The following is a 113,238-nucleotide window of genomic DNA, read 5'->3' as shown; positions in this document are numbered from 1 at the left end:
ATACGGTCTGTCATTTTGTATTTTTTCATGGGCTATTTCCAGTTATCCTCCTTTGGCTTATGTAACATCTTAAGGTCTGTTTCTTGCTTGTCATTCGGCTTTTTCTGCAACATGCTTGCGACATTCTTACGATGTTGAAAACGGGGCTATATGAGACAATGCCTTCACATACCCGTCTGTCCATCAGTTTTCCATCAGCTCTTGTCCAGGCCAGTGTAGGTCTGAGCCTTCCCTTCGCATCGTCTACGCAATTCCAGATTATTACAGATGACCAATCAGTTGAGTATTCTGCACCTTCAGTTTACGTTGAAAGGTTATGCATCAAGCCCGTAGCTTCTCGCACATCCCGAAATGTCAGTTTCCTTACGTATTCCCAACCTGCTTGGCAACTTCTGCGATTCCAACTCTGGTATGTTGTTTACAAGAGCAATAAAGGGGCAACATAGGATAATATGCAATTATATTTTAATCAGAGGAAAGGTGAACAGGTAATACTGAGTCTGTACCCACTACCGGGGAGGTACCCTTTAGTATTGACCTTGCTTCGAAGTTCAGCATGCAGTTAGTCACGAGCAAACTTGTAAAAAAATACCTACAAAAAAACCACCAAAAAACTACAAATTTCATTCATCCAGTCATCCATGGTAATCCTGCCACTCCCGTACTTACACTGAGCACCAAAATCAGCCTATTACTCAGTTAACCGTCCAAACCGATTTTTTCAACCTTACTTAAAGTTATTCTGCAGAATAATTCACAGAAAGTCACATTTTAAAGACTGGAGTTCCATGGAAAATTCCACGGATTCACACACGAGATACTCCAGAGGGACTAGGTCTCCCAGACTGTTCGTCCTCCCAGTATGTTTTAAGGCTGAATTCATAAATGAAGGAAAACAATCGTTCACATAGTATGTTTCGGCAAAGCCGGCTCACGCCATTGCACCTCAGTGACATACAGCTGATCGTAAGGCATAACGTAGTCCTGTGTCCATTGTGCTTTCTTTCCATCGCAGATCACTGGCCATTTCGTTCCGACCTGTTGCCACCTACTCCAGCATGAGCTTCAACTCAAAGTCATGGATATCATTTGATATGTTTTCAGTTTCAAATAATTATGATGTAAGTCAGCTGTTACACTTGGATTTCATGTCTCTCTAAATTGTTCGAATGATGGACCTGGAGGGAATCTACGCTGGTTGAGCCCAGAAGCTTTACCCCAACACTATCCGCAGAGAACTCAAATTTTGAAGAAAACAGAAAAAAAAATAGGTAAGTATATTATTTTTTAAAAGACTGGTCAATTCAGCAAACTGGGCTTCCTCACCATCTGGCCGTCCTAACCTGGACGGAAGGGAAATCAGAAGACAAGGACTTTCCATCCAGGGTAGACGAAGGAGCAGCCGAAGAACAGGCAGTCCACCCCCTGGTCCAGCAGCCAATCAAACACCACCTCCCTGTTCCCAGAACCAATTGTCACCCTCAGCTTGCAGTTCCCTCCGTCATTCATATTGTTGTTGGTCATTGGAAACAGGCCAACCACTTCCATGTCAAAGGTCACTGCCGAGCCAGGGGAGATGGCTGGCAGTTGATTGGTCATCTCTTTCCCATTCACAAAAACGGCACCTTCAGGAAAGAACATAACATTTTCTCACCATTTATAAAAAAATGCCCATTGACCACTTTAAGTTAATTTTGCTCTGATTATGACCTTGAAATTCATAAATTCTGAGAAAATAACTGATACCAATGAAAAGCATGTTTACTCAATGGCTAAAATACAAAAAACAGAATCAAAACAAGAATCAAAGGTGATGTCTGAAGCCCTTGTGCAATTTGAAGGCTTCTGTGTCCATAAAAATGAAAGTTTAAGTTTTAAGAAAATAAATGGATGAAAGGTTCGACAAAATATGGGTAAACCTTAACACTTTAGGTCAAGCAAGCAAGCAAGCAAGGTCTATCATACACTCATTCTTGCTAGTGAAATGGGGGGGGGGGCATGTCAGCTTACCATTGGTGGAGATGCAGACGGCTCTGTCCTTCTGCAAGGACTCGGCGCCGCTCGTGTCCTCCACGCACACCCCTAGGCTGTCCTGCTTGTGCACCTGACCAGCTGCCATGATCCTGTATCACACGCCACATTTAAGGATGTATATTCATGGATTTTTACAGGAAGTGAGATCAGCCCTGGGAGTCACTGAGGGGAGGGGTGGGCTTACTGGAATGTGAGCGTCTGTCCACAAAAATAAGTGGGAGAGCTGGAGTAGAGGACCCTGGCAGAGGATGGGGAGTCACTGCGCATGGCGATGTTCCTGCGGCTGCTGAGAATGTAGCCATCGCTGTTGGGGCGCCATTCTGTAAGATACCAAGTCACAGAACGATTCCTCACAAACCGCAACATAAATACAAGCCTACTGCACTCACACGACAGGATAGGTGTGTAGTATAGCCAAACGCAACACAGTCCACGAACCCCCTTAAATGCGCCTAGCTTAGCAATGCTAGCTAAATTAGCAATGCTAGCTAAATTATCGTCCGTGTCCCTTGTTACTGTAGCTCCCGCACACATGAGGGTGGGTTACCGTGTGGTGCCAGCGTGGTGTAGCCCGTCTGCGGCACACTCCAGGGGCTCCACTCTGCCCGGCCATCACCCCGGGCGCAGACACGGAACAGGTGATCCGTGTGCGGGTCCAGGTGCAGCACCAGGAACTCGCTGTCCTTGCCAATGTAGGCGTCCTCATACTGGCTGGCGTTTCCGCGACGGTACTGTAGCCGGTAGTCCTGTACCGTGAAGTCGTCGTCCACCTGAGTGGCCACACCCAAGTTCAGTCATGTAGTCGTATGAAGAAGGAGATCGCTCTCACCACACAAATCAGACCAGCTCAAAGTAAAGTTCTTGTCAGATGCTCCCAGTGTTTCCTGCAATGGGCCTGAGGCTCACCACGGCCCCAGATTTCAGGATACTGCAGAGTGATAAACAGTGATGGCCAAATGAAACTTCTGTCTGTCTTTACTGTCTTTTCTGACTCCACTATATTGTGCCCAAAGCATGCCCCAGAGCAAACTAAGAGCGCCATCTAGTGGGGTCAAAAAATACAGCAAATGGTTCATGAAGCTTCATTTGGCCATCACTGGTGATAAAGACTCTTAACCCTCTGGAGTCGACGGCATCGTCGGCAATGCTGAGTATCTTTCTCGTGTATTTCAGACTCGCTGAAATCTTATTATAGAAACATGAAAAAAACACTAACTAAATCCGTAATCTGTCTTCTTTTCAAAACGTCCATTGTCGGAAGTATTAAAGTTTTTAAAATGAGGTTAAATCGGCAAAAAAGTAAATCATGTCACCTTACTTTGTTTTACCTGCATCGGGGGCGTGTAGTACCGCTCTCACCCGAAGATCGCTATTCACATTCTAAATAGCCGCATTAGCGCGTATTCAAATCGCATTCGCATGGTAATTTGATGAACAGCGCAGCGGTGAAACGCGATCCAGATACGTCCCCTTCAGAGCCATAAAGGGGGGGAGGGATGTGGCCAGGTGACAATGGCTCATTCATACACATGAAAGTTGCTACATATTCAATGAAAGGAGCCACAAATAGTGACATGAGTTCGGTTTTTCTTATTTATTTATGAAACTGAATGTTGCAACTACACCATTTAGTCATCTTCATGTAGCCAAGACTTTGGTGATCAGATATCTGGGATCAAAACAAACTGCCACCATTGCTTACTATGTACTTTTATTATGTTTCTGCAAGTGTTCCAAACTGCATTTTGCAATGTCTATACTTTGATGTCAAGTTACAAACTTAACATAAATCTGACATATTTACAAAGTACACTAAGATTAAGATGAGTTTAATGCCAAAACAAATATATAAGGAATAATTTATTTGCCATGAATTAAGTTTATGATACTGAATGAAATGTGTGACCATGCCCCAGTCCGTGAAAGTGTGTTCCCTACCCCTTGACTCCTGAGGGTTAATATCCTAAATGCTCTAACTGCCGCAGCCAATGCAGAACACAGTCGTTCTTGGATAGTCTGACTGCCCATGTTGCCAGAAGCACTGATACAAAGGGAAGAGTGTGAACACGCATGTTTCACACTCTCCTCTTCTATACCACAGGAAGTCCTTTATTCTCTCTTCCCAGTAGGTGAATCAGAGTCTGCTGGGTTTCTCTCTACTGGTTTTTCCCTCATGCTTTGTTTCCCTGCTTGTACAGACAACTAACCTTCCTAATTCATCCAAAGAGGTTAAGAGCCTCACCCATAGAATCCCCTTCAGGGACTCAGCTTTAGCATCACCCTTCTTCTTCATTGAGGTTTACAAAGGTGAATATGGGGGCGGGGCTACAGGGTCACTGGGCCCAGCTGTAATCCGATTGGCCTCCCGAGTAACCCCTTTCGCGTCACTCACCGATTCAAAACATGTCATTGGCTAATGATAAGGTTGGTCCTCCTGTATAAATTATGGCCCCTCTTATGAGCCCCAGCATATCCCAACGTGATCAGACTTTTTATATTTACTCTCTGTGCTCTAACTCAAATGGCTGGGACTCTCGGTTTGTCAGTGTACGGCTCAGGACTCGGGCAGAGGGGCACGAGGGCCAGCGATTCGGTGGCTCACCTTGCACCAGCGCACCAGCACGCCCCCTGGCCTCTCCACCAGCTCTTCGATCTGCACAGGGGGGTGTGCGGCCACGCTGCCGTGGCGGGCGATGCGTTCTGTCACTGCTGACAGCAGTGAGTCGTCCAGCTGGGCAGACAGGCAGGGCACGTCCACCAGCGCTGGCACCTCAGGGAGGCTGGGTGATCGGGAACGAGGGAACACACACACACACACACACACACACACACACACACACACGTCACTAACAGACTCAACAGTAGTTTCTGCCATAAAGCAGAAAGCATATTTACTGAGGGGTCCCTCTCTCCAAGTCATTAGGGAGTGGCTCATATGGGGGGGGGGGGGGGGGTTGCAATCGCTATTGTGTTGAATCCCAAAATCACGAGCAGGAAGCGTCTGTATACACACACAGGCAGATCACACCACCCCCCCCATTCTAGCAGAGACACACGCGCGACAATGGGCAGGACCTCGTTTGACCTTTGCCACTGGCTGGATGTTTTTCCACCCGGGTCCTCCGCACCCAGTGCCACCCCCCCGCTGTTCCACCCCAGGCTACCTACCTGTCCAGCTGGATCTGCAGTGCCTTCTTTGTGAAGCTTCCCAGCTTGTCATCCTTCTCCCCGATGCCGCAGCGGATCGCTGCCTCGCCTGCGTGGGACCATAAGGGCATTAAATGTTGTAACTGAGGGGTGCGGTGCAGAAGACAGGGGCTGCTCCACCATCTTCCTACTTAACTGGGTAATGCAAGTAAAAGATGGAAGTTAGCTTTGATTCATCCTTTTTAACATTTTAACAGAACTAGTTAATCATAGTTAGGGTTCTGTTTACATATTTCATTTTTTATTCCTTCATTTCATAGTAATGTGGGAATAGAGGGCAATGCCTCCAACAGTAGGGGGCGCCCTGTACAGCAGGCATTGCCAATCAGGTGTTCTGGCTCACCCTCCCTCAGGAGCTCGTCAGCCGCGCTGACGCCATGCTCAATCAGCTTCTGGCAGTCGTCCAGCGGCCGCACGCTGTCCTGCTCGATGGCATCCACCTCCTCCAGCAGGAGCCCGAGCCGCTCGTTCAGGAGGCGCGAGACGCCGGCCTGCAGCTCCTGGAAGTGCCGCCGTAGGACCTCCTGCGTCTGGCTGGCGCTGCCTCGTACCTGCAACGCACGCCGGGGTGATAATCTGTCTCTGAAATGCACAACAGGCTTCATCGCATGACTTTGTCCCAACCAGGCCCATTATGTAATCAAAGGTTTCCAGGTTAATATCCAGTTGTTCAGAGCTGATGTACTGAAGAAAATGCATTTAACTACTTTTAAAATAAAATTTTTAAAAAATTGTGGCTTTCTGGAAGAAACAACCAGGCTGTTATAACTCGTCAAGAAATTTTTCTTTTCCCCCATAACCTGAAATTCCAGAGAACGTCGTCGCAGCAGTTCTCACGGCGATGGGAAACCCCCAAGAGTCTGCAGCAAAAACGAGCTGATTGGTCAATAAAAGAAATGGCTCACACTCAGCTGAGGGGAAACCGTCACAGGGGCAAGGAGTTCCCCGTGGGGACTGAAGATAAATCACGCCAATTCGAAATGTGCCACTGGAGCAGACGTTTGCCTCCAAAACTGACAATAGTGTTTTTTTTTTTTGTTTTGTGGTGAGTCACACAGGCGCGCAGAGAGCTGCCAAGCTCCGGCGGGGGCTTGTGAATGCCCCTCCCCCACCAGGTCTCCGTCCTCCCCCTGGCTGGACACGGTGCTTCAGAGGGACCATCTCTGAAGCAAGCCGCCTCAGCATTCTTCCCTCCCCCCACTGCTCTTAATGAGACCCAGACCATCTCTGCAATGGGGGGGGGGGGGGGTTGTCTTCCCCAAGCCAAGGGAAACGGAAAGTAGGACTCGGTGCTGCACCGATAAAAGCAGAGCAGAGGATGGGTTGATAAGCAGAGGAACAACATGAGGAAGTGAGTAGCTGATGACATCAGAGGCTGCCATTCAGGAAACACATCGCCGTCACACGCTGCCGGACGTACGTGGTTGTCCCTTGGGAGAGAGTGAGCGAGTGTGCGTGCGAGCGCACACCAGTGTTTGGCTCCCGGGGCCAGGCTCAGGGGTGGGGGGGGGTGTCAAGTCATGGCCTACGTGCTGCACACACTACAGTGCGAATGTGCTGCTTCCTTCCCACATCAGACACACCACTGCCTGCTCGGGTATCGGCTCCCTGTCTCCCTGTGACCCTGCACCTTTAGTGGGGGGGGGGGGATGTGGGGGTATTAACCACATTCCAGAAGTGTGACGTTCCACGGACATGATGTGGCCCCGGGGAGTCCCACAAGCTTCCAAAGGGTGCTCCACCCCTCAGCTGGGCTTGTCTTTTTGGACCGCGCCTTTGCGATCAAACATCACAATCAGACCCAAAACATCACCACTGTCCAGCAGAGACAGTAACCCACAGGTGGGGGAAGGGCCTGGCTTTGGGATGCACTTCACGTCGCAGTCGCCGTCGCTCAGAAGGATCCCTCATCCACAGAATTCGGCGACTTAATGGCGCTGCGATACCCAGATTGGCCAGGAGATGTCATTTCATTTAATGGCGTTACAGCTGTTAACGAGTAAGAGGGTACCGCTGCCCAAAGTCGTCCAGCCAGCGAATACGAGGATCGGAGGCCATGGGATGATGGGGGGGGGGGGGGGGGGTTAGGGTTAACAGAGAGACAGAGAGGCAAGGCGGAGAAGAAGGGAGACGGGTCTGGCTTCCCTTTGTATCTCACGAAGAAACAGGAAGTAACAGCAGTGTTTACAAGCAGAGGGCGAGCATGAGGCAGAGAGGAAGTTCTGGGGGATGGGTGACACAGCATGCAGAGCAGACTCTATAAAAAGGCCGCTGGCCCCTGGCTGCAGTTTGCCCCACTCCGTACCTGCTTTCGCGCCTGGTTCAGCCCGTGCAGACGCTGCTGCAGCTCGGCCCTGTAGTTCTGCGCTGCCTCGATGTTCTCCTTCGCCTCCTGCAGCAGCACCTCCACTTCTATAGACATGCTGCGGCTCCCCTGCAACGGCAAGAACAGGTGGGGGGGGAGGGAGTCAACCAGGGCATCTCAGCCTAAACGTTCTCATGTCACATCCATCCTCATCTCTCTTTACCGGCTCCCTACTGGTGCTCGCATCACGTTCAAGTCCTTGGCGCTGGCTTACAGATCCATCAAAAGGCTCCTCAACACCCTTGTCCCATCTCACCCACCTCTGTCAGCTAACCAACGCCGCTTGGATGTCCCTCCACCATGAGAAAAGTGTCGCTCCGGAGTGTAGGGGTGGGCAACACGGCAAAAATATTGCATCACAATTTTTTTTCAGACAGTCCACGATTTTATCACGATTGTTTTTCATGCAGGTTTTTATGACTATTTTGCACAACACTGAAGAGTAAAACCCAAACAAATTCCCCTGTTTTAAAAAATATAACCCTATATAGTAACAAAAAGCATATTCAAGTTTTGGGTGGTTTCTTTAATTGTTTACAATGTAATTGTCAAGTTCTCTTGTGTGATTTGCCGATGGTGGAATAAGCTACTGAACCACATCTGCTCATCAGATTCCTTCTCCACCTTCAAGGAATGCCTCAAGACCCATCTGTCCATCCATCCATCTTCCACTGCTTGTCTGGGTCTGGCTCAGCAGCTACAGCGGGATCTTAATTTAATTAGTGACTGGGCAGACACCTGGCAGATGAAATTTAACATAGACAAATGTAAGGTACTCCATGTAGGGAGCAGAAATATAAAGTCCAGGTATTTTATGGGACCTACTGAAATAAAGGTAGCTGATTATGAGAAAGACCTTGGTGTGTATGTTGATGCTTCCATGTCTCATTCTCGCCAGTGCGGGGAAGCAATAAAAAAGGCCAATAGGATGTTGGGGTATATCTCCAGGTGTGTGGAGTTTAAGTCAAGGGAGGTAATGCTAAGATTATACAATTCCTTGGTGAGACCTCACCTAGAATATTGTGTACAGGTTTGGTCACCATATCTTAAAAAGGACATAGCGGCCTTAGAAAAGGTGCAGCGTAGGGCCACAAGAATGATTCCTGGTCTTAGAGGAATGTCATACGAGGAAAGGTTATTTGAGCTAAATCTGTTCAGCCTCAAGCAAAGGAGACTGAGGGGGGACATGATCCAGGTCTATAAGATTCTAACAGGTTTGGATGCTGTTCAACCGAATAGTTACTTCAGCATTAGTTCAAATACAAGAACTCGTGGCCATAGGTGGAAATTAGCGGGGGAACATTTCAAACTGGATTTAAGGAAGCACTTCTTTACACAGCGTGTAGTCAGAGTATGGAATAGTCTTCCTGATAACGTAGTGCAAGCTGAATCCTTGGGTTCCTTTAAATCAGAGCTAGATAAGATTTTAACAACTCTGAGCTATTAGTTAAGTTCTCCCCAAGCGAGCTCGATGGGCCGAATGGCCTCCTCTCGTTTGTATAGTTCTTATGTTCTTATGTTCTTATGAGTCACAGGGGCAGCAATCATAAGGCGTTTTCCGGTACTTCAAGGTGTTGGTTTTCCACACCTTTCTTTTTTCTCACTGAATTCAAAAACTGACTGTAGTATATTATAGGGCTGGATAATGTGCAATATTAATACCAACACTGCATGTTATGCACATACAATTCTTACATCACCAGTCAACTATCTTAAAATAAGGCTTTGTCTTATTTTCAATTCTGTATGGATGTTATGGCGCAGGGGTTAAAGTTTTGCTAAAATATTTTTTTCAAAAAAACTTACCAAGCTTTGCAATTTTAATAATTATTCCTTTTATAGATTATTATACGTTTAAAAATGGGTTTAGAGTTTTACTCTGCTTTCGCATGAGTGCTGCATTCATTCTCCGAGATAATCATAATCATTCTCATCCTTGCCATTTAAATCACTCGAAGATGGGTTTCTGAGAAATTTATGAACTCCTTTTTTGGTTTATAAATACCCCAATATTTATTACAACAAAATCACATCACTATATTTATAACAAAATCACATCGCTAGGACAGCATGCTACATGCGTGCTGTATTAGTATATTCAACAAAATACTTTTTCATTTCTTGTCATGCCATCTGGAACGAGTTGACAAAGAAAGCGTTTTAAGTCCCACCCCAAAGTAACAAAGAAGTACCCCAGCTGGTTTAGCACTTTAGGTACTGAAACTTTTGGTACTGGTACTCGACCGGAAGTCAATGGAAAAGCGAAAGTACCGAAAGTACTGTACTTAGTACGGTGGAAAAGCGCCCATAGCAGAGATGCCCAGACCTCCCTCTCCCCAGCCACCTCCTCCAGCCCCTCTGGGAGGATGGTTCATTTCTATAAGCCTCCCTTCCCTCAACTTTCCATTCCTGCTGTTTGGGGGTGCGTTCCCCAAAAGCGTAGTTGCTAACTACGTTAGCAACTTGCGTGGTTCGAACTATGGAAATGCAACCCAGGTGTTTCCCGAAACCATAGTTCGAACTACGGATGTAACGACACTGAACTTACATAGTACGATACATCATTAAACAACACAGGTGTTTCCCAAAACGACAGTTCAAATGAACGTTCGCAAACATTAAGTTCATTAAATATACTATGCAGTTCACTCTTAATCATGGATGCTGGAAAATGCAGTCGACGGAGGAGAGTCACCATGCAAGTAAGATGAAAATATTGAATAATCTTGCTGTACAAACATGTATAATATGAAGTGCTTTGAAAATGTAGTTGTAAGAGTACTTTTTGTACCTCTCTATTCATGAGTATGATATGATTGGAGAGGATGTTGTTAACCCACCTTGTTTGTTCTATATGGTAGAATGCATTACATAGATGAATATAAATTTCCAAAAAGGAGATGAAATTACCCAAAATAAACTGCTGCCTACTACCTACTACTGCCAAATAGACCTTATCTAACAATAGCTAACAAAGAGTGTGTCTAGTAAGTTGGCGGTGTTGTGGTGAGTTTGTGTCAACAGACACAAAGCAGTGACGACAAATGCAATATGACTATTACGCACATGCACATCGCAATGACGATGCTGAAACGATTTACCATTCAGTGCTTATGTACACATAGTACTAAACAGGAAAAAACATGGGCAAATTAATGGCTAAAAATAATAAATTGCTTTTTAATCACTAAGCGCTTTCGCTGAAATATGAAAAATACACACCGCTGCTTGGATACATACCCATGGCCTACTGGGCGAGGAATCTGATACATCATAGTAGGTGTTATTCATAGCCATGACTCTCACTGAGCCACTAGTAGGCTGCAAGCACAGGACTGGATCATAGCATGACTAAAATAAAAATAAACGTAATTATAGATGGAGCTGATTTCACTAAATGCATTGTAGCCTAAAAGCCAATAGTTCTATTTTTTTCCTCTACAAGAAGCGTGCTACAAGTATCACATTATTATTATGACATATTGATATTTTTGACTTTTTAATATTATTATTGCTGTTATATGACTGACACAATACATTAATGATGTAATATCGAAACAAAAAAGTTTATGAAAAAGATTTCAAATGATTAAAAGATTTATTAAAAGAAGTGTATGAATATTATTGTGAAGTTTATTTATTACAAAGTGAGTTTTTGCTCTTCGTGAGAGTCAGACCAATCACTGCTGGAGCCACTGTAGTTCAAACTACTGTGGTACTAACAAAGTACAGTGGTTTTGGGAAACATTCGTACTTCGGATGTTAGTTGGTTCGAACAAACTTCTGCCTAAATGCTTGTCTGTACCTCAGTGCATTAAAACTGCCCCCATAACGGCAATAAAAACCTCAAATCAATGACGAACAGTGACGACACACCCCTAATTCGGCTGTCGTCTGTTTTTTCCGCACAGAGAGTATCTGTAAAATGCGTACACGGTTTCTGTTGGGAACCACCTGCTTTGTTGCAGCATTTTAACGACAGCAGAACACGATTCCATTTCACCATTTTCTAGCTGCTCTCTCTTCATGCGTTAGGTTCGCTGCACACGACACATACACTTCTCAGTCAGTACACGGCCTTCAGTATGATTCACACTGGGGGGGGGGTCAGCGGAACCCCCAGCTCATGCCCCAATGGCTCACAGGCCCAATGCGAACCCCTTGTATGCTAAAATGATCCCCACCCGTACGGCTCAGCTAGCAGTTAAATTAAGGGTGCCTTTAAATTGAAACATGGAAAATCATGCAACAAACACATAAAAGGATTTTTAAAAAGAGAAAAGAGTGTGAGAAACGTGGTCTGAACGCTGTGGCAGACTTTCACAATTACCTTACAAGGCAGCAAGTGGCAGGAAGAGCTGACAGTCTGAGCCGAAAAACACCGAAACCACTTCCGGAAGCTTCTGGACGCTTCCGGACAGCATTGCGCCTGTGGCAGACTAAGCTGGTTCGCCAGCCTCAGACCCTCCCATTACTCTGTGAGTGAGTCCATGGGGCCTGATGGATTAGCCGCCACTCCAGGCTCTCAGAAATGAATGTAAGCATCATTCTGCTCAAAACATGGCAACAATGAGTCTGGCACGTAGCCACCTACTGAACCAGCAAGCATAACTTGAATTTTTACACATAAACCACAAGCATTTATGCCTTTCTGCACTAGCCCTGCAAAATCCCATGGGGCACATGATGAAGGGTGGTAAGATCTGCCCCAGAGGCACCTGCCCCAATCTATGTGTTCCCAGCCAAACCAGTCAGGTTAGACCCCAAATAATAGCATCAGAACAGCAATATCTCTGTAGAGCTTAATCATATATTTTGGTGCCAAAAATAAAAAGAAAAGAAAAAAGTTTGATAGAGTATAGATGCCAGTCACCTGACCTGGGCCAACAATCACCCGTCAACCATAAAATTACTCCCTTGTTTTTAAAAGGATAAGCAAGGCTTGCACTCTGGTTTAGCAGTTGCCAGTTCTATACCAGGCGTAGCCATCCTGCAGAACCCTTGTTACTGTGGAGGAATGAGGTCACGTGAAATGGTGAAATAAGCTAGATTTAGTGCAGCGCCTGACACACAGAAAGCTAGGGTGAATCCTTGCCCCCCCTCCCCCCAACACGGGTGATAACTAACTACGGTCAGAGAACAGTTCCACTGCTTTTTGTCCCAAGGAATCCCCCCCCCACCCAGTGTTATCATCAACATCTTCAAAGCAGCGACGTCAGTCCTCCCTGCTCCCGAACCGCGTGCCGCTGGGGGGTGGGTGGCACATGCCAGCCGGCGCAGGGCACCAGAGCAGTCCCGTCTCATGGCTGCCACAGCGCATATCGTGGCTCGCCGGCAAACGAGACCTTGGACACAGGAGGTGACTTTATGTACAAAGGCACTACATGCCCAAAGCTATCTTTGGCTGTGCCAGGCACAGATTTTCTTACCCGAATGCTTTACAGTACAAAGCAGTCTTTATAATTGTACAAATATTACATTTAGGGGGTGCGCAAAGAGCACAAAGCAAGTTACATACCGAGAGACAAAGTAATGAACTCTGCTTTTTAGACATGCATTACTGGGATATACTGCTGCTAACTTAGAGCACGAACTCTTAGCCTAATGGGATTAATTTTGTGTGACTATAATCACATTTCGACAAGGCTAAAAAAAAAACTAATTTTTGATTTATTAAATAAGGCAAATGAACTGCGGTACTCTAACACTAAAAGAGGATTTGAGAGTAAGAGTTAGGAGGAGCAAACATCTAAGAGAAAACCGTCACAAGGCACAATAATTAAATCAAACACCAGTTATGTGTTAAGATGTTAAGTGTAATAATGTATTGAATAAAGTGGTCTACCGTTTACCCACTCATCCAAAATGGTTCCCATTCTGCATATACATCACAATCATTTCAAACGGCAGGATTACAGAAGACAGTAATTACATGCTGAGCAGAAAAATCCAGTAAAAACACTTGCAGCATCTAGAGAACATGCTACCAGACCACAACAGTATCTTAAATGGCTATAAAACAACACGGTATTCTACCCTCACTGCACAGCAACTGCGTTAATTTAATGAGTCTTCGTTGGCTTCGTCGTTTTATTATCCCAACATGAATAATAATAACTACATTTAAATGACCTTGCTCTCATCAGGACTCATCATGCCGTCTAGTAATACCTAGTTTTGAAGAGACTAAAAGCAAAGTTAGACAGTTGTTAAATGACAGAAATCTTGCGAAGCGCAAGAAATGACCATCGATGACAGCGCGTGTGTGCAAGACGGAAGCTATCGTCGAGATTATCTAATCATGGCAAGAACGGGTTGTTTTTCCAACGACGAAACTTTGTGATAGTGAAAGAGAGGTTTTTACAGATATTAAGATAATGCTGGGCATAGGTGAAATCGTACAGATGTTGTAGCATGCAGTGGATACATATGCATTCATAAACTGGACCTTTGTAATTTTTCAAAGAATTTGTTTGTAACCTTACATACTGTACATTAACCACTTGTGCCTACGCATCTGAAAAACGCCACATCGAAAAATCCAGAGATTTAAAACTTGCCTAAATTAATCAGAATACAGCATACATATGTACAAATTCATCTTAAGTCCGACAGCATGTAGTACCTGTTTCTCCGTAAACCTAGGGGTGTTCGCCATTCTGTCCTTCTAGGGGTTTTTGGCTAGCTAAATGCAGGCTCTATCTAGATGTTTTGCTCAACTTCGAACATGCCCATACCCGTGAAAAAATGAACCTAAAGGAACGTCCCTACGTCGCACGTGATGTACCTCAGCTTGCCGAGAAAACAAACAACTGTACACTTACTTTTTACAATTAGGAATCCGTTTGACTGCTTAGATAGCGAGCTTCATCTAACCACTGGTAGGTACCATCCGATTACAACTAGGTATCATCACCATTGCAAAAGTTTCCTTTTAGATGATCCGAGGATTTTCACAAAACGTATACATAATATGCTATTTCATTTCAAAGATCTACTTATGAAATTATATTATTTTAAGCGTACAATTACCTGGGGCGAACTCAGTCCCAATACATGCTGCGAGTTTTAAAGCGTTAGAAGTCGTGGTCCCCTCCTAGTCCAAATGTTGTACTTCATCGCTAAACCACAACTGTCGCTCAACTTCAGCGACACCCAATCGTATGAACGCCCACGGGTCTTCGCGTGGCGTCCCTGCCGACCCAGCCAATCAGAATTAGGCACATAAATCAGGGGCGTGGACCTTTACGACAACTGTCCTTGCAGGCTGGAGAAGTGTTGAAGAACTTCACACATTACAAAAAAGATAAAATATAACACAACTCAAAGCAGTATGTTATGAAATATGTTTTGGACTTTTATTAAATGCGATTGATAAATAAATGATTACAAAATTATGATTACAAAATTACGGGAAGAATCCAGTTTACCATAACAACAATCAAAACTTATTCTTAACCATCAGTAAATTAACTAAATATATGCGGCAGGCAGCATCATCTAAAAAGTCACGATATTGAATAATATAAATTTTCCAATTTTGATGGACAGGTAAGACGTTATGATGCAGCTGGGCTGATTACATACTGCGTATTTTGGAGCCTGTCAGGGACATGCATATGCTTTTAGCGACACCTTTTGATTAAGCATAAACAAACCTGAAAATATACGATATTTAAATCATTAACCAATTTATTGATATCCCATCCAGGGTGCACGCCGTGCTACCCGCGACCGCAACCAGGGTAAGCAGTTAGAAGAATCATGGATAGATGAATAACCATATATATATACCATAAATATTACTGATGATATTCCACCAAAACAAGCAATGGGCGGACTGCAGTTCCGGTTTTGAATGCTACATGGGTGAAAACAAGGCCCTGGGAATGTTTATACCCAAAGGTACGATCTGATCGCTCACAATTTCTTTAATTAATGACTCAAGACATAGATTTACAAAAAAAAAAAAAAGACTCTTTAACTTGGGAATACAGATCGACAAAACCGCTAACGACACGGAACAATTTAGAGAAACTGGACGTGTTTTTAAAGTAACCTTACAGCATGCCTATGACCTCACGGTAGTGCGGATCGCTGATTGGCGGAGCCCGCTGAGCCAAAGGTCACCGGTATTTGGCGCCATTTGTGCGAGTAGATACTAGAGAGCGGTAGTATTAGGCGCTCTTTTTGAATTGCGTTTGAAATATCGTTTTTCTAAAATCTCTTATCTTTCTGTAAATGGGTATATTTCACGTGAGGACATGTTTTAGTGCGCATTGTCTGTCGAGTTGATTACACCTACACGTCTTGTTTAGCCGGTTCTTTTCTGTCAGCTATAGCTAACGCGCCAGTCTGGACTACTGTCCGTGAGCAGTTGCTTATTTATGTTTTTATAATGAATTTTGGATTTAGCCGGCGACATTGTGCAGTATGAGCCAAGCAATTTCTTGCCTGCCAGCTTGCTAAATATTTGGTTAGTCCGCATGTTACCTGAAGGTTAGTCGTATAACAATAGGCGGCTAAAAGGTTGTGACTTGGTTCTTTGCTGTCTTTAGGAAATGAAAATGTATAGCTGATACAGTTCGGTTTCTTACCGTGTAGCTGTCATAGCACTTACATTCCCTCTGCAAAATTGGTAAGTCTAATGTTTTCCTTCCATAACCTCACACTTACTTTTCCCTTTCAGACGCACGTCTACTAATACAGTTAATGCTGGTCTGCTTTGTAAACTTGATGCTGGCATGATTGCATCCGTAGTAGTAAACAAACAATCGGAATATGCGCTTGTTAACGTATTGAATATTTATGTACAAGCAGTGAAGTTATTTTTTTGGGGTCTAAGGTGTTTTTTTTTCTTTCCAGCAGAATTCATTAACATTTATCATTTATTCTGGGGTGTGTTTCAGAAGCGGTATGGCTGGGGCCGTCGCTATGGCGTCTGTAATTGAAGATTTTGACACGCAGGTACTCCTTCGGCATTTTTGACACTGCGATATGGTTTCTACTTTTTGCGTTTTGTTTTCAAATTCTTTAAAAAATTTATTGTTTTATAAAGCATTGGGATATTCTTCCAAACACGTTAGCTTTTTAAAAGAATGTTTTCTTACAACAAATGAAAAACATTTCTCAGAATCTCCTTGCTTTGATTTTAACAGCCCTGCAAGAAACAAAGAAAAGATGGGGATATTACTTCCGTTAAACCAATTACTAACTACTTTCAGCCCATGCCAAAGACTACAGAGAAGGTGTTCTCACCCCCCAAGTCCAACTGCATAACAGATTATTTCAAAAAGACCCCACCTGCTTTGGAGAAGAGCAGCATGTCCGAGCAGAGCAAAGAGAATGGGCAGAACCAGCGGGAGGCTACCAGCCACACAGAAACCCCAACAAGGCCAGCCAAGGCCCAGAGGCTCAGGAAGAGTAGGAAGCCAGGCAAGGCGCTTGCTTTCAGCAGACAGGCTCAGGGCGACTTCGTGGAGGTCATCGCACTTTCGGAATCCAGCTGTTCCAACATCGGGACGGCGCCGCTGGATGAAGCAGGGACGGCTCCGGTCCTCCTGGGCAGCGAGACTGCGGCCCTCCTGGGCAGCGAGACTGCGGCCCTCCTGGCTCAGGTCAGCACGGAGGCCTTTGGTGGAGAAAAGAGCCCCCCCATGGAGAGCTCAGCAGCGACTGATGCGCATCCCAAAAAATGCCTCCAAGAGACTACTAGAAGAAGGCCCTCGGTGAAGAAGAAACTGAGGGGCAGTTCAGGCTGCTCTTTGGAGTCCCAGGAGGAATGTGGTAAGATGAGCAATGGGGGGACCGGAGGTGATGGAGAAGCTGGGGATCAGTCTCCAAGGTCATGTGACGTCAACACGGAGGTGGATAACACTGCTGGTCTGAATGGTGGAACCATTACAATCTCGTTTGAGGACTTCCTTCAGAGTCAAATTGAAGAGGATGTTGCCAGTCCTAAGGACACTGAAAAAGATGCACAGGTGCAGTCTGTGGCTGCTTCTGCTCAGGGCGATCCGCAACAAGTGTCCCCACGTACCCTTACAATTCAGGCAGAAGTCCACCCTGTCTCCAATGCACCCGAGCTGGTGATGAACACCAAGAAGAGGTTGGCATCCATATTCAATAGGAGGCAGACACTAGAGCATGATAAGAGGAAGGTGGAAGGTTCAAGCTCCCCACAGGAAAAGTGTGAATCCCTTCCAGCTCCCAGGCGGAAGTCCAATGTGGTCCTACGTGAGGAGGATCTGGAGCTGGCTGTCATTGAGTCTGGTGCCACCTCCAAATGCAGTCAGGCTGAAAGAAAGCAGTTCATGAATGCCTTTAGGCAGCCTGGCCAAGAAACCGGCAAAACCAGCAAACCCAAAAAGGGTCCTGGCAGACAGGAGACAGCAGTGGAAAGAGTTGCTGAGGTCCAGGAAGAACCACCAACCAGTGTGGAGGCTACAAATGAGGAAGAAGGCCAAACATCTATGTCCAAGCCTCTGGGAGATGAGAAGCCAAGTAGGTCGGGGAGGAAGGGAGCCAGCAGGCTCAGGAGAGCAGGCAAGAAGAACGCAGAAGAACCTTCACCTGTCCCAGCTCTAGAGGAGAAGCCATCGGTGGGAACTGAGCAAAAGGACGATCGGCTCGACCCAGCTGGCGATGGCAGTAACACACCTGCTGGGACCACACCGATGCGAAGGTCCACCAGGGGCCGTCCCCAGCAAATGACCCCAGAGCAGAAGGTAACCATACATGCTCCCATAACCAGGAGCCGAGAGAGACTACAAGAGCAGCGGCTGCCTGAGAAAGCCTCTCAGGGGGACTCTTCACCAGCGGTCACGCCTAAGACACAACGGCTCATTCGCAATGTGTACAGGGCCGAGATGCTCTCCCCTCCAGATGACCAGGGAAGCCCCATCAGGTGAGCCTGACTCTGCTTTTTCATTATTATGTCATGGACATTTCTGAGCTGAGTAAGAGCTGGCATGATGATTGCCAAGGACAGGGTTGTAACTTGAAGCTTTGCCGTTTTCTTAAAGTGTCTTTAGTACAATATCCAGCTCTATATATTGAGGATCCCTGCATAGAAAGTAAATAAGATATTCACACACTTGTTCTGCTTTTTCATAAGCATATTGTCATTTGTAATTGCTGCTTTCAGGATGAGAATCCAGCGTGTGTTCATGGAGTCTGAACCTAAATCTGCTGATGGAAGTGACTGTGAAATATTAAGTCCTGCAGCTACTAAGGTAGTAATTTTATTTTTTTTTAATGCAGATAAATTGTTTATAAAACCATGAAATGCTCCACTTATTGACTGCCTTGTTAATTTGAAAGGCTGGTGCATCCAAGAGCAGAAAACAGGCCAGAAAGCTACTCCAGAAAGCTCGAGCTCTCCAGCAGAATAAAAAGAAGGTGGACAGCAAAGGCTCCGTACGGCGCTCCCTGAGAAATCGGGACCTGAAGACCACCTACTGTGAGGATGAGGTATGTAAACTATGACACTTACAAACCACACCTCCTCACAACCACTGGAAGGGTGACGAGCAGTATTACCAAGACGGCAGCACTCTGGGCCTGTGAATACTTTTCCTTTAGCAGGTCCTGATGATTTGATGAAAACCGGTTTATTAAATGCAGCACTAATAAATATTTTAAAAATAGCTACCTTAGGAATATGTGAAGCCGGAGTGATGCCGCTCTTTGTGTTGCCAGGACTCCGTGGTGTGTCTGGAAGGCGATGAGGAGGAGCCCGTCCCGGCTGCCAACGCGAAGGCCGAAGGTGAAAAACGGCTGCGTGCTGTGAATGAAGTGCTGGGAAAGGCTGCCCCCGGTGGCAAGGAGGCTCGGGGCAGTGCAGGTACTGGATTCCTGCTGCATTTAATATCTCTTCCAATGTTCAGTAAATGTATTGTACCATTTATGTATAAGTAACCAAGTTGCTTTTCCTTTGGAAGCTTCCAAGGTGGCGCCCGTATTTCTCATGAAAAAAGGACAGAAGCCCTCGGCGGTCATCTCAATTTTTGACGATAGCAGGTAAATGATGAACGTTCTCGCTTGCTTCCTAAGAATGCAAAACGCTTCTTCAGTAAGATGTTTTAACCTTAATCTGCGCAGTCTGTAAACATATTTGTGCTTATCTACTCTTTTTAGCTATGATTGGCTTTGTCTGATGATTGGCTTTGTGCCCCCCACCCGATTTGTCTCGCAACCCCCTACCGTTCCCTACCTGATCCCCGCAGTCGAGAAGGCTCGGAGAACTCGCAGGACGACGAGCAGTTCAAAGCCCGCAGGGAGTTCCTGAAGAGTGGCCTCCCTGACTCCTTCAAGAAGCAGATCGCTAGGAGTGCAGCCAGTCGGGACACCTACTCTGCAGCCTGCGCCTCATTCCAGGCCGTGGTCCACGTGCGGCAGAAGCCTCAGGGTGAGCCGGAACACTGGGGAACGTCACCAGTCAGACTCAGTGCTGTGCCTGCAGAACACCTATAAATGTCTTCTGCTTCCCATTGACCCTGCCTTAGATTGTGCGATTTGGAGTCTGCCGTGGCCTGGGTCAGCATTGTTAAAACACCTAGAAACATGTTGTCTGGAGCCCCCCAAACCCGTTCTGTCGCTTGGACAGCTTGGTTCCACCAAGACCCTGCCTGCGCTGAGAGCCCACAAAGACCAGGTGAGGCTCATCTCTGTTCTATAGGGGGACCCTTCTGTTGTGTGTGTATATATGTGGTTTAGTTTTTGTATGGGCAAACCTAGATTATGACATCTTAAAACACTGGATTTCACTGGTGTGCTCAGTGGAGGGTTGCTGTCGGTGGCATCTGGTTTTAATGATTGGCCCCGTATTCCAGGGCCCCGGCTGGAGGGAGGATTTGTCAGAGCAGGTCCGCAGATGTCTGCTCGAGGAAGTCAGGGCGTCCAACCCTCTATTCCCAGTGCGGAGGTTCTTTACCTGGTTCCTGAAAAAGCGTGCCGACCATCTGCTACAGTGCATGGCCTCAGGTGAATTTATGGTGCCCCCAGTGGCTGGGAGGTGTAATGGACAATTAATCATGTGGGCCCTTGTTTTCTTCTTTTTCTTTTGTGCAATATTACTAAATCTTGTCTGCACTCAAACGATCTTTTATTTTTCAGCAGACCCATAGATAAAATCAGGTAAACTCTGACTGTGCTCTTTAGACTCGGACGAAAGCCCGACCGCTCCCAGTGTTCCCGCTCCCTCCAAGGCCGCCGGCAAGAAGAGGAAGCACAGGGTGGAGGAAGAAGGTGGAGAGGGGCTGTCCAAGCGGCGGCGGTCCAGCCGGGGGCAGCCCATCGTGATTGAGGACAGCCCCCCCGCTGGGGCGTCCTCAGAGCTGCCGGGGAGAAGCCGGCCGAGTCGAGCTCAGCGGCAGAGGAAGGATGATGGAAACACACCTGCTGAAAATGGCCCTTTAATTGTGCTTGATACACCAGAACCACAAGGGAATTCTGGGAAAGGAGGTATTGCTCTTGCTCTTGTACTTATTGATTTAGGAGACTGAAACCTTTTGTCTGCTACCCATCTTCACTGTTTTTTTTCTTCTTCTAACTCACCTGATTAATCAGTCATGTGGTTCTCTCCGGCATGTAGGCTGTGTGAAGGAGGATGTGCTGTGGACGGAGAAATACCAGCCGCAGCACTCCAGCGAGGTCATCGGGAACTCCGCCGCAGTAAAAAAACTGCACAGGTGGGGGCCATGAAACCGAGGCGGCCTTTAGAATCCTGTTTGTCTTCATCACATATAGCCGATTGGCAAAGTCTGTCTGGAACGTTTACAAGCTGAATTGCATGGTTAACTGCTGTGGTTTAGGAAGCAAACCTGTAATGAGTAATGTATTACTCTTAAATCTCCTGGCATTCCGATGGACTAGGGCAGGGTTTCCCAACCCAGTCCCTACCGGGAGGTGGGAAGCAAGAAAACTGTCTGGGAGGGAGCAAAAACGTGGACTGTGTTGGGAAACACTGGGTTAAGGAATAAGCATGCATGTGACTCTTTCCTGCCTCTGTCACTGATCAGCTGGTTAAAGGACTGGAAGCTGAGGGCGGACCGGGAGGAGAGGAGGAATCAGAAGGAGAGGAAACAGGAGGATAATAGCAGCGGTGAGCTCCTGTCTTTTTGGGGAATGGGTCGAATGCGGAGTGTGTCTGCGTAAATGTGCAAAACGTAGGAAATCCAGTGACTGTCTCTTTAAAACATCAGACTCCTGGGACTCCGGCGACTTCCGTGGGGAGGAGGAACCAGGCGAGGAGCAGTTGTGTAACACGCTACTGATCACGGGCCCCTCGGGAGTGGGCAAGACGGCGGCGGTGTACGCCTGCGCTCAGGAGCTGGGCTTCAAGGTGTCGACCACAGGCCTCTCCGCCCTTCAGACTCATCCAGCTGTGCAGGATATCCGCTAATAAGCGGCTTTGGCATCGGCACAGACGGACCGTTAATCTCACTGCGTGTGATGGTGCTTACAGGTGTTTGAAGTGAACGCCTCCTCCCAGCGCAGTGGCCGTCAGATCCTGTCCCAGCTAAAGGAGGCCACCCAGTCCCACCAGGTGGACATCCAGGGGACTGGGATCTTCAAGCCGTCTTTCTTCAACAGCTCCAGTGCCGGGTCCGTCAGATGCGGCCCGTCCCCGAGTGAGTCGTCGTCTGCTTGCGACTCCCATGTCTTCAAGTCTTTCTCTTAATCTGGGCTTATTTGGTTTCCCTTGCTGATTTTACTTTTATCTTTGCTGGAAGAGATTTTAATGGTCATAAATGCAGCTCTTCTGCTCTTGTCCACTTGCAGGGAAGATGAACTCTCCCAGAAAGGTGGTCTCCTCTCCCAGAAAACCTCCCCAGTCCCCCAGGGGTGCAGCATCCAAAAGGGGCGGTCTGACTCCCACCACACTGGCCGATTTCTTCAAGATGGCCAGACCCAAGGGCAAGAACCCTGACAGCCAGGCAGTGTGTCCACGGAGTGAGTGACCTGACTTGTAGAGCGCGTGTGGTGGGTGTCTCCTGTCCCCTCGTTGTATTGAGACACCTTCTCTATCCTGCAGATGCTCGTGCTCGGGTTGCCGGGAAAGCAAAAGAGGGGATTTCGTCCAGCAAGCCAGCGGCGTCCAAGACGGAGCCTACAGCAGAGGAGCAGAGCAAGAAAACAGCCACCTCTCTCATTCTGTTTGAGGAGGTAACCAGCAGAGGGCGCTGTGCTGCTGCCCTATGTCACTAGCAGAAAGAAAACAGGCAGGCTAAAGGTGACTTGGTGTATTCAGTGTACATTAACCACATAGTAAAGCTTTACTCTGCCGTTCGCCTAGGTTGATGTCATATTTGAAGATGATTCAGGATTCCTTGCTGCTATCAAAACATTTATGACTACAACCAAGAGGCCGGTGATCCTGACCACCAGCGGTAAGCAGGTGTTAGACTTGATCACTGTTTTTTTCCCCCCCAATGTGCTAGTTGGAACATTGAAACATAGTAACATTTTCTTTTTTGTAGATCCTACGTTTAACATCATGTTTGATGGACAGTTTGAGGAAATCCATTTCGAAACTCCATCAGCGGTCAGTTGTCTGATGTGCTCGCGCAGTGCGGTATGGGAATTGAATCACGGGGGAAAAACCTCGAGGCAAAACTTGCCGACCATTTATGTTGGTTTCAGGTGAACGTTGGAACCTACCTGCAGCTGGTGTGCCTGGCGGAGAACGTGCGGACCGACGCCAGCGACCTGTCCTCCCTGCTGCACTGGACGGGCTGCGACGTGCGGCAGAGCCTGCTGCAGCTGCAGTTCTGGGTGCGCAGTGGTGGGGGGCATCCGGCCCCACGGCCATTCCTGGCTCCGCCCCCCGAAAGCGCAGGTACTGGTCCCTTGCGCTGCGCCAGGGCCTTTGCTGAGGGATAAAGCTTAGTGATGGGAGACATGAGCCCCAAAGCCCCGCCCACGCTCAGTCGTCGCTTGGTTTAGTCTCACTTCTGTTTTATTGGTTCCTGTAGATGATTGACAGCACATGGTGATCCTGCCTAGTGCTGGGTTCAAAGCTGCATTTCTCCCTCTCCTGCCATATTTCCTGTTTAATTTCCCCCTCCCAGTTGAATACCTTTTTCCCCCTTTGTGTTCAAGTTCCAAGTGATTCTGGTTCGGCTGTGGATAAAGAGGGACCGGCCAAGAATGTAGAGCCACCAGCTGACCTGCCTCCCTGTCACACCAGCTGCACCGAAAGTCTGCTGGGCCTTTTAAACATCGAACCTGCACTGGACCTCCAGCACCTGTGCAAGGTGGGCAATCCGTCTCATTCCTGGGAAATAGAGCGTGACACTGGTGTAGAGTTAAAGATGTGAGTTCCTCGTGGCTGGTCAGAAACTTATTTTACTCGTGCTGACTCAATCCTCAAGGACTGAACATGGTCTGAACTTGTATTGATCTTTCCAAGCAGATGAGTAACTTGCATGCTTGAATTTTTATTTACACAGTGCAAGTCATCTACTGAACCAGAGAGCCAAAGATTCTGGGAGGTGCTGTCAGATAGCTGGGGAAGGGGAGTTGATCTCCTTTACTCCAACATGGAGCACCTTCTGCCCCTGCCAACCGGGTCCTTGGGAAGCCGTGGCCCCAGTCCTCTAGAGGTACCCGATCCAGCGCCACAAGAGGAGGCAGGGCCGAGCCGACGGCACCCGTGGGTCGACGAGCTGCTGAGTGACGATAGCCCTGTGAAGGTCTCCAGGAGCAGCAGGAGGAGGAAGGTCCACTCGGGCCAAGCTGCCGTTGTGTCGGACGTGGACTCTGATGACGGTTTCCTCTCGCTTTGTGAGCCCTTTCAAAAGGCAGCTTCAAATTCGGAGGAAACGTCCCAGTCAGAGGCTAGCAGAGAAGAGGCTCCGAAGTCTTCAAGGTCTGGGGCAAGGGCGGAGCGCTCGCCTTCAGAACAGAAGGCTGATGAACTAGTGTCCAGCTGTCTAGACTCCCTGGCTGGATTCCTGGATCACATGTCCTTCCTGGACTCTGCACTGGCTCCCACAGAACTGGAGAGCACCATCCGGGGGGGAGCTCTCAGCTGGACGGAGGCTGGTGTGAAGAATGGCCTGACGGATGAACCAAGAACAGAGCCTGTGGTTGGTGTTGAGGGAAGGAGCATGGCGGAGGTCAGGGCCACGTTGGAGGCTGTGAGCTTCCAGCAATGCCGGGCAGGAGTCGAGCGGGTGTGGACGGACGCCCAGGAGCTAGAGCAGGAGGCGAGGGAGGAGGTCTTTGGGAGGCTCAGCTTGCCTGTGGCCCCACACAGACGGGGCTTTAGCCTTGGTCACACCGGATCCTGTGAGCCAAGGTGAGTAAACTGATGGTTGAGAAAAATCACACCTCGTGTGTAGAGCAACATCAGACAGTTGTTGGTAGTGAAGGAGGTAGTTGTGATCTAAAGAGGGTTATGGCTCCAGACTGCTGAAAAAGGAACTGCTTTTTACTGAAAGTAAAGAACTATGTTGAGGGGGGCTTAAATCTCTCTTCCCTTTTACTGTAGCGTGGCCAAGAAGCGCTCTGAGGTCCTGAGGGCAGTCTCCAGCCGAATGTTTGGCATTCTGGGTAATAAGCCTGCCGCAGCCATGGATTACCTGCCCATGCTCCGCACCATCTGCAGGTCGGAGAGGCTAAAGGAGCAGGGGAAAGTCAAGCGCAGGTGAGGATCGCCGCTATGGTGCCACACGAGCACGGACCAAGTGCACGAGTCAAACCAGTGTCGCTGTGGTGACAGTATATTCATTGTTTACTTTATAATTTCTACTGACCAGAATGACAGCAACATTCAAAACCATTTGCCAGGTGTGGGTTAATATCTTCTGATGATTCTATTGCAACTTGGCCGACATGTTGTACACCTCGGCACTGCATTTCAGACGCCTGGAGACGCCAGTTCAGTGACTTAGTGTAAAATAACAATGGGTTCCATGGTCAGTGCTGTGAGCATCTGCCCTTCTGCTTTTTGGCACTTCAGTACATGAACCTTCTGTTTTCATGCCCCCCCCCCCCACTCCCCATCCGTGCGGTCGCCACTCCAAACTCCCATGCCCACTTCCTCATGTTTTACCTTTTTTGGTATATGTGAAATTATGAAAAGCTAATCTCGGGCACACTAATTAGTTTGGACTGTTGAGATTCTCTTAAACATTTCCTCTGTCAGGGATCTGATTCTTAGGTTGAAATCAGAACATCTTATCATTATTAGGTGTTTTCTTTAAAAAAGGTAGTTGACATTTCGGGGTGGCTCTGTGGATTAGGACTCTGGCTATGTCCAGAAGGTCATTGTTTTGAATCCCATGGTCGTCGGCAGAGTAATTGCATTAATCTTGGGCCCTTGAAGGTTCTTAACTCCAATAGCTGCTCTACGGGCCTAGATAAATGGCTCTAGATGGTCACACACTCGTGTATATGTATGACTGCTTCTCGGAGAGTGAGATGGAATATGTGACAACCAGCAAATCCCTCTAATACTTTCACAATAATGGTTTCCATCCACTTGATGCATACATTCTTAGTGACAACAAAATGTGCGTCAAAAACTTCAGTGAAATTTGTGATCACTGCGTTTCCATAAAGCAAGTTATCAATAAAAAGGGCATTAATCGATGACGACGTTAATATCCGGGGAAAATAAGTTTCTCCTGTAGAGTAGTGGAAGAAACATTCAGTGTCAGCAAGAGGACAGAGGACGTACCCCTGCTGAATTTACGCAGTTTGCATGTTTGTGTTTGCTGTACGAAAGACATGATAAAAGTCCAGTCACCTGTCAGAACTTTTGCGTAAATGCAGCTCTTACTCATATAAAGTTTCTACCATAGTTTCACTAAATATAGTGTCGACAAAGACTTTATCTGCTAAAAATAAATGGAAAAGGTTTGTTGACATTTGGAAAATTTTAGCGGTAATGTTTCCATGGCCCACTTTTTAGCATTAAAATGCTTTTGCACATCTCTTGGATGGAAACCTGCCTAATGACAATTTTCTCGCCGATGTTCATCATCAGGGTGTATGGAATGGGAGGTGTGAAGTTCAGCTGTTTTATTAATTCTCTGTCTAGGTTCTTGCACTACCTAGATGGCATTCATCTTAACCTCCCCAGGAGCACAGTTCAGCACCTGGCAGAGGATTTCCCCTGAGAGGAATACATCTTCCAGGTCTCTGGTGCTCCGTCACAAACTGTGTAGTAGCTTAAGGAGAATATTTTATACATCTTGTTTCATTGCTGTGAGTTTGTACATTTTAAAGCAGCTAACCATTTGTCAACATGTATTTTTGTACTATGTTTTAGATTTTGAAAAGGTTTTAAAGAAATAAATTTACATTTATGTTATGAATGTTTCTGTACAATCATGTTTGGTACATTTTCAGACACTAGATTCAGTCTGTAGTACATATACTATTGAATCATTATTTGCTGTTTTAATGTATAACTTGGCCTTGGAGAGCTCATAAGGTGGAATGACCCCCCCCCCCAACACAAATAAATTCCATATTATGATGCTTATTGTTTTGTAAACTGTTTTTAAATCTTCCCAGTATAGAACACTGTAAGAATGAGGTATGGCCTTTATTGGCAAGTCCAGACTTGATATTGGGTAAAACACGGTAAAGCACAAAACTTCAGCAACAGAAGTCTGCAGAGAATCTAGGAAGTCCATGCAAAGAATTGTCATTATTTGCACTACACACTACCAGTAGAATTTCCTAAGGGATGTTAATAGCAAGCTGACTGCTAAAACAGCATTTGTAATAAACTCCAAAGTAAACGAGAGCAGTTAGACGTAGACTGAAGTGCTCTGATGGGACTGAAAAGTAATTCAAAGATGTCATATTAAATTAGTCCCCTCCATAGGGTCAGAGCAAGTGCTTGCTGATATGCTGAGTCTTCCACTGCAGTGACTTGTCTATTACTGGATCAAAGTGTGGGATTCTCTGCCAATGTAAGTCAGGATGTGTGCAAAGTCATGAGCACTGGAACAGCAGGAAGAGAGTCCGAGTGGCACTTGAGATGAGTTCTTGTTCCCACCCTACTCACTGAGTAGCTCATAGAAGGCCACAGCCTGCAGCAGGGCGTCACACAGTTCCTCACCGCGGTTGCGCGTTCCCACCTGGAAGGCGTTCCTGTACCGCACCAGCAGCTCGTGGGGGAATGTGACGCGGGGGGCCTTCCGAGTGGCCGAGTCTGTCATCATGTCACGGACAGTCCGCGCCCCACTTGTTCGTGCCTCGCCCACCATCAGCCCAAAGTGCCGCCCCACTGCCACACGCATCATGTTGACGACCTTGGGCGTAGCACCAGGTTCTCCTGGTGCCCCCAGCAGGGCAAACAGCATGGCCTCTACCGTGCGCAGGTGGGCCATCACGGAATACAGGGAGGTGTTCTGCAGTGAGATTCCCGGCTTCTCCACCACAAACAAATCTGCCGCTGGCATTCGCGAGACCACTGTGGTCACCTGAAGAGCAACACACAAAGATGCCATCAATCTAACATTAATGCGGATTCATCTCTAAGTAACTAGATGACAGTGGATAAGCAAAAGGATTGGAGGCAAGACTGTATGTTCCAGGGCCATGGGCTCAAACAAGGTATGGCACAAATTGTTACTATAGAAAGAAATGAAGTTGTAAAAAAATAAAAAATAAAAATCACAGTAAATGTAACAGTGTCCCTCAACCCATATCAGAGTTAACCTTCTACAAACTTTTACATTGAGTTTTAATTGTACTTTCTGAACTAGCCCCCAGTTCTCCCAGTTCCCATGGGATTTCCTATAGGTACTCCAGTTCCCTCAGTTCAAATACATATGATTAGGTGAAATGGGGTCTCTAAATTGCCCATAGTGTGCACAAGTGTGAGAAAGCACCTTCCCATCCAGGGTGTCCCCTACATAGTGCTCTCTGCTGTCTGGGACAGGCTCACTGCAACCCTCAACTGGACAGGCGGTTATGAAAAATGAATGGATGACAATGTATGAGACATGTGTCTTACTTACGTCTTCCAAGTATGCTGAGGCCATGTATGCTCCTCGCATAAAATTAGGACAGTCCTCCTGCTGCCAGTTCAGCACAGTTAGAGCACGGTCCACATGTGCCCAGGCAATCTTATTGGTGCCACATATGATGGACACAATAGAGTTGGCCTCCTGTAAGATGCACGTCAAACTATTAAGCATAAGTTTGATGTGTTGTGTTCTAAGTCAACATAGTTACAGTAAACGATTCACCTTTAAAGCACTTCGGTCAACTTCAGGCCTGATGAACTTGACAATCTGAACTCTTGGTTTCCTTTTATCTTTTTTCTCTTGGGGACAGATGATAGAGTTGAACACAACCGTAGCAGTCTTGTGCTTCAGTAGCGGTACATTTACAATGCTTTCAAGGTCCCTGAATGGCCCATTCCTGTTCCTATACTCCACTATATTAATTGCTTTTTGACCTCTCAGGAGTTTTACCCCAGCCAGCTCGTCCTCTGACGCCGAGTTGAGAATCTGCAGAATGGCAGTCCTCTGCTCCGGGGTGTAGCAGTCATCCAGAGACTTAGGTTCATCCTTACACACTGTCGAGTCTATGTCTGCTATTGAAATGCGGCTACTCCAGCAACACGTGCAGTGGAGGTATCTATGATATCGCTCAGGAAGGGAGCCCAAGGGGCGTCGCAATAAACCAGGGTGCCCTAAGAATAAATTAAAAGCATACAATACCAGAATCAACAAGAATATAAACTTGTTACACAATCAATCATAGCACCAATTATATCAGTATGGTCTCCAAATTTCGCTATTTGTATGTTTTTTAAATAAATACGTTTACACGATATTTACCTCTTTGAACTGCGGCAGACAGTAGATAGCGAACGACCCACATTGTCTTTCTACTTGACAGTAATATCCACTTATGTATAAAACAAATTTACTTCAGCCTGAATGCATCCTTTTTTTTAACTAACCGATGTGCACACGACGACGATCAAACATTCGTTCCGGGGCAAGTTGGTTCCGCAGGTCTTCCTATCGACGCACATTAGATGAAACAAGCAGACGGAGTTCTTCTCCAGCAGCGTTTTTAAAGATTAATAGCTGATTGAAGCCAAATAAAATATCCTCCGCCACTTCACACAATTACTGTTATATAACAAATCTGAAGCGAATATGGCAGTTTAAATTCGTTTACTAAAATAGTGCCAATTATCTACAGAAAATATAAATAACACAATAGTTCGAAATCGCCTTCCTGTGACATGCAATATTTTGTTAATTTTCTAAAAAATTACTGTTGTAAAGCTGTGCTCTTCTCCCACTTATTAATAATAGTGTACAACCACACTGTTTTCCCTAAAATATGCTACCTATATGTGTATATGATATCTGGCAACGCGCATTTCACTTCCCCTTTCCTTGTTTGTTTCTTTCTTTTTAAACCAGAGGCGTGCTTAACAGTAATTGGCGTAGGTCACATAGCCTTTTTGATAAAGCGGTTCTGAACTCGTCACACGCAAAACTTTGGTGGCTGTGATACAACTGATCGGTTTGCAAATTCGACTATTTTCAGCACGTATGTGTAAAACTACTATAATAAAATATGGATGTGCGTTCAATATACTTAAAATGACAATGACCGAAGTCTGTTCGATAGGAAGTTAGTTAACGAATGAAAGGACTATATTTCACTTATGGCTAACTGGGACCGAAATAAAAATATTTTACTGGAATTGGTGAAACTTCCCAACAACAGCCGATGCGCAGACTGTTGCGCCCCGGGTGAGTGTGGGATATCGTGTGGGAATTTTACTTGTATATAGGGTTGTGCACCAGATTTATTTATAATTGCCGTGACTTAATTATTTGCTTGCATTAAATAATATGTCTACGTACAGACAGGCGTGTTTAGCCAAAGTCAAATTAGTGTAATATATGTATGTAGGAGAAGAGAAACCGTGTGTTATACACGAGTGACCAAGTATTGTGTAGCGGAATACACATATTTGAAATTGGTTCAGATACAGTGGAGACGTCTGATGTGAAACCTTTCTTGAAACGATGTAGAAGAAAGCTGGCCTTTTCAGACCCCTAAGGATGGGTTGGCAAAAAATGTACAATATTGAGACGTTCAGCCCTTTTGACAGGGGTCATTTTGGTGTCCCCATGATGAAAACAAGTGGTTTTATTGGGTTAAATCTGTTGAGGCCTTGAAGGTAACATTGTGCTGTCAGTGGGGAGGTCTGGTATATCAGTATAAGCGTATTGAACTTGGTGGGTCAAAGCAGAGATTGAGAGAAGAAACCTGCAGAATTGGTCACTGTGAAAGGGTACGGTCATCACTGACAATAATCACAGTCGGTAATCAGTTACCAACAGTTCTTGAGAACACCAAGGATCAAGGATTTTTATTGTCTTTCTGTGGTTATGCTAATGCAGTGAGACTGAGTTGCAGCTTCCAGTGGCGATGCACAGATGAAAGGCTGAGTTGTTCAAGCTAATTGTGGTAATTATTATTAGGAGTGGCTCAGGTTGGGATATAGAAGATCTTTTTTCACAACTCCGCTTGCAGAGTGATTTTCTCTGATGTAGGCAGGAATATCATAAAGGTGTGTGGAGGACTGACTCTTTCAGGTGATGAATTTCCAAAAGGTTCAAATGAACTTCAGACTTGCCAGCCAACAAATAACACTTGTACAGCAAGAATGAACTTGTGTTTGTTACTGTGTATGTGCAAGGTTGAGAAATTTCTTCATGTCTGAGATAAAGTTTTTCAGTTATGTGTTTTGGCTGATTTGGTATGTATGTTATCGCTCTAGAATACCAATAATGCTGGTAATACTCATCCTGAAGTTAGATATAAAAAATGTGGGTAACTGATAATCAAATAACCAACCATATTTGTGTAAAATTGACTTACTGCTTGGGAAATTAAGGTGTTTTTTTTAAAAAACCTGTGCATTTTAATCTCACGGTAGACCCAGACTGGGCATCTTTCAAGCTTGGCATTTTCGTGTGTCTGAACTGCTCCGGGACCCACCGCAACCTGCCTGCCATCAGTCGCATCAAATCCATACGCCTGGACAACTGGGACGATGACCTGGTACAGGTGGGGTCCTTTTCTAGCAGGGGTGTCACAGCCACAGTCAGTATCCCATGCCCACAACAAGCCAAAACCAAAACATCCGGCGTGGCAAATAGTCCCTTTCTGCAATGCTGGGGATGTACACGTCATGACGTTTGCACTTTTATGTATTACGTGGGTATTTCTATGCAAAAAGATGCGTTTCCTCTTTTTTTGTTCATCAGAAGAACAAGTTCTGTTCCTCTTACGATCACCATACACTGATTGACAAGCTACAGTCAAACAAGTGTTGGATGTACAAATGAGGATACCAGGGCTTCACAATGGCACAGTAATGTAAAAGAAGATGTATGTATATTGTATAGCAGTAAATTGCAGTACCGTGTGGCTTTCTGTTTCATTTTACTCCACACTGCATTATGAAAACAGAGCAAAATGATCAAAATAGAACATGTCTTAGTGCTTAATGTTTTTAGTACACACGTTTGGTCTACTAGTTAAATTGAAATGATAGATGATGTGCAAACAACCATTGTAAATACAAAATAGGGCAACTATTATAACTCTATTACTGTCTTTTCATAATATCCCTTTAATAGCACTGTTCATAATATGTTGATGAAACCTCAGATGAAAATCAGTCTTAAGGCATTTTACAAGCAAACACTGTAAATGTCAATGCAACACAAGCAATCCAAAAGATAAGTGCAGCAGATTTACTCCGGATTTTAAAATACCCTGGTGAAAATGTTGTTTTTTTTAAAAATTTTTTTAAAGAAATACTTACAAAAACAGTTCACAGCTTTAACCCGGCCAATGAATGTACAGTCCCAGGGAATATTTCTGTTGTCCATTATCGTGTATCCTCACTTACTTGAGAAAGAATGAAGAATGTAGCGATAAACCCTTTAACTTCTACATGTGCCTCATATCTAAATGGTTTGATTTCTGTCGATAGGACATCATTGTCATTCTCTTTGCAGATATTTAAGTATCAGCAGAACTTGCATTTCCAATGCAGGAGAAACATAAGCACAGCATTTGTCATGCATGTTGCTATATTATTACTACCTTTATGAATGTCACTGGGTTTCTTCCTCTTCCCCTGTATGTGCAGGGGGCTTGTAGGACTTCTATGTACAAACCTATATAGTTATTGGTGTGCTGTGAACGTGGCTGCAAGAAAACCTTTTGATTGGGAATTAAATTAAATGCATCTTTTTGTATGTTGTTTGGATGTTAACTCTCAAAATATACGCACCTTTATAAGTATAAATGTGGCGACACCCATGATTCTCGACCTACAGACTAAAGTTTCAGCCAAAATATTTTGCTGATCGGAACCATCTTCACCGCAGTCTTATGGTGACTGCAAGCCATTGCATTCTGGGATTTATATTGTTGATGAGCAACTTTCTGGGATGTTCTGGAAAGGCCCTGTTATCTAAAGCTGAGCAAAGCTTCTGTCCACTGCGCCAGCGGGAGACCAGTATGAGTGGACAGCATGGGCCAATCAGAGGCATATTTCAGTTAACTTTCTGTCCGTCTGGTTGCGCAGTTCATGAAAGCTAACGGCAATGCTGCAGCCAGAAACATCTATGAGGCCTCGGTCCCAGTCTTCTACTATACGCCCCAGCACCAGGACTGCACGTGAGTAATGTAACTCGACAGACATCTTTCCCTTATCTTCAGGCATGGCTCACTTTGTTAACTTCAGCGTAACATGATAAAGGAAGCATGTTAGACAATGAAGGAAACACACAGCCGCAGAATAAGGGAAGTAGTGTAATGCCAAGTAAGCCCCCCCCCCGGATCTTAACGAGCCACATTGTTTTTGGTACGAAGGAGAAATACCCAGATTTCCTAACAGGAAATTTTGCCTGATTCGTTGTACTAGAAACACAAAAATGCGTTCAAATTGTTTAAGAACATGTATCGGACTAACTTTTACAGGCTATGCAGTTTTTCACCTGTCTTTTTATAGTCTATATTCTTAAATTTGAAGGGGTTTCTGAAATAAAAAAATCTCAAGTGTTGTTGCCATCCGTTATATTTACTTCAAAGCATTTTATTAATCTTAAAATTGTTTTTAAAATGGAGCTATTTTTTTCAGTTTTGATTTATAAAATACTCTAATTCTGTTGGTACTTGCCTCCAATCTGCTTTGCTGCATGCTTTCATTTTTTTTTTATTCTATGAAAATTTTTGATATTTTGTCTGTAATGACCTGATTGACTCGGGACGTGTCTTATTTATGCGATTATGCTGGTAAAGAAACACTTAATTGCAATAAATAACCTGGTCCTTAAACTCTGTATGCAATCTGTGAGTGTGACTGAATAATCTCTGTAATCGTTCTTCAGTCTTTATGTGGTGTCGCAGCTTTTGGACCACTTGTTCATTTGTAGTTTAGCTATGATGACCGGCTTGGTTTGAGGTATACCACTTTGTGGGGTTTAGGTTTAGACTAGGCTTGTAAAAGGATACACTGCAGTATTTTGAAGTTTTGTGTGTGTCCTCCCCTCTCGGTGAATTTTATTGGCAAGATTTCAAAATAATGTTGCTTTTGAAAATACCGTCAAAATACAACATACTGCACTGTAGCATCTGGAAGGTATGATGACATGAAAAAATAGCTACTGCCCAAGCCTAGTCTGGACTTTGGCCAACTTAGTTGAAAACTTTAATATTTCTTACTCTTCAGCTTATACTTCTGGACAAAATGTTTCTGACTCTGATTCAGTCGAGTCCCAGAAGTTTTCCAAACTATTAGTCATCAACACCTTTTTCCCCTAAAGTCTTAAAGAATTCCTTTGATAGTGGCATGGTATGATTCACTCATGTGCATTCAGCGCTAAGGGCCTGGATTACTCATATTTAAACTGGGCATTGCCAGCCCAAATCAGACCCGATTGTTTGCCAAAGGAGCTAAACTATCTTGATCCCTTTATTTGGCTCGAGTCATTTGGTGGGTGGGACAGTAAGATTGCACACCACCTGCACACTAATCACATAAAGAATCTCCAGGCTTTTCTGTTGGACTAAAACCTACTACAACAAAATTATCTGATTAAATTCACTATTAAAATATGCAGAAAAGTAAATGATTCAGACATTGACTCGTTTACAACCATGGACACTTTACAGTGGTTATGCTTTAAAATTTCAATATACGAAAACTAGAAAAAATTTCAAGTTTAAGTGAATCAGTAAAGTTTCCTGTAAAAAGCTGAAAAGTTACTTAAATATATTGTGTTTTTAATGCAAAAATTGCACTTATTTTGCATTAGTTGTTAGCAATAATGTTAAATAGATTTTTCTTAAGCCATCACTTGTTTTATATGTGTACTTGGAGATTTTTGTCATTGTTTTTTAGGTAGAGGAAATTACCATGGCAATAATCCTTTCTCTTCTTCCCTCCCTCTTTCTCTCTCTCTTTCACCTCAGAGTTCTGAAAGAGCAGTGGATTAGGGCCAAGTATGAGCGGAGGGAGTTCACTGCAGAGAGCACGCCCTTCCAACGGACCTACGCTGCTGGTACACAAACCCAGTCCCCAGAAACCATACCCATGTGTAGTCCATGAAGTTTACTTATTTTTAAGCTTTTTTCCCCCCATGGTTTTACAGGTGTTTATTTTGGTATGAATGAAAGGCTTAGAACGTACTGCCCTTTGATCTTTTTATATTGGGGCAGAGTGTGGCTAGCATGATAGGATGCCAAACCCATGATTGGAAGGTTGCAGGTTCAAAGTCTGTGGCTCTCTGAATGATTTCATCACTGTAGCCTTGGGCAAAGCCCTTAACCCCTATTGCTGCCGGGGCTGGCCGGCACTGCAAAGCCCTTAATGCCTATTGCTGCTGGGGCTGGCCGGCACTGTAAAGCCCTTAACCTCTATTACTGCCGGGGCTGGCCGGCACTGCAAAGCCCTTAATGCCTATTGCTGCTGGGGCTGGCCGGCACTGTAAAGCCCTTAACCTCTATTGCTGCCGGGGCTGGCCGGCACTGCAAAGCCCTTAATGCCTATTGCTGCTGGGGCTGGCCGGCACTGTAAAGCCCTTAACCTCTATTGCTGCCGGGGCTGGCCGGCACTGCAAAGCCCTTAATGCCTATTGCTGCTGGGGCTGGCCGGCACTGTAAAGCCCTTAACCTCTATTACTGCCGGGGCTGGCCAGCACTGCAAAGCCCTTAACCTCTATTGCTGCCGGGGCTGGCCAGCACTGCAAAGCCCTTAATGCCTATTGCTGCTGGGGCTGGCCGGCACTGCAAAGCCCTTAACCTCTATTGCTGCCGGGGCTGGCCAGCACTGCAAAGCCCTTAATGCCTATTGCTGCTGGGGCTGGCCGGCACTGCAAAGCCCTTAACCTCTATTGCTGCCGGGGCTGGCCAGCACTGCAAAGCCCTTAATGCCTATTGCTGCTGGGGCTGGCCGGCACTGCAAAGCCCTTAACCTCTATTGCTGCCGGGGCTGGCCAGCACTGCAAAGCCCTTAATGCCTATTGCTGCTGGGGCTGGCCGGCACTGCAAAGCCCTTAACCTCTATTACTGCCGGGGCTGGCCAGCACTGCAAAGCCCTTAATGCCTATTGCTGCTGGGGCTGGCCGGCACTGCAAAGCCCTTAATGCCTATTACTGCCGGGGCTGTCCGGCACTGCTTTCTTAACTGCACTTTGCTTTGGATAAAAGCATCTACTAAATAAATGTAAATATTAGTTCTAGAGGAACTGCGGTTCCTCTACCAAGTAGTCTGGCATGTAGTTTTACCACCTAGACATTTGTAGGTATAGTTAGCTGCAGCTTTCACACCAAAAAGGTGACTCTTCAGACTCATACTGTTTTGCATGTAGTGTCAGGAGCCCAAAGCAGGTGCAATTTGAGTGACACATTATCTTATGAATATTTTACCTTCAGATATTCTTATATCCTCAGTATCTGTCTACCAAGTTCGAAGCAGAACTGCCATCAAGGTGAATGTTAGGGACTTTGTCCATCAGCACCTGTAGATAAGACTTTCCTGGGTTCTTTTTCCAGAAGTCTATGAAGGGTCGTTATGGAAGAAGGGCAAGGACAACAAACACTTCTTGAAAAGGAGGTTCCTCCTCTCTCAGAAGGACTTCACCCTGAAGTACTTCACTAAAGAAGATGTGAGTATGCCCATTCATAGTCATCACTGACAGGCAACGTGCAATGTTTTGAAGAGAGACATATTTCACCCGCAGCAATCCAAGATGCCCAAAGCAGTTATTGCTGTAAAAGATCTGAATGCCGTCTTCCAACCAGAGAAGATTGGTCACATGCATGGGCTCCAGATCTCCTACGTCCAGGAGGACCACACCAGGAACTTGTTTGTGTACCATGACAATGGGCAGGTAAGTGAATACCTCAAGCAAAGCAGGAAATAGTGTCATAGTGGTTAGGAAGAGATTGTGACTTTTACAGTTGTGTAAAAAAAATGCCTCGCTGTCTAGGAGATTGTTTCCTGGTTCAACGCAATACGAGCCGCCCGCTTTGCTTTTTTGAAAATGGCCTTTCCTGGAGCCAATGAAAGTGAGGTAAGCAACTCTACTGTGGTCATCTTATGTAATTAAAGGCTTTGGATTGTTTGTTTCCTTGCCAGTATGAATGGTGATTATGTCTTCCCATTAAGGTACTTAACTGGTAAATTGATTCAATATTGTTTTCTTGTTCTCTGTGATTTAAAAATATACACATGAATAACGCGGCACCACTTTACAGTAAGACTACCCTTATAAAGGGTTTTTGAATGGTTGACAATTAGGTCATTAATTAGGCTGAACACTTTGAAAATCATTAATGGACAATTATTAATGCCATTAAAATAGTCGCTTCTAAATTTGTTACTACAATTAAGTGGCAAAAGGTGGCCATATTGTAAAGTGGCATGAATAATGTATATGAATTACAGATTTTAGTGATTTCACAAAAAAACCAAGAATTACGTGTCCTTTTTCTGGAAAGCGAATACTATTTTGCCAGCACATGGGTCAATTGCACAGATATATTTTTGCATTATATATTGTGAACAGGGTCAGCATGGTGGTGCAGTGGTTAGCACTGTCTCCTCACACCTCTGAGACCAGGGTTCGAGTCCCTACCAGGGTTCCATGTGTGTGCAGTTTGGATGTTCTCCACATGTTCCTCAGAGTACTCCGGTTAACCCCCACGGTCCGAAAAACATGCTGAGGGTGATTGGCATTACCAAATTGCCCCTTGGTGGGTGCGCGTGTGTGGGTGAGTGGTGCGCGTGTGTGGGTGAGTGGTGCGCGAGTGTGGGTGAGTGGTGCGCGAGTGTGGGTGAGTGGTGCGCGAGTGTGGGTGAGTGGTACGCGTGTGTGCCCTGCGATGGGTTGTTTCCTGCTGTACGCCCTTAGCTTCCAGGACAGACTCCAGACCCCCCGCATCCCTGAAGAGGATAAGCGGTTACAGAGAATGAATGGATGGATATTGTACCCAGTTCTTTTTTTCTCTTTTTTTTCAAAGCTCGTACCCCTGCTAACCCGAAGTTACCAAAAAGAAGGTTATATGGAGAAAACTGGACCGATGGTGAGTAGTTCACCAATTTCTGTATGGTCAGTGGTCACTGTACCTTGCAGGCTCACTGACTAACGCTGATGCATTTCATTACAAAGCCCTTTGCTTGACTGCGTGGTTTTATATACTGTAGTTCTCTCATCTTGGGATGTTTTGGTTGTATGTTGTCTGTGAGTTTGGCCATTGAACGGCAGGATTATAGAATTCTGGTTACACATGTGAGGCTTTTAAACAGCTTTTTTCTCAGATATCTTGTACCCATTTCTGCTGAATCACTGGGAGCTTGGGCTAGCAGCACTTAGAGCTGGGTTGGCTCCAGACAGCTGTATTCTTCTTATCTATTACCTGTCTCACTTCTATGTTCCTTTGCACACTGGAACTCCATGTTTCCTGCAGAGGTGGAAAGTTCAGGTGCTGACAGTACAAATCCAGACCAAGGTTTTGTTTCAACCAATCAGTTGAGTACTCTCTGACTGCGACGCTTTATACTCAGCTGGTTGGTTGAAACAAAACCTTGGTCTGGATTTGTATTTTCAGCACCCGAACTTTCCACCTCTGGTTTCCCCCTCCATTTCAAAGACATGCGGTTAGGTAAACTGGCATCTCTAAATTGCCCATGGTGTGTAATGGACTGGCATCCCATCCTGAGTGTCCCCTGCCTTGTGCCCTGTCTGCCTTGAATAAGCTCCAGACTCTCTGCCACCCTACACTGGATATAGGATTTAAATAGCAAATAAATAGCACCATAGCACAGCCTCTCCCGGTATTTAATGCATAGCCTTTCAACGTAAACTTGTTTCTTTACTTTTTTTCCTGTTGCCTGCTTCCCTTTCTGTGTTTCTACTGGACAGCACTGGGAGCTGTTCAAGAAGAGATGGTTCATTCTGAACTCTAAGGACAGAAAGCTGCTCTATTTCAAAACCCCGCTGGTATGAAAATAAAAGATGAATGCATGTGACCTCCTTTGAATGCAATGGAAATATTATACTCCAGTTTACCGTTTCACGGTAATGCCACCTCTGCAGTAACCTTAATCTAAGCTTAGATTATTGCCGTCTTACTGAACTGGCCAAATGAAATAAACTTCCATTAAAATGAATTTTCAGTGTTAAATCGTCAGCATTTCGCATTTTTTTCTTTTACTGGTTAATTGGAATTTCAGCATTGTTGAAATGGTGTGTCTGAATTTTCATTGTTAAAGCATCTTCTGCATTATTTTTTTTAGTAAATCCGGTTGCTTGTTCCTCACATTTATATTTGAAACTCAAATGCACGATAAGGAAGTTAACCATGTCTGTCAGATTTGCACTGATTTTGTGTGGGCAGGATGTAGATAAGTACATGTCTCTGTGAGTATCTTTAAGTGTCGCTATGCTAACACGTGCATGTGTGTTTGTCTACGGCTGAAGGATGCTGTAGAGCTGGGCGTCATATTCATCGGCTCAGAGAGTCACGGCTACTCAGTGAAGGAGTGCCTACCCAGAGGCACGCGCGGGAACAAGTGGAAGTGCGGGGTGACCATGGATACGCCGGACCGGCAGTTCATCTTCATGTGTGAGCAGGAGCGAGAGCAGAAGGAGTGGGTCGCGGCCTTCCAGAAGGTCATCGCTCGGCCCATGCTTCCCCAGGACTATGCCAGTAAGGAGCCGCAATCGCTGCCGGTTTAGGAGCCGGCCAGGTGGATGAGACTCTTATTGTACAGTGTGCTATATCACGTGTGAAGGCAGGGGGCGCAATTTCCACATGAATCCATGCATGCATCAATGTAGATAAGTTGAAAAAAGAAGCAATTTGATTTACTGATGCTGTTGAAACACCATCCTTAAATTTACTCAGATTTGTTAACTTAATATGTAATATAATTTGTAATTTGTTGTAGCTGGCCTTTCATATAAAAAAAACTGATCTTCAGTGTTCATAATAATTAATAATAAATCATGTTTTTTTTTGTTCTCTAATTCGGTGTTGCATCATTGCAGCGGAAGCCAGCTTGAGGAGAAGACGATAACTACAGTCATTTGAAATAAGGTGCATTTGTAAAGGACAGGAGACGGAAGAAATACCTACCTGGTCTCGGTTTACCTCTCCGCACACTCAGAAGCGGCACGCTCCATGGTGTCGCACAGCAGGATTAGTTCTGGATCAGTGCCATTTCAAGCCCCTCTGTAATATCCATGGATGCCTTACGTTCTACTTGTGGTGCTGATATTCATGAAAGAAAACTGACCTTCAGTTTGAGTGTATGCTTGTCTGTAGGCCGGCTTGCAGTGCTAACATCCACAATGAGGACCATTCAAATGCAGGCCCCCACCTCACTATCAGATTTCATCCCATTTTCTGTTTGCGAAATAAAGACATACTTGGCATTAGGTATAGCCTACCTGTCCCTGTTGAAAATGCTCTTTCCGAGTAACCTCCAGTGAACAGTGTGAATATTGATTTACTCAGTATTCAGTTGGGTTGTATTTCACTTGAAAATGAAGAATAACATTATTTTCAAATAAGATTTGTATTTTTAAGTGGAATGTCAGCTTTTTATATTAAATGCCCAAAACTATGTGTTTTCTGTTGGTATTAATGAATTCCTTTCAGTATTGATTTTGTACATGTTACCGCAGGTCATAGTGTCGATAAACATGGGATGATTCTGTTTGCGCGGTTTTATAAATCGAATTTACTTAACAGAAAGTAGAACGAGAAGCCTGTTGGCGGCACCGTCAGTTTCGTTTTCGCGGTTGTTTATGTCGTTGCATTACGAGGCTATGGCGTTCGAGGAGTGTGAAATCCTCAAGGTTTTAGCCAGACATCTGGAGTGTTGTATTTGCTTGAAAATCTTTCTAGATCCCGTGACATAACTATTTTGAAAAATGTTTGACAACTCATCTTGGACAAAATGCGGAGAAAAAGTGCCCAGAGTGTGGGGAATCCTTTCGCTCGGGTTACAAACCACAGAGAAATATCACACTCACAAAGCTGTAGATGTTTTGGGCCGACAGAACTGGCAGGATATTTTGTAAAAAAAAAAAAAAACAGCATTCTGGGTTAAGTTGTCTTCTCCCGTATAAGCAGATAAAAGGTGGATGGATGGATGTTTTGAGAGGTGGGAAGTTCAGGTTCAGAAAGTACAAGTCCAGACCAAGATTTTGTATCAGCGAACCAGTTGAGTAACTCCATGACTGTGATTCTTTATACTCAACTGGTTGGAAGCAAAATCCTGGCCTGAATTAATACTGTCTGAACCTGACCTTTCCATCTCTGGAAGTTTATTTTGAAGTATAATGGACAGCAAAATGTTATATATAGTATAAAAACACATACAGCTGCATCTAGATGATGTGTTGTCCTTTCAAGTTCCCAGAACTTGGGGAGACCAGGCTCTCCAGATTTCAGAATGTATTTTATTTAGTGCTTTGAACACCAGGAAAGTGATACATCATTCAGGTTAATCAGTTAAGTAAAAGTATTGTAATACTTTTGTCAAATAATACTAATCAAACTAGACCCACTAGAAATAATTTAATGCATAATTTTAAAATTGAATCAAGTGATATTAAAAACAAATTAAAAACAACTGGAAACAGTTGAAAACATAGTGTTTTATATAATGATTTTTTGTCTAGCCAATATATATTAACCATAATCTGACGGGACATTTGAAAATCAGCTGCTCTTTTTCTGTACTTTGCTGTAGGTTTTCAGTGGCTGAATTCGGTTCTCTTTTTGGGCACGAGGATCTGGCTTTTCTCTGAGGACAATCGCAGGGTGAAGGTGCGGTAATGCAAGATGCTGTATCAGCAGGAGCGCTTCTCAATCTGTCAGGTCATGGCGGAGCGGGAGTTCACCGGTGGCACAAACTCCAGCCTGGGCCGCGATGACCGTTTAGGGCGCACTGCTGCCTCCTGGTGTCTGGAATGGACCAGCCGAAGGCTGAGCTACTGGCACAATGATACAAAGCAGCATCTGGACCATGCCCGTCCCAGCAGAATCACAGTCTCGCTTGACAGGGATAACGGACAGCTGTCTTACATGGTACCGTGCTACTGCACAGTGTCTCGGTCCATTTCCAGGAACCAGTGGCTGCCTTTTAGTTGTATGGGTTGCAGTGTGGAAACAGCCTGGTTTCACTGGACTTTAGGTAAAAGTGGTGTCAAAGAAAAACTAGATTAAAAGTATTTAGTGGTGGTGAAACTATGTTCTGATTACGAGACAACATTATATGGTATTTGGTAGCTGTTGCGATCATACTAGCCTACACATTGTCATTATAGTTATTTTATAAAAGGAGTTATTTAGTCAGCTGCCATATCATATTCTGTTCAGACCCGCTAGTTTGCCTGAAGCTACGCAAGGTTGGGCCTGGCCAGTACTTGGATGGGTTGCTGCTGGAAGAGATGTTGGTGTGGCCTAGAGGATAAGCCCATCCTGTGGTCTGTGTGGATCCCAATGCTGCAGTAAGTGACAGGGACACCATGCTGTAAAAATGATGCCATCTGTCAGATGTGATGTAGAACCGCAGTCTTGATTCCCTGAGGTCATAAAGGATCCTTGGGCATCTTGTGACAGAGTAGGGGTGGTACCCCCATGTCTTGGCTGAAGTTGCCTGTTGTGGCCCTTTCAGATCTGGCTTCCTGGTCATCTATATCTAACTGATGAGTTTTCTCCTGTCCCTCCATGTCCTTGGCTCCCCATTGGTTTTGTAAAGGGCCTTGGGTATTTTGAAAAGTGCTATATACATTTAATATTCATTCTTTCAAAAAAGGATGAAACTATACAGCTTTGCTGTGGTCACTGTCTGATCCTTTCAATTGAGTCAAGGTGCTACATGAACTTTACTAAGTTTCCAGTATTCTAATTAAAAGCAGTAACTTGCAGTGCAAGATTGAACCTTAAAGGACCAGTTCTTAGTTATTCCCATTTTATCAGTCCTCTCGGTTCATTATGTGTAGCTACGGTATTATTTAAGCCTTTTACACCTCATCCGGCTTGCGTTACATGTAAAAGGTTTTTGAAGAATCATCAAAAAAGTTATTTTTTGTAGTTCTTTTCAATCAGTAAATGGCACAATACTTAGGTAATTATGCATTAGCAACACACACAACCATTGTGAATGAAAAAATAGAATAATTATTACAGTTGTATTACAGTCCTTTTATATGAACCCTTTAAAAGTACTACACATATTACGTTCACAAAACATATTACGTTCACAGTCATAATCTTTCCACATGGCAATATAAAGTGGAAACCAAGCAAAAAATGAATCAATTTGCGTTTTTACTTTAAAATACACTCAAGCAGTATTATTTCTGTCTTTCTACTACAGGATTATATTTTTAATGTAAACACTGTAAAGCTTTTTAAAGACATACACTACAAATATCAATGTAACATAAGTACAGCAGATTTAATCCTGATTTTAGGAGAACCAGTCCTGGGACACAGGGGAGCAAGTGGAAGTGTGGATGTAACCATGGAAACACAGGATCAGCAGTTTATCTTCATATGTGAGGGCAAGGTGGAGATGTCTTAGTATACAGTGTGCTATATCCCATCTGAAGGCAGGGGGCGCAATATCCACATGAACCTATGCAGACGTTCATCAAATGCACAGGGTGACTTAGAATTTTATTATTTACCATCTAATTAAGTCTATTTATCCACCATCATTTTTAGATTCTTTAGATTTGTTAATTAACCTGTAATATTAATATTATGTTGCAGCAGGCCCTTCATATAAAAGGCTACTACATTCTGTAATGTTTATATTCTACCTTTAATAATTTCATAATTTATGTGGCAAAGACATTATCCATGTAAGAAAATGTCAGGAAAATAAAGGAAAAGTTTGTCACTGAATCATCGTGTTTTTTTTTCTTCCATGTTGCATTGTTGCAGTTGAAGGCTGTTGGAGGTGAAGACAATAACCACAATCATTTGAAATATTGTTTTCTGTTTTTCCTTTTCTTTTTGCAGCATTTGGAGTGAAAAATATAATTTCATAGTGATAAATCCTCTATTTGCAATTTACACCAGTACATGTACTCGAATTGGTTCTCTTTGCCGACCCCACCTTGCTCTCCATAGCTTGGGGGGGTCACAGTGCTGGGTCAGGTAATGTGCAGCGCTCCTGGAGCTGGGGGGTTGGGGGGTAATTAAGGGTCTTGCTCATGGGCCACAGATATGTGACTGGTCTGCCGAGGCAGGGGCTCAAACCGGCGATCTTCTGACCACAGACACTTAGCCCACTGACCCTCTGCACATATGACAGTAAATGGCTTTAATCTCGAATAAGGTGCATTTTGTAAAGGACTGGAGAAGCAGGAGATACCCACCTGGTCTCGGTTTACCTCTCCGCACACTCAGAAGCGGCACGCTCCATGGTGTCGCACAGCGGGATTAGATCTGGATCAGTGCCATTTGAAGCCGCTCTGTAGCATTCGTGGGTGCTTTATGTTCTACTTGTGGTGCTGATATCCATAATAGAAAACTGACCCTCAGTTCGTGTATATACTTGTCTGTAGGCCTACTTGCAATATTAAAGTCCAAAATTAGGACCATTCAAACTCAGGCCCCCACCTGCCAAAGAGATTTTATCCCTTTTTCTATTCACAAAATAATCTAGACATACTTGGCATTAGGTATAGCCTACCTGTCCCTGATAAAGGTGTGAAAATGCTCTTGCTGAGTGCACATAAAGCTCCAGTGAATTATGTGAATGTTAATTTGTTCAGTATTCAGTCAGGTTGCATTTTACTGATTCATTTAAAATGAAGAATAAAATTACTTTTGCAAAGATTTTCCTTTAGTATTTTGAGAAAATTGTGTGGATTTTGACAGGCATACCCGCTTTTTGTACTACATGTTCAAAAGTATGCGTTTCCTCTTGTTTATTAATGAAGGCATTTGAATATTGATTTTGTGCGTGTCTCCCGCCGGCGAGATTACAAAGCGTTATTGTATTTTCCTGTTTTCATAATACGCGTTTACCTAATAGCGCGCCGCTAACGCTTCGTTTTGCGACGGAACTAGAAGGAGCCCGTCGGCTGCACCGTCACTTTCGTTTTCGCGGCTGTTTATATCGCTGCTTTACGAGGCTATGGCGTTCGAGGAGTGTGAAATGCTCAAGGTTTTAGCCAAACATCTGGAGTGTTGTATTTGCTTGAAGATCTTTCTAGATCCCGTGACATCGTTTTGCGGTAGACATAACTATTGTGAAAAATGTTTGACAACTCATCTTGGACGAAATGCGGAGAAAAAGTGCCCAGAGTGTAGGGAATCCTTTCGCTCGGATTACAAACCACAGAGAAACATCACACTTTGCAAAATTGTAGATGTTTTGGGCCGACAGAACTGGCAGGATATTTTATCAAAAAACGAACACAGTGTGGTAAGTTTTTTGTTTACTTCTTCTTCCACTTACGTTTTTGTAATTCAATTAAATAGAGATATAGACAATAGATAAACTGTACATATATAGCTTTTTTAACATCGTAACGTCAATGCAAAGTAAGGAAAACTGGTAAATAAGGTTGCTTTGTCCAGAATAAGAATGTAGAAAACCGATGGGTGGAAGTTTGTCTTGGTCAGTAAGTTTAAAGGACAGTGTAGGATAGCCGCAACATCTGCCGCTAGAGGCGCTATATCGCTGCGCTGTCATGATGGTCGGAATTCATTTTATCCTGAGATTTCTGATACTCTCATAATCACTATGACTGTAATTGAATAAGTGAAAATGGAATGACTGATTTTTGTTTCTTTTGCTGATTAATATTTGTTGTTGAATAAAAAGTTTGCATATGTTCTTGGACCCTCTGTAATTAACAGGTTTCTGTATCCATTTCATAGCCACAGATTTCCTGTGATGGACAAGAAACCAAGCTTGACGTCCCAGTGGAATCAGTCCCCAGTACGAGTCTGGTCCAGGACATAAAAAGCACACTGGATCCCACTGGCAGCACGTTCCCAGTGTACAGAGAACAACCAGAAGGTACACTGTCGTGTTAGCATTATATTTTATATTTTCAGGTAATGAAACACTTCTCATTTCCCTCCAAAACGACAACTCGGCCATCCTGTCCTACCTAAACAGAAATCATAACCCCATGCTGACTGTAAGAGTTACCCTTGATTTTAAATAGGACAGGGATTTGACCACATGTCCAGTAGGTCGTGGGTTTGAACTCCATGGCCAGCATATTACTCCTGAGCCATTGTGCAAGACCCGTAACTTTAACTTCTTCAGGGGCTTTGTTTGCTCTCTGATCCAAAGCTTTACACACTCTTATGTTGCTTTGGACGAAAGTGTCAGCGAAATAAACACATTTAAATTAATACATTTACATGAGAACGTTATAACTATATTGCAAAGAACACAAGAGGAGCGTTTCTTCAAAAGAGTGTGTTATAAAGTAATATTCTATAAGGAGTCATCATCGTATTTGCTGATGATGCAGTGTTGAATATGGCATGACGAATTTTCAGAAAACAGTGCAGCGGTGACATTCAGCGAAGAGCAGAATGTGTCTGAGATGCCTGAGGCTGCCGTGGGAGAGGCAGACCCGGTATACATGCTTGCAGGATGTAAGTACTGGCACGAGTAGCATACTTTATAAAGGGGGAGGGTGTAGGTGCTTCAGGGAAGGTGTGAGGCTGGGAACTAGCCCCTGTACTCAGGCGAGAATTGTACAGTAAGTTTGTTCTGTGTTTGTGAAGGAGGGAGTTCAGAAGCAGTGATCTGACTCTTAAGTTATAGAGCAAGATGCGCCTTTCTCTGTGTCTGCCTCACCTGCCTCTCCGATGACGAGGGTAACAAATAGGACCCCCCAGGCTTATGGGGGGGGGGGGGGGGGGTGGTCTGGCAATCCTACAAATAGGTTCCATGGGCATGGGGAAATATTGACAAGCTGGAGGGTCCCCCTCCATAGATGGGGGTGGGGGTGGCTGAAGATAATTTTGAGGGGGGTTCAAACTTGTATTTTTAATGTGTGGCAATGTGCCCCCTCCCCATTCTGTGCTCTAATTCCTGGATCCCATGGAAACTGTAGTTTTTCTGTACTCTGTCCTCTAGGCTATGAGCGGCTGACATTCAGTCCTCTTCTTGGGCATGGGGATCTGGCATTCTTTGAGGGCAACCGCAAAGCAGAGGTGCGAGGACCCAAGAGGCTGGCTCAGTCACAGCAGCACCGCTTCTCAATCTGTCAGGTCATGGCAGAGCAAGAGTTCACCGGTGGCACACACTACTGGCATGTGGATTCCACTAACAGCGTGGGCTGGGCCATCGGTGTGGCGTACTCCAGCCTGGGCCGCGATGACCGTTTGGGGCGCACTGCCGCCTCCTGGTGTCTGGAATGGACCAGCCGAAGGCTGAGCTACTGGCACAACAATACAAAGCAGCATCTGGACCATGCCCGTCCCAGCAGAATCACAGTCTTGCTTGACAGGGATAATGGACAGCTGTCCTTCTACAGCACGCATGATAATGATATCATGCTGCTGCACAGTGTCTCGGTCCATTTCCAGGAACCAGTGAGGCCTGCTTTCTGGTTGTATGGGTTGCAGCGTGGAAACTGCTTGGCTTTCACTGGACCTTAGGTAAAAGTGGTGTCTTTGAAAAACAAGATTAAAAAGTACTTAGGGTGATGATATTGTATGTTCTAATTAAGCGATACCGTCAAATGGTATTTATTTGATAACTATATGGCCATATTATACATACTGCCAGTATAGTCATTTTATAAAACAAAGGGTAAAACTACATATTTGCTGTGGTCACTGTCTTCATTTCAAATCAAATCATCAAAGTTTATTTAAATGCACAACAGTACAGCTTACGGCAGTAAATGCAGGTAATGAAATGAGATCACATGTGGAGTCAGGATGTACTGTTTTAACTTTCGTAAATGTCCAGCACTCTAGTTAAATGCAGTAACTTGCAGAACAAGATTGATCCATAAAAGAGCCAGCTTTTAGCTTTCGCCTATTATAAGTACGTTAGTCCTAACAGTACTCTATGTGTAATTTAGTTTTATTTAAGCATTAAACATCATATCATGCTTTGGTCATATGTGAAAGTTTTAGGTAGGATTACCATGGCGAAATCTTAGTGACGGTTGGGGCACTCTGGCCAAAATTTAAGTGACGAAAACTGCTCAGCTGACTAATTCTGATATATGGATGTCGAACAGAATCATCTATTAGGGGAACTGTCGACAAGAACACATACTCTTACGCTGTGATGTCTGTACATTATTTCGAGCTGCCAAGGAAAAAAAGAAACGAATCAGTTAACTGCAATATGTCAGTCCAGGACATGATCAGGTGGTGTCGTTCAGTATAATACATTAAGAAATAAGTCTTAGGGTTAATGGCTGTAGTCTACAAAACACGTAACGCAAGAAGTTTGAGGGCGACAGAGATAATTTGGTTATTTCAGGGAAAACAGGAAATGAAAGAAGGGAACAATAGTGATTTTTTGCATTTAGTCAAACAATTCAGTAGGTTGTTTTTAATCTCGTGTTTTTAATTCAATAAACTGTACCGTTAATTGGATTTCTAATAATTTATGTAGAGTTAAAATGTTCTCACCGGGTAACGCGGGTTTTCTCCTCCCACAGTCCAAAGATATGTATAGCCTAAACAACTCAAAAGAAAGCTCCAAAGCCTGGAATGTCGTCGCCTGTTTATTTCACAACTAAATTATAATCAATATAGGCCTATGTTGATTTCGTTCATCTGGGTTTCTGGCTACATCTCCAGCCTACAACACCCAGTTTCACACTGGCTGTTTCGCGCACTCCGTATGGCTTGGAAAAGTTTGTCCCTTCGCGTTTCCCTTCCATGCACGTGGGGTCAGTGGGAGGAGGCGCGAGCGCGTATCGCCAAGCGGGGAGGTACCGCCTGATGTCAAAACATGACAACCTTACACGCTGTAACCCATGTCGCCGCCAAGAGCGCTTAGTGTAATGTATACCTGAATTAGCATTGTAATAGGTAACTCTATAAGTCGTAAAATCGGCATATTATTATGATAAGTTTTTATTACAAAAATAAAACAACCGTAAAAGGCGCCAACACTTTACTGTCGCCGTGTAGAGGAAGTGACCTCCGCACGCCTTAGTTTTTTTTTTAGCCGGCTAAATACTAGCTGGGCTAAACCCCTGCACCGCATGACAGTCCTAGATGACATTGAGTAAACGGACTTGGGCTTTTTAATCTGCATATAATACCTACCCGGGGACAATGAGGAAGGACGTCAGGATATTACTTGTGGGAGAACGTAAGTTAATATTGTAGCATGAAGTTTCTGGAAAATGTCTTAGCTAATCAGTGAACACACTCGCTGTGTGATGCTGATCATGTATCATGCTAACCTGCTAGCCGAATGTCCCTGGACGTTAGCTGCATCTAAGCCTAGCAGTGAGATACATTATTTATTAGAGTCAGCCTAGTAATTTAGCAGATTCGTGCGGATCACGTTATTTGCTGGCCAGTACAATGTTAAACATATTAACCTTTTAATTAGCAAGTTAGCTGGCTATGAAAGGTACCATAAAGTAGTTTCCTTGGGTAATTACATCTCTACGGGTCACTAGTCCTAAATGACTGCCGTACCACAGCGAATCGCCTGTGTTTTACAAAACTGTTAGATTAACAGTACGTTTCAGTGTTAAACTGCTGTGTAAGTTGCTACATGTTTCGAGTCTGGACAAATATGTCTGCTATGCTGGGTGCAATGAGTGGGGGTGAAACGATCAATCATCACATAGAAATTCTGACGTGCATTTTGGATGAGTTTAACTAGTTAACCTTCCAAGTGACTTTGTGCATTTAGTCATCATATTACACGAAAAACAATAATCGTTACTTGGATGAAAATGAGTTGAATAATCATAGTTTTTAAACTCAGATGAAACTGTATTAGAGTATTAGCCGATTACCGTGACCTGCCAGTGTTTGCGGTTATCATCTGGTGGGTGCAGTTAAACATTTGAAATGTAATCATACTTGTGGATACCGCCTATGTTTTTTCACATTGAGATTTTCTTGTCTCACAGTTGGTGAAGCTGGAACTATTTTTGTCTTCAGTGCTTTGGTGCCAGTGCATAGTGGCCTACATATTTCTTTCTGCTGAAAAAAATAATAAATTGGCCCTACAGTGCTGTAGTCAGATGTTGCATGCTTACATGAAGCAAAATCAGTGTATGATTACTTCAGTCAACATTTTGCTCCTATGGCTAAGCCAGGGTTTTAATTAGCATTTTCTTGATATAGATATCAAAAACCGAACTTATTTTTAGGCTTTAATAAACTTCTAATTTTTAATTATATCAGTGGTATTTAGCGAGGCCCTTAACCCCAATTTCTCCGGGGACTGACTCACCCCACTTTTTCAGTTTTGCGTCACTCTGGATATAAGAGCATATGCTAAGTAAATAGATGTAGAATTAATTGTGAGACAGTCATATTTATTGTCAGACACAACTTTGGAAGCCATTTTGAGGAAGGTTTCATGTTAAATCCCTCTTGTGGGCTGCAGCTATTCTCCTGCACTGGATCTGCTCGATGGCCATATGACAGGCCGAGTGGGTGACTGCATACACCAGCTGTCCCACTGCTCCTGCAGGTGTGCAGCTGCTTTTCCAGTTTATTGATGCGTCGTGCCAGGAGGCCGCTGCGAGTGTCCCTGTGTCCTGGGCAGCTTCAAAGGTACAGCTGTAGCTGTTCAACAGTGCAGTGCCTGTGATTTAAGCTGGACTCATTCTGTTTTAACAGCCAAAGTGGGGAAGACTTCCTTGATCATGTCATTGGTGAGCGAGGAATTCCCAGATGAGGTATGAAGACTCAACCTTTGGTATTATTATTATTATTATCATTATCATCATCATCGGGGGCTTAGGAACCACAGGGGATGGGGTAGGATGTGTACCCCCCCATATTTAATTTGGCTTCATTAATTCCCTTCAATAAATTGACATTTGCATTTAAATTAAGTTTTATCCCCCCAATATCAAACTCTTTCCTATACTGTTGTAGATGATGATTATTATAACTATCATTACTACTACTAGTAGCAGTATTAGTATTATTATTATTATTTTTGCCATCTGTCTTCCAGCTGATTTTTCAGTACAGTGTCATGGGTTGGACCAGCGTAGGGAAGCAGGCAGGTGGCACCATGGATGGGATGTCAGTCCATCTCAGTATGCAAACTTACATACATGTAAAGGTCACTGAGACACCAGTTCATCTCACTGCATGTTTTTGGTCCCTGCAAACATGGCGGCCAATCGCCGACTGTACAAGTGAGGCCACAGTGCTGCCCACTGACAACTTATTTGGCATAATATCATCACTCAACGTCTTTTGTATTAACAGCAATCTGCAGTTGTATTATTGCAGGTTTTTGGTTATTGGGAATTGACAGGCACAATCATTACATTTTCCCAAAGGGCCAATACCCTATTAGACACATTTTTTTTTTTGCAGGAAAAAAAACACAGAATTAAATGTGAATTTAATATAATTTTTAAAAATGGGTAGCGGTAATTTTGCTCGGAGGTCTCAAATGTCCAGCTAGTTTTTCTTGTCTTAATGCTCATTTCCTGTTTACACAAGATTCATTTCCAGAATGCACAAGATACCGCCACGTTCTGTGGTTGCGGGCTGGCAGATCTGAATGAACTCACTGTAGCGGAAACCTCTATATTAACTCGTGCTGTAATCATTTCTCCATGCAGCTTTGCTGTTGCACTTTATTGCGTCTTATAGGCGGAGTGCAGATCTCCCTGGCTGTGCCTTATTCGCCTTGGTTTCTGTTGAACAGGTTCCACTACGTGCAGAAGAGATTACCATTCCTGCTGATGTCACCCCGGAGAGAGTGCCCACTCACATAGTAGACTACTCAGGTACCGTCAGCTGCTGTCCACGCTTTTAACCCTGAATTAACAGCATGAAAATAGTGCCAGTAAAGTAGCAGCCATTTAAAACTGATTTATCCTCTGCAGAGGCAGAACAGTCCGATGAACAGTTGTTTCAGGAGATATCAAAGGTAAGGTTGTTGCCATGACTACCACTTGTGGCTTCAGGTGTGATTATCCTTTTGTCTAATGGCCTTGCCTAGATCAGCATATGAGATCAAGAGCCACCTGGTGCACATTCCAACACTAATTAGTGCTACATTTCAATTGTTACCAGCTTAGCTAGCAGTTGAATGAAGAATGAAGTTAAAGAAAATAGCATGACCAATAACACATAATTCCCTTAGCATGCATGACCAGTGTATGTTTACATGGATGATGCTGACAGTCTGTTTTTATTGCAGGCTAATGTAATTTGCATAGTGTATTCTGTCAACAACAAGAAATCTATAGAGAAGGTAGGTGTAGCACTTCTGGAAAGTCCTTGGTTGACAGTAGATTCTCTGTAGTCTTTAATTACACAGGTCTGCAAAAAAAATTTTTTTTCAGCTGCATGGGATATTTTTGGTAAATTTGATGTTTTTTAGGGTGCTGAATCCAAAAATGACCTCCATTTCCCTCCATCACGTACAGTTTTTTGCAAAACATGAGGAGTTTACATTAAAAAAGCACAACAGCGATGAAAAAAAAACGATATTTTATTACAATTAACTATGCATAATTTTTCTTATAATTGGAAAAAAAGAAACAAAGAACTATTCCTTCATGACATTTAACACTACATGTTTACTCTTTTTGTCTGTGAAACCTTTTCTTCTTTTCTTTGATGCTCCTCCGAACACGCTTTCGCTTTCCATCTTCTGTTTTCTGCCTGAGCATCCAACAGTAGTCAGCTAGCATGTTGACGTCCCATCTTCCTTGGCATCGTCTCTCGATTTCACGAACATCCTGGTGAAATCTTTCACCCTGCTCTTCACTATAGGCTCCTAAGTTTTCGGGAAAACAGTCAATATGGGAGTGTAGGAAATTAACTTTTAAGCTCATCTTGCATCCTTGAGCTTCATACGCAGCCAACATGCATTGTACCATGGTTTTGTAGAGACGGTGTTTAGTATCCCCCAAAAACCTGTGCACTACATCCTTAAGAGTCCCACCTTACCCCCCCCCCCACTGAGCCCCTCAATTCCTCGCATTTTCTATTTGTATTTCTCTTGAGTCTCGCTCTTAGAAATATTAAATTAATGTAAGGAATCATTATTGGATATGGTTGTTTGACTCAAGAATAGGATACCAGATTTCAGTTTAAAAAGGGAAATGTTACGCTTAATTAAACTAAAAACATTAGTTTTGAAAGAGAACCTGACAAGATGGAATTTTAAAAATATTTTTTCCCGGTTTCAGTGAGTAAAAATCTATAAGAAACAGTCAAAAATTCCTATGCAGTTTTTTGGTTGCAGACCTGTGTTACAGTGATATAGTCCTGGCTCTACACCTGAGGTAAAGATTGTCTGCTGTTTGCTTCAGCCTGAATATCTCTGCTGATGTTGTTTTACGTTTGCATTCCTGCAGGTGACAAGCCATTGGATTCCCCTCATAAATGACAGGACAGACAAGGATAGCAGGTGTGTGGCGCTGAGATCGTCACATGGACACTGTGAGGGTCCTGGGTTTAGGGCCTTGTCCCCTTTAAGGGCTGCATGGGACGTCTGTAAGAGGAGATTGTGGTCGGGGGTGGGGGTTGGTGCTACGTGACTGCTATCATGGATACCTTAACCTAGACAGGATGTCAAAGGCAGGACTAATGTGTGCGTACTGTACATGTCAACATGCAAAGCTGTTCGCCAGTGTGTTTTTATATGTGTGGGTAAAGTGCTATGATTCAGCTATGCTGGGAAGGGCTCTTTAAACAAATGAAATTGATAAGTTCAGTAGTGAGGCCAGGGTGAAGGTATGGAGACTGGCAGCCTTAGGGAAGGAAATACTGGAGCTGTTTATATCTCTCAGTTGATGCCGTGCTTGAATTTATGAGGTCATAAACATCTTGTGTTGGCGCAAAGTTCCATTAGTCGTGACTTTGTGGTTACTTTAATAATATCGAGAACAGACTCCTTAGTGTTGGACTGGACTGTCCACTGTTTTGTACCCTGTGTTTCTCCAGGCCGACTGCAAGCTTGCATTCAAAGTGGTTATAGAAAAAGGATGGATAGATGGAAGAGACTTTAGAGCTCTTCTGGAAGATTTGTGGTGTCATTTTCTTATGGGCTGACTGAAAGAGTAAGCCGTGGAGGATCTGTGTTGTGAGATACCACTTCAGATGTTTTCATGCAGCAGCTCTGTGTGTCTGGAGACAGGGTGCCCCTGATCCTGGTGGGGAACAAGTCAGATCTGGTGGAGCACAGCAGCATGGAGACCATCCTGCCCATCATGAACCAGTACAGCGAGATCGAGACGTGCGTGGAGGTGGGCGTGTTTGTGTATCTTTGGTGGGGGGTGGGGGTGGGGGGGGGGGGGGGGGGGGCGCTGTGTATGTTTGGGTGTGTGTGTGCGGTCAGTGGCACTAGCACAGTCACTGCTCACTTTCGAGTCACAGCTTCAGGGACATTTAATAGAATCGCATTAATACCACAATCCCAGGCAGACACACTCATGCATTGTCAGTGGGGATGATTAGCTGCGGGTGTTTCTGAAAGGCAGAAAGGGAGATCCATGACACATTACCTGTTGTTTTGCCCCGAACAACTTCGTTATTAGTTACTCTGTGTTTGCTTGCAGAGTAATGCCTATCTCTGTTTGTAGTGCTCTGCAAAGAACCTGAAGAACATCTCGGAGCTTTTCTACTATGCCCAGAAGGCCGTTCTACACCCAACAGGGCCGCTTTACTGTCCAGAGGAGAAGGAGGTGTGCACATTGCCAGTGTCGCAGTGACAGACATAATCCTGAAATCTCCTGCTCATTCCTCTAATTTACATTGACTGTTTTTGCATTGCTATGTATGCATAGTCTCAGCCAATTGTAGACTCTTGATTCAGTAATTATGGTGTCTTTCTAACAGGCTTTAGCAATCACAGTTTCTGTAATTCCACATGGCTTTTTTACTTTTTATTATAATTTTTTATTATAATTAATTATGTTTGCATAATTTAAAGTCCTGTTGTGTGTGACCATGGTAGCTGAACACATTTGTTTTTGGCAGATTAAGCCGTCTTGTGTCAAAGCCCTAACACGCATCTTCAAAGTGTCTGATCTGGACAATGATGGCATCCTCAACGATAATGAGCTTAATTTTTTCCAGGTAAGGCAACTTTTTTTGACTAGGAAGTCAGAATGATATAACTAAATTAACAATCAATCCTCAGTGCATTAAATAATTTTCAGTTATTTGTACACCTGTAAATTATTGTAAATTCGCCTGGTCAATATGAATCGCATGTCATTTAAATTCACGTCAGTGATTATGTGTAATTCCTTCAACAGTTTTTGTTTTAAAAAGCTTTAGTTTAGTTGCTGTGTGCAGAATTAATGCAAAATATTGGTCATTTAATGCAGAGAAAAACATCTCCCGTTTCAGATCAGATCACTTAGCCTACGTTCACACTGCCATGCTGAAGTGGCTCAAATTGGATTTTTTGCCTTAATGTGACACAGATCGGATCTTTTCAGGGCTGTGTGGACACGCAAATCTGATCTTTTCAAATCGGGTTTGTGCCACTTTCATATGTGGTGCTAAATCGGATACGTATCCGATTTGCGGCCATGCGACCTGAATGTGAACGCTCAGATCGCAATTCATGTGGCTTTTTGCTTATATGCATGCGCTGACATCATCAGCCTGCACCGGCAGCGCAGGAAGGTAAAAATGGAGGAGAGCTGCAATAACAGTCAGTGGAAGGATGGAGAAGGTGGGGATTTAATTGATATTTGGGGAAATGAATCTGTTCAAGCTAAACTGGAAGGAACCTATCGTAATAGAGTAGTATTTTAAATAATTGCCAAAGAAATGGCACAGCGCGGACACGAACGTGGCTACAATGCCAACGAAAAATAAAGAGCCTGAAGTCAAAGTTTAAGGAGGCAAAAGACTGGAATCAGCGCAGCGGTCATGGCCGCACAACGTGCCAATTTTACGACCAGCTTTTTACCCGTGTCAAAACGTATCAATGTGTGCATGCGTGACGTTTCGGAGGACCGATGTGTTCACATTACAGTCAGATACAGGTCACTTGTAGTTATGAATGTGAACCGTCAAGATAGACAAATCCGATCTGAGCAAAAAATCGGAATTGAACGATGCGGCTGGCAGTGTGAACGTAGCCTTTTTTCTAATTATGTTCTTTTGGGCAGAACTACTGTAGATGTTCAGGCGTTATCGCGGTGTAGGGCGGGGTCCTGTGGTGTGCTGGTCAGCTGGGAGTCATTGTGTGTTTCGCAGAGGACGTGTTTCAACACACCCTTGGCGCCGCAAGCGCTGGAGGACGTGAAGAATGTGGTGAGGAAGAACATGGCGGACGGAGTGCGTGATAATGGCCTCACGCTGAAAGGTGACTCCTCACAGAGACCAGCCCTTCCTCTATGCCTTTCAGTTCTTCATCAGGATATTTACATTAGAATGCAGCTCCACTGATGGCTGGACAAATTCATATTGTTCTCCGTTTGGGGATGTAGATACATGTGATTGGATGGACGTTTGTCTTGGGTTCCACTTAGTCGCCATCGCGATGGTGTGTTTCCCTGCAGGCTTCCTGTTTCTTCACACACTCTTTATCCAGAGGGGCAGACACGAGACGACCTGGACGGTTTTGCGCCGATTTGGCTACGACGATGATCTGGAGCTCACCCAGGACTATCTATTCCCCCCGTGAGTCTTTCGGCTGATGCAAACACTGGCGTTCGCTCTCTGGTCTTACACGCCAAGCCCAACCGATGCTGCAAGGACGGTTTGAGTGCTGATGATTAGACTTCATCATCTTCTCGTCTTTTCTGTGCAACGTGATTTACCATCTTAGGGCTTGTGAGGCGTAACCATGCTCAGAGAGTGTAGTCTGGCCCTTTGGGTGGAGGTGGCTGTAATGACATGGTGCTTGCAGGTGTCCTTCAAGAACACAGTCTTGTTCCATTAATTGGTTGATACCCAGCTGTTTATTTATTCATGTCTAACTGCCATGCTTGTTTTTTGACCCCTCAGGTTAAAAATACCCCTGGATTGTACTACTGAGCTCAACCACAATGCCTACCTTTTCCTCCAGAGTGTCTTTGACAAACATGACAAGGTGACAATGTCTGCCTTTTGGTCTGTATGCCCACATACCTGTCGTCTTACTTGTACTCAGAGGATTAAGTCCTCTTACCTTACCTTTGACTTGGAAATGTATATTACTTTATTTTTGTAATCACTAGACAAAAATCAGCAAAGACATTAGAATTAAATATACTTAGTTTTTTTTATCAGCAGCTCTTCTGAAACTGTTGGCCAGAGTTAGCATAAAATATAGGTGTAATTCAGCTTTATCATTAGGATTTTTTCTGAGTGCAGTTTATGGAAGGAATCTAGCACTAAATTCTCCTAAGGTGTGTTCAGGGTGAGAGGGGTCGTCTGTTACATCAGTTATTGGTGGATGTATGTTTGCTGACTGGGCTGGCAGTGATTTTATTATATATAGATTGTCTCAATGAGTCATTAGATTCCTAATAATCACATAAGCACAATAAACACATTTAAATAACCTAAATATTCAAATTGACTTGCACGACATTATTTAACATAATGAAATTCACTGTTAGTCTAATTAGCCTCTCAGCCTTACCCTCAGCCTTACCCTCAGCCTTACTCCCAGCCTTACTTTCAGCCTTACCCTCAGGCTTACTCTCAACCTTACTCCTTCAAGAACACAGTCTTGTTCCATTAATTGTTTGATACCCAGCTGTTTATTTATTCATGTCTAACTGCCATGCTTGTTTTTTGACCCCTCAGGTTACTCTCAGCCTTACTCTCAGCCTTACCCTCAGCCTTACCCTCAGCCTTACTCCCAACCTTACCCTCAGCCTTACTCCCAGCCTTACCCTCAACCTTACTCCCAGCCTTACTCCCAGCCTTACCCTCAGCCTTACCCTCAGCCTTACTCTCAGCCTTACCCTCAGCCTTGCTCTCAGCCTTACTCTCAGCCTTACTCTCAGCCTTACTCTCAGCCAGATCACTACCATTGATCCCGGTCGCAAAGATCCCAAGCCAGTGTCTGCACTTCTCTAGCCTTCAAGGTGCCACATTGGAAAACCTGATTTCTGTTCTTCTGGCTCTGTGCTTTCTATCCCAGGACAGGGACTGTGCCCTGTCCCCAGAGGAGCTGAAGGACCTTTTCAAAGTCTTCCCCTATATGCCGTGGGGGCCAGACGTCAACACGACAGTGTGTACGAACGAGCAGGGCTGGATCACCTACCAGGGCTACCTGTCGCAGTGGACGTGAGTATGACTCCAGCAGCCACCCGCAGGGGAGATGTTCAGAACATCATGTTCCCTGAGGTGGTGCTTCTTCATGCCAGAGCCGCTAAGGGCTTGATGCAGCAGCCGCTTTGTCTTCCGCTCTCCTCCTCAGGCTGACGACGTACCTAGACGTGCAGCGCTGCCTGGAGTACCTGGGTTACTTGGGTTTCTCCATCATCTGTGAGCAGGAATCCCAGGCAGCTGCCATCACAGGTGGGGAGGGGGCTGTGTTGTCATGGTGACGAGAGAAATGAGTTTTCGTATCCCTGTCTTTTTAAATGCTTCTGTCTTCCTGCATTTTTCTGCTGGGTTACCTGTCAGTATCTTCCGTTATATTCAAAGGCTGTCATTATTTATAAATTTGCCAGTTAGTGCCTTAAGAACCAAAGTAGCTTTACAAAAACAGCTTTCTGAGGTTTTTTTGTGCTCTATGGTGGATTGTTCAATATAAACTAAATTTAGACTTCAGAGAGGTGGCAATGGCAGAGATGGGGTACAGAAACCCTTTGGGACATAAATTAACTTCTAAACAGACACAATGTCACCTTCCTCTACGGAGGCGAATCTGGCTGACTGAGAGTCACCTGAGGAAGATCAGATTCCCTGTTTAATATTTATGGGTGTTTGGAGCGTCCTGAGGCATGCTGGTGTGAAATCTAAGAGCCGCTTTAGGTATGTCTGTGGCATTTAACCGAACAGCGCGTCCAATGTCGCCCCCCTGTGTGCGAACACAGTTACGCGCGACAAGAAGATAGACCTGCAGAAGAAGCAGACGCAACGCAACGTCTTCCACTGCAATGTCTTCGGCGCCACCGACAGTGGGAAGAGCGGCTTCCTCCAGGCCTTCCTTGGCAGGAACCTCCTGGTACGTCTCCTGCAGCTCTGGCCTGCTGTAGGTCAAGACACAGTAGCGAGAGGCTTGGAGTTTTTTAGGAAAGCTGGTGAAGCAAGTACTTCTCCCACACATTTAGTATGAAGCTGCCTGTTGTCTATTCATTTGTTGTTTTCCTGTTAAAGTGTGGGATTGTTTTCCTCTCTTATCCAGCGGCAGAAGACGATACGAGAAGATCACAGGTCCTATTATGCCATTAGCACTACATACGTCTATGGACAGGAGAAATACTTGCTGGTGAGATGGTCTAAGTGTGTTCATGTGTCACTTTAGGGGCAGGAGCAGGTACTGGTCTAAGCAGAATTTCTGTGAAGATGTTCATTTAATTTAAGGTTCTTCTATAATTTTGTCATTTTTCTTTATTTAATTATTTTTTTCTTGACCTTGGATGTAGCTGTCCTTTAACGGAGGATTATTTGCGGTTATTTCCTTTTTTCATGTGCTCCTGCAGCTTCATGAGGTCATCCCAAACTCGGAGTTCCTCTCGGACGCCGAACTCGCCTGTGATGTTGTCTGCATGGTCTATGACGTCAGCAACCCCAACTCCTTTGAATACTGCGCTAAGATCTTCAAGGTACATTTTCAGCCCTACTTAATGTTGGTCTTTAGCCTGGCCATTTTCTGTCGGGTTGGGCTGGGTTGGTGGTTTTGTACACGCTGCAGTCACACAGGTAGTGTGTTGTGTTTTCCTAGTGTGACGGCCGTCTCCACCAAAGCTGATAATGGTGTAACACCCAAACTCATGATAAACCCAACTGAAGTTAGTTACTTTGTGATGCTGATACCACTTATACGATCCTGATTTCTTCCGTCTGTACCAACGAGTAAATTAACATTTGTAAATTACAGAAGTTTCTTTGGATTAAGGGACCTGCTCCTGAGTAACAAAACTAAAGTACATGTTGTGTGCAATAGAGGCACTAGACCATTGATGATCTGGTGAGTTGGGGCAGCTTTCTGAGTGCTCCCGTGGTGAACCATCTCCTCCTGCCTCCTGTAGAAGTACTTCATGGACAGCAGGACGCCGTGCATGGTCGTCGCAGCCAAGTCGGACCTGCATGAGGCCAAGCAGTACTACAGCGTGCCGCCGCTGGAGTTCTGCAAGAGGCACAAGATCCCATCGCCGCAGGCCTTCACATGCAACACGGCCGAAGCCCCCAGCAAGGACGTCTTCACCAAACTGACCACCATGGCTATGTACCCGTGAGTTCTGGCCTGCGGACCTCTTTGCCTTCAGCGACCCTCCAGCCCCTGAATCCTCCCAGAACCCCTTCATGGCTCTAGTGGTTTTCTCACCCCCCCATCTTTGCATTTGCTTATCTGTCTGCTAGTCTGTTTGTTTGCCCCCTATCTATTGTGTCTCACCATTAGTGACCTTTCTGCAGTATTGTGGTGCATCTTGAGTCCTCCTTCTGGCTCCTTGGTATGTTAGGTGTGTAGGGGTGGCTCTTTGTATGTTGGGTAGAGTAGGATCATCTTTGGCTCTAAGGTATGTCTCTTCTTTGTAATATGGAGGTCGGTGGGTGAGGCTCAGATTATCATCAGCCATGTGTTACCCACTCATTCTGGGCCTGACATAGAAACTACTACTTTACATATAAATGGCAGGTTAAATATGTTTTATAATTTAATCTCATTTTATATATGCACATGCAAATGTGTATAGTAGACCAATATTAGGAAATCTAAATACAGTCAGTCCTGCTACAATGCGCGATATCAAACCGGGAATATCTTCCAACACAGTTGATATATTAGGACCCAAGTCTAATACTACTCAGAATTGCATTTATATTTGTGCAGTGTACAGCCGGAGAGAAAAGCACTTTGCGAATTACAATGGTATGTGGTTTTAGAGAGAAACACTTCTTCCTGCAAAAAAAAGCCATCCAAGTGAACAATGGTGATGTCCAATTCGTGAATGAAAAGAATCAAACTTTTTTTGTACATACATGCATTGCACAGGTCAGGGTCTTGTATTCTAAAAATCTAAAAATATTTGACAAAGTATTAAATAAAAACACACAGCGACCTTTTTAAAATTCACTTAATTTGCTTTTTGTAGACAGTCTGCAGCCACGTTGCCGTGTGCCCCTCTGCACACTGTAATCCGTTATATTTGTGCTGTGTGCAGGTCCAGCCACATAGCAGCTGTAGCTCACTAGTCTAAACTCTCAGCAATCGACAAGTGAGTGAGTTGGGCACGTTTGGTTGAAGCGGTTGCTGCTCAATTCTCGTGAGACTCATAAGACCTATAGGAGATGTTTACGATATAATAAATTAATATGTATTATTATTTCTTATTTAAAATCCATATATTAAAATTTAGGTGACTGGTTTTATTTAAAACAATTTGTTGCTGTAAGTTGCTAAGTTTTGGAGTCTCATTGTCCTAACCCTGTTTCGCCCACGAGAGAGAGAGAGAGAGAGAGAGAGAGAGACACACACACACACACACACACACACACACACACACACACACACACACACACACACACACACACACAGCACACGATTTTAATGAACATGCCATTGTCATGGGACTGACTGTATATTTACTCTATCAGTATCTTCACAATTCTTGTGTGGGTAAGCATATGAAAGCTATAAATGTCGTTTGAAATACATAAATTGCAAGGCTGATTCATTTCAGCTTTCCAGTCGGCCATCTCACTGGTCGGAGTTGGGCTGGCTTTGAACCGACGCATGCGGCTGTGACAGTTTGGCCTGATTGTGTCCCACACAGAAGCCAGGCATGTGTGTGATTTTAATTTACAAAGTCTATTCCCCCTTGTCATACGAATTTGCTCATTTGGAAAAGCTGCACATCTGCAATGCAAATCCAACATAAATAGTGAAAGTTGCTTATTTGCTTAGGCTGAGGGAATGCTGCCTAAAAATAGGGAGAACTGTTTATGCTGCTGCTTGATGTGCTGATTTTTTTTCACATATTGCCTGTTTTTTGTAAAAGGGAAAAAGGAATTACGTTAGAAATTTTGAAGGACGACTAAAAATAGATGATAAAGTCCTTCTCTCTGTGACAGGCTCACAATCTGCCTGAGAAGGTCAGACTGCTGTGATTCTCTTTCATCGCTCAGCGGTGGTATCAGCCGTACGCTGGATGTCTACAGAGCTGTAGGCAGAACAGGGGAGGGCAGTTGCTAGAGATTTTGGGCCCCCTGAAAGCCTGTCATATAGACCCCCAGCCCAGACCAATCCAGCAATAGTGTGATTAACTGAATTCCTGATTGGAAGAAAAATTCTGGGCAAAAACATCCTTCATCTGCAGGAGTTGTTTTAGGAGTGTTTAATTGGTTCTTAGCTGGGAGAGGATTGTGGGATATATGGTTTCAATCATTCCTATTGCTTTGTGCCTCCAGATAATCAGGAGATCAGACTGGGATGCTCATTTTGTTACTTCCATAAATGGTCAATATATGAAGGAGTTCTGAGCTACAGTAATATGCTTGTGTGACAGAGAGCCCTTTTTAAATCACCGGCCCCCTCCTCCATTTTTGTTTTGCTTCTTGAACTCCGCTTCGCTCTTGCCTTTGTTCACTCTCTGGGCTCAGGATGCTTGCAGTGCCCCCGTTTCTCTCAAGCTGATGTTTTATGTTTCGTTTGACATGTGGGCTTGGCAGGTAGGTGAAAAATTATCAAGGAACTGCTGTGCCATTTAATCCTGCATCGACACGGGAGGGTGTTTATAGGACTGTGGTCAGTGGGAATTAACACGCACGTGTTTACCATTTGTGGGTAGTGAGTGGGGTTACTGAGCTTAACTAGCAGTGGCTGAGCTCTCTAGTTTCTATCTGTATACCCCATGGTGCTTATCGGTCAAGTGATGGTGGGGGGGGTGGGGGGACTGTTTTTGAAGGGTGGTGCTGTGCTGCGAACTTCCTGTGTGCCGGTCCTGACCTGCTCTTCCTCTGTATGTGTGTCTCCGCAGCCACGCCCGGTTACGCTGCATGTGCACCTGCAACAGGTGCACCTTTTGCATCTGTCAGAACCTCCTCAACTCAGAGTTGCTGCAGTCTGTAAAGACCAAACTCTACACTGCTCTACTCAACAGGTCCTTATTTCCTTCCAGCACCAGGGGGCGCTGTCCCATATTCCCCCCCCCCTCCCCCCCATAGAGGAGGGCTTTAGCAACATCTCTGTGCCTCGTGTCATGCTTCTTTCATTCACTGCGTGTGGTCTGTCATCCCCTCATTTTTCCACTGCATATTCACAGACCCTGAACAGGATTCCAGACCTCTTAATTTTATTCGATTCTGAAAAACACGACAAATTTAAAATCCAACATGCTCCTTTCCTGTGAAATGTCTCACTTGCAGGCATTGTTGCTTTTTGTGGGTGCATGTTTTTTAATAGTCTAACACAGAAATGTGTATGGAATTTGTCTGTAAAAAATTACATATGTGTGAGCGTTCATTTATGTATATAACTTATTTAGTCATTTATTCCACATTGTTTTTCCATAAACATATACCGAAATCCACTGTTGGCAGCTCATTCCCTCTTTCATGATACCCTGAGCAGTGATTTTTCACAGGTAGTGGCTGGTAGCGGTTCTGGCTGGACGCTAATGCTCATTTTTCACATGGGGCCCCAGAGCCTTCTGCTACATCTCCCTGTGGCCCTCGGCCATCGCCTGATGGTCCCCAACATGAAGTCCTCTGTGAGATGAGCCTCCTCTCTCGTGAAGCCTTCAGGGATGAGCATTGCTTCCAGCTACGAGCGCACAGCTCATGTCGAGATGCTGCGACAAAGCCGTGTCTCTCTCTGTCTCTGATATTTACTGCATGAGTGGCTTATTTGTTTTGTTCTTTGTTCACAGTGTAGTCACTTGGTGCATATGCAGTGTGGAAATGTACACCAGTGCCGCCTCCCTTTTGAGGGCTGGGGGGGGGTCACCTTGTTGCCCTTCATTGTGGTTATGCCTCTATCTAGCTAACTTCAATTCTGAGAACCTTGGAAACCTCATAAAGTTGCAGCTTTCATTGAAAAACAGACCCGTGTCTGACATCTGGTGTTTATTCATTTCTATGACCAGTAGATGCTTTGTCTCTATGACGTTTCCACGGTTTAGGTGTTTCAACTCATCTATTGTTCAAACCCACAAGGCTTAAGATGCTTGTGATTAAAACACTGTGAAATTAACCACGATGTTTAGCCTGGAGGAATTAATTGGTTTTCCTCAACGATTTTCTGATCTGTGCTTCCATTGTGGGTGTTTAGCTTCTGAAGCATTTATCAATGTAATTTTCTTCCAATTTATGAAATTCTTTAAATCATTCAGCAAAGGAATTGAAATATTACTCACTAAATTGACTGCCTGAAATTATCTGGGCATTGCAGAGTTGTCTGAAATACTAAAATTGAATTCTTTGAAATATAATTGTGTACTCTTTACATTCTAGCACCCAAGATCCTCTTGATGGTTTGAACATTTTTTGTCAGATACTAAAATGCGCACATAAAAATGCAAAAGAGCCCATTCTTTATGTTGCATTGTATTTTATTTCGTTTTGTGTGCCACCCCCTCGCCGACACAACTAAAAGTCCATCGTCATGTCTGTCTGCTGTCTTGCTGCTCCTCACATGTCCCCCAGTCCCGTCTGCGCTGTCCCTCTCGTCTCCTCGGGGGTTAGTTCCACGTTTGCCCTGGGCAGACTCCGATCCCTCTGAGGTGTCCCGCATTCATGTTGAGGTCCTGCTGCTGTCACTGCATCTAAGGCTCTCGTAGGGCGCTGTGACCCCCCCTCCTCCTCCTGTCTTCATTTTTTCTTGGGTCTTGTCCAGACTTCACCCCTAGGATAGAACTTCTGCAGCCTTCTCCGCCGGCCATGAGCGGGATGGATGTGCTGGGTACAGCTGGCAGGTGGTGTTTTTGAGCGAGAGAGGACAGGGTATCGCAGCTAAAGCCTCAGTCGAAAGCAAAACTGCTATGGGCGCTTTCAAAGCGATGTGCTGCTTCAGAGCTTTTTATTTTGGTCAGTGGCTGAATGATGGTCTGCCTTGGGCGGCGTCTGGACGGCCATTAGAGGCGGATGGCGCCGAAGGGGGTTTGCAAGCCTGTGTGAAGAAGCTGGCCGTTTGAACGATACTAAAGTTACTAGTACTTTAGGGACCAGGGACCTCTCTGTTATTATTAATGTCCATGACGCTCGGGGACAAATAAAGTTATTTTGAATTTGAATACCTGAGCAGATGATTTATTTGGCAAAAGACTAACAATGTTACAGAATAACAAAGCTTGTCGATTTTTTTTTTCTCTGGTGCTCAGCATGTTTATTAATTTTTGTTGAATAATTTGTTGCATTATTATTATTATTTAGAATAGTTTTTTTCCTTTTTAAGGCTAGGTTATTGAATTCCAGTGCTGGAGTACCAGAATCCCACACAGTTTGCAGATTTCCCTGCTCAAACACATCTTAATCAGCTAATTACCAGCTTAAGTAGCTGTTTAAGCAGGGAAATCTGCAAACCATGTTAGATTCTGGCCATGCAGGACCGGATTTGGGGAACTCTGCTTTAAGGTGTCCTGTCTTAGGCTAGCCTCAGAATTGATGCTGTATCCTAAATCAACACCAGAGGGCGCTGTAGGCTCAGTATCCTATTTTACCTGCCAACGGGGCCTAAGTGTTCAGCACTGTAACCTCAAGGAGGGTGCTTTGCCACTAGCCGATGATGATGAGATCAGATTCTTACCCTGCTTGACATCATCCATGCAAAAGAGGCCTCCTGTGAGAGGGGCCATCTGTTGACCTGCTGATGGCAGTATCAGAGGCTGGCTTTGGTAGGGGCTTGGTGCACCCCAGAAGAGATTACAGCACTGGGATACATAATTGCCCCAGAACTGCAAGGCCCAGACCCGCCACGCAGACGCAGACCTCACTGAATTAGCTTTTTGCGGTCTTCGGGTTCCTCCCCTTGTCAGTCTATTGTGTTAAACTAATAGTGCGTCAGGCGTCGATCCATATAGGATTCTGCATATGTGATCCCGTCCGTCGCTCCCTCCTCCCCACCTGGATAACGCCACACTGCGTGTTCCGTCTCCCCATGGGATTGTGCTGAGTGATCGCTGTGCCCTCCCTAACACCCCCCGCAGGCAGCCGTCACCTCTCTCCACGCTCCCTGCGGCTCGTGCGGTCGGCCGCAAGCTTTTTTTGCTTTGCCTCTTGCGTGCGCTTGAGCCCGTCTCGCTCCTGTGGCACTCTGTGGGGGTATCATCTGTTTTGTTTTGTAAGCTAGCGAGGTGGCCAGTTTGCTTTGGGAGGGGGGGGGGGGCTTTGCACGGTGGCAGTTTTGACCAGTTGGTTTATTTGATGTAACTGGTTTGAACTGCGGCACACTGTGCTTAACACTCTTTTGTTTGTTTGTTTGGTTCCTGTCCTGCTCTAAATGTCGTGTCAGTGACGTATTTTTGTTTCACCCCCCTCTCTTCTCGGGACAGACACGTGACCCAGGCTGACCTGAAGAACTCCAACTTCTGGCTCAGGGCGAGCATCGGGGCCACTGTATTTGCAGTGCTGGGCTTCGCCATGTACAGAGTGCTCCTCAAGCAGCGGTGATTGGTCACAGGGGGAGCATGTGACGCTCTTTGGCCACTCCCTTCCTGCCAATAAGGAAGACCCCTCCCATCCTAATCCTATGACCCCTTTGATGTAAACGAATTAGCAGAGAATAGATTGTTTTATATTTAAATAAATATGCGAGAGAAATGCAGACTGAGCTGCTGCTTCTGGTTTCTCTGGGATCTATTTTCGCCTGAGATCATCCCTCCTCTCTGCTTAAAGGACCTGCGATGACCTAAAGACTCTTCGGCCTCAGACACGCCTCCTGGTTCCTCTTTACTCTTCACACCAGAATCAAAGGCCATACAAATACCTGCACCGCGGAGGAGCGCCCGCTCTGAAATGCGGACGATGCTGTATACCCTGTAAATAGTGTATATTTATAGAGCATACTGACAGTGGCCCCCGCAGATTCACCGCTAAAGAGCATAGCTGTAGAGTATGATAGCTATTAATAAGCTACAATGGGAGATGCAGCACGTCACAAACACATTTTTCTGTGTTTGTTTGTGGGTCAATTTTTAATTTATTTGATTTTCTTTATCTACATTGCATGACACTGATACAGCTCAGTTATGTTTTTGGTCTTCAGTATTAATACTATTGTTTAATTAACATTATTATTATTATTATTATTATAATTTACAAGCTTTCTGATCACATGTCTTCCACTGGGCCTTGCCTTTCTGTAAAGCCCTGTTCACACATTAACGCAGCCCCTGCTGGCCGTCTCTTGTCCAGGCCTCTGCTTGCTGGTGCAGGCCTGCCGCTGCTCCTGTAGCTGGCCAGTGCACCACTGTCTCCCACTGGGTCTGCCTGACTGCGTCTGTCTGATGCATTTCATCCGTCTGTCTGCATGCTTCACCGTTTCCTTTGTTTTTTCCCCCCGATCTCATTTCTGATTTGTTTCCGTTCTGACGTTACTGTGTCAAAGACTGACGACTGGCCTCGGGGAGACCTAATGTACGCCAGTGAACACATCGCCTTCGTCACCTGGCCGTGTCTGACATTCACACCATTTACAATAAATAATTGTATGGAAACACTGTCTGCCTTGTGGTTTATTTAAAGTTCATCTGTGATTTTTAACGACCGGAGTTGTTCGTTCATTTTAAAGGCGGACCACCTACCCGTATTTTTTTTTTCCCCAGAAACTGAACAACAGTCACGAAGATGACTCTAAGGGTTGGCTATATTTTAACTGTGGAAATATGCAAATATATTTCATTTACATTTCATTCTTGTATTAAAATAGATGTCCTTCATGTGACTCAGATCTTCCGTTTATAAAATCGTTGTGCATGTCTGCCATGTGTTTGTCCCATATTTATAGTCAGCATGAGCAGGGTATGCATAATTTTATTTACCTTTTTGAAGTATTATGTTTACTGTAAGTTTCCTTAGCCTCTTGGCATGCTAGTGACACCATAATGAAAGGGCATTTTGCAGCATGCAGGGGCTATGGTCGCTGACCCCAGGTAACCCCAGATTCCTGGTCCGGTGGTGTTTGCCCCCCACCCCCGATTCTTCCCAAAAGCCATGATCCCCCAGGTGACTTGCTGGTTAAGCTGTTGTGTGCCCCATGACGCACCAGCACAACATAATGCCCACCTTCTGCCCTACATGGGCACCATCCAAATTGTGCATGACGCTAATGGGCCCATGAGTTGGGCCCCAGCATCATGATTCAAAACGGCTCTCAGGAGGTAAATAAGTTGGCTTTGTCAGCCATCCCTGTTCTCAGGTTAAGGGGAAACAATGGATGAATGTTTATGTTAGCTGGCATGCTCTTGAGAAATTTAAAAATGGTAATTAAAACCGTCAACCTGTGGAGATGTAAACAGGTAGCAGAGCGGTTCAGTGTGCTGCTTAAGTGCTCCCTGGTGTTGGTCTATCTCGGCTGTCCGTTAGGGTACAGTGGCAGCCATGGTGCCGAGGCCCTGCTTCCCAGACCATTCACATGTCAAAAGCTCTTTTTGTCCCCCGTCACTTGGGGAAAAAAAACCTCAAACTCTTCGGCGAAGCGGAAAATGGTGCGTATTAGCATATTCCTGAGAAATGAAGGGCTTGGCTTTGTCGGGCTGCGTGCTTGGAAGCGAGTAAAAACAATGCCGCCTTTTATAACCCCCCCCCCCCTCGCACCGCCAATACCCTAGACCGCTGAAACCCCCGGTGCTGGTGGACAGCACGCTGGGGTGGGGGCCTCTTGCCATGAAGGTGGCCCCCTCTCTCTGTCCCTCTGCTTGCATGCACAGAGCAGGGCCTGCTCCTTCTTAAAGTGACCCCACTGCCTTTCACCTTCCCATAATCACTTTGAGGGCCCTTGGAAATTTGGGGGAATTGGGCGGTCCCATCTCAGTACAAAAGCTATGTAAATGTTAGGAGTTTCCCGTCAGAAGTCTTCTGTTTTGTTTGTTTACTTATGGTTTCGATTAGGGATGGGTTGGGGTTCAATTTGTCGTAGTTGAGATTAGGGTTATGGCCATAGAAGTGAAGGCAGAGACCCCCCATAAAGATACCGGTACCTAATATATATGTGTGTGTTGCTTGGTGAATAATTACTGTTTGTTGCCTTTACAGTTTCGCATTAGACCATCATCACGCACAATATGTGAGTGTGACAACCAGAACGTCACAAAAATGACACCGATGTGATTTGCCACCCACCTTTTCTAAAATTATTCATTCCACTCAGTTTTTATATAAGACCTTTCCTGACGTGGTTGTGGGCAATAGGGCAGTTCTGTATCTCACATGAGCAATATCATAAATATCATCTCCTGCTTTGAAATCCCTGCCAAAAGATAGTGCTCTTGCCTGTTTTGCTTACAAATCCATGTATAGAATAATGTGTGGGGGGAAAAACACATGATGTGCAGAAAACAACAATGGTAGAATGCTCATTTTTGCAGTATGTTTATTCAGCAGGCTTGCAGCTCTGTCTATATTGCATGACCTTTGCAGGGGTGTCGAGTTTCACATCCAGCCGGCAGGCAGTAGGAAACGGTCCCGTCTGCACTCTCGATGTCTGGATTTCTGCTGACGGGCGTCACGTCTGTCAGCCGCCACCCTTCATGTCTTCTGCTGCCCCCAGTAAAGCAGGCAGACGCTAGACGGCCCGACGAGCGTCTCCGAGGAGCCGGGATGATGGGAACTGCAGAGGCGCCCGATGACTCACCGTGAAGACGGGGATTCGCTGCGGCTCCGCGCCGACCCCGCGTCTGGTACCGCAATCGAGGTGATCACATGCAGAAAGAGGCCGGCCAGTGATACTGCTGGGGCTCGGGGGCGGGGGGAGGCGTCGTAGCTTCTCACCATCAGGGTCGTGGTTTCGGCTCCAAGCATGTTCTCCCTCTGTGTCTGCACTGGGTTTCCTCCCGAGGTCCAAAAATTCATCCGTGTCCCTAAATGACCCACAGTGTGTGAGCACATCCTCTGCCTTGTGGCCTGTGCTGGCTGGAATAGCTTCCAGGCTTCCCCTGCCAAGCCTGCACCGGGTACCTGGTTATGCAAGACGTGTGGACTTTAGGTCTGCAAAGTCATTTGCTGAGCCACTTTGCCCAGATTTTGCTATTGTCTGCAAAACTTTGAGGTCCTCAGTGGCGAGAAAGATGGCAGAATTGTTTCCAGTTCGTTGCCCAAATAAAATATAGCAGCTGCAGCCTTCAAGTTTAATTTATAATGCTTAATTAGGCTGTCACATTATATCAATATAGACCCACCATATAAAAATAATTTGCTTAATTCACACCTATAAAACAGCACAATTTACAAATTTGACTTGTAATTGAAATAGTTTGTGATCATTTTATCAATTAAATTATTGGCCCTGGACAGGGGAGTTTCTAGTTATTGAAAAGATTAGGGGCTAAATCAAGATTACCTGAGGTTTAACGTTTTTTTTTTTTGAAGAGAGATTGGCATTGGGGCTAAAATACTCGGGGCTACAGCCCTGACCGATTGGACCTGACGATGCCCATGGCCCGAGAATATCAGTGTCAGCATAGCAAACTTCTAGAATTGCGCCCAGTGGCCACAGTCCTCCAGAGACACACCATTCAGGTCCGTACGGCTCTGCGATCTGGCATCCTGTACAAAGCAGACCCTGCCTTGGTTCCTGGGACCGACTCCAGGATGACTGTGACCCTCAATAGAGCAAGTGCTTCTGGGAGATTCTTTAATAGGACATTGAAATTTACTAAGGAAGGGAGGAATAAGACTTTGAAGACCATGATGAGTATGATTATTGCACGCCGCCAATCATCACCCTGTATCAATGTTTCCGCTGGGTTAAACCAGGCATTGATTGACAGTGTGCGACACTCCCACCCACTAAGGCCTCAAAACCATCACCTCAGCCATGGGTTATATTTAGTATCATGTAGCAGTTCTTCTCAGTCACAGAGTTAAACATGAAAATGGAACGCTTTGGATAAGTGTTCAGCTCAGGGGCAGAGCAGCTGCCTCCATCGTGTCCTTCCCCATTCAGTAAAGCTACTGATGCCATCTGCCAGAGTGTTAGCACATGTTACTTTCACTTGGCTGCAGTAACACAAATGGTCACATGAGGGCGGCGTCCACAAAGGAGCTCAGGCCTTTTTTCCGCCTCCATTCTGAGCGTGACGCCAAACAAGCAGCTGCATTTTGCAAAGGCAGCTTCCCGATAGCACGTGTCCATGGAATTTTCCACTTCCTTTAACAAGCCAAAACTCCGTAAAACTCCTTTATTCATTGTCAACCTCCACCAGCATTTAAGCAACGCTGTCTTGGTATGGTTCTGTGCAAGACAACTGTCACATTAGCGAGAATTTTTTTTTAAAAAGGTGTTAATAAGCAAGAAACCTTAATTCATGATCATCCCCCCCCCCCCCTTGAAGCAATAATTAGACACTGACCTTCAAGAACCTGGGCAGAGGTTAATATTCACAACGTGAAAGATCTCACCTAAGACTTGAAGATCATACCCTGATCTGCTCCTCTCCTTTGTGAGGTGACAATTTCAGCCCCATGTTTAATTAACCTTTTTCCTCTAAATTTAGCAGATAGGTGGTTCTACGACATTCTGGCATTTTCTGCCACAGCTCCCGCAAATCCGTCGCATACTGAAGACTCTCAGAGTCTCTCCTTTTTGTCTGCCAAGCCTACTTTTTTTTTTTTTTAAAACAGAAAAATTATTTTTGTTATCAGATGTTTGTTTTTCACTGGTTATTCCACTTGTGGTTTCTCAGAGCTCACTGTACCTAAGCTGACGACAGCAACTGTGAACAACGGCATGAACATTATGAAAGTGGTTAGCAAGTTAACTGCTTCACTCCCCCTTTGTGAGCTGAGGATTGATAGGTTTCTCTTTGACTCATGGCGCATCTTCTGTTTTCTTTATTTCTAACTACGAAGCACAAATGTAGCCTACTTTTGTACCGTAGCCTCTCTCGAGGCAGGTGAGCCTGTGGAAGTGGGAGGAGGGGCACAAACTTAAGAGCAGACAGACACCTCTTCTGACGCGCGGTAAGCACTGTCAGGCTTAGCGCTCTCCTCTGTCTTGGTAGATTGATCGGAAGAGCTCCGCCATATCATCCATTACGGCTTAACAGAAACAGTGCGGGGGGGGGTTGGGTTAGGCTTGGGAGCCTGGTTAGCTTTGGTCAAGGTGAAGAGCCATATAAGACATCAGTGCCAAAAATCTGTAGGCGGCTTCAGCTGGGCCAAGCACACACTATCAGTGTCTAAAGGGTCTAATGTTAAAAATATCCTGAAAAGGTCAAGTTGTTACCATGGTAATGGGAATCTTTTAATGGGCACAGTATCGAGAATAAAGGTGAAGGTTTTCTCAGAATTAATTGGACTGTATGTCAAATGTATTCCAATAAAATGGTGTAGTATCGTTTTAATTTATGGAAGAAAAATGTCTGTGCTGTAGCTACGTAGTAAATGACGAGGCTTAAGAGCGTGTGATTTGGGGATGTGCTCGGCTGAGTAGGTAGTGGTAGGTTAAAGCTGCAAGGGGGGGGACGGGGACGCGACCTGTCAAGCTGGGCCCAGCAGAGCCTTTCGTATTTCCCTCCAGATTCAGAGTCCCACACTGAGGTCGACAGGCTGAGGGGCGGTTTCAGACCCAGGCAGCCACAGCAGTGGAGAGGCTGGGAGGGCGCTGTCCCAGTAGTGACGCTGTCCCAAAGGTGACGCTGGCCGTGGTGTCCTTTCAGGGGTGACACACAGCAGTCCAGAGGGACCCTGGTGGTGTAGGGGCTCAGATTTAAACCTGCTGAGCTTTATTGTAGCTTTTTTAATGTTAGTTTTAGCAGAGGTTAGAAAAAAGGGATGTTTCGCGGCATGAGCTCTCTCCCGCTTCTCTTTTATTTCTTTCCATAACAGCACACAATAAACTTTTGCATTTTTAAACGACAGAAAAAAACACTAACCAAGTCTGAGTCATCTATGTAAACAGTTAAGTGCCCCCCCCCCCCCCCCCCCCGCTGCTTTACTTGAACGTATTTGTTTTATTACATTTTTCAATGCAAAGTGCAGTGCAGAAACGAATCACAGAAACTGCATACGAATATACTTCAACATGTCTAGAATTTTGAGATAAAACTTGAAACTATAAGTATCACTGAAGTAAGAAAAAGATACAGGTATATATCCGAGCAAGGGTACTAAATGTGCCTGTTTAGGGAGCTGTACCCATTTTCCCTGTGCATTACGGAATAGAGTACTGAGTACCGAGTGGTAAAAAGTGTCTCCCACCAGCCATGCACGATTTATCAGCAAAAATGGGACATGTTCATTCTTTTCGGAAAAATGAGCACTAGCTGTCCTTGGTACAATAGTGTAACTCTCCCCACCCCCCGTCGTAAAAAGATTAATAATGGGGAGGATTTGGGTTCAATATCACCATGCCACTCCTGATTATTTGTGGTGGGGGGTTCGGGGGAGGTGGGGTTCATACTATGGAGGAACAAGAATACAATGTGCAAGATAGCAGAGAGCTGCTTGACATGATACCGCTGTAGCGTCACCGGCGAGGTGTCTGCGAGCTGCCTGGATGCGGGCCAGTTCGGGGGAGTCGGTCTGTGATCCACGCTGCCGGCGCGCAGTGGCAGCGGGCAGGGAGCCGAGCTGCGTCGCGGTAAACAGCAGCGAGGTACGCTGACGCACCTCCTTATACATTCATTTATCACCCTCAAAAAGCTATTTTCTTGCGCTGGGACTTCTTACCGTCTGCCAGTCAGTGTGTTTGCGTATTGCATCAGCGTTTTACTATAATATCCATGCATTTACTGGGGGCTACATGAGTTTGCGCGTTTTTAATGCAAATTCACCCTTTCGCCGCGCAAGTACGGAATTCAACTTTTGTTTCGTTCGTGTCATCCATATCTTGCTCGTTGGACTGCGTTTAAGGGTATGGGATCAAAAGGAGGGGAGGGAGACGAGATGACGTTTTACTGAAAGCTGCCGGTCTCTTCAGCAGGTGAGTCAAACAAGGGGCTGATCGGGAAAGTCTCCGGGCGCCGGTTTATTAAAGCATCGCTCTTGTCCCAGTCATGGTCGTTTTGCTGCTTGGTGTCACGGACAGAGCGAAATACGGGTGCAGGTGCAGAGCCACATAAAACGATCGCTTGTGCTCAGCTTAGGCAGGGAAAGGGACACGAGTTCAGCGGCATTCAGCGTCTCGACATACAACTTTTTGACATCTATGAGCAAATCGGTATTTTAAACATCGGAGGCAATATAGACTGCACAGACCGAGCTAAGACTGCTCGTTTCTGTCTATTTCGGGATTTCAGAAAACCGATTTCGGATTATTCAAACGACGCATTTTTTTGGAGCCCACGGTTTGGCTCCGAAGCCAAGGCACCGTTTGCGATGTCGCACCAAGACACTTATCCCTGCACTGGGGCTGCAAATGCAGGCGGCTGCCTGTGATAGTGAATGATGGCAGTCATCTCCCACGATCCTGAAAAAATCATCCGGAAGGATTTAATCTGATAGCCTCCCGGGGAGCAGAGGCAGCCCGAGGATGCCCGGCGGGGCTCGGGACACCCAGGTCAGCTCCTCTCCGGCAGTGGCGGCGAACGCCGAGGGAGATGAGATTGAAGTACTGGAGAGTATCGATGTCCTTCCCATGGCCCCGGAGGACGTAAGTAGCCCGATGTGTGATACATTTCCCGAGTTTCATTGCCGTTCTTTTTGCACAGATGCAAAGGGGTGTGATCATAACGCAGGTGAATAGTCTCAACTTTCCAGTGCGCTGTTAAGGTGTGGTCGATTCCTGCAATTAACACCCCGTCACTTTTAACGCAAGCGTTTATTAATTTTAATCGTTTCTTATTGTCCACCTCGGGTTAATAGATGATTATTTACTGAATTGGGTGACACCTCAGAAGGTAATTATATGTATGACATCAGTGTAAAAATCAGTGAAATCACCACAGTTGATGTTAATTATCACACTTCATTTCTACGGTACTAACCTAATTTCTAAGGTCTAACCAGTAATAATAAAGTAAATAGCAAGATATACAAATTACTATTCTTATTGTTGAGATGTGGCATCATCTTTTTAATTACTCAAGGAGGTGCATTGGCTTTTTTTCTCATACTCAATTCTCTCCCTTTCCGGCTCCGTTCCTGTCTCAGCAATGGAAATCTCTGTTCGACAAGGTACGTAGCCCCGTGTGCGTGTGCCGGCTGCTGCCGCTTCTCCTGCATGTTCACCCTTGGCGAGACGCCGCACAGGCTGGCAGAGGGAATGACTGTGAAGGCTGCGAGAATGCACTCCAGGGCAGCGAAGCTGCAGCTAGCGAAAGAAGGCGATTTATTGCATAGTGTGCTTCGGTAGTTTTGCGAATACCTAAAGATACGCTGCCATGTCATATGTATCATAATTCATAATTATTTCTTAAGCAGTATGAGGCAGAGAAGGGATTTTCAGTGCCTGTGTGATGCAGGGGAAGGGCTGGATTCCGCTTGCGGTCTGTGTGTTAGGGGCCCCTGTTCTGGGCACTGGTAGCTCGCCCCTCAGTGTTTTGGAGGGAAAGATCTCCCGGGTGTGTCGATCCTTACACTGACCCGTGCAAATTGAATTAGAGTGGTACCTAATCCCGTGTATAGTTACTGGCTTTCCCTGCTATTAGTCGGTGAACTGGGGGGTATGGAGAGGGGGTACGAGAGGCGGGGAGGCGGGCGGAGCTGACAGACGGCGAGTGAGCCCTGAGTCTGTCGCTGCACCTGCCAGGAATGGCCCCCGTATTCATTGCACTGCTCCCCCCCCCTCCAGAGGACAAAGGAAGATGGGGAGGCGGGGGTGGGGGCTCTCTGGGTTAGTGTCAGACCCACCCTTTCACGCTCTGGGCTGCGGTGTGTTGGATTAATGGGGGCCAATGGAAGGCTTTTTGTAGCGTGGCTCGGGGGGGCTCGGGGGGGGGCTTTCTGCCCTTCCCATTTGTGTGGCATCATTTTGAGTTTTTCCAAGTGGCTCATGGCCAGATCTCCCAATGGGAATCTTCCGCCTGCTCTTGTCTGCTGGTTACCAGTTCTTACTCATCCTCTGTAGCTGTCACCCCTGTCCCCCCCCCCCTCGCCCCTGGCCACCTCTCCGTGACCTTTCCATTTGTTAAACAAGGAGGTGACCTGAGGGTCATTCTGATTCCCAGGGCGTCATATCCTGAAGAACACAAACGTCCAGGAATGACGCTCTTTTTTTCTGAGAAGACAGATTTGAAAGGCAGAGAGGGTGCAGTGTTTTCCAGCTTGTCTGTGTGCAATTGATCACGCTCTCGCCTGCCCTTTAACCAAAGCTCTGTGTGCTGTTTTAGCCCTCTCCGTTCCCAGGAGAATGTTTCACTGCAGCATAAGCTCTTTCTCCCAGACAGGACATAGCGGAGGTAAAACTGATTCGTGTGGTCAGTCACAGCGGAGTGGGGTCAAGAATCAAGAATATCACAGACCTTTTGCCTCGCCCCGGATGCGTTTCATGGCGTAAATGGAAACCTGTTCCGAAAATCGCTTTAAAAGCCACCTGGCCGAGTGAAAACGGCGCCGCCCCGCTGGCCGGGAACCAGATATGCGCTGTCCTTCTGGGGTGTGTTTCTCAAGTTCTCTTTGGGCTTTTCGGCACAGATTTGCTCGCGCTGTGATCTTAAGGGCATCGTGCTATTTGGGAAGGGGTTCTGTTCCCTAAAGAGTTATAAAGTCCTTCTGCATAAGGGAGTCAAAAATAGTAGTATTGGGCTAAATATTCCCCTCTGCAAACTGTGTTTGCTACAGCGAGGGGCAACACCTGTCCCCCCCCTGCTGTGAGTCCGGTGGTAAGTTGGGCCCCTTGTTCAGACTGGTTGTGGGCCCATAGAGCACTTTCGCCCTCCAGCCCTGCATGTGGCCCTCGGGGCGTAGCTTCTCGCACCAGGGCCTCCTTCCGGCCCGTCCCCTCTCCCGCTACTCTGTATTTTTTCGCTTCAGCTCTCACCGGATATCTGGGAGCCTCAACCCGCTTCAAGGTGCGATCCGGTGCCACTCAGGCGCCCTTTCCGCTCGACGCCGGCGAAGGTGTCTGAGCCGCCCGCCACAGCTCTCCCGTCGCCAGCGCCTGCTAAGTGCTGACGTCATCGTCCCCTGCCAGCAGGAGCCGTGGTGGCAGTCTAAAAATGAATTTGTGTGACTTATTCTGTATATGGCAGTGTGAATTCTGTGGCTGTTTAGGGTCAGTCACTGTACACAGAGTGTGAATATAAAGGCCAACATCCTGTGATATTGTACATGGGGAAGCAGAGTGGGTCGGGGGATCTTTAATAATAATCCTGACATGAGAGTGATTGTTCCTCTGCTGTGTAGGGTGGCCTGACCATGTGTAGTCTGGACCAATCACGGGGCTTCCTGTTTGCCAGCGAACTGACTGCGAACCTCCCAGAGAATTACATGCCTGCAGTCATGACAAAATAAACACTGGCCCGCGATCAGAGGAAATATCAGGCTTGCAATATTCTCAGGGCCGCTGAGCCCCGTCTCATTTCATAGCAGCGAAGAGTAAGGAAGGGTGTGTTTGGTGGGAATTACAGCCCGGTGTATGTGAAGGGCAGAGACGCCTGATCGCCCTGAACTGGAATAATGAGAAGTGAACCTCAAACACTGGACTTGCTTGGAGTCCCCATCTGTTACTCGCAAACAGATGATGGGGTAGGTTAGCGGCAGCGGGCATTGAACTCCAGGGGTGGGCCACGAGGGGGGAGGGAGAGTCAGACATAGATCTAAGCCATACAGATTTTTGGTGGACCCACTTCCTTTAGCTGCCTCTTTATTTGAAAGACAGACCCCCCCCCTGGGAGCGACACTGCATTAACATCACCAGCTCAGTCATCCAGCCGTTTTGCATATTCAGTACAGGGTCTTGTAGCCGTCCAATGACAGGGCACATACCCAAACACTATTGGCTATTTGGAGATGCCAGGTAACCTAAGCAGATGTTATTGGACCCCAGGCAAACATGGGGAGAACATGCACACGCACACATGCAAAGCCAGGGGCATGAATCAAACGGACCAGAGTGCTTCTCACTGAGCCACCATGCTCCACTTGTAGCTGCCTTTAAATAACGGTTGTTAATAGGAGGACGTTTTCATGCATGAAGTGTGAAAGTGCGGCCTTTTCTTAGTCAGGTATAAATAGCGTCTCTACAGGAGTTTCTGCCTGTTGTGTTTTTTCCTTCGTTAACTGCTAGCATGCGAAAACCCCTTAATTAACTCCGGCTGAAGCCCAGGCAACAGCCGCGGCCCATCTCGGACCTCGTCGGCCAGCGCAAACGGAAGCCGGGTCCCCCGAAGGTGCTCGTGGAAGACAGGGTGCTTTGGTGTTCGCGTTTGGCTTTAGTATGTTAATCAGGGGTTTGCTTTACATCGGGGCCTGTTTCCGGGGGTAAATCGATGCCCCACGAGTGGCACTCCGGGGCAGTTCCTGGAGCAGATCCAGTCTAGGACGGCTGCCAGGTCACGCCCAGCTGTCAGCTTCGTCGCTGGGTTGCCACTCTGCTCCGTTGCCTCTTCTGACGGAGCTTCCCGGTCTCGCCATGCCCCAACTGCCGTTTTGAAGTGGACAGCGTCATGTTTGGCTTTCTGTTTTCCTGCTGCCTAACCAGTGGCCTTTGCATCAGTCCAGTGGGTGTAGTGTGCTGATCATGTGACCTCACTGCCCTTTCACTGCACTGCATGCAGTTAGACAATGCTAATATTGTTCTCATGCTACTCCCCACAACAATGTGAAAATAACTACTGGTTTCTTCTGGATATTGTCCAGTGCTTTCTGGCACATTGTATCCATAAAATTCAGCATATAACTGCAGTGAATTGAGGTCAGTAAAGGTTGCTGCTTACACACCAATCTTTCTTGACTCCCCGTATCCCAGTGAGCGTGGGCCTACGAACACTGACCATGATGAAACCTGCATGGCACTGGATATAGTTCCTGGTTCCAGCTATGGGTTTATGATGGATTTTCAGGTCAAACTGGGACAGGCGCAGAGCTGCCCATGTGAAACCCCTCCCACCAGTGCTGGCCCCTCCTACGCTGGTCCTCCTGTTTGACCGTCTCACTCTCAGCTGCGGGGATCAAAGACACCGACAGCGTTAACTCCCCATGTCTGAAACTGTGATGCTTATGGGTCCACCGCTGAGGAGGAAGACACTGTCATTCAGACGCAGATTATCCTTAAATCAGAAGGCTATCTCATGATGTCTCAGTGTGTGTGTTTTAATATTTGGGGCCCATGTCCAAGGTTTCACGCTTAATCCTGGAAAATGGACTCAGGTGGGCATGCTTTCCGGTGCATTCCAGAACGAGGACCCCAGATGGATCTCCGGGGAACTTAACAGGACTAGCAGGTTGGATACCGATAGAGAAAAATGGTTGGCTGTCTTCTCATCTCTGCAAAGAAAAAAAAATGCAAAGAATGAGATTAGTAATAAACTTTTGAAGCTTTGAACTTTTTTCAGCATGTAGAGCTGAGTGATGACCTTCAAGTCAAGTCAAGCCTCTGGCCCGGTCTGGTGATCCGTCAAATCTAACCGTGTAAAATCAGACATTTCATTTTTTCAGCCAGGTCTCTAAAACAAGCTTATTTGTGGTTAGATTGACTCGGAGAAGAATCTGTAAAAAAAAAAAACATTTTATTAGGGCGCGTGGTGGTTCAGTGGTTAGCACTGTTGTTGTCTTCCTTCAAGGCTGTGGGTTCAAATCCAGTTTGCATGTTATCGCCCCCAACTCTGGGTTTCTTCCTGTTGTCTAAAGACAGGCAGGTAGCTGAACTGGTGTCTCTAAACTGCTTGTGAGTGGATGCTCTGTGATGCATTAGTGTCTCATTAGGGCGCCCCCTGCCTGTGATTCCTGGGATAGCCTCCAGGCTCACCATAACTCTGGATAACTGGCTGGAAGATGGATGAATTACTTGATGCCTTCACGTAAGACTTTAACTTCACTACCCTGTTTTGTCTGGTGTTGAGGCATCGTGTCAGTAAGCGCTCAGAGATGTGGCCTTGTGGCCTGTGGGCCCCATGCAGTGAACGACAGGCCCAGTTGTGGCCATCCTGCTGTTCGCCTGAATAGCTCCACAAATTGGCCCGTTTAAAATGCTCCTTGCCTGCACCCCCCCCCCCCCCAAACCTGTGAATTTGCTCATTTACTGAAATTGGCAGGACTGTGCTTTCCACCGGGAAATAGACGGGTAAAATGCCTTTTTTGTTCCCCTCGTTATGCCTGTCTCCCATCTGAGGAAATCTGCCTAGTGGTATATAGTTGAGATTCCAAGTGGAGGATCATGGTGGTGGGGGTCTACAATCACGCTACGGTCCATAAAACCACCGGCGCTGTTCCGGTTTTAATCACATCACGCCGCCGTCTTCAGTAAGCACCAATCACAGAGCCAGACGGTATGCAGTAATCTGGGCTGAGCGTGATATTTCAGGGGCCTGTTTTCAGGCACATGTCCTCTCAGTGACCTTGGCAAGCATCGCCCCCCAAAACATACTCTGGCCTGGCTGCGTAGCAAGCCGTCACGTGACATCATCCTGGGGGGGGGGTGCACTGCAGTGAGGTGCTGAGCAGAGGGTGCTGGTAAGGGGGGGGGCATTCACCGGCTCTTATGGCTGAAATCGGGATGGGGGTGCGGTTTTCCAAGGCATGTGGCGCTGCACGTGAACTGCCGGCACGGAGCCAGTACGTGTCTGATGGCAGCCGTGCCGGGATTCGTGTGCATGACTGTGGGGAGGCATGGAAATGCAGGCAGTGGGAGGCTTGGTGGCACTCCTGGGTCAGGCTGTCTAAAGACACGGCGCTGTTTTCTGGGAATTACAGAGGTCTCGCGTCATCCTGAACACCGCAGGAAATGCGCCCGCAGGAGGAGGAGCGTGCCACCGAAGTCGGAGCTGCCCTGTTTTGCTGCATGATGCTGTAAAGGGTATAATCAGCGCCATGGCAACGCCACGCCGATGCGGCTGAGTGCCTGCCACAGAGGAGCTGGCAGCTCCCGTTTCCCCCTGCCAGTTTCCGGTTATAGGTGGGGTACTGGGCTGTACTGGGGATCGGGAAAGTCTGCGGAATTCAGCTCTTTTAATTACTTCAGGAGGAGTGTTTTCCAAGTCATCCTTGGGATAAAAATGATTCCGCTTGCTTATGGAATTTGGGAGTCTCAGCAGGTCTCAGCTGGAGAAAGTGCTGCTTTAGGGGGAAATGGCAACCACAGGCGATGCCGATGACAGGCTGGATGGCGGAGTGGGGGACCCCCTCTGGGCCAGACCCAGCTGCGTCTCCCCCAGGCCTGGAAGATCACTTTAGCTTGATTTTGGCAGAAAACCGCAACACATCTGCAGCGACTCCCGGTGTGTTTTGAGAACTCCAGGCCGGAGCAACCTGCCAGCCGTCGCTGCCGCCCCCCCCCCGTTGCGTAGCCGGGTGAGACTCACGTCTGTCTGCGCTGACTCCCGGGGGGATTACAGGAGCTGGATTTTCCAAACAGACGGCGCTCTGTGCGATCGCTGCAGCAGATGACAACAGAGCACGATCAGGCTGACAAATAGCCGGCTTAGGAGACAGAATTCGGCTGAAAGTGCAGCATGCCGAATATTAGACGGTGTAATTATGCTGGTTCTTTCTTGCGCCCGCCCCCCCACACAGCCACCTCAAAGCCCCTTCAAGCCAGTGACCCAACCGCATCAACCCTGAGATTTACAAATTCACCACTGCCTTGCTTACCCCAAAATCAGCATGGGTCCACATCCTCCCCCCAGGTGAAACCCCATAAATCTTTGTAGTGAATAGTCCAGAAGTCCCTCAATGTGAGGGTCACCTGGGGGGCAGTCCCAAACAGAGAGACGCTGCTGAAAGGGCGGAAGAAAAAGAATGCGTCCCCAGAAAATGAAGGCTGGGCTTTGTTCCGTCTTCGTCAAAAGGCTCTGTAGCTAAACTAGTTGTAAATAATTGCTTTATGGTGGATGGGGTCAATAGTAATTACAGCTTTTTCCACACCATTAAATATGCCATGGTTTCAAAGCCATTGTTTCTTACAGTGGTTTGTACTAAGTAATCCTGATGTCTGTAAGGATTTTGCCTGTGTGTGTGTGTGTGTGTGTGTGTGTGTGTGTTTACTCACTTCCCGGCAGCCTGCTGCGAGTCGTCCACCTGCCTCCCTGGTTCACATTCACGTAGAGCCCTGGGGTAGAACTGGCCCTTCTTTTGATTTCCTGTTTGCCTTCTCCTGGTGGCACCCCGGTGTTTAAACCAGCTTGTTGTCTTTAACAGCACCAGACAGGCGTTCCCCGGCTCCCCCGCCCTGCTGAAAGGGGCCATGGGTCTTTGTTTGCCGTCTGACGGGCCTTTCTGCCGTTGCCTCGGACACTCCGGATTCCGGGGCTTTTTTGGTCTTAAGCCTCTCCTGGGGGAGCCCGAGCTTCAGTATCGGGGGGGAGCTGGGTACGCTGGTGGGATCTCAGCTGTGGCAGGGTGGGATGGGGCCTGAAGGGAGCAGCTGTTATCGACCTCTGCGCAAGACTCAGCTTGGAGCCGCAAGGAAAGTGGCTGATGACGGAGAGGCTTGTTTGTCCGGCCAGCTAAAGCTGCCACAGCTGGGGGCTCCTGTTGGAGCACCATCCTGCGTTTCAGTGCCCAGGCCTGGTTTTTGTGGCTTCTGATGAGGATGAGCGTAATCCACCCAAGATGTGGGTGCTGGGGGGCAGATGTGTCAGTTGAGTGGGGACCTTTATATGGAACTTCAGTCATGTGCCCTTGCTGGCTGCTGTGATCTGCGTGTGCTGTAAGCATCATCGGCGCGCCTTGAGACACTCTTGCTACCTGAAGACTCTGTCGGCAAATGGTGCTGTCCGTGTGGCAGAATCGATTGCCCACGACAATCCACCGCCCACAGATAGGCCGCAGATAGCTTACTTTGAGAAACAAACAGCACTGTGGTTAAAACCCGATGCTACATAGCCAGCTGTGTTGTGGGGGAGACTCTTAGAGGAAAGAACGCTTATGTTTGCAAGGATAGTCCCCTGCTGCAGAATATCTGCTGTGCCGTGTAGGTGTGAGTGTACATCAGAGTAGAGTATCATGGCAGGAGTCTGCTGAGGTGTGAAAGCCGGGATTGCTGGGCTGGGAGGCGGTTCAGCACAGACTGCTCTCCTGGGAGAGGGCAGGTCTTCCCCACTGCTGCTAACCTGTCAGTTTTTGCTCTCTAACCCTTGATAGATTAGTGGAAACGGTGTCACATCCAGGGAAAGTTAGGCTCCCACATGCTGTTGGACTGCTCTGTGTGGTGTGCTCCATCACCCCGCCTAATCGTGGTCTGCCATGTGTTGGAAAAGTTCTGGATGTCACAGGGGGGTTCGGGTCCACTGGAAAGGTCAGCAACACGGCAGATGTGGTGCTGATTCTTGACCCGTAGTGATGACCCAACCTATCGCTCTCCACAGTTGTCTGGCTTCCGAATACTGGCTCTTTGCAAGTTGTCTTCTAGGGGCAGTTGGGTCCTCATGATTTCACTCTTTTTTGGTTCTTCTGAGTTCTCCTGCTGTAAAGTCAAACTCAAGCTCAGGATTTTAAGCCCTGTTTTTGCTCATGGGGGCACTTAGACGTGCCCTATATGTTTTTACATTTCACCCTTCTTTGAATGGCGTGTGAGACTTAGGGGATGTGTAAGCCTCTTGCAGGTCTTTAGCAGGTCTTTGTATCCTGCCATGTGAGGCAGGGGCAGATGGGGCAGGTGGTGTAGCCCCAATCCCCCTTGCTTTTTGTGTTTTTGTGGAGTGCTGGCCAGTCCACTTAGCTTTGATGGAGGCAGATAAAGAAAGAGCCACTTCTACACAGCTACTGACGTTCAGCCAATATTATTCTTGCCCCCCCTTCAGAATAATGGGTTTGGGCTAAGCTGCTGGCTTGTTAGAAGGTGGTAGTGGATCTCGTTGGTGGTATGAGGCCTTCTGCCGCTTCCTGTTCCTTACACAGCAGGGTGTGACTGGGGGATGGGGATTTCTGCCATAACCTCCTCCTTGTTTGTAGTCCCTCTGATAACAGCTGTCACATTACTCAGGAACATCAGCCAATGGTGATTTCAGGTCCAGAAAGAAAAAATCCAAACCAGGATTTTGTTTCAACCAACCAGTTGAGTACTCCGTGACTGTGACTCTTTATACTCAACTGGCTGGTTGAAACAAAATCCTGGTTTGGATTTTTACTTTCTGGACCTGAAATGTCCACCTCTGGCCGTTTTGTGTTCGGCTTTCAAATTCATGCGGCCGAAGAATCCAGAACTTTTTCCCTGTTTAGATGATGAATGACCTGCCTGAGAAGGAGGGCGCAATGTTTCCACTTTCATTTTCTTGAGCAACAAGCAAATTGACAGGATACTGTATGTCTCATACGTGACATAATACTACACCGAGCATACATATAAATTAATGTTCGAGTGAACACTGGATCGGTGCTTTTAATGAATGGCTTTGTGTGAAATACATGTAACACGAGTAATGCCTTTCGAAGGGCTTCTTTGAAAAGAAAAAAGATTATTTAGTGTTAATAACACAAGTGTTGTAAATCATCCTGCCTGGTAGGTAGCCTGAATGGCTGAGAATGTAGAACGATCGTGGGTGAAAGCCAAAGGCAGCTTCTACCAGAACTGCCCTGGTGGACCAGCCTGCGGGGATGACTTCATATCTGGGAGCTCACTTTCTCTCCGGGTCATTCATCACCATCTTTTTTTAGTCTGCCTTCTCGTTGGTATCATTACGAGCCACGTGCCATGCATGGTCAACCCGCTACCAGACCGTAGGAGCGAGCGCCTGGATCCAGCAAAGCGGTGATGTAGTGTCACCACCTGAGCTAGGCCAGGGCTTGCAAGGGGTCCTGTCAGCGCATTAGTCATCATTTTGGGCCTCTGCGGTGAGTCACGTGAGAAATTTATCCATCTGGGACTCAGGCTGTGACCTTTGAGCATCTGCCATGCGAACGACAGTAATTAACATCCGAAGATCATTGCCCCCCCCGCCCCTCCCCGCCACCAACACATGCACACGTTTTCCTAGCGATCGCTAAAATCTTGCAATGACTGTTTAATATCCTCCACCAGCAGCTGTGCAAAGATCAGTATTGATGAGAGGAGGCCTAAGAATTAATGAGGGGCGGTGTCGCCGAAGGGTTACTGGAAGTGGTTCCCCCCCCCCCCCGAAAGGAAGCCTCTCGCCGCTCCTCGGGAATAGATGGCCTCACAGCTTGCGAGCACCCGGCTGCTTTGTCACGCCTGCGGGGTGCACATATTGCCCTCATATGCTCAGCGCGCAGGATTGCGCCGAAACGGAGGGGGGCTCCTCTCATGCACTCTGATGGTTGGGGCTGACCGTGTCAGACTTACCGTGTCCGCTGGTTCAGACAATGAACCGGAAGGTGTGCTTCTTTCAGGCTGCTTCCATCATTCTATCCCTTAAGGGACATCTCTCTGTTTCACGACAAGCCTTTGTTGTCGTACCACCCCCTCCCCCCCCCCCCCGTCCTGATCTCTGCCCCCCCGCCCCCAGCCCTCCCAGGATTGAGATACAATTAAATAAAACCAGGATGAACAGCATTCTCCTCTCTCCTGTCAATGCTGTACCTTTTTTCAGTGAATCAAGTTTGGGGGGGGGGTACTTTATGTGCGTTAACCCTCTGCAGGCTTTTGTCTTGCTGCAGACCGCCTCGGGATTGACCCACGATACCGTCCTTTACTATGCCTCAAGCCATTTGCAGTCTGCAGTTTATTGACTAATTGCTACAACTCTTTCGCTGCATTAGTGTCGCACAGATCACAGCGTAAAACCTTGTTTCATATCCTCTGTGATACAAACACAAGCATGCGAAGGCTTTATTGCTTTTTTGTACTGTGTACACGATTTTTGGAAACAGCTTGTGAAAAGAATATGGCAGGAGCCGTTACTTGGCAACCTTGCCGTCGCTTTTTCAAGTTGCTTCTCCACTGCTCCCGAACGGGCCAACTGCGATTGTCGTCACACCAAACAGCTGAATAAATGACGCCGGATGCCGGGTGCAGCCGTCTGTCGGTCGCGACACATTTTTCATCATGGATCTGCCGCAAAGGTGAGCCCTGAAGGTGGTGACTGTGTGCCGGAAGCTTCTGGGCCCGGTGGTCTCCGCTCATTGCGGGATCTGGCTTATTGCCCATCAATGACTGACAGGTCCCAGTGGGGTTCCGGGCGTCACCAGCTGCTGTCAAGCTGCAGATCTATGGTGATTTCAGCAGTGCTACCCCGCCTTGTCAGTCAGGATGGAGACGTACGTGTCAGCTGGACACACCAACACCCCCCCAGCTCAGGGACGGCATGCGACTCCTCAGATTTGCATTATAGAAGGAGCGAGATGCAGTGGTGGGCGGGGGGGGGGGGGGCAAGCCCAGATAAGCGCAGAGGGGAGCTTAGGGAGGCCCCTCTACAATGGAGAGGGAGGCCCAGATTGGTGCCACCTGGCAGGTGTAGGGTCTGTAGGGTCCAACTTCAGCACCTCAATGGCACCATAGTCAACAGTCTCCAACGGTTGATAACTTGGAAAGGGGAACCACATTTGCCTTTGATTTGGGGGTAAAATCACTGTGATTCGACAAAACAGTACAGGATCAATGAAGGTGATCCTACCTCTTATTTTCTGTCTTAATAATAAAAGTATTTGCAGTGGAACCTGCATCCGCCATGGCTGTCCTGAGCTAATGAAGCCAGTGGCAGAGTTTCTCCTTACTGGTTCTGTCGTTATTGTTGTGATGTGCCCATGTAAGTGCGCAGATCTCCCCTACCCTGCAATCCGAGCATCAGATAAAGAGTTGAAACTGTCCCGGCAACATTTCTAGCCATCCATAATTTGTTTTGCCGGCAGCCGTGAATCATTCTGAGGCACAGCGAGGGCGCCCGTTCCATCCATGCCACTCGTGCTTAATTAGCATGGGTGAAGTGGCCCTCGCTGTGCAGTAGCTTTTAATTAGAGACGCTAATTGAAGCGGCGCCTGGGAAACTCTTACTGCGCCTGCGAACAATGTGCAATTGGCCATGTGAAAAAAAAATATAATAAAAGGCCGTGATGCTGGCTTCTCTGCCTGGCTCTTACTGGATAATAGAGTGTTCCAGTCAGAAATGCAAAGCTCCAGAAATTACCCCTATAATGCCAGGAATGGTCATATGCATATTTCAGGGAATGCAGAAAAGTTTCGATTGTGTACATGTGACTTTATACACTGGAAATGGGTGGTGCTGGTCCTTAGAACAGGAGTGGGAACCCCTGATCCGGGAGTGTCAGCATCCAGCAGGTTTTCTGTCCTTCCTGATGAGTTACTATCTCCCTGACGTCAGATGTTGTTCATCAGGGACCAGGTAGGATAGAAAACCTGCTGGATACACGCATTCCAGGATCAGGGTTGCTGATCGCTGTCCTAGAAGACTTCCATGACTGCTTATGAAGTACAGCAGTGTTTCCCAGTCCGGTTCTTGGGGACCCACAGACAATCTACGTTTTTGGGAGCTGAGAGGGAGCAAAAACGTGGACCGGCTGTGGGTCCCCAAGGACCGGATTGGGAAACACTGAAGTAAAGGCTTGTGGTGAGATTTGAGATTCAAACCCTGCTGTAGCCTGTCTGATCCCCCTCAGAAGAGACGAGTGTGGGATTTCGCTGTACAAACAAGCACGGGGTGATCATGACGCAAAACATGGCTGGGGTGGGCATTGGCGTGCAAACTGTCAGTGAAACACAAGCCGGGTTGGTTTGCTGATCAAAGCACTGCCCCCTGTTCTTTACCATCCTGTGGGTGGTGTGGAAGGAGGGATGCATATGTCTGTGTGTGTTGCTGGAGGTGGGGCGACGGGGGGGCTGATGGGAACTGGTGGATTTAGGAACCCCTGCTACCATTTGGCTTTTACATAAACGCCTGTTAGCTAATCCCCTCAGAAATGTCATCTTTCTCCATATCAATGTAAACAGTTCATAAAGGCCACAAAAGGTACAAGAAAGATATTTCTTCTGGGCTTTGTATTCCACGTCGGGCTTCATTAGCGCAGTGGTCCTATGGTCGTTAAAACCTATGTCCCCCTCCCAGATCACGATCTCTGCTGTGCTGGTCTACCGAAAGCCAAACCCTACTGGAAAACCCATTCACACACAGCTGGGGTTGGGTCTTGTCACAGATTAAGTGTCTTATAGTTGAAGGAGAAGAACTTTGCTTTGTGAACCTGTGGAGAAGCTTTACTAGACACTGAGAGGGTGGTAAGATTAGAACCTGTGTGGTGAAAGCCAAAATTGCATAGATATTTTCTTAATTTTTAATGATGATCAATGAATTTGTACCGTGACCTTCAGCCATATACTGTTAGAAGGTTTGAAATTACACAGATGAATAATTATAATATCTCGTTTTGTGCATCTGACAGGTTTAATTGTTACAAATCTCAAATCACTGCAAAGACTAATGGGCCTCCACAAATTGTCAAATAAATCTTTCTGGTCTCCAGAAATAATCCATCGTTATCTTGCATGGTGAACGTTAGCATTTTGGGAAAAAGCCACACAAATATGATGGACCATTAAAGCATGACCAGTGTAATGCCAAAGGTCACAACCTGTCGAGGGCTGTCTACGTCAAAGTGTCCACTCATTAGAAGCCACTGGAGACCCATACTGATCCCTTTTGGGTCATTTGGAGGTCAGTCATTGAAATCACCAGCCAGAGTTCCAAAGACTGTCTTTGTGAGTAGCAGATTACCATGAGGCCGTATGGGATGGGTGACTGGAAGCGTTACTATGGGCACAGATCTGGCAGGATTTTGCAGCCGTTTCACAGGTTCCTGCATGGCTCTTCACATGGGAGCAGAGAGTTGGCTAATGGCCCAGCACAGCCCTGGAATACCAGAAGATTCCCTCTCCACCTTCAAGAAATGCTTCAAGATCCATCCGTTCCCGGAACACCTCTAGTAGCCTACACCAACCTATCTTCCCTGAATGCTCTTAGTGTTGCCATTTGCCTGCTGATTTTAACGGTCATCTCTTTAGGTTCTTGCTTTGTTTAGCAGACGGTTGTAAAGCTCTCGCTCCAGTACCTCTTACACTTGCACCAGGTCATTCATTGGAAGGTCGGCCAGCTGCACTTATGCCTAGTTAACTCCTTGACAGACGTGTGTTTGTAAAGTGCTATTTTGGACCAAAGCATCTGCTAACTAAATGCAAATGGAAGCAAGATGCGGAATTTGTAGACTAGCTTTCAAATGCATGGTCTCCCCTTGAGATCATACCCATGGTTCTGTCTTATAAAATCCGTCAACGGGATGGAACCGAGCCACTCTGTCTCCTACCAGCGGGTGGATCTTCACCCCCATGTAGCAGCCCCAAGCTCGTTATTATGCTGCATTATGAAGATTAAAGCTACAGTACAGCAGTGCATTGTGTTTAGTGTGTGGTGCCCCTGCCCCATTCAGAAACCCGGCTGTCACAGAAGCCTGGTAATGAAAGCCCATTTTGAGTGTGGCATTATGTCAGGATTATTTCGCGTGTGAAAAAAAAATAGAGAATCCCAGAGCTGGCGCAACTGTGCTTTTTCTTTCCCAGGGCCACACATGTGATTCTTCCAGTAACATGCCAGGCTTGTGCCACATTGAGAATAATTTGCATACGGGCAGCTCATTCCTGTCTGATGAAAATCCATTTATCATGCCAAAACAGTGCCAGGGGACACAATGCAAATGCCATCTCCGTCTTCCAGCAGCGCCGTGCTGCTTTTAAATGAAATTTCACCCAACCTGGTTATCTTCGGCGGGTTTGGCCGTACGCCGCGGCAAAGCCGCGTATCTGTGTTTTTTGTACTTTTCAGGACGCCTGAGAGTTTGAGTTCGCCGGTTTGTTTGTTTTTTTTTTTTTTCTTCTCCCAGAGAATAAGGGACGTCTGGAAGCATAATGAGATGGGTGATGCAGGCATTGTTTTGTTTGGGGGTGTCTCTCTTCCCGCCCCTGCCGCTTAGCTTCTTTGAGCATAAGGTGCTCGCTGAAGTGTGAAAGCTGGTGATGAGACAGTAAGGGGGGGGGGGGGGTTCTGGGTGCAGGCCAGCGGGTCTAGGGTTGTGTGTGTACTTGAGGGCGGGGGGGGGGGGGGGGAGGACATGGATCTGTACTTGACGGGACACCCACCCCACGGGAGGCGGGGGAGGTGGGGGGTGAAGCCCATCGGAGTGCCTCAGTCTCTCTGGGTGGGAGGAAGAGAAAGGGACGTCGATCTTCTGCTTGAGTGGAAGTTCCTCACCATGAGGGAGGGCGAGGAGAGGAAACGTGCTTTTCTGAATCTGGCTGGGGTCCTGCAAGAGAAGGTCAGTGAAGAAACCCTCAGGAACAGACTTAATCTGCAGCAGGGCGCACGTGTGTGTGCAAGAGTGTTCAGCCGAACTTATTCAATAAGTAAATATGCGGTGGCACTGTTTGCTTGTTCATCGCTTCTTACACATGACTTGCATTTCTCAGAGACTGAATATGAGGTTACCAGACCCGTGTTTGGTCTTTTGGTACTGACTCGTGAGTAATGGTGATACCGTCATCCTCTGGTGTTGTGTGAAGCAAAGTGTCACCCTTGGTGATGCAGTCATTGTATCCCCTGTACCTGGGACTATGTTAAATGTGAATATCCTTCAGAGTTACACCTTCCTAGTTCAACTGTTTTTTGTCAAAAAAAGAATGTCTGGTGTTCTCTACCGTTGTAAGTTTGCTTGGCAACTGAAATTTGGAAGTTGAATGATTTCTTCTAAGATTTCAGGATCTACTTCCAAGAGAAACAATGTAAAAATGCATATGTAATGGTATTCGTCAATGTTGTATACATGATAAAATGAGACGAGGCCAGTTTAATTTTTAATGAAACAAAGACTCCCATATTAGGAATGTTTGTGCTTTGTGGTGCCTGCATGCTCTTGATTCTGCCCTCATTCATCCCATCGATGCTGTCTTAGCCCATGTCAGGTCTGGCTGAAGATCCAGGGTCCAGGCACTGGAATGTCTTACATGTGTCAAACAAGATAGATGGCGGATTGTGTGATGGGCAAGGATCGTGTGACAGGTTCTGTTATCCTATGATGTGTAAAGACTACAGGTCTTTACACTGCTGATACAGGTCTTGTGTAATGGTATAGGTCTTCTGAAATTAGCAAGGTGTTTAAGTGATGGGTAATGTTCCTGAATAACTGTGTGAAACCCAGTTCTTCTGGACAGCGAACATTTTCCACTGCATGTGGGGGTCAGAGCGGTGGATGGGGTGATTTTATCTGACACCCCCATGATGCTTTAGGCAGGCAAACTGAGCAATTTACAGAATCATATTGCTGTCAAACTGAAACCAGCAGAACATGCCACTGTACGAGCTGGCCGTGTGAACCTGCTCTATACCCTTAATGATTAATTACTAGTGTGTGAAGGGCTTGCTCGACAATCTCGCCCCTCCCCCGAAACAGGCACTCCCTTCCCATGTTTTGCCATGTTGCTTATACATGTATTATGGTATAGTTTATGTATTAATGGTATAGGTATAATATATAATAGTGTTGTTTCTGCGAAGTGGTATAGGTCATAGTGATCGAGTTCCCTTATAATGATATAGATTCTCTACAATGGTGTAGGTTTTATATGATGAAATTAGCAGTGGTATAGGCCTAATGTATAATGGTATTGTTTCTGTACAATGGTATGGGTCTGATGTAAGCTATATGTTATAGTGACGTGACATATGTGCCCTTGTAATGGTTTTGTCCAGTGTTATACTTCCTGTGTAGTGGTATAGGTCCCATGTAATGGTGTAGGTCCCATGTAGTGGTATAGGTTTTTATGTAATGTTGCCGCCCCTGTGTTTGGAGTGACAGGTTACACTCTGTGTGATGGCTGAGGGCTTATCAGGGTGCTGGTGGGGTGCAGGGTCACTGCTGTGGGCAGCTCATGTGCTCCCTTCGGCATGTGGCCCGAACCACGTATGACAGGGTGCGGGGAACGTGACATCTGGCGAGCAATCTGGCCGATGCTGGCACACCCATGCAGCCTGCTGTGTGCTATCTAGTTACGGGCAGGATGGCGTGTTTAAAAGGAAAAAAAACTGACATTTAAAGCAAACGAGAGCTGCTTGTGTGGCTTCATTACTATCCACTGTTCAGCTGCTCTGCGGCCTGTGATACAGATTATATTTTTAGTCAATAATCCTACTGTTAAGTAATTAGGATGTTTGGACTAGAAAATGCATTAGATGCACAAAATGCATTAAATCTATTAATTATAATATGGACTTTCCTAGCAAATTTGTTGCATATGCATTCCTGATTGGCCCAGGAGCTGTTCACACTCGATGTTAGTTGAGCCCAGATCGACACCCTCATTCTGAGCCTTATTGATGCCACAGGGCTTAAAGAAGATGCCATTCAGCTACTGTTGATTGCTCCACTTTAATGTTGGTTGCAGATAAGTAGCTGCATTGCCTGCACGTGTTGTGTGTTCACATGTGTGTGTGTGTGTGTGTGTGTGTGTGTGTTGCAGTATGATCCCGAGAACTCGGGCTTCATCAGCACGGAGCGGTTCCGAGACCTGCTGGAGGTCCACGGATCCGAGCTGGACCCCCACAAGCTGGAGGTCCTGCTGGCGCTTGCGGATGGCAACGCCGATGGGAAGATCTGCTACCAAGACTTCGTCAACCTGGTAAGGCTGGCCTTTAATCTGACTGGCCCATGTCATCTCTTCAGCCATAGGGCGCAGACAAACACTTCGGACAAGTAGTCACAGAACAGTCAAATTTAATTGCTGTATCATGCTTGTTGAATGAATAGCATTTTTAGAATATCTAGCAAGTGAATTAATCTGAACGATGAATCTGGTAATTATGGATTTCCCTAAGTGCGTTCAAAGTCTCCCCAGTTAATCATTATATCTCTCTTTCATTCTGTATATTAATTCATTTACCGTAACCAGGCCTCCAGTATTTGGTCCAACTGCATGTAGACAAAAATGTCCCTGCAGCTGCAAAGTTCTAACAATTTAAAATAGGGCTGAACGACTTATCAATTTCAAATGTGATTTGGCAAATTTGTGTGCTGCGATTGGCAAATGGACTTCGGATGTGCACTCAACAGCATGTCTGACCCAAGGCTTCCCACTTGGCGTGAGAATTATTTTACAAATTCATGCCGTGCTCCCTGTGTGACCGTCTTTCTCACCAATCAGGAGAGTGTCGTGCTCCTCGCGCGCCAGTCATGCTCACCAATCAGAAGTGGCCCAATGCACCTGTGGATATGCCCACGAACGGCGAACAAACGGCTGAGCTATAAGTGAATTACCTACTTATTTCATGGTCGGAGTTGCGCCACGACACACCTTTGGTTTTTGTTAATGAGCCATCGCATTAGCATGCCACTCACCCATCAAGGAAACGACGGGACAGTCAATAATCTTCACAGCAGGGGACTGTCACCCCCAAGAAGACGTAAAACCCATAATTCAGTCGTATTTATGTCATGTGTTTTAGTACTCATTGATTTAAGTACTGGTTTCGATAGATTAATCTTATGAAATTAATCTTAATTCCACACCGGTAATTAAATAAAAGCCTGGCTTTAACATAAATGCCTAAAGAACTGACCACTTTAATCACTATTACAGTGGGGTACGGGCGGTCTTATTATTTCGAAAACATAATAATTGACACTCCGCGTCAGACGAATACAGTGCATTTTACTTTTCGTTTCACATAAAATGCAGGGTTTCTAACTTTGGTCAGCAGTCTGAAGTGAGATTTTGAAGTTGTTTCAAGACTGCACACACATGTACTGTACATGCATTTACATATATATAACAGTTTTATTGCCTTGTGAATAGTCTGTAGGGTTTGCAAACTACCCCAACACTTTTGATGTAGCTAATTTTAGGTTTATAATGTAATAATATATATATATATTTGTCATAGGGGGTGCAATGGGGGGGGGGGGCAGTTAAGATGATTCCAAGGGTCTGGAAGCGTGAGTGTCACGCCAGATGTGTGAGAGTCTGGAAGCGTGAGTGTCACGCCAGATGTGTGAGAGTCTGGTAGCGTGAGTGTCACGCCAGATGTGTGAGAGTCTGGAAGCGTGAGTGTCACGCCAGATGTGTGAGAGTCTGGAAGCGTGTGTCACGCCAGATGTGTGAGAGTCTGGTAGCGTGAGTGTCACGCCAGATGTGTGAGAGTCTGGAAGCGTGAGTGTCACGCCAGATGTGTGAGAGTCTGGAAGCGTGAGTGTCACGCCAGATGTGTGACAGCTGGCAGCCCTGAAGATGTAATTTTTTTAATTGTTTCACCTGAGTCAATTTGTATAAAAAACATTACTTTATATAGTTGTTAAAAAGCAGAAACTTCGATGAACATAAAATCACAATAAACTATTTATTCGACATTTTATAAAATGCATACTGTGTTTGAAAACTTTTAAGCTTTACGATTTCAGGACAGAGCAGCCCCTCTCTTAGGAACATTATGGCTTTTTGGTCGAGGGTGTTAGATCTGCTGCTGTTATTAACACTAATGGCACATTAGCGCAAAAAAAGGCTGCAATACCCCAAACTTTGTATTGGAGTTTGACATTCATTGGCGTAGGAAACGGCAGTTCTAGTGTTATTAGGGGTCCAAGCAGTATTAGCTGCAAGATTGCTATTGTTTTTCATTTAACTGGAATTGTTTTATTATTACTTAATTTAACGTAAGTCACAGCTTTTGTGATAATTGTTTTATGTTTGATTGTTCTCTGCTAATTAAAAAAAGTAATGAATACACATTGGAAGCCATTCATATCATTAAGTTGTCATCCTTCCATCAAAATAGAGACCAGCTGATATTTTGATGGCATCTCATGTGGTGATAGTGTGTCATATGTTTTAAATCTATTACACACTGAATATTGAACTGAAGCTTGACATATAAAAAGTTATATCGCAGATCAAATCGTAATCACAATATCTGTCAGAAAGATTGTGATTAGATATTTCTCCAAATTGTTCAGCCCTAATTTAAAAGAAAGAAAAATAAAGTTGGTGTGGAGAAGCAAAGGAGGGAAGCCAAGAATGATTAACTTCTGAGACCGCAGTGGGGTCGGCCAGCGGGACCTCAATGCGCTTCTTTGTTGGGTACAGTACTTCAGGGAAGGGAAAGTGCAGCAGCAGCCTGGCCTGCACCTTTTTGTCATTGGCTCGGCCAAGTCATGTGACAGTCAGGGATCAGCATCTGCAAATGGAAGTGGGACAAAGAAGAATGAGGAGCATGTATTGGGGTCTGTGCCGCTATTGTTCCCTTGACTCTCATATCCAGCGCCTACAACAACAAAGGCCATGTGTAGTGGGTTCTGGTTGGGGGGGCTGGTGGGTGGGCACCAGGGTATTGGGTGTGCAGGGGGCTACATGCAGCAGTATCTTTACCATGTAACCGCACCATAAAGCTGCCATTGTGATCGCAAACAATTCGGCATTCGCTGTGTTTACGCTACCTATGCCAGCGAAGCAGGGGGGCGCTCCCCGGTTTGTACCTACCCCCTGTCAATGTGTATCACTGTCCGGTGCTGAGCATTCCTGAAATGCTGTGCTGTACTTCCTGTGACGTCTCAATGATCAAAAGGGGAGGATCACTGTTGTATAAACGATAAACTGGCCTGAGCTCCAGTGGCTCAGGTTCTTAATTATTAGTGATCCACCATGGGGCTCAGGATCCACCATGGGGCTCAGGATCCACCACGGGGCACAGGATCCACCGTTGGTTGCGGCACAGGATCCACTGTGGGGCACAGGATCCACCATGGGGCTCAGGATCCACCATGGGGCACAGGATCCACCATGGGGCACAGGATCCACCGTGGGTTGCGGCACAGGATCCACCATGGGGCACAGGATTCACCATGGGGCTCAGGATCCACCATGGGGCTCAGGATCCACCATGGGGCACAGGATCCACCGTGGGTTGCGGCACAGGATCCACCGTGGGTTGCGGCACAGGATCCACCGTTGGTTGCGGCATGAGATCCACTGTGGGTTGTGCCACAGGATCCACCGTGGGTTGCGGCACAGGATCCACCGTGGGTTGCAGCACAGGCGTTTTGGAAGTAGCATCATTGTCTATGTGATTGTGTTGCATGGTCCACAAACTGGTGGTGCTGCATTTTAATACTTTTTATCAAGAACCACTGATGCCCACTGGAGTAATTTTGCCATTGAGTTTATGGCGTCCAGCTACATAGAGAGTGCTGTAGAAAGTGCAGTGTGAGTGGCATTTTCAGCCTCAGAGGGGGTGTTGGACATGTTAAAAACACAAGGTCTGTCTAACCTGATTACCCGCCACAAGTTGGTCTGTTTAACTTGTCCACAAAACAAGGTTTAACCATAAATATTTACCATTTGCTTGCAGCCGAGATAAGTGCTCGTGCATTTCCATAATTTTGTAAGTGCAACACCAACACAAATGTATTTTGGTTCTGTTGCGATCCCTAATTCAATGATTCACTCGATTCATAAAGCATTTGAGGACATCCCGAGAGGGTGTCTAAGCGCCAAGCACTCGTGAAAATGTAATCTGCATTGAGGCTGCCAGGTTTTGTGACTGTATTTCTGCGACATGCATTCGTTTGGTTTGTGACGCAGCACCGAATCTGCCTCATCTGTTTGGCAGCACATGACCCGTCTAGGAATAGCTATAAAAAAACAGCCATGGCAGAAATCGCCCAGCGACTTTCAGTCATTTACATTAAAACTCCATCAGAGCAGCTGAGAGATGCATGGAATGAGAAATGTTCATGCAGGAGGATAAGCCGCTGAAATGGGAATCGAAAACGGAGGGATTATCCAGCCATAAAGTTCAACTGTTTTTTTCAAGGGTTTTTGGGTTCTGCTTTTATACAACTGCAAAAGTTCATTCCAACTTTTAATTGCCAAGGCATCACCGAATGAAACCCAAAGTTTATGGTGTTTTTCTGAGGTTTTGTTGCAACTTCTTCATATATATGAACATACCCACTGTATAGACAAAACTTTTGGGACATCTGGCCATTACACAGGAACTTTTATGACATCCCATTCGAAATCCATAGGCATCAATATGGAGCTGGTCGGTCCCCCTTTTACAGCTGCCACTCTTCTGGGAAGACTTTCCACAAGAATTTAGGGTGTGTCTGTTGGAATTTTTGTCAATTCATCTCTAAGAGCATTTATGAGGTCAGACACTGGTGTTGTAAGTGAAGGTCTGGCTCACAATCTCTGCTCTAGTTCATCCCAAAGGTGTTCGATGGGGTTGAGGTCATGGAGAATGGAATTGTCCAGAATATTCTGGTAGGCTGAAGCATTAAGAGTTCCCTTCACTGGAACTAAGGGGCCAAGCTCAACCCATGAAAAACAGCCCCATATCATTATCCCTCCTCCACCACATTTTACAGGTGACACAATGCAGTTGGACAGGTAATGTTCTTCTGGCATCCGCCAAACCCAGGCTAGTCCATCAGGCTGCCACACAGAGAAGTGTGATTCGTCACTCCACAGAACATGTTTCAACTGCTCCAGAGTCCAGTGGCGGCGTGCTTTACACCACTCCATCTGACGCTTGGCATTGCGCTTAGTGATGTGAGGCTTGCATGCAGCTGCTCGGCCATTGAAGCCCATTCCATGAAGCTCCCAGCGCACAGTTTGTGTTGTGAGGTTAATGCCAGAGGAAGCTGGGAATTCTGCAGTTGTGGAGTCAACAGAGCGTTGGCGACTTTTACACACTACACTCCTCAGCATTCAGCAACAGTTACCTTTTACTTTACATGATCTGCCACAATCTGTTTCTGTTGCTCCTAAACTTTGCAATAATACCACATACAGTTGACCATGGAATATCTAGCACTGAAGAAATTTCACAAACTGACTTACTGCAAAGGTGGCATCCTATGACAGCACCACGTTTGAATTCGCTGAGCTCTTCAGAACGACCCATTCCTTCACAAATGTTTGTAACACGGACTACATGGCAAGATGCTTGATTTTATGAATCTGTGGTGATGGGTCTGAATGAAACACCTGAATTCAATTATTAAGAGGTGTGTCCCAATGTGTGGCGATGGTGGTGCAGGAGGTAGTGCTACTGTTTGGCAACCGGAGGGTTGCAGGTTCCAGCCCTGGGTCCTGACCCCATCAAAGTGTCTTTGAGCAAGACACTGAACCTCAAATTGCTCCTGTTGAGCTGGTTGGTGCCTTGCATGGCAGCCTCTGCCACTGGTGTGTGTATGGATGGGTGAATGTGAGGCATAACTGTAAAGCACTTTGAGTACTCAAAAGAGTAGCAAAAATGCCCTATATAAATGCAATCCATTTACTTTTGTTTTGACTTTTAGTCTATGTATGTGTATGTGTGTGTGTGTGTCAATCCATCACTGAGGCCAATGATACAATGCAATGCAAAAGAATTGTTACGCCAGAAAACACTTCTATTAAATCGAAGGCAGCCAAAGACAGAATTGAAAAGCAGAGACTCGGTGGGGGTCATGGAACGCGTGGGTCAAAAAGCCAGAGAGGTCAGTCCTACACAGACCACACTGGATGGGCAGACATGGAACAGGGATCGGGGGCAGATGGTCAGGGACCGGAACACAGCGGGCAGGTCAGGTCAGGGCCGCAGGAAAGACCATCAGAGAACGCTCTATAAATCGCCACATGGATCAACAATAGTGACGGACTGAGCGCGAGGTGGCCCAGCACCTTAAAGGGGCAGTGTCAGGTGGGGCTCCTTTGGAGGGGGTGTGACAAGAATATGATGCTGTACATCATACAGGTACAGAAGCAGGTTGGAGAGAGCAAATAAATCTAAATTAAACATTTTAGGGTTAAAAATCATTGCTCACATTTCTAAATAAAAGGGCCTCTTCTAATAGTTATATATTAATAAATCAGATTTTACTGATATGACCCTGAATAGGACAAACAGTTTCAGAAAATGGATGGATGGATTTTACTGATGCAAAGATGTCAGAAACTATCCCAAATTGTATCCAGGGCACAATTTTTTAATCAGGCAAAATGCACTGCGTATTTTTTTATATGTATACATCAGAACTTAAAAATACAACTTTTTAAACGTCTCTGTCAAATAGTTGTCTAATGTCTAGCCACTCATTGACCATGACATCAAAGTCTGTGTAAAACTAAAGGTCTTTTTATGGGTGAGAGAAACACATTCCTGATTTTATTTTGGGGTTCTGTGTTGCAAAAGAGGTGTTTGTTTGTGAGGGATTGTGGATCGGGCAGCTGTGGACAGTGCTAGAGATGGATGGAATTCCTCAGACGTTGCCTAGCGATGGGGAAACATTCCGGGGCCCAGGGCAGGGTTACGTGGGAAGCGGGGGCAGCCGGCGAAAAAGGACAGCAGGGTGTCATGGCACGACCGCCCCCGTGGGCTGGGGTGAATCCGGAGGCGAACTTGGCGAGAGATCAGCCAGGTCCCTCGGGCATAAAAGTCTGGGAATAAATAATTAAATTATTGTCTAAGCATCTTAGAGCCCAGAGGTGAATTTACAATTATGGATTTTCAGGCATTGCTCGATTTGCATGGGATTATAAAATCTGCCAAATTTCTGCAGCTTCACTGCAGGCTGCGGCGCAGTTTAATCACAGTTTCTCACTGGTGTTCCTTGACACTTTTCAGAAAAACCGGGAGGTATAATCTCTTCTGTGTGCATTTTTCCAGATGAGCAACAAACGCTCCAACAGCTTCCGACGGGCCATCCTGCAAGGCGGACGGCAGCTGAAGGGGGCGGTACTACGCGAGGAGGCGGGGCTGGACCTCTCTCAGCGGCTGGTGCGCCACATCGCCTACGAGACGCTACCCAGAGAGATCGACCGCAAGTGGTACTTCGACAGCTACACCTGTTGCCCACCGCCCTGGCTTATCCTGGCTATCACCATCACCGAGGTAGGCCAGCTTGTGATTGGCTAGAGGTTAAAGAGTAAATGCAATGGCACCTGAACCCTAGAGTCGATCATTTTAATATTAGCATTTTATCTTTTGAGCTACACAGTGGCTTTCGGGGGAGCCCTGTTTTCCGGTGTGCAGTCACATGCACACTCATGCATATAAGTGTGTGGCAGCGTGGTCTATAACAGGGTCTCTGTGAAAAACATTCTACTGTTACTACTGCAGCCAGTTAATACCGTCAGTAACATTTCATATAGGCACAATAACAACAACATAAGAATCATGCAAGAAGTTTAACAGCCTAAATGTCTGGCCTTTAGGGGAGCTGAGCTTCTCTTATCTCCCCCGTAATTCGAACCATGTTTAGAAGTGTTTTTTTTTTTAATTTTTTTTGCATTTTTCAGTTGTTTAAGTATTTTTCTGCCTCCCTGCAGGTGGCAGTGTTTCTGTACTATAGCCTGCAGCTGAACCGCTGGGTACTGCAGGTGTCTGATCCCCTCTTCCTGAAGGGCCCGTTGCCCTATCACCCTCAGCTACGGGCCCAGGCATGGCGCTACCTCAGCTACATCTTCATGCATGCTGGGTGAGTCGCGGGGAGGAGCGGGGAATCGAACCCAGCATCGTCACAAGCTGGTCAGCCAGCAGGCATGAGGATCGGCGTATTGAGAGAAAGTTTGAGTCTGTAGGCCAGAGGACTGATAATTCTCATACCCGAGCTTCACAGCTTGGTGGTTTCTGCTCTCCTTCGCACAATCTAAAGCGGTCATTTCCCAACTGTTAACAGTGTCCGTTCTTGCATTATGCGGATAATTACGTTTATACTTGCAAGCTAATTGACATCGTGCTAGATACGGGGGCCACAGCATGGAAAGCTTAAACTGTTTCTTTGTGGCCATTGGATTGGTGCTCAGTGCTTTATTTGTGACTGAAACACGTGTAATATTAAGCAAATGTTAACAATGCATTACATTACATTTTCTCATTACCGTTGGCAGCATAGTGCAACCGATAGGCTTCAAAACGGGAACATGCCCTTGAATAATCAGCAGTCCAACCATTGTGTGCTGTGACATGAATTAACTATGTGTCCTTAAGTCATGCAGCTGTGGATCTCCCAGTAACGGTGCCTGCAGATTAGAAACATATCTGTGCCACTTAGCAAGAGCCCGAGTTATATGCTAATGATCTCATATTAGCCCGGATACAGAAGTGTACACAAATCCTGTAAATCCAGAATACCTTGTTATGAGAAAGGTATAAAAAAAGAAATGAAATGATGGTTTATTTGCCATTTGGGTACAGGTATATTGGAACGCTTATTTTTACACATATATACAGTTGAGACCGAAGCTTAGGGTCTCAGTTCAGCATCAGCCGTATATCTGCCGCCCCTGCAGCAATTCAGAGGGTAAGGACCTTTCTCAAGAGCCCAAAGGGAATTCTGAATTATGCAGATGCTGTGGCCCAATAAGCCAAATTTGAGAATTCCCCGTAAGACATTAAGGGTATTTGGCTATTCGACAGAAATAATGGGTTCTGGAAGCACCTTAACTGGACTCTGGGTGTTTCTCAATACCAAGAATGCAGAGATGGTACATGTGGTCTTTGTAAGACCGGTCTTGCCTCCCAAGAACGAACTTTGGGCGCAAAGAATCATGGGATTGGTCGCGTTTGGCGAGGATGCAACCGATGTATGCTTGACATTTGGGGTGGGGCAAGAACGACATGATTTTTACCGTCCTCCGTACTTCTGTTCTTACTATTGGAACTGGTCTTCGGCGATGGAAGATGCCGTGAAACTGGTGCACAAGAACACAAATACAGTCTAGTAAACAAATTCATGAACACCCATTTTTTTTAGATTTTTCTTCTTTTCATGTAAGACCATGAAAACCCTGTATTTGATGAGTGATCGAAAATGCATGATGGTTGACGACGAATCGTTTTAATGCGGTAGCCTTGTTTTCGTGATGTTTGCGATCTATAGTGAAACAGAAAAGGGCACTTTGTGTGGGAGGAGCAGACACATGTGCGTGTCACTGTACTCAGCTAATCAATCCCACTGCTGTGTTCAGACAGCAGAAGGCATGACCTCACCCACCGTGGCTGTCAGACCAGTGCTCTGTGAGGATACTTGCTCTCTGCTCGCCGTCATTTTCCCATTCTTTCCGGTTAATCGCATGTGCCTTTGCTGGTCTTGAAGCGCTTCTATGTGGAACAGCAGCGTGATTTTAAGGGCATGAATGGATTGACCTACACCTTCCCAGTATTATCCTTTCCCTCTGTGAAGGATGTTCAAATAGAAGAGAATAGAACATACTGCACTATGCTGTAGATAGTCACTTTCAGAAAACAGCAAGACAGATCTTTTTGTGGGTTTTCTCCTGATTCTTCACTTTGCTCCCAGCACAAAAACATGTAGTCATGCAGGCTGGTTGAGTATGTGCATCTGGGGATGGACTGGCATCCCAACCCAGTTTGTGGGGACCCTCGGACAGTCCTAGTTTTTGTTCCATTCTGGCGCCCATCCAATCAAGAATACCAAATACCTGGTGCAGGTGTGGTGGGAACTGAGTGGGAGCAAAAACATGGCTTGCGGGGATCCCTGAGGACTGGGGTGGGAAACCCTTCTCTATAATGTTGGCCGGCCTTGTGCCCAACAATTCCAGGAATAAGATCCAGAGTTCCTGTGTGACCCTGTACCGGATAAACGGTTGGAAGATGGATGGATGCATTGAGTGAATTCCTGAATTCCTGTCTTTTATGCGGGTCACAGGTGTCTGGTAATATAAATCTTCTTATTTTGATTTTATTCTCAGCCAAGATGCTGACAATATTGAGAATGTTATGTGCATGCAAACACACTCATTGTCTTCATGTCACGTTATTGCCTGGGGTAGTATGGTCAGTAAGATCTATTTAAAATCGAACTAGCCAAGAGTGAAACACACTTCATCATACTAATAGAGATGGATTATGGCCCTCCACAAACACATCTGCAACATGACAAATCATCCCTGTAGAAGCTTTTATACTTCAACACATAGTACGTTGCTATATCTATCATCTGAGTTTGGTGTTTGCTGGAGTAATTTTTAAATAATAAATATTATAATGCTATATTAAAAGAGCACCATATGGAAATGGTAATGTAATTCATGAAGGCAGAATTATCAGCTTTTTATTATTTTGGCTGATGTGGTCCTAAAATCTCTACTCATTCTGCAGATGGCTTTGAGGCATTTTGCATGCATTGATTGTTCAGTGAATATAACTTTGATTCCCTGATAACGGTTCATTTATAAAATGCACGGCAAGATGATCGTGAGGAGAGGAACCTCAGCTTGGTCCTGGGAGAGCTTGGCGGAGACAGACTTAGTCAGACAGTTCAGGAGGTTTTCATATACGCTGCTAATATGCGACGTTCTCTCGAAGGCAGTGAAGTGTGCGTCTAGTACGTCTAGAACGTCTAGTACGTCTAGAACGTCTAGTACGTCTAGCCACATCCGCATCTGCATTACCTACTTCTGTCGCTATATTTAGTCATTCAGTAATTGCTTTTGAAGACCATTGTGCTCAAAGTGACAGGCCTTTAGAAATGTGATAAGGCTGAAAGCCTCGGGAATTTTTGTGCTGGGTTTTGCAGTGACCTAACAGGATTTGTATTTAAACACCTCGAGGGCTGATTTGCTAAATGAATTCCAAGTCAGTCTCCCTACAGCTATAAATCTACACTACCAAATCAAAAGTTTTTGCACACACTGAGATTTTCTACATTTCCACGTTACTCACTTAACATTCACTAAAAAATACACTCAACATTCTTTGCTAACAAGTAAATCTATCTTTTGAGTATCTTTATTAGCAAGAAAATGTCATGTCTTTGATTCATCAAAGTAACCTCCTCTATTAGTTATAACAGCAGAGCAAATCTGAGGTATTCTTTCTACCAGGGACATTAAATACTGCCCTGTTTCATGTGATGAAATGGTTAACTAGTGCATTTAAAGTTAAAGGATAGCCTAGAATTTGACTATGCCATCACCACACAACCAGTTAATAGGATGTCAGACATGCAATGTTACATACTCATTCCAAATGGTAAAAACCTGCGGTGTACAGAAATGTTTGACTGCTAGTGTATATCACAAAAGTGTATAAATTCAGCAACTGAGGTAAAGTACAGTTACATCAAAACAGTGTAAGACATGTAGCCTATAATATAGGTCCTATATACACTCAATATGCATGCAGTCATCAAGGTACAATAGAAACTGACACTATAAAACTGACATAGAACATATAATATGCACTGAAAAATAATTATTTAAAACCCACGAGGTATAAATCAGTCATATGGAATAGATTCTAAAATGACTTCTAAGTGAGAATGGGCTTGTATTTAATTAAACATTATTTTAATATATTCATAATAATAATAAACCACATTGGAGTTCAAATTTAAATTTCAAATACTAGGATTATCTGTCCTCTATATCCATGCATATCATCTTGCATAACCATCTATTCTGTAGAGGGTTGTGGTGAACCTGGAGCCTGTTCCAGGAAGCATGGGGTGCCTGAGTGGGGACACTGGGGGGGAGACGGGCACCCATCACAGGGCACTCACTCATACACACAACATCGTGTCCTGTGGGCAGTTTAGAGACGTCAGATCACCTAACAACAGGAGGAGACAAAAGAACCTGAAGGAAACTCACGTGAATGTAGACAGGATATGTTAATTCCATACCCAAAACTGGGGATAGGATTGTAATTTGCAGTCCTGAAGGTGGAAGGCCATCCATCCATCCATCCATCCATTCATCCATTCATCTTTTTTCCCAATTTCTTATTCTGGTTAGGATCCTGATAGTGCTGAATTATCCACCAGAATTCTAGCATTCAGCTCATATTCAAAGAGCTCCTGAACCTTGGATGATTTGAATTTGACTGATTGCTTATTTAATATAATCTCAAATGATGTTCAGGTTGTAAAGCAACCAGTGAAGTATGTGCTGCTCATCCCTTAGTTTGCTTTGCAATATGAATCAGCCCTTGACAGTAGGATGACTGTCTCATGTCTTGAAGGCTAATCAATACCTTAGCCCTAGCATAGCTGTCAGTGTTGTGATCAGAATATCGTCATCAGAGGTGTTCAAGGACGTGACCACTTTAATCCTGGCGCTTTCCCTTAATTGTAGCAGGTTGGTGTAAGATTGACATATTCTGGTCATGTGGGCTTGGGACTGTGAGGACTTGTCCAGTCTGTGCTTGATTTGTGTGCCATTCAAAGTTTCTGTGAGTGTTGCAGGGCAATTAAAAGGAATGCTAACCATTTTCTGCTTAAAATTAAGGAGCTGTCAAGGTCACGGCAGACGCCTTCTAATGCAGTCATTTGTGAATTCCAACTGTCACATCAAGGCACGTGATAAACCATCCAGCAGTTTTAAATCTCACAAAAGAGGGCCAGTGGTCGAGACGCTTCCACGCCGATTCGCTTTCAGGCGGCAGCCGTTTCAGCTGGAGTCCAGAAAGCGGCTGATTGGCCTGCCGACTGTCCGGATGTGTCTGTGTGGAGCTGCAGTCAGCAGTCAGCACTGTCCTTTCTCGCTGACTGTCCTGCTCTGCGTATAAAGTTACTATTGACGAAGCAGGAATGCCACACCAGAGATTCTTTGACATGAAACTTCTCTGTCCATCCACGTACTTCACTTCCTCCCAGGTCCTTGTCGGGTTTTAGAAAATATGCATTTCTTTTAAAAGCAGGCCGTGTAATCATTCAACGCAAGAACTTTTAGGACAACAGAGACCTGATTTGGCACCTCGCTTCCACGAGAACAGAGAACCTCTCGACTGTTTCCGGCTATAAGGTTTTAGTCCCGGGGTAAGAACATTCCCTGCCTTGACGGTCACGTTTCTTTCCCAGCATAGAGCACCTCGGTCTCAACATGGCCATGCAGTTGCTGGTGGGTGTGCCTCTGGAGATGGTACACGGTGCGGTGAGGATCGGCCTGGTCTACGTTTGCGGCGTCCTGGCAGGTGGGTTGTGTCCGGCGTGTTGTTTGAAACCCTGCAGACCCCTGAGCCTTTTATAAACGGCCCTGCGCCTGCATCACTGGTTGGACCCCGGTTTCACCTGCAACCCTTCTGGCCTCTGACATAGCCTTTGTTTACAGCCTCAACATACACTTCAGTCAGTGACAGATGGCTTGCCTGTTCTCTGAAGAGCCTTCAGCCCGAAGGACAAAAGACAAACTGGATTGTCCCCAGCACTCTCTTAACCTGTGTCCCCCCTCCTAATGTCTTGGGAGTTGAGGGGGTTGAGAGTGAGGTTGTGCATCTGGGCTCCCTGCTAAAAAGGAAGTAAAGGACGTAAAGGAAGGCCCTTAATCCCTATTACTCCACGGACAGGCTGACTCTGCTTTCTCAGTCTTGCATTGCTTTGGATAAAAGTGCCTGGTAAATGAACAAATGTAAATATCACAGTTAGATGTAGCTCAGGCCTCTCTGCTTAGATAGTAGACCAGATAAGCCCTTAATTGGGGCCTAGTGTGGCGTGCAGGAAAATACTGTGCGTTGCGTCTGTTGAGTTAATATGGTTTTCCTCCAAACCATCCGCTTTTCAGAGCTGTTCCTAGGCAGCATAGCAAGCTCAGGCTAGATATTTAAATGGCGGGTGTTAGGCTCTGACAAAAACCACAGCTTAATGGAAGCGTTAGAGGTGAGGTGGAGGACGTTCTCGGTAGGTCGGATTAGCACGCGACTCTTATCGTTGGCCTATATGCCAAACTTCCGCTTACCATGTCATGCCTGAGAGGCGTCGGACGGAACACAGCTGCTAAGCAGGAAAACCTGACCTTTGCATGAAATAGGGGTGAAAATGCACCATAAATCAGCCAGCAGACAGCTAAGTGCCCGTGGGGTCTCTCTTATGAAGGTTCCCCACTGTGTTAATTAGATTTAGACCCTTTGGTCCTGAGCTCCTGTACCTTTATTTATGTTCTCGGTTATTTATTGCTGTTATTCTAATGTGTGTTTAGGGATAAGCACTCAGCTGGACTAATGGGTCAAACTATGTCAAAGGTCAGTTGTCCAGAAGCCTGTTTGTCTAAACCCAACTGCTTTTCCTGCTGGGGTGCTGGGGTGACCTGATCTCAGACCAGCAGGAGGGCAAAGAGGCTATCGGGTAATCCTCCTTTCTCTGTAGCCACATCTCACAGTGACTTACTGCAAGCCGTACAACAATAGTCAACATTGTACTCAATGGCCTGACTTTAAGTGAGGGGAAAAAGCTTGATTGACATGGTTGAGTGTGACAGACGGAGGAGACAATCGGGACAACCCTTAGAAATAGGGAATTATTAAAGCAAAACAGTACAGACCCGGATGTCATCACTCAGGGGTAGAATAGACACCTGATTGGTTCACAAGCATAATTAAAACATTTGGAATAAAAAGGTTATTTTTTTGTCATGTTCTCCCTTGTCTTTACTGAATAGCACTGATTGCCATTTATAAAACACAAAAAAGCTTGAAAAATCTCCCCTTCCACATGGCTGACTTACATGGATCCGCACCAGACTTTTGGTAATTAAAGTAAGTGTGCAGAATAGGCCATTAGGAGGCAGCCACCGGCCCTGATTGTTGAGTCTCACCTTAGACGTGTCTTGAGCTCTCTCTCTTTAAGCCTTTCAATGGCCTGATTCCTGCCACACGTTAGCTTGGTCCGGGTGTCTCTCATTCCTCGTGACTCACAAGATGTCCTCTTCATGTCCGTGGGCTTCAGACCTCCAATGGCCGTGCTGCACAGCGCTGAGGAATGTTCCTTTGGTTGTTTTGGGGAGTTGATTCTCATCAGCCCGTGTTTCTCCCGCCAGGGTCATTGGCGGTGTCTGTGGCAGACATGACCGCCCCAGTGGTGGGGTCTTCGGGAGGGGTCTATGCCCTGGTGTCGGCCCACCTCGCCAACGTTGTCATGGTAAGATCCTTAATGCTACTTTGTTTTAGCCCACATGGTAAACTGCAACTCTTCCGGGTGGACTTAAGAAGGATAGATAAAATATTGTCCTGTGGTCGTCCTCTGCAAATCACCCAATGCCTGTGGTTGGACTCCTCATGCTCCTGGCCTTTGAGGATCATCTTGCATGTACGGGGTCTGAGGCATCGTAAACGGGATGGAAGCCTCTGTCTGAGCTCCAGATGGGACGACTGGAATGAGTTCTGCAAGGAACCTGCCGCCATTCCTCTGGGGCACCGTCAGCACCCTGTAGACTCACGTACCGGTCGGCGGCTGTCCATTTATGTGTCGGATTTTTATTTCCTTGGCCAAAGTGCATCTTTCTTGTGACTCTGGTGTGCCTGATGCTCCAAAGAGGCTATGCCTTTGGCAGTAAAACCATTCATTCTGTCCTTGGCATAATGGGATAGTTTGATTCATCAAAAAGTTTAGGGTTCTGTTCCTCCTGAAATGTATTGGGATATGTTGAAAAGAACCAAGCAAAACCCACTGTCTTGTATATCTACCTTCCAGAACTGGTCGGGGATGAAGTGCCAGTTTAAGCTCTTCCGGATGGCCATGGCCCTTGTCTGCAGTGAGTCTCCTTTACTTTCGGATTCAGATGGGGAGTTAGTGCTCTTCTCTGTACCCTTTCCTGGTGGGCGTTATGCCTTAGAACCAAACGATACCTCCCAGGAATGCCTTGTCCAAAAGCCTCAAACAACTGCTTAAAGGAGAGTAAAGCTTAATAAAGAACTGGCTTTGAATCAGAATCTCCGGGAAGCTTGAGGCTAAAAGCTACTAGCCCATAACCCACTCCGGCAGCGGACAGACTTTCATACTAATTACGCACCTTAGTGTCCTTGTGTGCAGCTTTGGTTATTATTTATCTCATTATTCATTAGTTAAGTAAACATTTGCTTAGGAAAATATCTGGCATGTTATTAACTGACTGGTGGCTTATTCTGGAGCATAGTGAGCTGTAATTGCCAGCGAACCAGAAGGTGAATCACTTCCTTTTTCCTGCTTTGTTGCTTTTTCCTCGCAGTGAGTGTGGAGTTCGGGCGGGCTGTGTGGCTTCGCTTTTATCCCCCGCCCTTCCCCCCCTGCCCCAACCCCAGCTTTGTGGCCCACTTGGGCGGCGTGGCCGTGGGCCTGACGCTGGGCGTGGTCGTGCTCCATAACTACGAGCAGCGTCTGCAGGAGCAGTCACTCTTCTGGATCTTCTTCTGCGTCTACACCCTCTTCGTCCTCTGCGCCGTCTTCTGGAACGTCTTTGCCTACGGACTGCTAGATGTCAAGCTACCTCCATCTCCATGAGTGAGAGAGAGAGAGAGCGAGAGAGAAAGAGCGAGAAGGAGGGAGCTGCTGCAGAACTCTGTCCCAGTTTGCAGTTGCCCAAGTGTGAACCAGTGTGGTATCACCTTTTCCATACACGGCCTGTTATCTCACTCCTGTGAGAGTCTGTGGCAGCACCTACCATTAACCATAAGGTGCCTAGAAAATCTGTAGTCATCATGATTGCAGCAGTAATGGACAAAAAACATAGAGCAGGATGGCTTTCAAATTGGACTGGTCTTTTTTAAGCCATCTGTTTGATAGACAAACCCAACAGGAGGTACAGTATGTACAAACTAAAAACAAAAAGTACCAATCCATCAGAGGCTCTGGAAATGCAGTGAAACAGGCCTTTTGGATCTCCAGGGTACTCAAGGTTCTGCCAATGCAATTTTGTTTTTTTTGTGTGCCATATATTACAGGAAAAATATGTATGGTGTCTGTTTTGTATTGTTTTAATGTAGGCCAAAATGACTTCTGTTTATTAATGAGGGGAAAGTGTTGATATGATTTTTCTAAGCCCAAAAAGGTGTGTATGTGTATTTATTCATAATGGAAGTGTATTTTGTCCAAAAAAAAAATGCATGTCATGTTTTGTTGGGAAAAAAAGAAGTGAAATTGTCATTTTAAATATACAAAAAGTTTCTCTGTTTGCCAAAAATATACAACCAACAGAAAAAAGGACAAAAATAGCAATGTCAGTGCATTATTATACAGTGTAAAATGAAATCTTTTGGTGTAAAATATATCGAGGGGCCTCCGAGAATGGCAGACTGTGTGAAAGATACTTACAGATTTATAGGCTCCTGGATGGTGACTGAGCAGGTATTTAAAAAGCAGTGTTCTATAAAGCAGTGTTTGTTCAAGAATGTGACCGAGGGACTGAGCAGGTCGGCCCCCCCCCCTCGCAGGTAACGGGCATCTTCCTCGATCTAGTTTCACTGGCATCAGCTCGACCAGTCCTTCTCTGCGGCTGCCCTGCAGCTCAGAAACACCATCGTCATGTGACATATTCCTACTCTCTATGCTCGTGTGAAGTGATCTTTAATGAATGTGTCTTGCTCACCTAACGGCAGATTATAATTGACCTCGAAAATTAATCCTGAAACATCTCTTTGCCCTGAAGTCATCCTAGGTAGAATTATTGTGCTGTAAACGAAATAAATCAATGACATTAGAATACAGACGTGTTTAACATAGCTTTCTGCTTTTAACCCAGTCTGAAGTAGCACGTGATTGAACAGTGTTCTGTACATATATAACTACATTTAACATCTATAGCAGATGATACTCTGTTGTCATTGGAGTCTGTATACAAGGGCTATGACATTTCAAGTTTGGAGACTGACTTTATTTTTAACGTGCATATTTTGTAGATTTGATATGTAAATATTGGAATACATTAAATAGTTTTATAATTAAAAATCCTGCTGCTTGACTGGTTTTTATGCTTCAGAATGATTAAACAGTCACTAGTGATTAATGACTCAATCATTTATTGAAATGTCACTTGCAGAATATTCTGAGGAGATATTTCACCTGTTTGTGAATTATTGCATACTTTAGCTGTGGAACATTTTATTGATTTATAGATTACATTTTACCTATGGGTAAACTAGAGACAGCCTTTTAATTTCTGTCCTATTCATAAGCTAAACAACTTACAGAAATGCTTAATACTATGAACCAAATAAGCTTTTGATTGTGTTCCTAGCAATAAAAGCATTCCAAGGCAAAAGATGGTATAGTAAAGTTCTGGAGTTTTGAACACCAATCATAAAACATTTTGCCTGAATAGGTTTATGTGTTTATGTGTGGTCCCTGTATAAAAAAAAAAGATGGTGACTTGGTGAACGGAAGTCAGTCTGAATCTGGCAAGCTGCCTTTGTTAACAAGCATTGCGTAAGTTTTGGTGGGGGAAAAAAAAAAGAATTATTAGAGCATATTTGTATGAATGTTTGGCAAGTTTTTTTATCATCTAAAATTCTCTCCTTAAATGGTGTTGATCTTGATGAAGGTTTGCTGAGTTTGGTATGTGTATTCTATTCTAATGTCACTTTAACACTCCACTTAAATTGAACATGGAAAAAAATGTTAATTATATAGTGCGGCTTTTATTGTCAGGGAGCCTAAGGAAGCCTCCATGCTGCTGTTTTATGTCTGATGATTGTCACAGTGCTCAAAAACATGCGCGACGAAGCAAATATCAATAAATAGATTCCGAGGTTCACGGGCTGGACATTTGCTATATAGCCTCACACTTTGAGGGCTGCCTTAGAGAGAATAACACATATAGAGGTAGCTCAGAAAACACCAGAAATAGGCTGATTTACTTGCAGTACATCAGGGACAGTGTTTAGGTTCCTGATGGGTAATTCCAGGCATTGGGTTAACGCTGGCTTCTGTTCCAGCTTCTTACAGCATATCCTAATTACCATTGATAAAGCTGTCAGCTAAATATTTAAATCAGATAAAACTAAAGATGTTAGATAAGATGACCGTTTTCCGTTTTGTGTTAAATGAGATGGATTGACAAATACATATAATAGTACAAAGATTAATAAAGATTATTTACAAAGCTATATACAAATACATTTTTACCCCTATCTGAATAATAATGTATGTAAATCAAAGATTCTTTCATTGCCATTAGCTCCTAGGCAGTACTGTAAATTAATTCCAATGCAAATTTATCTCCAGATTAAAATTACAGACAAAGGCAACTGTGGCAGTTTTTTTCTACTTCTATACTTTTAACGCTATTTTTTTTTTTTTCGGTGTCACCACCTAAAGAATTACATCTTCAGCCAAACATGCACTTAAAAGATTCGTAAATGATCTGTATCTTTGCCAAGGAAAGAAGAGGTGGAACAATCCTTCTATCAGCAGGAATATGTTCCCACACTGCACTTGTGTTTTTCCACTTAAAAACCAGATGGACCATTAACCCCAGAATACCATGATGCGCTTCTATGCTACTTAATTAGTTCAAAGTGGCATCACATGTGAAGTAGGTCTACTCACTCAAGAACACTATAAAAGCTCAGTTGTTCAGATTGATTAATGGGACAATGTCACCCCCATGTGGTGTGTTACTTACTGCCTTCTAACATCAATAACCGGTGTTACAGTTTTTCGCAATTGCTTTGGAGCATGTCTCAAATGACAATTAACATTTGCAAAACAAGAAGTGTAATCCCCACACCATAATGACACTTCTGCACAGCACAACATATATGCAGATGGTTTTGTATAATTGTCATAATTTGGCACAATTTGAAGTTGCTTTAGTCTTGTTGGTCAAAATAGATTATGTGGTTTCCCATTGTGATAATTTAACTTTTAATTTAACTTTTCCTTTTGTTGGCA

General features: G+C 45.5%; 7 protein-coding genes across 24 annotated transcripts; 5 read left to right on the top strand and 2 right to left on the bottom strand.

The window, feature by feature from the left end:
- Positions 1-448: 448 nt before the first annotated feature.
- Positions 449-14,757, bottom strand: crlf3 (cytokine receptor-like factor 3). 3 transcript variants are annotated; one of them, XM_023792033.2, is made up of 9 exons: positions 14,639-14,757; positions 7,547-7,675; positions 5,585-5,792; positions 5,203-5,290; positions 4,637-4,814; positions 2,582-2,804; positions 2,219-2,354; positions 2,011-2,123; positions 449-1,625 (listed from the first exon to the last, which is right to left on the bottom strand). In XM_023792033.2, exons 2-9 carry the CDS (start codon positions 7,661-7,663, stop codon positions 1,360-1,362), a joined length of 1,329 nt encoding a protein of 442 aa, XP_023647801.1. In that variant the 5' UTR covers positions 7,664-7,675; positions 14,639-14,757; the 3' UTR covers positions 449-1,359. The 3 variants fall into 3 exon arrangements, with proteins under 3 accessions (XP_023647801.1, XP_023647803.1, XP_023647799.1); XM_023792035.2 differs by lacking the exon at positions 14,639-14,757 and adding an exon at positions 14,431-14,584; XM_023792031.2 differs by lacking the exon at positions 14,639-14,757 and adding an exon at positions 14,232-14,353.
- A 560-nt stretch (positions 14,758-15,317) lies between these two features.
- Positions 15,318-27,099, top strand: atad5b (ATPase family AAA domain containing 5b). 5 transcript variants are annotated; one of them, XM_072712145.1, is made up of 25 exons: positions 15,318-15,511; positions 16,165-16,244; positions 16,516-16,573; positions 16,765-18,512; positions 18,753-18,840; positions 18,929-19,078; positions 19,307-19,451; positions 19,549-19,627; positions 19,834-20,015; positions 20,113-20,261; positions 20,440-20,590; positions 20,768-21,070; positions 21,201-21,297; positions 21,628-21,710; positions 21,811-21,950; positions 22,074-22,239; positions 22,391-22,561; positions 22,644-22,774; positions 22,905-22,998; positions 23,089-23,153; positions 23,252-23,447; positions 23,711-23,865; positions 24,061-24,911; positions 25,104-25,259; positions 26,658-27,099. In XM_072712145.1, exons 3-25 carry the CDS (start codon positions 16,523-16,525, stop codon positions 26,734-26,736), a joined length of 5,430 nt encoding a protein of 1,809 aa, XP_072568246.1. In that variant the 5' UTR covers positions 15,318-15,511; positions 16,165-16,244; positions 16,516-16,522; the 3' UTR covers positions 26,737-27,099. The 5 variants fall into 5 exon arrangements, with proteins under 5 accessions (XP_072568246.1, XP_072568249.1, XP_072568248.1 ...); XM_072712148.1 differs by lacking the exon at positions 15,318-15,511 and adding an exon at positions 15,714-15,731; XM_072712147.1 differs by lacking the exon at positions 15,318-15,511 and adding an exon at positions 15,721-15,738.
- A 49-nt stretch (positions 27,100-27,148) lies between these two features.
- tefm (transcription elongation factor, mitochondrial) lies at positions 27,149-29,806 on the bottom strand. Its single transcript, XM_023791824.2, has 4 exons — positions 29,422-29,806; positions 28,825-29,273; positions 28,594-28,743; positions 27,149-28,053 (listed from the first exon to the last, which is right to left on the bottom strand). The coding sequence occupies exons 1-4, from the start codon at positions 29,462-29,464 to the stop codon at positions 27,628-27,630; spliced, it is 1,068 nt and encodes a 355-aa protein (XP_023647592.1). The 5' UTR covers positions 29,465-29,806; the 3' UTR covers positions 27,149-27,627.
- A 25-nt stretch (positions 29,807-29,831) lies between these two features.
- Positions 29,832-44,064, top strand: LOC111833507 (arf-GAP with dual PH domain-containing protein 2). 8 transcript variants are annotated; one of them, XM_072712149.1, is made up of 12 exons: positions 29,833-30,357; positions 31,554-31,684; positions 33,219-33,310; positions 35,108-35,196; positions 36,688-36,800; positions 36,855-37,025; positions 37,125-37,208; positions 38,158-38,220; positions 39,060-39,137; positions 39,618-39,846; positions 40,188-40,236; positions 41,900-44,064. In XM_072712149.1, exons 1-11 carry the CDS (start codon positions 30,270-30,272, stop codon positions 40,214-40,216), a joined length of 1,167 nt encoding a protein of 388 aa, XP_072568250.1. In that variant the 5' UTR covers positions 29,833-30,269; the 3' UTR covers positions 40,217-40,236; positions 41,900-44,064. The 8 variants fall into 8 exon arrangements, with proteins under 8 accessions (XP_023647587.1, XP_072568250.1, XP_023647590.1 ...); XM_023791819.2 differs by having other exon boundaries at positions 29,832-30,357; positions 31,554-31,678; positions 40,188-44,064; XM_023791822.2 differs by having other exon boundaries at positions 29,833-30,151; positions 40,188-44,064.
- A 1,132-nt stretch (positions 44,065-45,196) lies between these two features.
- On the top strand, positions 45,197-47,966 carry rnf135 (ring finger protein 135). The gene is made up of 4 exons (XM_023791789.2): positions 45,197-45,595; positions 46,054-46,195; positions 46,690-46,788; positions 47,276-47,966. The coding sequence occupies exons 1-4, from the start codon at positions 45,305-45,307 to the stop codon at positions 47,797-47,799; spliced, it is 1,056 nt and encodes a 351-aa protein (XP_023647557.2). The 5' UTR covers positions 45,197-45,304; the 3' UTR covers positions 47,800-47,966.
- Positions 47,967-49,070: 1,104 nt separating this feature from the next.
- rhot1b (ras homolog family member T1) lies at positions 49,071-68,114 on the top strand. 3 transcript variants are annotated; one of them, XM_072712141.1, is made up of 20 exons: positions 49,071-49,483; positions 50,980-51,038; positions 52,031-52,112; positions 52,212-52,255; positions 52,529-52,582; positions 53,694-53,746; positions 54,476-54,584; positions 54,921-55,022; positions 55,318-55,416; positions 56,554-56,662; positions 56,859-56,979; positions 57,307-57,391; positions 58,433-58,578; positions 58,712-58,812; positions 59,334-59,464; positions 59,645-59,728; positions 59,943-60,065; positions 60,492-60,694; positions 63,441-63,563; positions 66,951-68,114. In XM_072712141.1, exons 1-20 carry the CDS (start codon positions 49,447-49,449, stop codon positions 67,066-67,068), a joined length of 1,983 nt encoding a protein of 660 aa, XP_072568242.1. In that variant the 5' UTR covers positions 49,071-49,446; the 3' UTR covers positions 67,069-68,114. The 3 variants fall into 3 exon arrangements, with proteins under 3 accessions (XP_072568242.1, XP_072568244.1, XP_072568243.1); XM_072712143.1 differs by lacking the exon at positions 63,441-63,563 and having other exon boundaries at positions 49,072-49,483; XM_072712142.1 differs by lacking the exon at positions 49,071-49,483 and having other exon boundaries at positions 50,980-51,058.
- Positions 68,115-74,033: 5,919 nt separating this feature from the next.
- On the top strand, positions 74,034-111,307 carry rhbdl3 (rhomboid, veinlet-like 3 (Drosophila)). 3 transcript variants are annotated; one of them, XM_023792050.2, is made up of 9 exons: positions 74,034-75,208; positions 75,709-75,732; positions 93,122-93,280; positions 100,305-100,529; positions 100,967-101,115; positions 106,462-106,574; positions 108,413-108,513; positions 109,066-109,126; positions 109,580-111,307. In XM_023792050.2, the coding sequence occupies exons 1-9, from the start codon at positions 75,089-75,091 to the stop codon at positions 109,849-109,851; spliced, it is 1,224 nt and encodes a 407-aa protein (XP_023647818.1). In that variant the 5' UTR covers positions 74,034-75,088; the 3' UTR covers positions 109,852-111,307. The 3 variants fall into 3 exon arrangements, 1 of the variants encoding a protein (XP_023647818.1); XR_002835796.2 differs by having other exon boundaries at positions 108,413-109,126; positions 109,580-109,667; XR_002835799.2 differs by lacking the exons at positions 74,034-75,208; positions 75,709-75,732 and adding an exon at positions 90,762-90,924 and having other exon boundaries at positions 108,413-109,126; positions 109,580-109,667.
- Positions 111,308-113,238: the final 1,931 nt, after the last annotated feature.

This window comes from Paramormyrops kingsleyae, chromosome 5, assembly GCF_048594095.1.
Source record: "Paramormyrops kingsleyae isolate MSU_618 chromosome 5, PKINGS_0.4, whole genome shotgun sequence".
Taxonomy (NCBI): Eukaryota; Metazoa; Chordata; class Actinopteri; order Osteoglossiformes; family Mormyridae; genus Paramormyrops; species Paramormyrops kingsleyae.
Note: the sequence above shows the minus strand (reverse complement) of the source record. Positions and strands in the feature narration are given on the sequence as shown.

Excerpts from the sequence above, each read along its gene's own strand:
- crlf3 (XM_023792031.2), bottom strand. The coding sequence starts at position 14,264 with ATGGCGAACACCCCTAGGTTTACGGAGAAACAG. Across the intron at positions 5,793-7,546 it reads TGAACCAGGCGCGAAAGCAG|GTACGAGGCAGCGCCAGCCA; the intron begins GTACGGAGTGGG and ends CGTGCGTTGCAG. Across the intron at positions 4,815-5,202 it reads CTGCAGATCCAGCTGGACAG|CCTCCCTGAGGTGCCAGCGC; the intron begins GTAGGTAGCCTG and ends CCGATCACCCAG.
- atad5b (XM_072712145.1), top strand. The coding sequence starts at position 16,523 with ATGGCTGGGGCCGTCGCTATGGCGTCTGTAATTGAAGATTTTGACACG. Across the intron at positions 18,513-18,752 it reads GACCAGGGAAGCCCCATCAG|GATGAGAATCCAGCGTGTGT; the intron begins GTGAGCCTGACT and ends TGCTGCTTTCAG. Across the intron at positions 23,154-23,251 it reads ATTTCGAAACTCCATCAGCG|GTGAACGTTGGAACCTACCT; the intron begins GTCAGTTGTCTG and ends TGTTGGTTTCAG.
- tefm (XM_023791824.2), bottom strand. The coding sequence starts at position 29,464 with ATGTGGGTCGTTCGCTATCTACTGTCTGCCGCAGTTCAAAGAG. Across the intron at positions 29,274-29,421 it reads GTCTGCCGCAGTTCAAAGAG|GGCACCCTGGTTTATTGCGA; the intron begins GTAAATATCGTG and ends ATTTATTCTTAG. Across the intron at positions 28,054-28,593 it reads CCTCAGCATACTTGGAAGAC|GTGACCACAGTGGTCTCGCG; the intron begins GTAAGTAAGACA and ends GTTGCTCTTCAG.
- LOC111833507 (XM_072712149.1), top strand. The coding sequence starts at position 30,270 with ATGGCTAACTGGGACCGAAATAAAAATATTTTACTGGAATTGGTGAAA. Across the intron at positions 37,209-38,157 it reads CTGGAGCCAATGAAAGTGAG|CTCGTACCCCTGCTAACCCG; the intron begins GTAAGCAACTCT and ends TTTTTTTCAAAG. Across the intron at positions 39,138-39,617 it reads TCTATTTCAAAACCCCGCTG|GATGCTGTAGAGCTGGGCGT; the intron begins GTATGAAAATAA and ends CTACGGCTGAAG.
- rnf135 (XM_023791789.2), top strand. The coding sequence starts at position 45,305 with ATGGCGTTCGAGGAGTGTGAAATGCTCAAGGTTTTAGCCAAACATCTG. Across the intron at positions 45,596-46,053 it reads CAAAAAACGAACACAGTGTG|CCACAGATTTCCTGTGATGG; the intron begins GTAAGTTTTTTG and ends TCCATTTCATAG. Across the intron at positions 46,789-47,275 it reads GGTATACATGCTTGCAGGAT|GCTATGAGCGGCTGACATTC; the intron begins GTAAGTACTGGC and ends TCTGTCCTCTAG.
- rhot1b (XM_072712141.1), top strand. The coding sequence starts at position 49,447 with ATGAGGAAGGACGTCAGGATATTACTTGTGGGAGAAC. Across the intron at positions 49,484-50,979 it reads GATATTACTTGTGGGAGAAC|CCAAAGTGGGGAAGACTTCC; the intron begins GTAAGTTAATAT and ends CTGTTTTAACAG. Across the intron at positions 52,256-52,528 it reads TGTTTCAGGAGATATCAAAG|GCTAATGTAATTTGCATAGT; the intron begins GTAAGGTTGTTG and ends TTTTTATTGCAG.
- rhbdl3 (XM_023792050.2), top strand. The coding sequence starts at position 75,089 with ATGCCCGGCGGGGCTCGGGACACCCAGGTCAGCTCCTCTCCGGCAGTG. Across the intron at positions 108,514-109,065 it reads ACCTCGCCAACGTTGTCATG|AACTGGTCGGGGATGAAGTG; the intron begins GTAAGATCCTTA and ends TCTACCTTCCAG. Across the intron at positions 109,127-109,579 it reads GGCCATGGCCCTTGTCTGCA|TGAGTGTGGAGTTCGGGCGG; the intron begins GTGAGTCTCCTT and ends TTTTCCTCGCAG.